A 144,179-nucleotide genomic window follows, 5' to 3' on the forward strand; every position below is an offset into this window, starting at 1 on the left:
TGTAGCTGTTTCACATTTCTCTCTTCTTTTATGTTTCTCTTGGTCATCCTTGCCATTGTAGTACCTTTTTTTGGTCAACTTCTTTTTTTTTTATTTTTTTTGCTCATTTTCTGACATATTTCTTGATTGTGAACTTTATGTTAAAACTTGCCTTGGTTTCTAGCATGAAAGGTGTGGGGGGGAGTATTGTCCCAAGTTTCAGGTATTTTTCATGCCACTATTTTCAAAGATAGTTCTTGAGGTCCACAAGTTTTCAGTATTTCCAAGGAAAATTGGGAGAGTTCAGCTGGGCTATTGCCTGTACTCTACTATCTTGGTTCCACCCTCCACTTTTATTTTTAAATGTATATGTAGTATAGGGTTTATTTACCTCTTTTTAGTATGCATATGCCAAAGAACCCTTTAGCATTCTAGTGAAGCCTAGGGACATTTCCTCAGGGTAATGTTTTTATGAACATAAAACAAAGCACAAAGGACCAAAAGGAAAACCAATCACATTTAAATATAGTTATTAAGATATAATAGAAATAATTCCTGGGTCTCAGATTAAGAACTCCTGTTTAAACAGCTGATGTTGGAAACACGGAGGTCTAAGTTCCAGTAATGATTCTAACACAAACTGTCTCTGGCATATTCCTTACCTGCAGAATACTTCCAGGTAGCTCTAAAACAATAAATTGTAGTATAATTGTCAATCTGCATTGGTAGAGAAAATTTCCTCATTGGAAGATCCCTATATTAATCAAACCTGTACAAATAATTTCCTTAAAATATGTTATATTTTTTTTTATTTATTTGGTTTTTGCAAGGCTATGGGGTTCAGTGACTTGCCCAAGGTCACACAGCTAGATAATCACCACATTTCCCCATGTATAAGACACATCTTAATTTGGGGGCTCAAAATTTGAAAAAAAGTATTACATAACATTATTGAACTCAAGTTTTATACATCATGAATTTGAAGGACCTCTGTTCATAGCTTTCAGGCATCTTTTGGGTAAGTCTGGTGCAAGGACACATGCTTAGTCCATTCCATTTCATGAACCTGAAGCACCAATGGTGTCCTCCTTTGAAATCAGTACCTTCTCTTTCATCAGTAATTCTTCTTGCCTCATACTGAACCATCTTTATAAGATGGTTTTTTAGTTTTTAATTTTTAGACCCTATTTTTTTTCAAAAAAGGGTACATCTTATCCATGGGGAACTATGGTATTGCATTTGAGGTAGAATTTGAACTCAGGTCCTCTTGACTCCCTCTATCCATTTTGCCACCTGGTTGTCCCTAAAATGTATTTTAAATAATATATGTTTTATTCATTGTTAAGTCTTTCACAGAAATCCCAGGTTTTTTCATAATAAATTTTAAACTTCTGGGAGGCAGAGATCCCCTATTGTCAATATATTGTTCAGTATTCCATATAATCTTTGAGTAGGAAAAGAATTTGAGATCAGTAATTCAGTCCTCTGTTTTCAAATAACTAAAACCTGATTTCCATATTTGTAGCTGAAATAAAGATTTTGGAGAAGATTTCCTAGCATTTATATAGAGTTTTAAGATTTGCAAAGAGCTTTATTAATATTATCCCATTTGATATGAGGTTAAGATTTAAAAAAATCATACTTTCCTCCTAGTTCTGTACACTTGGAATTCAAATTGGCCATAACTATACATATGGTTTGCTGTAGAGAAGGCACATGCTTCATGACCCAGAAGTGGAGTGATTTCATCTCTTAACTTATCGTAGCAGACAACAGGGAAAAGAGAACTGCAGGTTTTCTTGCAGTTTTCACCAGTCTGCTGAAGAGGGTGGAAATTTTCCTACTGGTCAAGCAACAATATAGGTCTCTTCAATTTGATACAATCCCAATAATTTCAAGCTTACTTCAGCCTCCAATTAACACTTCACACAGACACACTTTAATTTCTTCTTTCAGAAAGCATATGGTGATCTCTTCCAGTACATAACTAGTATGAGGCAAAAGAGAGATTAAAATTTTGAGTTCCTAATGCCCAGCTCCAGGCAAAGGTAAAGGTTGCACTCCCCTGTAAAGCCAGAGAAGTCAATGCATCTCTCCTCCCTAAGTATCAATTCAAACTTTGTAAAGATGCAAATTGGACTCTCTTATATTAATCTGAATTTATACTCTCAGAATAAATATTAAATTAAAACTGTCTCAGAGTCTTAGGGAACTGTATACAATTCACCTTAGAGAAAAGGAAGTTTTAGGATAAAAAAGAAACATATACACTAAATATTTATGGCAGTACCTTTGGCAGGAGCAAAGAAAAGAAAACAAAGACTATATGCATGGCAAGTGGAAATGGCTAGGTAAATTATGGAGCATGAATGTAATGAAATATTACTGTGCTATAAGAAATTATGCATATGAAGAATACAGAAAATATGGAAAGATATGTGACTTATTTACATATTTAAAATATAAATATAAAGAGATAAAATAATTGCAATGTAAATATAAAGAATGAACAAAAGAATTGAAGCTGAATGCTTTCAATGACCAAATTTGGCCTGTGATTTAGTATCCAGTCAGTAATAAAACATTTTACTAGTAATTTTCCATGAACCAGGTATTATACTACAAAGAAAGCCAAAAATATGGGTCCCTGTTCTCAAATTACTCACATTCTAATGGAGATCACTAAGGACAAACAAGGTATATGAATAATATATGAATGATAATCTCAGTGGAAAGGCATTAGTGACTGGAGAACTCCCCCTGAGGAGTCAAGGTATCCTATAGAAGAAAAAGATTTGACCAGAGATTTGAATGAAGACAGAAGGTAAAAGGCAGAGGTGACACAGTCATGAGCAAGAACACAGAATCAGGTAATGAAATCTTGTGTAGGAGGAATAGCCAACAACCTTGGGTATCTGGATCACCAAGTATTTAGAAAAGAGGGTTAAAAAAACCTGGAAAAGATTGAAGGAAAATATTATAAGGAAATTTAAACACCAAACAGAGGAGATAATATTCTATCCTAGAGAGATAAGAGATGTAGGTCAGACCTGTTTTAGAAAAATAATAATGGCTGTGAGGAGATTACATTGGAAGGGAGAAAAATTTGACACAGTCACTAGAAAATTTTGGTGATTACCTCTGCATCAATGTCTACATCACTGGGCATGTGCCCCATGGAAGCCACTGACAAGAATAAAATCTTCATATGCTCCTAAATATTTATAGTAGCATTTTATGATAGCTAAAATTATAAAAGAAATAGATGCCCATTATTTGGGGAATGGCAAAAACAAATTGTGTTCATGAATGTAATGGTTGTGAAGTAAGGAATGATGTATGTGTTGAATACAGAGAAGCATGGAAAGATCTCTATGAACTGATGCAACCTGAAGTAAGCAGAATCAAGAATACAATATTTACAGTCACACACTGTAAAACATCAAATTAAATGTCACAGTTATAAAGATAAAGTAGGATTTGAATGCAGAGAGATGAGTAGACACCTGCAATCCAACTCTTTGTGGAGATGTAACATCCACAAACGTTATAGATTTCATATTTTTGCACTATTTTAATGTATCAATCAGTTGTGCTGACTTTCTTTGCTCACTAAAAAAATTATTTGTTGGGGCAGCTAGGTGGCACTGGCCCTGGAGTCTGGAGAATCTGAATTCAGATATGACCTCAGACAATTTCAGGTGTGTGACCTCAGGCAAGTCACTTAACCCTATTGCCTTGCAAAAAACAAAATAAAATAATGAAATAAATCCATTGCAAAAAAAATTGTTATATGAGGTAATTCTTTGCATTATAGAGTGAGATAACTGTGTTTTGATATTTATGATGAAGTAAATATCAATAAAAACTTTTAAGAAGAAGAAAAAGAAAATTATGGTGAGAATCTACTCAAGAGATTATGAAAGCCTAAACTAGGGTGGTATCTATGTGAGTGAAGGGTACAAAAATGAAAAGTGTTGCTAAGGTAGATATGCCAAGATTTAGCAAAAGGTTCATATATATATATATATATATATATATATATGTATATATATACATATATATATATATATATGAATTAAAAGTGAATGAAGTGACAAAACCAAGGGTACAGTTTGAATGACTAGGAAAATGATTTCTTTTTCAATACTAGAGAAGTCATAGGGTGATAGAGAGAGATTGGGGTAAAATATGAGTTCAGTTTTGGACTTGTTGTTGAGTTTGATATGATTATAAGACATTCTGTTCAAGACTGATAACATGTGACTGTAGCTCAAAACAGATAAGAGAATCAGATAGGATCAGAGGAAGAGAAAGACAAAAGATAAATGGGTAGATATAAATATAGCGATTATCTATATAGAAATGACCATTGAATTCATGGAAAATGATGACATCACTCAGAAATAGTATCGAAGGGAAATACAAGAGACCCAGGACATTCTTGATTAGTTAATACAAAGTGGATTAAGACTCAGTTAAGGAGGCTGAGGAGTGGTAGTACACATTAGAGGAAAAACAGAGAAGTATTATGAAAATCTCCAGAAGAAAGAATGTCCAGGAAAAGTGTGATGAACTGTCAAACTATGCAGAGTTTAAGAAGGATGAAGATGAAGAAAGGAACATTTTCTTTGGTAGTAAAGAAATTATTGACTACATTGAGGAGAACAACTTTAGTCAAATTATTGAAAAATCAGATTGCAGAAAGTGTAGAAGTAAAAGCAGAGAAAAAATAAATGTGTCTTTCTTGAAGGAGTTTAGATAGGAATTAGAAAAGAGATAGAGAATAATAGCAGACATAGTAGAATTAAATTTATTTTTAAGCATGAGGGTGAAATAGACATATTTATGGGAAGCAGAGACACAATTAGTAAATAAGGAAAGACAAGATAAAAAAGGAATGGGGATAGTGGGAGCAATATACTTGAAAAGACAGGAGAGAATGGGATTAAAGAGTGTTTAGACAGAGGTTAGCTTTGGCAAAGTAAAGGATCACATTCTCACTAGAGATTAGAGTGAGGGAAGACATAGTGAAGGAAGATATTTGAATGATATGAGATGGGGAGTAGAAGAAGAGAATAGGGAGAGCTCTTAGTAAATTTATCTCCCCTTTTTTTGCAAAGGTGGGTAATTATGGAAATGAATTAGTACACATAACAGCAAACTTGGATAATATTGGCAAACTTTATTAATTTAATTTTTCTTTTTGTTTTTTATTCTTTGTTTCAAGGTATGGTTATCTTGGTGGAGCCTGGGGAAGAATATATTTAGAAATGATGGTTATATGAAAACAAAAAAATCCCTGTATTTAAAAAAGAAAAGCATTCTTTGCTGTCCTTTTAAACATAAAATGTGGTCTCAAGATTACAATTAGTATGCTGAAAAATTTTTTAAATTTTGAGTTGGATAATTTTCATATTACTTAATTTTGAAAGTGGATTAGGGATTATATTTTAGAAAAGGAATTAAACAAGTTATTGTGGGTTAAATGATTTCAAGAACACCAAGGAAAACCACTTGAATCCAAACTACCTGCTCTATTTAGGTAACTGTAATTTCTTTTTTTCCAAATTAGTTCCTGTTTATTCTATTCCCTCCTGTTCCATTTTCAAATTCAAAAGTCCCAGAAAGCATGAATTTTGAAACTTCAAGACACTAAAGTGAAAATGATTGGTCTTTCAGACAGAATAAATCCAGGGGAATCTTAGTAATATGAAGGAAAAGGAGAAGGAGGGGTGAGAAAAATTAAATGGTAGCATGAGAACAGAGGAAGAGAAAAAGAATAGAACAGAAAACAGAAAGAAAACAGGAAGATGTTTTTTTCAAAAATATTCTTAATTAGACAAAGAAAAAAAGTAAAAGAATCTCCATATACAAAGTAGAACAGAAAAAGGATTGTACATAACAAAAATGTCCATTATGTATCATTTGATTTTGTAAATATATATATAATCTTTCTCAGGAATAGGTGCACATAGAAGCAGGATATTTTGCAGAAACAGTTGATCACAAGGTTGATTTGGGTTAACTAGGGGTGCAAATACTAGCAAAAGAATCTGGAAGTGAGCAAGAATATGACTCACTGAAAGTTCCTGATTGTCTCCTCTCAACAAAGGAGCTTACTCTGTATCTAATGTATCTACCTGGTAGTTAGATGATAGTAAATAAACATTTTAATCTCAGGGGGCACTTCCACAATACATTAAAAAAGAATCTGAATTGGATATTTTAAAAGGTGAGATTAAAAAAATGAGGTATATGCTATTAGGGGCAGCTAGGTGGCACAGTGGATAGTGCACCAGGCCTGGAGTCAGGAGTACCTGAGTTCAAATCCGGCCTCAGACATTTAATAATTACCTAGCTGTGGGGCCTTGGGCAAGCCACTTAACCCTATTGCCTTGCAAAAAACAAAAACAAAGCCTAAAAAAAATGAGGTATATGCTATTCTTAAAGGTCGTTATCTTATTTAATCAATGTTCAAAAAACTTTTAAATATTTGTATGTGTATGTATATGTATGTATATGCATGTATTTGATAACTTCATCACATTGCTTCCAATACTGTCTTGACAGTCTTATTTGATGAAATTCCTTTACTTCTTTTCTAAGATTTAAAAAAATGCCTCAAAGGAAGTCTTTTCTTTGTTCCTATTTCTCTGTCATTCTTTCCTTTTCTTTATCTTTTTTTGGGAATGTGACTATATCACTATCTTGCTTCTCTCCTCAAAAGCAAAAGGAAAACATAACCTTGAAACAAAAAAAATGCATAAAGCAAAATAAATGCATACATTTTTATTTCAAAAAATGTATGTCTCATTCTGCATTTTCAGTCTGTGCACGTTTCTGTTAGGAAGTGGATAGTTTCTTTCACATTCAGTCCTCTAGAGTTGAATTGGTCACTTCATTGATAAGAGTTCTTTACTTTCATTTTTCCTTATATTGTAGTTTTTGAACTATAAATTGTCCTAGTTTTACCCTCTTCAGTCTTCATTAGTTCATGTAAACTACCCCAATTTTCCTTGAAAGCATTCCTTTTCATTTCATATGATGCAATAATATTTAATACATTCATATGCCACCACTTGTTAAGACATTCCACAATTGATGAATATTCCTTTTATTTCTTGTTCTTTTCTGTCACAAAAGCATTACTATGTTACTGGACTCATTGTTCTTTTTCCTCTTTCTTTAATCTCTTTGGAGTATAGGCCTGGTATTGAGGCAAGACTGAGTCAAAGGTTATGCACAGTTTAATGATTGTTGAGGCATATTTACAAATTGATTTTCAGAAGGTCTAAACTAATTTATAGCTATACACAATGGACTAGTGTGTTTGTCTTCCTGCAGGCCTTTAAATAATTTCAGTTTTCTTTTCTTTATCATCTTTGTCAGTGAGGTTTTAGGTGGAACTTTGGCATTGTATAACATTTTTTCTAATTGTTAGTAACAAAGTATTTTTTAAAAATATGATTTAATATAACTTTTCTCACCCATAATATTTGGGTTTCTTCTTTTTGTTTTTTGGAGAGCAGGTATAAGAGTTGCTTGTTCAAAGTTTTTGCTTTTTTTAAAAAAATCTCTTGAGGAATGACTTTCTTTTTTATGTACTTGAAGCAATTTTTTAATATACCTTGGATACCAGGCCTTTTTCTTGAAAGCTTTCTGTAAAGATTTTTTCCCCAGTTAACTGATAACCATATTGATCTTGTTTATACAAAATATTTTATTTAATATGACTATAGCTATCATTATTATCAATACATGTTTATTAAGCTTCTACTTTATTTTAGAATCTGTGCAAAATTTCAGATATACAAAGAAAGGAAAAAACACATGGTCTTTACTTTTAAGATGCTGCATCCAACAGGCAAAAAGTGAAACAATTATGTATGTAGTATATATAAATATAATATAATATGTTTACATAATATATCTATATCCTATGTGTATATGTATTTGCACACATACATGCATATATATGCATGTATATATTATCATATATAATAAAAGGGAAGTTCTCAAAGTGAGGAGCCACTAAATAAGAGCTAGGCACTAGATACTAGGAAGAAGAATCAAAAAAATTTTTTTGTAGAATTTGAGATTTAGGCAAAATCTGGAAAGAAACTAGGGATTCCAAAGAACTGATAGGAATAAGTAGATCATTCTAAATAGGAGGGAGAACCAATGAAAAGGCACAGTGTTTGGAGGTGGAATATTGGATGCACTGAAAGGATGTGCAAAGGGGAATAAAGGTAAGCACACTTGAAAAGTAGAATGATGCTCACTTAAGAAGGGTTTTAAAAGGCAAAGAAATGAATTTACATTTCATCCCCGAGGTGATAGGGAACCACTGGATTTTACTGAATAGGGGAGTAATGTAGTCAAAAATGCTTTAGCAAAATCACTTTGGCACCTGAATGAGAAGAGGTAGATGGGAGTAGGAAAAAGGCTATTGTAATAGTCCAGGGTTGAGAGGATCCTGCAGAAGGGTGGCAGATGTGTCAGTAGACAGAAGAGAACATATATGTAAGATGTTTTGAAAATGGATATAGCAAGACTTAGTAACAAATTAGATATATATGGGATGATTGCTACTAAAGAAATGAGAATGACACATTGTAAACCCGGATTCCTGGAATGATAGTAACAGGAAAGTCAAAAAAGGAGAACTAGTTTGAGGGAACAGATGAGTTGGGTAATATGTTCTAGACATATTAAGTTTGATTATATAGCTTTGGGACATCCAGTTCAAAATGTCCAGTTGATAGTTGGTGATGAGAAACTAGAAAGAGATTTGCAAGGGGAAAAATGGATCTGAGAACCATCTACCTAGAGATGATAAGTGAATTTATGGAAGTTGATGAAAGCACTAAGTGAGATAGTAGACAGAGAGAAGAACACAGGGCAGAAGAACCATTTCCTATGAAGTCACCAGTGATTAGTGAACACGACTTGGATAAAGATCATCAAAGATGTAGAAAGAAAAGGAGACAAAGAAGAGGAGAAAAAGAAGAGGGCAGTGTCAGAAAAACCTGAAGGGGAGAGTATCCAGGAGTAATGGTGATTGAAAATATGAAAGATTGCAGCCTCCAAAACTGAGATTCAGCAAAGTATGGATCAATTCACAGAAGATTGTGATAAGATTGACTTTACAATGAAGACCAAGAAAACATTTGTGTTCCATCAGCCAGCCTCACACCATCTATATGTGAAACCATTGGTTATAGCAAATGGAGAAGTTTTGAATGCTGGCAGGGACACACACATTAATAATGAGCTTGACATATGCATTGTCAGCATTTCATAAACACCAGAGGAAGTCATGGGAGAGAAGAGGTATTAGACTGACTACAGAAATGAAGGTCTACAGAGTTGTCAGATTGAGTTCATTGTTGTATGCCTGTGAAACCTTCACTTTAGTCTTGGCTCGTAACATTTTCAAATCAGAGTCTTGTTTCACTCTTTTGGTGACTGGAAAAGTATATATGGATTTTTTAAGAAAAGGATAAGAGACTTACGGAGTGGAGCCAAGATGATGGCATGAAGCTAACCTGCTCCCAGAGCCTTTCTCTACCAAAGATGCATGAAGCCTCTCCTCTGACATTCACGCTAAAGATCCCACCAAGAAAAAGAGAAGATTCAAATAAGTTTTCAACAACAGATATCATGGATGATCTTTAGTGAAGGTCTTTCTTTTGCGGGGAAAGGGGAAGTAAATTCCAGAAGGTGGAAAAGCGGGGAAAGCCAGCAGGAGACCTTTAGACACAGTGCAGTCCAGGTCTGGACAGCTAAATAATAATAGAGATCCTGGCAGTTAGACAGGAAGCCAACACGGAGGATCCCAACCCTAAACCAAGTCTGAACCTTAAGAGTACCCAGGGTAAAAGAAGGACTGGGTTGGGAACAGTCATTTGTTAAGTCAGAACGTGGACATAAAGGAGGAAACAAACCTCTGCAAAGGCAAGGCCTAGACTACATAGGCAACATCTTGGCCAGCAACAAGCCAGGGATCAGACCCCTAGCTCCAGCAAAATAAAAGCTTGGGTCTATACTCCATATACCCCAGGAGCATAACTACAACAACAAAGAAGATGACAGTAATGCCATGTCTGAAGAAGAAAGTTGTGAAAAATCAGTCACAGGAGTATCAAAACAGTTCATAAATTGGACTCAAGTACAAAAGTTCATCAACGAGCTTAAAAAAGAATTTAAAAACCAAAGAAGGAAGGAAGAAGAAAAATGGAAAAAAGAAACAAAAGTCATGCAGGGAAATTGTGACATGTTGACCAAAGAAATCAACTCCATTAAAAGTAAAAATAACCAACTGGAAAAGGACACACAGAAGACAAATAAATAAAATAAAATCCTAAAAATTAGAACTGAACAGTTAGGAAATAATGAATCTACAAGGCTATAAGATTCCATCAAACAAAATTAAAAGACTAAAAAATTGAATAAAATGTAAAGTACCTTCTAGGGAAAAACAAATGACCTGGAAAACAGAACCAGAAGAGACAGTCTGTGAATCACTGGACTACTAGAAAGCCTGGAACAACAGAAGAACCTGGAAAACATCATGCAGGAAATTATAAGGGAAAACTGCCCCAACCTACTAGAAAAAGATAACAATATAACAACTGAAATAATCCACAGAAACCCTCCAGAAAGAGACCCCAAGATAAAAACTCCAAGACTGTAATAGCCAAATTTCAGGACCCTCAAATAAAGAGAAGACTACTGCAAGCAGCAAAAAGAAAGCAATTCAAATACAAAGGGAACACAATCAGACTAACAGAGGACCTATAAGCCTCAACATTGAAGATCCGGAGAACTGGTATAACTTATTTTGGAGATCTAAGGACCTGGGATTGTGATCCAGAATGCACTACCCTGAAAATTTCAGCATATAGTGTCAGGGGGGAAAAGATGGACATTCAATGAAATAAAGGACTTCCAGAACTTCCTGACACAAAGACCAGAACTGAACAGAGAATTCAATCATCAAATACATGATCAAAGAGTTACATAAAAAAAGGGTAACTGAAAAAGGGGACTGAAAAAACAAAATTCTATTAAACAAATGTTGGTCCCTAAAAGGGAAGAAATAAACATTCTAATTCTTTAGAACTTTATTTCTCTAAGGAAAATTAGAGGGCAGAATATAAGTGAAGAGAATGAACCTACAGGATATGGGTATAATTGAGTCTTGTCTCTGCAGTGAAGAGTTCTAAGATGACTTCACTATGTTTGAGGCAAAAAGCCTGGGGGGGGGGGGGAAGGTAGGAATGTTAAGTGCCTCAGTATACTATGACTTACTTTATTATTATTATTTTTTTTTTAGATTTTTCAAGGCAATGGGGTTAAGTGACTTTCCCAAGGCCACAAGGCTAAGTAATTATTAACTGTCTGAGGTTGGATTTGAACCCAACTACTCCTGACTCCAAGGCAGGTGCTCTATCCACTGCGCCACCTAGCCCCCCCTATGACTTACTTTAATCACAAGGTGCTAACTAAGCACCTTGTTTAATGAGAGCATCATAAGCTGTGAAGACCTGAGACAATGTCTCTGCTACTTACAATCATTTTGTACAGTTCTCAGTGAGACCTCCAGAGCTTCCCAGTACTTAGAGATCTTCAAGACTTTTTACAGTTAAGTAGATCAGCATCAGGCTCTTCACATAACAAGGTGTTAATTACCCTGGGTGGAGGGGAGGGGGTAAAGTGTGAAAGAAAATAGACCTGGGGGAGGAGCACAAATAGTTCAAGAAATGATATGGCTTTGGATGATACTTTGGCTCATGAAGAGGATTGTGTATACTTGAAAGATACTTGAAAAGGGGGTAAGGTGAAAAATGATTATTGTTATAATTAGATGCAATTTGAGTCAATGCTGCTTATCAAGCAATCAAGTAAACAATCTGTGATGCTATCCTGATAACTATAAGGAGCTTATCAAACAATAACAAATAATGGAACTTCAATTGATGGTGCCTGTTTAATAATATTAGAGCACCAAGGGAAGGGGCTTAGAGATTTATAATTGTAGAGGGAAAGAAGGGAGAATGTGAATGCTGAGTAAATTCTATTCAATAGATTTATCTCAGTACAGGAATAAGATACATTCCTACTTAGGTTTAAAAATCTAACTTAATCTACAGGGAAGGGGGTGGGGATGAATAGGAAAGATAAGGGAAGAAGGGCCTGATAAAAGGGAAGGGAAGGAAAGGGATAAGTGAAAATAAACTGAAAGTTAAAATCCTAAAAGAAAAGTCAAAGGGGAAAGGTAGTAAAATTTTGGTGAGGAGGAATAAGAGAAAAGGAAACAGATAAATATAAATGGAGAAAGATATGGAGGGAAATACAGATTTAGTCATCTTAGGTGTAAATATGAATGGGATGAACTGTCCAATAAAACAGAAGCAGATAGCAGAATGGATTAAAATCAGAATCATACAATATGCTGTTTATAAGAAACACATTTGAAGCAGAGAGATACACACAGGGTAAAGGTAAGAGATTGGAGCAAAATATATTATGCCTCAGCAGAAGGAAAAATATCTGGGGTAGTGATCCTAATCTCAGACAAAGAAAAAAGCAAAAATCAACCTCATTAAATGGGATAAGGAAGGAAACTACATCTTCTTAAAAAGCACCATTGGTAATGAAGCTATATCACTACTAAACATGTATGCACCTAGTGGTATAGTATCTAGATTCCTGGGGGAAATATTGAGTGAATTACAAGGAGATTTAGACAGCAAAACTTTAATATTGGGAGATCTCAATCTCGCTCTCAGAACTAGACAAATCTAACAATAAAATAAACAAGAAGAAAGTTAAGAAGATGAACGAAATCTTAGAAATCTTGGATATGATAGATGTCTGGAGAAAATTTAATGGGGAGAGAAAAGGATATACTGTTTTCTGGCACCTTCACCAAAACTGACCATGTACTAGGCACAGAAACCTTAAAATCAAATGTAGAAAGGCAGAAATAATAAATACATACTTCTCAAACATAAAAATTACATGTAATAAAGGGTTAGGGAAAGATAAAACAAGAACTAATTAGAAATTAAATAACTTTATCTTAAATATTGGGTGGATCAAACAGCAAATAATAGAAACAATCAATAATTATATACAAAAAATGATCATAATGAGATATCTTACCAAAATCCATGGGATGCAGCAAAACCAGTTTTGAAGGGAAACTTTATATCTCTAAATGCCTATATGAATAAAATAGAGAAATAGGAGAACACTGAATTGAGTATACTAGAAAAAGAACAAATTAAGCAACCCCAATTAAATACCAAGTTAGAAATTCTGAAAATCAAGGGAGAGATTAACAAAATGAAAGTGAGGAAATTCACAAATAAAACTAAGATTTAGTTTTATGAAAAAGTCAATAAAATAGCAAACCTCTGGTTAATCTGATTTAAAGAAAAGAAAGAAGATAATCAAATTACCAGTATCAAAGATGAAAAAAATTGAATTAACCACCAATGAGGAGGAAATTAAAGAGATAATTTGGATCTACTTTGCCAAACTATATGCCAAAAAATTGGACAACTTCATTGAAATGGATGAATATTTACAAAAATACAAACTTCCCAGATTAAGAGAAGAGGAAATAAGTTATTTAAATAACCCCAATTCAGAAAAAGAAATTAAAGAAACCATCAATAAACTCCCTAAGAAAAAGTCTCCAGGTCCAGATGGAAGTGAATTTTGCCAAACATTTTAAGAACAATTAATTACTATTCTACATAAATTATTTTTAAAAAAAATGAGAGGAAGGAGTTCTGCCAAACTCCTTTTATGACACCAAAATGGTGCTGATACCTAAACCAGGAAGAACCAAAACAAAGATATTGATGCAGCAATCTTAAATAAAATTTTAGCAATGAGACTATAACAAGTTATTACCAGGATAATATACCATGATCCAGTTGGATTTACACCAGACAGGCAGGGGTGGTTCAACATTAGAAAAACATTCAATATAATTAAACATATCAATAGTAAATTATATGATTATACAAAAAGATCTTGAAAAAGCCTATTTCTCTATTCCTATTAAAATACAGGAAAGTTTAGGGATAAATGGAGTTTTCCTTAAAATAATAAATAAAATCTATCTAAATCCATCAACAAATATTATATGTAAGGAGAATAAACTCAGAGCATTTCCAATAAATTTGGGCATGAAACAAGGATGCCCATTATCACCATTACTATTGAATATAGTTTTGGAAATGCTAGCTATAGCAATTAGAGAAGAAAAAGAAATTAAAGGAATCAGAATTGGCAATGAGGAAGCAAAACTTTATATCTTCGTAGATGATCTGATGGTATACTTAGACAACCTGAGAAAATCATCTAAAAAACTCCTTGAAACAATTAACAAATTCAGCAAAGTAGCAGGATATAAAATAAACCCATATAAATCATCAGCATTTCTATATATGAACAACAAAACCCAAGAACAAGATATAAAAAGAGAAATTCTGTGTAAAATAACTGTAGACAACATTATATCCTTGGGAATCTGCCTTTGTAGACAAACCCAGAAACCATATGAACGCAACTATAAATCTCTCCTTACCCAAATAAAGTCAGATTTAAATATTGGGGAAAATGTCAAATACTCATGGTTAGGTCCACTTAATATAATAAAAAAGACAATTCTACCCAAATTAAATTACTTATTCAGTGCCAGTCAAACTTCCAAATAACTACTTTACTGAGCTAGTAAAAAAAAAAAGTAACAAAATTCAACTGGAGCAACAAATGGGCAAGAATAGCAAGAGAATTGGTTAAAAAAATGTAAAGGAAGGTGGCCTAGCTCTACCAGATCTCAAACTATACTATAAAGTAGCAGTCATCAAAACTGCTTGGTGCTGGCTAATAAATAGAGTAATGGATCAGTTGATTAGGATAGTTTCATAAATGACTACAGCAACCCCCAAAATTGTTGGGAAAACTGGAAAATAGTATGGCAAAAACTAGGAATAGTTCCACATCTCACACCCTCTACCAAAATAAGGTCAAAATGGGTACCAGATTTAGACATAAAGAACTACACCACAAACAAATTAAAAGACCAAAAATAATCTTATCTATCTGATCTATGGAAAATGGATAAATTTATGACCAAACAAGAATTAGAGTACATTTTAAACTGCAAATGAATGATTTTGACTATATTATAAAAAGTTTTTGCACTAATAAAATCAATGCTGCCAAAATTAGAAGAAAAACAGAAAGCTGGGAAACAATATTCATAAACAGAATTTCTGATAAATGTCTCATTTCTAAAATATATAGAGAATTGCTCCAAATTTATAAGGTCACAAGTCATTTCCAAATTGGTCAAAGATATGAATAGATAGTTTTCAAATGAAGAAATTAAAGCTATTTATAGTCATAAGAATGAATGCTCCAAATCACTACTGATTAGAGCAATGCAAATTAAAACAACAATGAGGTATCATCTCACACCTATTAGATTAGCCTAGATGAGCAAAAGGGAAGATGATCTATGTTGGAGAGGTTGTGGGAAGACTGGGACATTGATGCATTAATGGTGCAGTTGTGAATGGATCCAACATTTCTGGAGAGCCATATAGAACTGTGCCCAATGAACAATAAAATTGTTCAAACCCTTTGACAAGCAATTCCAATTGTAGGACTATATCCAGAAGAAATTGTAAAAAATGGGGGAAAAATCCTATATGTTCCAAAATATTCATAGCAACTCTTTTTGTAATGGCAAAGAATTGGAAATTGAGGGGATGCCCATCAATTGGGGAATGGCTAAACAAGTTTTGGTACATGAATGCTATGGAATATTATTGTTCTATAAGAAACCATAAGTAGTTGGACTCTAGAGAAGCATGGAATGACTTACGGGATCTGATGCTGAGCAAAAGGAGTAGAGTCAAGAGAACAACATACAAATCAACAACGACATTGTGAGATGATCGACCTTAATGGAAGTAGCTCCTCTCAGCAGTTCAGAGAGGTAGGACAATCTTATTAGCCTGACAATGAACAATTTTATCTCCATCCAGAAGAAGAAACACAAAACAAAACAAAACACATGGAGAAAAAAGAAACCCTGTTGAATTTAATGAACACTTTATAAAAAAGTATCTCTTATGTATCTCTTTCCCTTAATCTTAATTTCTCATGCCAAAAATTACTAATTTGTAAATATGTTTAACAAAATATGTATGTAAAATGCTGACCTGACTGCTCCCTACTGAAGGGAGGAAGGTGGGAAGGAAGGGTGGAGGGAAATTTTGTTACCTGGAAATATGCATGTACAAATGGATGAAAATTTTAAAAACTTCTAAAAAAAGAAAGTATATATCTGTGTGTGGGAGTGTATGTGTATATATATATATATATATATATATATATATATATATATATATATATTTGTATACATATGTATATGCATAAAATGTATACATGTTTGTATAGCTAGCCTATAGGTCTAACCTAGCCATAGTCCAATGTAATGGAGAAGCTAATCTCTTGAGAAGAAGCTACTTGAGGAGAGGAGAGAGTCCTCCTCAAGAAGAGGGACCACCCTGACCTAGTAGCAGTTTGGAAATCCAGCTAAGTTTGAAATAATTTACCTTTTATGGAATCAGTTCATCCATCACATATACCATCCCTCAAGAAAATTTATGAAGACTCCATGAAAGGAGAAAAGTATTTCCAAACACAAGAGTCAGGAGGTGCTTTTTTCTGCATTGGTGCTGAAGCTAGTCCATCATAGTAGGCAAGAGCCAACTGTTAAAATTCAAAGTGAAGGAATCAACTTGGAAATCCACAAATGTTACAAACCATGGCTAGATTTATTGTTCTGTTGGTTCTCTAGACTTCAGAAAATGATGAAGAAAATTTCAACAATATGCATCAAACTAAAAAATTGTGCTGATGTGGATGGTTCTCTAAAAAGATTGTTATTCATAGAACCAAAGTAAACACGAACAGAATGCCTTCTGTGGGGGGTGGGGGGAGGGAAGCAAGAATGGGGGGAAATTGTAAAACTCAAAATAAATAAACTTTTTCTTTAAGAAAAGATTGTTACACATTTACAAGTATCACCCTACACTTTTCTGAATATAATTGCACTTTAATTTTGAGATTATTCCCCTCAAAGACTTTGTATGTGCAAAGGGAGAGTATTTCCCAGTTAACAGAAATGTTTTGCATTTATTGATTTTAATAATCTTCAAAAACAGCTATTAAATATATCAATGGATATCCACTGGCCAGAATTCATGAGTAAAAGTATTTGAAACTCCAGCCTCACAGGGTTACCCCTGAAATCTTGATTAGGATTGGGACCCAATTGACCAGTGTGTGGGAGAACTGGAAAACTAGTCCTAAAGGTGGAAACAATATAGGGTTTAGTTAAAGGGAGTATAACCAGCACTTCTCTGGGCAACCTGAGATTAGCTTTGATCTCAAGTTAAATTCAAATAAGAAGTTCAAGATCAGGGTGGCTAGGTGGCATAGTGGATAAAGCACCGGCCTTGGAGTCAGGAGTACCTGGGTTCAAATCCGGTCTCAGACACTTAATAATTGCCTAGCTGTGTGGCCTTGGGCAAGCCACTTAACCCCATTTACCTTGCAAAAACCTAAAAAAAAAGTTCAAGATCACTTACATAGGCATGCAGAACCCGGACTGGATAGATCTGCAATTAGAATGCAGATCCTTGAGACCAACAGCTGCATGTGTTATCATTGGTTTTTCCTCTGAGGTGAAGATCTGCTGAAATGTTTTTAGATATAGATGTATAGATATAGATATGCACATATATATATATACACACATTAGCAGCTAAGTAGGTATATAAGTATGTGTGTAATTATATATATGTGTATATAAGTATGTGTGTATGTATATATATATATATATATATATATATATATATATATATAATGGGTACTCTTAAAATTTTCTTAAGTCTGGAGAACCAAAAGAATGATAAATCCAGTTCTGATTTTAGCATTTGTGAGTTTCTAAATTGTAATCTCTCACAATGAAATTTAACAGTAGTCTCTTGCCTGCTGTGAACTAGCTTATCTATCTATGTGTCTCTCTGTCTCTATATCTATCTATCTATCTATCGATATTATTGTTAATATATATTATATATCTATATATTATATATATATATATCTATATATTATTGTTCTTATATTATATATATCATATATTATATATAATGTATAGAGAGAGAGATGAGAGAAGACAGAGACAGAGAGAGAGAGAGCGAGAGAGAGAGAGAGAGAGACAGAAAGAGACAGAAAGAGAGTCCCATGAGGTGAAGAATATTTGGTAATGCACACCTATGAGTAGGCTAGTAACCTTCACCATACTCTATGTGTGCCTATGAGATTCACTTATTTTATTTCTTCCCAATATGTTGTATGTGGGCTCATGGTAATAAGGACCATGACTCTGGACTTACACAGATAGCTATAAATGATAATGATTATGATAATATTGTTGATGATGATGATAATGATGATGATTCTTTTTTTAAAAAGTGTTTATTACGGTCTTACTAAGTGCCAAGTACTAGTTAATGTTAAAGGTTGGAGAAACAAATACATAGCAAAGGTAGCCAGAATTTATATAGGATTTTACTTAGTTTTTACTCATTTAATCCTCACCACCACCATATGGAATAGGTATTGCTATTATTGTCCCTGTTTTACAGATGAGGAAACTGAGCCTGAGTAAGTTTAAGGCACTTGTGTGTTTGAGGATTCCAGTTCAGGTCTTGCTGAATTTACTCACCACAAAAATGAAACAAATGGAGAAAGACCCAAGACTCCAATCAGAATGCAGACTTATCAGGAGTAGAGATTGTTTTATTTTTGTCTTTGTACTGTGTAGAACAATATTTAGTATGATACTTTGTACTTAGTATTGTGCCTGCACAAAGTAACATTTTTATAAATAAAGAATAAATGATTGGCCATACTCTGAGGTCAAAACCATCTGTACATTTCCTGGGATACCTCTCGTTTTAACACACAGTGAATAATAGAATATTGGACAAGGTCTAGAGCCAGGAAGAGCTGAATTCAAATCTGATCTCAGATACTTACTGGCCAAGTAGGCAGATCACCTCTTTTTGATTCAGTTTCCTCAACTTAAAAAATGAGGATGATGAAAGTATCACTTTCTTATAAGTGTTTCTGTAGAGATCAATTATTTAAAAAATCCTTAGCACAGTCCCTGAGACAGTCTCTCATATTTGTTGTTTATTCACCTCTTTCTTAGCTTCATTCCTTATGCTAACTCAATTTCTCACCACACATTTTGTTACCACCACTGGTCCAAGATGCTCTAGCCTCCTTCCCCTTTTTTTGACTCCCTTAAATAAATGAGATAGAAATGCTGAATCAGTCACCAGCACTTGAACTGTACATGATGTAATTCCAGGAGTGCCTTGGAAATCTTCCCAAAACAATATATAAGCACACTGTGTCCAATGCCATTGTGATGATGGGTAATCTTTTTCTCACTGAGAAGTGCTAAGCAGGTCTTCCAAATAGTACATTTGTAATTTTGATTTTTATGTCAAAACAAGACTTTTAGTTGAGTATGTTGAGAACAAATTTTAAAAGTAGCTATTGTCTTGCCACTCTGATATCTGAAGGGTTCTGTCATTCTACCTCCTAATGGTTTTTATGCATCATCACAGTTTTTAAACTTAAGTCTCAATCCCAAGAACATACTTTTTAGTGGAAAAGGAATCTTTTTCTTGGTACTTTTATTTAATATCATTAGGATATTCTAGAAAATGCATTCCATCTAAATTAATAATAATAATAATAATGATTGCTAACAGTTATATGCTTCTTATGTTATTGGCATTGTACTAAACACTTCATAATTATTACCTCAATTGAGCCTCACAGTAACCTTTTGAGGTAGGTATTATCACCCTTATTTTACCAATAAAAAACTGAGCTTAAGTGATTTCCTCAGGGTCATATGGCTAGTATGTGTCTAAGTTCAAATTTGAACTCATCTACTTTAGTCTAAGCCCAGAACCATATCTACTGCACCACTCAGCTACTAATCTGGTTAAATTCAATTTGGCTGTGTTTTGTCCAGCAAATGAAAGAGATGAGGTTTTTTTGTATCATCTTGTCAGTCTTCATCAGTAAGAGGAAGCGTGGCATAGTGAAAAAAGTCATTAATTTAAAGACAAGAGACCTGGGCTCTTGTCTGAGCTCTGCCATTAACAAGCTCTGTGGCCTAAACAAGACAACTTTTCCCCCTGGGACTTCAATAAAATAAGGGTGCAACCAATTTCAAGAGACACAGGAAGTGAGAAAAGCAACACTGAAAGCCACATCAGACTCAATGCACCTGGAGAACCTCATCACAGTTTCTTTCCTGAGAATTCTAACATAGTATTTCTCTGGCTATCCGTTCCCGCTGTCCAACCAAAAAAACAACCCATTTTTGTTTTTGTTTTTGGAAAATAAACAGGGGAAGGAAGATATTGCTGTCATGGATGAATGACAGACACCAGGTCTCTTCTCCATTTTTAAGAATAGGAAAGAGAGGAGGTATGGGGATTTGGTGTATGTTTGTGTGTATAATTATATCTGTATCTAATCATCTCTATCTATATCTAATCATCTATATCTAATCATCTCTATCTCTATCTAATCATCTATATCTATACCTAATCATCCATATCTATATATCTATATCTAATCATCTATATCTATATCTGTATCTAATCATCTATATCTAATCATCTATATCTATATCTAATAATCTATATGCATATCTAATCATCTCTATCTCTATCTAATCATCTCCATATCTAATCATCTCTATCTCTATCTCTATATAATCATCTCTATCTATATCTAATCCTCTCTATCTCTATCTCTATCTCTATCTAATCATCTCTATCTCTGTCTAATCATCTCTATCTCTATCTCTATCATCTCTATCTCTATCTCTATCTATAACTATGTATGTATATGTTTATGTGAATCTACATATATTCACCACAACCAAAGCAGCTAAACCCTATTCACTTCTCGTCATTTGACCCTAATGTGATAAACGTTATCATTCTCACAAGTTTAAAAAAAAATCAGTATTCTCATTGTCTTGACCTCAGAGGCAGTTAAATAGCAGAGTTGAGAGAGTTGAAATTTGGAGTCAGTAATATCTGAATTGAAATTTTGTCTGCTTTAGACATTTATATTCGTATTGTGACCATCTCTTTCAGTCTCAGTTTTCTCATCAGTAAAATGTGGAGATTAATAATAGCACCTGACTCATGGGGTTTTTGAGAGTATCAAACAAGATGATGTATTGTAAAAAAAACTTTGTTATCTATTAGTCTACAAAACATTTATTTTTCTCATCAGTAAAATAAGAAAGCTACCTATTTCAAGAGAGTTCCTAGACATAGACAAACAACAAATCATCAGCCAGTCCAAACCTACTATGATTAGGAATTCTTATCAAGGTTTTCTACCTAAGGCCTCTGGCACAGATGTCTTCTTTAGGATAACAAATCTTAAAGCAACTATATAAATGTCAAGTACTAGTAATCCATGAGATATAATTTATCTTGAATGATTGAAACATTGTTGGACAAAATGCAAGCAATTTTACTTCCAATTTCTAAATGCACTTGCCTTTGATATGTAGCTAATAATTAATGCTTATATAGTAGTACTATGGTACTACTTGTTAAACTGTTAGAGCTGGAAGAAGCTTTAGAGATAATTTACTTCAGCTGACTTTCCCATTTTATAGATGAAGTAAATAAGACTGATTTTGCACAACTCTGCCTCACTTAAATCCAATTCAGAACAAGTCAAGATACTTTTATGATGTCATTGTCCTCTGAAAATAAAGGAGGAATAGCAATGGCAGTTTACATCAGTATTGTTGATCTTACTTCAATTCAATTCAATAAACATTTATTGTGAGTACTTTTGTAAGACATTATACTTGTTCACAAGGAGCATACCATTGAGTAAAGTGATATGAGGCAGATGTGGACACAAATAGGTATGAAAAAAAATAGTCCAAAGAAAGACCATAGAAAGTAATGTGGACCTGACCCTGCAGCATTCTGGCCTCAGTTACCCAGATGCCGTAAATTAGGAAAGAGCTAGCACAGTAGCCTACAAAATTCGAACATCTGGCTATACTTACAAACTTAGGTCTAACCCCAGAGCAGATGGTAGGCAAGGCAGGTAGGAATTGCTACTCTCCATCTAATCTTCCTTCAATGAAATTTCCTAGGAACACTCTCAGGACCCACCATTAAATATCTGAGATTTCAAATTCTAGGCAAATCTGAATTTTGGTTTCATTCCTCTCTGTCTCTCAAATTGAGATATTAGAAAAGAAACTCTATGAGCATAGAGGTGATAATTTTGTTGTATGTTTGAAAGGAGTAGCAAATTATGCATAGTGGACATGCAGTTTCATGTACAGTCATCTTTGTTACTTTACTGTTATGAAAACCTTATTTTATTCCATAAATTAAAAATATAATTTTTAAAAGTTAAAAAAATCTCAGTTCCCTCCAAAAATCCATATTAAATATAAGTGGGAAATATTTAGCAAAATAAATAAAAATACAATGAAACACTATATTAATTTGTGATTTTTCTAAGTCAATAAGAGGTCATTTCTATTTTAGTTTGCCACCCCTGTTGCATACTCCTATTCTCCAAAGAGAGTGTCCCATTTGATCACACTACAATTCTTTATTTGGGATGAAGAACCGAAAGTGGAAAGTCGAGACTAGCAATTCACTATATTGCCATCATTTGACCTAAAGAAGATTAATCACATTCTATGGGATTTGCTTCCTCAATTATGAGTCATTCAGTAAACAACTATTTATCAAGAGTTTACTAGGAACACCAGGCTATTGTTGTTCATCCTTTCTCTTCAAAGAGTATCAATGACATTATGGGACCATGTCTTGATTTGAATTGATTTTAGGTGAGGAAGAGTTCTACAGAATCATGAGTCTCACTCTCTCTTCTCGAATCATCAAAGTCCAGTGATAGGACAAAAGCCAGGCTACCTGACAATGGACTTCCATGTAGTGGATGACCTTGGCATCTTTGATGTCTGACCAAGTTCAAAGTGCTTCATAGTGTCTACTTCAACTGACCTTATTGATACAAATTGCTCTCATCAGTCCATTCCACCAGGGAAGTTCTTCACAAGGTTGGGATAGACTTTCCCCTAACTCACTGATGAGTATAAGGACTGTCATTACCCTTCACCTGCTTTAGCCTGACTACCAAAATGGTTTTACAGGGGTGTAGTTGACTGTTAATTCTATAGCTTCTTGGAGCTGTAGGTGAGAGTTGGGTGAAATGTTGACTCCAAAAGTGTATGAGCAGCAAGTAACCTTGAAAAGGGCTCTGAAAGTTTTCATACCAGAGTTGTTAGCCCTGCCTGAACACTCCATATAGCAAGCATAGCTATACTAAAAGACCTTGGAATCTATGGACTAAACATAAATTGCTCTGCTCCTAAGAATAGGAATACTTGAATTTCTAAATTCTAGGACCTTTTGAAAATATACAGTAAATATCATACCCCCCTCTATCCCTACCTCCCTCAAACCCCAGCTCAATAGCAGGGTATTTGCTACATAGGTCCTTAGCTTTCCATATTGGATAATGTTTTGAAAGACAAACTTGTCAGGACTCCTGGTCCTGATACAGAAACTCCTAGAACAAAGAGTGGGAACTAAAAGACTATATAAGAGGGATGAGATGGAAACTGATACTTGAAAGACAATTTAGTGAGTACAAATGATTTTATTCCTGAAGTTTCTTTCCTTTCTATTTCCTATGAAACACTTGACAAAATGTGTTTTTTGCATTTTCCATTTATGGAGAATATTTTTATTATTCATCAACTACTGAATGAAAAAAAACCCAGCCAAATCCTGATTACCATACATGTCTCTACAGGGAAGCTTTTGTTATACTGTAGAGTTTCAAATATTCCAAATCCTTTTGCATCTGCTTTCATTTTTCTTTATTATTGAACATTTCCCTATCTTCCATTTCTGACTCATAAATTACTCTTCCCTTTTCCCCCTTGGTCGAATTTCAATGCACTTTGCAAGCATTTTGATTTTCAACTAATATTGTCTTAAATTTCTTACATTTTTAAAAATATCTATAACTTAGCAATCTGATGACAGAAAGATGTCTGGGAAGTGTGTTTGACAGCAATGGATTGGAGTCCTTAAATGAAATTGTGATGCTAAAAGAAACTATAAAGATATTTTCTTTCATTCTGATTATATATCTTCTGTTGAAACTCTATCAACTTTATTTTAACTAATGTCAGTTGTGTGATATCCATGCTCAGGAAGAATAAACCTAATTCACAGTTGAGGGCAGGGCCAAGGTTACAGCCCCTCAAGTCAAGTCCAAGATCTAATGTTTAGAGAGATTGAAATGAACCTCTCACCTGTAGCAGTTTGCTTTAAACTGGAGTTCGGAGAAGCAATTGTATTTACCAATTGATGTGGGTATAGTTTTGTATATGAAAATAAGAATAAAAAAAGAGGACCTTAATTTGTTTACCTTTTTTTTAGTTTTTGCAAGGCCACACAGCTAGGTAAGTATTAAGTGTCTGAGGTCAGATTTGAATTCAGGTACTCCTGACTCCAGGGCTGGTGCTCTATCCACTGAGCCACCTAGCAGACCCATTTGTTTACTTTCTTGTTAATTATCTAGTTATATAGCAGTTTATTTTTTTGTGGCACCTAGGAGAAATAACATGGAAATAACTCTTCAAGACTGCAGTGAACAGAGATCCCAGGACAGTGTTTCCTGTGGGAGGAGACTCAGATACACAAGATCACCTTATGTTGTGCATAGTGAGAGTGAGGGGAGAGAGATCACATAAGACATGGTATTTGGGGAGAGAAAGAGAGTAGTCATCTCATAAATCCCTATATTTAACTTATTATCCTTGACTAATTAGATGCTAAGTTTTTCTTTTCTCTGATTCCGAAAGATTATTCAGCACCACTGAGTAATGTTCCAGTTGTTCCATTCTAGTTACCTTTCTGATTCCAGGTATGTTGCTGATAAAAAAGCTTGTGATCTTGCCAGGGAAAAATATTCAAGAAAGACTTTCAATCCTCATCTTCCACCCATTCTGTCATATTTTCTGAACAGTGTGCTCTTCCCTAATATTGCTTTTTATTCTTGGCTAGGCAGGCTTTTAAATATCATTGGCATATAATGAAACACAAAAAGGATAATGCAAGAAGAATTGGTGATTTGTTTTTCTACATGTTGAGTGCTTATGATAATCTTCATTTCATGTCTTAGCAGTTTGGCATGAATAATTTTCAGTTGAACTTAACAAAAAGGCCATGAACTCTTCTGGAACACAAATTTCTATGCAATTGAATGTCCTCAAGAAGTGCCAGTACTTTATTACCATACAGGAACTGAGAGCATCATGAAATAGGGCAATTGAAGGCTTAACTTATTATCAGGATATTTTCCAAAATGAAACTAAATTCCTATTATAGGTAAATTGATGGGGGTTGGAGTAAAGGTTGTAAAAATTATATAATATTCAAACAAATTCATATATGCGTAATTCATTAAAGTTTGCAGAGTACAGGGCCAGTTATGGGGCATAGTGACTAATGCATCAGCCCTAGAGTCAGGATTCAAATATAGCCTCAGACACTTAATACTTAGCTGTATGACCTTGGGCAAGTCACTTAAGGCCATTGTCTTGCAAAAAAAAAGGTTTGCAAAGTACTTTTTCACAACAACCTGGTGTGGTTGTAGTACACATGCTGGGAACCACCTGTTTTGGATAAAGAAAACCAGGTTCAGATAGCTAAAGAAATCTATCCAAGGTCACAAAACTAATACATATTAGGGTCAGAATTTGAACCTAATTCACTTTTGGTTTTTCTCAAGACTGACATAGAAAAGAAAACTAGAACAAACATAGTTCTAGCAACACTTTCACTTGTGGGCCATCCAAAAAATTATAGTCTACTGGTCTTTCCCAATGTGTTAACTTTTGCTAGGACGTAATTAATTGAAATCAAATGTATTTCCCATAGAGAAATAAAAATAGTAGCAAAACATTATTCTCCATAAACCTGGGGCACACACACTCATACATTAAAGCAAAAGCAATAGGAAATAGGAATAGGGTAACCAAGTGGTGGTTCACACAGGTAGAATAAATGTACATTAGCATTTGTGTGGAGGGGCCCATTGTTTCTGTTGTAGTAGAGTTACTGGTAGCATCTAGTGATCTCCTTAGGCTTTTTCTGCCTAATATATTACCATGTCAGGAAACTGAATCACTTCATTTGAACCATCTTAGGAAGCTTCTGAAGATTACCTGACAAGATAAGGTGCTGTTCCCCGAGGTCCTTTCTTGAGATGAAGTGCCAAGCATTCAAATCCTAAGCAGACAGCATGACTTCAATGGGTTGGACATATAGTCAAATGCCAAAAATATGTTTGATTAAAAGACTGTTTTACAGAGAACTCACAGAAGGCAATTGATCACATGGAGGTTAGAAGAAGTGATGCCAGAGGTCTCTCTGAGAAACTTTGGAATCTTTTGTGAGACACAGGAGACACTGGCTGAGGAATGCCCAGCATGGCAGACCTACAAAAAAAGTAGACACTGCATTCTATGAACAAAATAGAATTTCTTTAAACCAGAGGAAATATAAGATATCTCATTTAGAGCATCTCTACACCAAATGTTCATATGGACAATTTGTGTCCAATTTTTAATAAAGACTTCTGAGATTATTTTGGTCGGACACACTGTACCTTGACCCCAACATAGTGATGTCATTTTGATCACCTTTGGGCATGAACCAACCAATTGATTCATGTTGGAGTTCTCATCATACCCAGGATCTCTGTTGTGTGCTCCCTTTCTGACTTTTCTTAGGTTTTTTGCTGTCACTATCTATTGAACTTCAACTCAACTCAATTGAGGGGCTACCTCTTCCTCTGTTATCATTCTTTTGGCCTAGAATTCAATGACTAATTTATTTCCAAAGTTTCAGTCCTAGGGTTTCCAGCCCTTTTAGAATACAAATCAGTCAACCACCCAATTAGAATTAATAGACATCTTGTGTATTTTTTAACTCATTTGCTTTTGCTAATAGGATCCAAATTCTTATCTCTTTTTTCTCTTTATTTAGTTGATATTTTATTTTTCCAAACCATGTTACAGAAGTTTTTCAACATTCATCCATATACATATGTATATTTTTAAGTTACAAAATTTCCTTCCACACTCCTTTCCCACTCCCTTGCCCTCAGTGGTGAACAGTCAGGTTAATATTGTACATACACATTTGTGTTTAAACATATGTAATTACAAAGTAGTCAAGTTCAGTATGAGGAATTAGGATTAAGGGAAAGAAATACATAAGAGATATTTTTAAAATGGGAATGTAGTGTTCATCAGATTCTGAAAGTTTTTTTGGTTACGTTTTGTTTTTCTTCCTCTAGATGGGAATAGCATTGTTCATAGTTGATCTAAAATGGTTGTCCTAGCTTTCTGAATTGCTGAGAGGAGCTGCATCCATCAAGACTGATCATCTCACAATGTTGTTGTTAATGTGTACAATGTTCTCTTGGTTCTGCTCCTTTTGCTTAGCCTTAGTTCCTGTAATTCATACCTTGCTTCTCTAGAGTTTGACCATTCATGCTTTCTTATAGAACAATACTATTCCAAAATATTAATATACCATAACTTGTTCAACAATTTCCCAATTTATGGGTATCCCCTCAATTTCTAATTCTTTGCCATTACAAAAAAACGCTGCTATGAATATTTTGGAACAAGTAGAACTATTCTAATTTTTATGAACTGCTGGGTCAAAGGGTATGAACAGTTTTATTGCTCTTTGCGCAGGATTCTATATTGCTCTCCAGAATGGTTGGATGTATTCACAATTCCACTAGCAATGCATTAATGTCCCAGTCCTCCCACAACCTATCCAACACTGATCATTTTCCTTTTATGTCATCTTAGGCAATCTGACTAAAGTGATACCTCAGAGTTGTTTTAATTGCATTTTCTAATCAATAATAATTTGGAAAATTTTTTTCATATGATTATATATAACTTTAATTTCTTCTTTGAAAAATATCTATTCATATCCTTTGACCACCAAGTCCTTATCTCAAGCCTTTATCTAATTTAGGGTTCAAAAGTCTCTTTTGTCTGCTTCTATTTCTTGATGGCAATCCTTTATACCCAAAAATAATTTCATGGATTAACAAAGCACAAAAGCTATCTGAGTCTGTTAGCTAAGTTTCTTTTAGTCTGACACTATTCTTCATGACTCCTTTGCATTGAATGTTTGAGGAGAGGCAAGAACAATAACAGCTAAGTCGTGCTACTGGGGTTATCAATATATATCCCTGTTTGTATAGAGCAGGGAACAGATGTTGGTTTATTTTTTCTAGCAAAAAAAACCAGTTTTTGTAACAGAAACCTACATTTATTTTATTTTATTTTATTTACATGTAAAGATAGTTTTCAACATTCATTTTTGTAAAATTTTGAGTTCTGCATTTTCCCCTTCCTCCACCTTTCCCAAGATAACAAATAACTTGATATAGGTTATACATAAGCAAATATTACTTAAGCATCTACTATATACTTGATACTGAGATAAACTCTGGGAATACAAATAAGGACAAAACAGTCTCTGCTTTTAATATACTCTTAATCTAATGGGGAGGATTTAAAACCTGCAAACGAACTGTAAAAAGAAACTACATTCAAGTTAAATTGGAGAAAATCAATAGAATGAAGGCACTAGCATTAAGAAGCATCAAGAAAGCTTTTTGCTGAAGATGGGACTTGAAGGAAATCAAGAAAGTCAGAAAATAAGGATGAAGAGGGAGAGAATCTTAGAAATGAAGATCAGCTCTTGAAAATGCCCCAAGTTGGGAAATGGAGTGTATTGTTCTAGGAACAATAAGGAAGCCAATGTTACAGGATCACAGAGTTCATATGATGTATATTTGTGAGAAAAGGGTAAGGCGAAAAAAGGACCATAAATTATTTGTCTGTGTGTGTGTGTGTGTGTGTGTGTGTGTGTGTGTGTGTGTGTTTGGTCAATGAGAGAACTTTATGTTTTATTCTGGAGGCAATAGGGACTTTCAATAAGACTATTGAAATAGTCCAAGTGGGAGGTAATAAGAACCTGCATCAGAGTGGTAAGAAACCTTACAAGGGTAGAATTCAAAAGACTTAACAACAAATGTGGGGTGAGAGTCAAGGATTATATCCTAGCTTGTTCATTTGAGAAACTCTAAGGATAGGGGAAGTTAGGAAGAGAAATATCTTTGATAGGATAAGGGTAAATGGACTTGAAAGAAAATTACAGTATAGATTCGAAATGATTCACCAAGGCATAAGACATTAAGAAGAGGGGAAGAAAGGGTAGCTTGACCTAGGAAAAATCTGAGGGGTATTAAAGTTTTCAATATTTTATATAATAATTTATATAAATATACATCATCCTAAATTTTGCAGATTATATTTTGCAGTGAGGATGAAATACAGGGTTTGACATTACAAGGCAGAGGTTGAATGACAAAAGGTTATGTTCAGAAAAGGGATTTTCAGAGTTCTTGAATATGAAAGTAGACCACTTGGAGATGATACAAGATCGATGATTTGGTCATCTCTGGGTTTAGTTGAAATGAAGTGGGAGAATAGATCATGGGAAATGTATAAGTTGAGGCAAGCTACTGAAGAAGTAAGAATATGTAACTTGAATCCTCTGGTATGAGGGCAGGAGTTGGAAGCAGAGAAAGAAATATGAACAAAGAACTTAATTCATTGAATGTGATACCCCATGTTAGAACATTTTCATTTACTTCTCATGGGGACAATTTCACATAGAAGTATTTCCCCTAAATTATTTTTGTAAAACTAGGCACACCTAACCTAAGTTATGGAGGTGTCTATATCTGCATTTCCATCCTTTTATTTTATTTTTTGCATGTTGACTCTCCATTAGATTATAAGCTCCTTGAGGACAGGGATTTTCCTTGGTCTCTTTTGGTTACTCCAGTACTTAGGATGGTGCCTGTCTTATACCAGGTACTTAATAAATGTTTATTAGTTAACTGATTGTTTTTGCTTTAAATTTTTGAATTTTACATGCATTTATAGCCAGCAGACAGTTTCCTAGACTTTGATAACACTCCCCTCCCTACCCCTCTTCCCTTACACCTCAACTTTATTATCTCTACCACCTCCCTCTGCTCACACAGACTCTCAAAGAAATGGATCCCCAACCTCATGGAGTTTATGAGAGAAACTTTAAAAATCTGTGCTGAAGACAGACACCAATAAGTAAAAGTATTGCATTAACACTCAGGAAGCTACATCATTTATGAAAGTGCACTTGGCAAAATTTTTTTCCAGATACAAGTCATGATTTTATGAATAGACTTTGCATGAAAGAAGACCGACACATTGGAACACATTAGGAAGCAATTCCAGAGATCTTTTGCCTTTAGAGTTCCATTTGACCTTAAAAAGTTGTATTTTTTCCCCCAAGTGAACAAAGTTTCCAGACATTTCTCCATGACTGTCAATGTATTTTCTACTGACAGAAATGGAGGCTGACATTTTGATAAGACAAATCAACTCAGTTTGTACTTGGAGACAAAACTCCCTCTGACTAGAGTGACCAGAAAAGAAAAAAAAAAGAAAGAAGAGCTTTTCTAACAACTCTGTTTAAAGAAAATATTCTGAGTAAGAATATGTAATCTGAAACACACACAAAGTCCAAATTGGATAATCCTTTAGACCACTCAAGCACAATCATTTTACTTCCCTTTCTCTTTCCATTCTATTCCATTTGTTACTTTAAGCAAGTTAGCAGTTGATTCTGGTAAATAAAAATATTTGCCTGAATACTCTAATCTTTAGTATAGCATCTTTCTCCCTGATTAGGACACTCTCTAACAGAGTGTGCTTTTCATATACATATCTATGTAGATAGATACACAGACATATAGATATCCCACATATATATATATGTATATATATATATATATATATAATGTATGTGTAAATGTATATTTCTCTTCCTAGCTTCCCCTATCCTTGGAGTTTCTCAAATGAACAAGCTAGGATATAATACTCGACTTTCACCCCACATTTCCAATATGTTAAGTCTTTTGAATTCTACCTTTGTAAGGTTTCTTACCACTCTGATGCAGGTTCTCACATGCATATTTATATTAATGCATGTGTGCATGTGTGCATAAATATGTGTATAAGTACAAATATTCACAAATATCCATGTCTAATCTAAATCTATGTTATATCTATAGTTATAGGTATATCTCTATATCTGTCTATCTATCTATCCATCATCTATCAGTCTAATTTTGTTGACATAATCTCTAGATACCAAGAAAGCAATGAGCAAAATGGGTGGAAGGTAAAAAATGTGAAATTATGATGATTGAATTATTAATTCTAATATTATTGTGAAGGTTGTACATTGGGGTGAGGGTGGAGGACTGGGAACAGGAGTCTGGCAGACTGTTCTGATTATGCAGGGCACTGAGTCATCTATTTAAGCAGAAATGCCAAATGCATATCCTTGAACTCTTGCAGGCTGTCACCTCCTGCTGCTTTGGCAGCGATCACCCACCAATAGCACTAATTAACCAGCCAATATAACTCAGTCAGTTGCTTCTATTAATTCTGTGCATTACCTTGCGTCTCATCAAAGAAAGTTAAAGGGACTGCAGAGATCATCTAACCCAACATCTTCATTTTACAGGGAAGGAAACTGAGTCTCAGAGAAGGGAAGTTACTAGCCAGAAATCATACAGTGAATGACAGATCTAGGATGAGAAACTAAATTTCCTGACTCAATCTAGAGCTTTTTCTCCTGCCTCTCATTTACTTATTTTAATGCAGAAGATGATAACTGTATGGAATGGGAATTATTCTAGTGCTTCTCCTAAAGAACAGATATAACCATATACTAGCTTCAAATTGTGGAAGAACCAGGAAGGAAGGTACACATACACAAATACACACACACACACACACACACACACACACACACACACACACACATATATATATTATAATATATGTATATACATATATAATATATATAATTTTAATCATTTAAATCCAGTACAAACATGTATAGTCAAAACTAATTTTCACCTTCAACTCTTTGACAGGACATGACTAGCTATTTCCTCATTAGACCTCTGGAATTCTAGATACCTATTATGCTGATAAAAGCTCAGCACAATAGCCTTCCTTCATTTCATTTGACTGTCCTTGTCCTTTACCATGTAGCTCAAGAACTTTATTACATGCTTCTCCTCCCAACCCCAGCCCTGAAAGACTTAAGTAACAAAAATGATTTTCTTTCTAGCAGCATTACTTCTTTGGGATCCAAGCTAATTTCTTTTTGGTTTTGACTTATAGCCTTCTTTTCCTCACAAATTTCTAGTTAGTCATTCAAATGGTATTCATTCAAATTTATTCAAATATCACCTACTGAATTTCTGGGGTTTAAGGTATTTTCAGGGAGGCCTAGTACCTCTAAGGTTTGCTGAACCCTTTTCAGGGCTACTTATTTAATTTTGGTGTCTACCTATCTCCCAACTCTCACTTGTGGTTCCAAAAACCTACAGCATGAACAGCAGCCCTGCCCTGGCAAAATCATCTTAGTTGACAGGCCAAATCAGGTGGCTGTTAACTGACAAGGCTCAAATCTGTTCACTAGTTAGGTCAGGTGGAAAGGACAGATGAGAACAATTTTTAAGTGATAATGAAGGCAGCTAAGCAGATATTGTGGACATTTGGAACTCGTTAGACTTCACAGATGTCATGGTGATATACTGTATCCTGGTCCATTGCCAGTCATCCCAACTTTTGTTTTGCCACTGGACTTTGATGATTTAGTGCAACTCTGCCTCACAAATCCAATCCAATTCTTGCACAAGTTAAAACATCTTCCTCAAGTTATCATTGGTCTTTGGAAATGAAGGATGAAGAACAGTTTCTATTGATGCCTAGCACTATGCCAGGTTCCATTAGAGATCTACAGGAAGTACAATAAATGAGGTTCCTCACCCTCAAGGAACTTATGTTCTAGTTGAGAAGATAAGACCTGTTGTATAAAATATTCATGGCATTATTTTTATAAAATGCCCTGGTTATAAGAATATTCTATTAAATTATTGTCCTGGGGCAGCTATGTGGTGTAGTGGAGAAAGCACCAGCCAGGGAGTCAAGAGTACCTGAGTTCAAATCTTGTCTCAGACACTTAATAATTACCTAGCTGTGTGACTTTGGACAAGTCACTTAACCCTATTGTCTTGCAAAAGCAACAAAAAAGAAACAAAATTTAAAAAATTGTCCTTTATTCTACCATGAATTTCTGATTTCTCAAAGGTCATGCTAGCATAACAACCAATTTGAAAAGCAGTCGAATATGGACCTGTTGATTGATTGTGCATCTATTGTGTGAGACTCAGACTAGTTAAGCTCAGGAAGACTCATTATGAAGCTAATCATAGAAGAAAGAACTTGTTATCTACAGCAACTCTCAAAGATCATTCACTAAGTTATAGAAAAGTTGCAATCTATATTAACAGAGGGAATACCCATATCAACAAAATTAAAGATTTTATGAATATCGTATTTGTAAGTCTATTCTGAAAAATATGAAGGTAAGAGGAAACATGGAATAGTGGAAAGAACACTGGTTGTGGAGTCAAAAGACCTTGAATTAAATGCACCACCTGCCATTTTCTAATGGAGAAAGACAATACATAAAAGGGAAAGCAGATAGAACCATCACCACTAACTTAACAACCATTCCCACTCAGATCCCAAAGGATAATATGACCTAACTAGTCAACAGATTTGAACCCAAAAGTTTTAGAAATAGAAATACACATATCCCCCAAGCACCAGACCAAATTCTAGCCCAGTAACTACAGTCAAACATTGCAAAGAATGGGTCCATCTTTCTCACAACCACCAGCAATGTATTCCTGCCCAGAGAATTGGTTCTGTTTCCAGCCTAGTTCTCATAGTCATTACCTGGAAAAGCAATTCCTATGAAGAATTGTCATCCCCACCAATCAACAACCATCTTGTACAAGGCAAGTCAGCCTGTCTGAAGCAGCAAGGTAACTCTACAGTCTTGAGCACCATCTTCCCTTAGATTCCACTGAGTCAAGTCCAGGACTTAGAACCCAAAGGCCTTGAGAACAGGAAATATTTAATCCAGTACCCTCAGTCTTCAATGGAGATGCATTCTGACAACTGTCCCTACAGTTGCTACAACCATAGCTACTCAAGACCCAGAAAAGAAAGTTCTTGATACTGTCAAAGAATTCAACATCAAAAAATTATTATTTTATCAGTGAAAATAACACTAAAGAAGAGAAATCACCATTTGCTTTGCTGCTATACTCCAAGGAGCATTGGATTTTTGCATCTGACTTTCAGCTAAAACCTTCTGAGAGTATTGTCTCCCCCCAGAGCTTTGGACTAGTGCTTTACACATAGTAAGTGCATACACATAGTAATATTTTTTTCATTCATTTGTTCACTCCTTTGTGGGTTTGGACAAGGTACTAAGCTTTTCTGGGACTCAGTTTGAGAAAATTAGATTAGATGACCTCTAATTCTCTTCCAACTCTACATCCCATGATTCCATTTATTAAATTTGTGCAGAGTGAAGAAGCAAGAAATGAATGGCCTATGTCATAATGGTTAAGGAAAGTATAGCATCCCTTCTAGGTTACTTTCCAAACTTCTATTTGTTTGGCATTCTAGGTCTCTAGAAGGCAAAATTGCTTTCATCAGTAATGGATGGTCAGAATTGAGCAAAGACACAACCATCTGTTATTTCAATTTGATGGGGGGGGTTTTGGTCCATTCCCCAAAGAAAACCATGACATCCCCAGAAGTGATGCCATGACTGGTAAGTGATTTGGATTTGTGCTAAATCACCAGGCAATCTCTCTTTCTCCTCTAGAGCAACCTCAAATGAATTCAAATGAATGGAAATGACTTTGGAAGAGATGCAATCATGTTTAAATGACTAGCCCAAGGCAAGAAAATTTTTTTAAGTGTCTTTCTGAGGTTGGATTTGAACTCCAGGGCAGCTACTTTATTCATTACACTAATCTAGATGCCATCTATTAAGTGCTTATTGTTTGCAGGAAGCAATATCCTAAACATCAAAGGAAAAAACAGGGTCCCTGCCCTCAGAGAGGTTATTACTGCTATGCACAGTTCCTGGATTTTTTTTAACTTCATCTTATATGAATGAGAGCTCATTGTCATAATTTTGTGTCTCAGTCACTTTACAAAGTCAATATGAAAGCAGTCTATATTTGATTGGTCAAAATTCCAGTATCTAGAAGAAGACAAACTTACATCAAAAATCAGAACACAGATTATAAACTTAGAGATGAAAATATAGCAAAGATTCTTGGGGATAGAAAGGGGGAGCAGCTCACTAGAATGAGAAATGGTAAATCCCATCACTGATTCAGTTTAGCCCCAGCAGGTTTGAATAAAGCTGAGTGACAATGGAAACTAAAAGGATTTGCCAGGAAAAAAAGTTTGATGCCCTTGATCTATCCAAAGTTAATGCTTAAATTGGAGAAAAAGCTTGCCCATTTCTGGGCATCAAGAGAGATACAAATTGACTTATTTAAAGTTAAAAAAGTAAACAGAGGATAAAGGTGATACTAAATGATATAATGCATTCTTGCTGTATATCCATCTGATCAAACCGTACCCCATTAACTCTAATTTAGAATTATTCAGTTCAATAAAAATGTAAAATATTCTCTGTGAAAACTGCAGACTGCTGTAATAACTTCCTGCTATTATGGGTCATACATAGTTGCTGTTTTTTTAAAGCTTCATCTAATATGATCCATGAGAGTTCACTGACATAATTTTGTGTTCACTTGTAGCCATTCTACAAAGTCAATATGCAAGCAGTCTATATGTGATTGATCAAGATTCCAATGTCTCAACTAGCTTGGTGATCATTTACTGTGCTATTCTTGCTCAAAGTGGAAATTAATAATTATCAACCTTTTTTAAAAGTCTCTATATAAAATGGAATTAAATGGAAAAAATAAAATTTTGATGAAACTAATATAATCTTAAATTGATTTTCCATTTATGAGGTAACTGTGTGTGTGGTGTTTCTCTCTCTCTCTCTCTCTCTCTCTCTCTCTCTCTCTCTCTCTCTCTCTCTTTGTGTGTGTGTGTATGTGTGTGTGTGTGTATGCACTTGAAAGTGATTGTCAGTTGAAAGAGCTGATTCTGCATTTACTTTTGATAGAGACCAAAAATACTTCCAAATGTTAAATGCAAATTGCAAATAAATGAAGTTCTGTGAACAGACCATAGCATTCACAGTTCTTACTGTATTGAGGAAAGAGGGATATTTAAGGGTAATTGTAGGAGAACAGCTGGTACAATATTTAGATTCAAATTCCTACAGTTTTTGTTATCTTAGAAATCTGTTCTTTCTTGACAGTTATATGTTCAAGACTTCAAATTCTTTTTTATGTCCATAAAATAATTACTGCTTCTATCTCAGGAAACTTGTATTTCATATTATTGCTAATAATTTGCAACTTAAAATCCTATTGCTAAATTTCCTCAACATATAAAGTGGCAGCATAATAAATCAATAGGAATGCCTTTTCTATACCCAAAACACTGGACAGTGCAGAGCAGGAGTGTAAAAATAAAGACTTTGTGACGTCAAATTTTGTGGCAACTACAATTGCCTAAATCCAGTTGCAAACTATAAGAAGCTGAATCTATCAGAGGTCAAATCTTGTATTTGCAAAAGTGTCTGGGGAAAGTGTAGTCACTCTACAAGTTACAAGTGTTATAAATTTTCTGGGTCCCAGACTTTCAATACATATTTGAATGAATTCATAGAATCATAGATTTAGAAAGATTCACAGGTTTAACTCAATCTGAACTTTAACAAGAATTTCTTTTGTAATATCCATAATGAATTTAATCATAGCTTAAAGATCCTAATGATTGGAAGATCCATTATAGTGCTAATTTTCAGAAAATTGTCTTTTATAATGAGCCAACTTGAACCTGTTGCTCTAATATCTGTTCTCTAGGGTCAAGTAAATATGTCTAATCTTTCTATATAATCTAATATTCCAGTAGATACATGATCTCATTATCATGGTTAATTCCTTCAATAATATGGTTTACAATATATTTTATCTATATATCCTATTCATTTTTGTTCATTTCTTCCTGTAAATTTATCATGGTGGTCCACTCAATGTTAGGGATTTCCCTCATGTTCTCTTGATATTGCGTGCATGTCAAAAAGGTATTAGCAATCATTTTTTCCTATTTGACTGGTCCATCTTGTTTCCTAATGTTACATTTCTCACATACTTCTGAATTTACTCATTTTTAATATATCAAAGTTATCTCTTATCCACAATATGCTCCTCCATTTCCCTTAGGAGAATCCTTGACTTCAGTTCCTTTGAAAGTATATTCTATGAATTACAGTCATAAAGCAGGCAGAAAAAAATTATGTTCAAAAGTTAGGTCTTTGCTATGACATAATAAAAAATGACAAAAAATTGTGCAATTTTTCCAACAGCAATGCAATCTTTTCTCCTATTCAATTATGGGTCCAGCTTATTTTCTATTTTCAGTGTCTGTCTGAGATACATATAATGATGGATAATTTCAATGAGATAGCAATTCAAATGTATATTACAGACCAGACTAGATGAATTATTCATATATTTATTTTAAATGATATGTAAATCATAACAGAATTATTTTAATGTCCAAGGTCTGGAGATAATTATTGAACTATCATCAACAAAGAGAAGAATACATAGGACTTAGTATCAATAGAGAATTCCCCTTCTATATGGACTCTCACCTGGATAATTTCATGACAGTAGTAAATACCTGTATTGAGTTCAACATCTCCCTGCATCATGTCTTCTTTAACATGAATAATCAGAGGATTGTTAAACAAAGATATTTTTATATATCTTTTAAAGAATTTCCTATGATTTTTAACATAAATAGGGAAGACACCTAAGTGGAGGAGAGCTTGTAATGATGATATTTTGTTCAAATAAATGAAATGCTTTTTAAAAATAGTCAATAAGTTCCATGCTTCTCATTCTTTCAGCAAGGATGCCCTTAATACATGTATACATTCTCTTAAGAATTTTGTAGAAATGGAGAAATAAGCATATGAATTGAGTTATTAATACTCTCCATCATGTAAGTTCAGTTGAGTGTTTGAAGATAACTGTCACATTTCTTGTTCTAATTATCTGTAATTTCCTCAATAGATTCTTGTATATTACAGATTCTAATTATTTTCACTCCCAAAGTGACTCCCTCCATATGCCTTTCAACCTGTCAATAACTTTCTTAAAATGTGATGCTTATAAATGAATAAAATATTGCATTTGTCATCTGCTAGGGCATTATACAGCAGAATTATTTCCTCCTTAATCTTTCAAACTCTGCTATTATTAATGAAGCCTAAATTCTGCTGACTTTTTTCCCTTTTGTTTTGTCTCTTTCTTTTCCTATTCTAGTGCCTTCCTTCTTTTAATCATTCCTCATTTGTCCTGTCCATATATAGTTTGTTAATACTTGTCTGCTTGTTGCTTCTCCCATTTAGATTCTTGAGGATAAGGACTATTTTTGCCTCTTTTTGTATCCTGAAGTACTTAATACTTTGCCTGTTATGGAGTAGTTACTTAATAAATGTTTATCAACTACTGTGGGGGGCAGGGGAGAGGTTCACTGATATACTTTTGACTCATTCAATTTGTAGTACACTAAGATGACCTAGTAATTTTTTAAAATGTGAACTTGCCTATTCTCCTATGTTTGGACAGTTGATTTTAAAGAATTTTAAATTTAATTTAAAGTAATTTTCATTTATTTAATTTTGCTATTTTTTCCCATTATTTCATCCCATTTTAACTGGTAGAGAATTTTTTTTTTGTTCTTGACTGTTATTTGCTTTGTTTGCTATCCCTTGCAGGTTCATATCTTCTGCAAATTTGACAAGCATGGGGTGGCTAGGTGGAGTAGTAGATCAAGCACTGGCCTTGGAGTCAGGAGTACCTGGGTTCAAATCCAGTCTCAGACACTTAATAATTACCTAGCTGTGTGGCCTTGGGCAAGCCACTTAACCCAATTTGCCTTGCAAAAACCTAAAAAAAAATTGACAAGCATATCTTTGATGTAATCAGGCAAATTATTTACAAAAAAGATTATACATAATAGAAATAAAGTCAGCTCTTTGGTATATCATATACACATTATGCAAATACTTCTCCATTCTCTTGACATTTTCACTCACTCTCCTTCTTGTCTGGAATATTCTCCTTTCTAATCTCTGCTTCCATGTTTCCCTAATTTCCTTCAAGTTCCAACTAAAATTCCTTCTTCTTAAATACTTGAATGTATTTGAATGTTAGTCCCTTCCTTCTAACACCAGCCCCAATTTGGAAACTGAGACACTAATGCATTGTTGGTAGAGTTGTGAACTGATTAAATCATTCTGAAGAGCAATTTGGAATTATCCCCAAAGGTCTTTAAAACTATGCTCTATGATCCAGCAAATACCTCTAGATCTCTATCCCCAAAGATATGATAAAAAATGAAAAATGCCCCCAAAATTCATAGCAGCTCTTTCTGTAAAGGCAAAGAATTGGAACGTGAAGGAATGCCCATCAATTGAGGAATGGCTGAGCAAGTTGTGCTATAAGAATGTAATGGAATATTATTGCTTTATAAAAATGTTGAGCAGATAGATTTCAGGAAAACCTAGAAAGACTTACTTGAACTGATGCTGAATAAAATGAGTAGAACCAGGAGAATCCTGTACATAGTAACAACATCGTGTGATAATCAATTATGATACACTTAGTTCTGCTCAGCAGTTCAATGAGCAAAGACAACTCTAAAAGACTTGTGATGGAAAATGGCATCCACATACAGAAAAGGATTCTAAATGGAGTCTAAATGCAGATCAAAGTATATTATCTTTACTTTTTAAATTTTTTCTTTCTCATTGCTTCTCCCTTTTGTTCTGATTTTTTTTCACAGCTAGACTAATATGGAAATCAATATTACATGATTGTGCATGTGCAGCCTATATCAGATTTCTTGCTATCTTAGAGTGGAAGGAAGGAAGTATGGGAGGGAGAAAACTTTACAAAAATGAATGTTAAAAACTATCTTTACATGTAATTGGAAAATTAATAAATTAATTTATTTTCAAAATTAATCACAATTTATCCTCTCATAGCTTGCTTGCATATGGTTGTTCACATACCATCTTTTTCATTAGACTGTAAATTCCTTGAGAGTGGGGACTGTCTTTCACTTCTCTTTTTATTCCCAGGACTTAGCACAGTGCCTCCACTTAGTACTTACTCAATACATACTCATTGACTGATAAGAATTCATGATCTCTTCTGAAGTAGCAAATGATTGTATCATTCATTTCTTTAGTGAGATGAAACAATTTCAAATATCAGGACACAAATTGTCTGTTGTGGATCAAGAAAGAGGTTTAAGGCTGCACATTTTAGATTATCATCTAGAAAAATAAAGCACTAGTCTACAAAACAAACTGAAATTGTTGGGTTAAGCATCTTATCAGATCTTCAAACAACTTTGTAGATATACAAAAAGGATAGGATTCATCAAGGGAAAGAAAAAGAAGAAGAAAATATGATTCCAATCTAGTGATCAGTATTTGTTAGCACACCTAACAGATAATAATCAACCCTGGATTCAATTTACTGGAGAACAATTATTTGCAATGGCATATTACTTGCCATACATGATTCCATCTATTAGAGAGATCCCTAACTATTTGAGGACATTTTTGTTTCTGAAATGGGGTCATTCTAATCATATCACAAGAAAAATACAAATGTGATTTTGGAATAAAAATATTAGCTAGATAATTATTGTGATTTCCCTCCAGGCTAGCTTCAATTCTGTAATGATAACTTCTGGGGGTTCTGATAATTAACCAGTTCTAAATGTACCTCACTCTATTTTTCATCTAGCCCATATATCTTAATCTCCTTCAAAAGTGAAGATAAATTTATCTATTGCCTTTATAAAATTCAGGTATGTATGTCTATGTGACTGCTTCTGAGTTTAATATTGATGAAGTCATGTTACGCTGAGTGATCACTGCTCCCTTTCCTTAGTATCACCAGGTCAACAATTGGGAGCTGATCCAAACTTCCACAAACCATCCCTTGACATCTCTGTGAATTGCCGAGAATATTGGAAACAGATCAACAACCACATTTGCCATTTTTCAATTCTTTAAGATCCAGTTCATTTGCTCCTGGTAGGTAAACCGAACTCATTTATTACAGATGGTTATTCTGATAGCTAAGTGTCTCCTCTAATTATATTACATAGATTTATATAATTAAATGTCCTATCTCTCCCTACCCCTTGGTATGACATAAGCTCCTTCAGAACAGGAATTATTCTTTTCTTACTTTGTATTAATATCTGCAGTACCTGATAATAATAATAATAATAAGGCAAATAACAATAACACTATCATTCATATGGTGCCCATTTTGGGGTAGACATTGTGCTAAGTATTTTATAAATATTATCATTTTTGATCCTTATAACAACTCTGAGTGGTAGGTTTGAATGTTATCCCTATTTTATAGTTGAGGAAACTGAAGCAAACAGGTCAAGTGATTTGCCTAAAATCACATACTTAGTATCTGATACAAAGATTTTAATTTGTCTTTCTGATTCTAGGCCCAGTGATCTATCTAGTCTACCGCTTCTTTCCCTCTATACAATGCTTTAGCAAATTTAGATGCTTAATAAATTTTTTCCAAATTCTATTTACTAACTCAACCTGAGTTTTAAGTTTCTATGAAGTATTTTTAATTCCTAGTCCAAAATTTGTTCCCCCCTTCAGAGGAACTGAAATAACTATCTAAATTAGCATTGACAATATGGTAAAAGAATGTTGACTTCTAAAACCCACAGTGACTTAAATCTAATCTTTTATCCTGTTGCTCTGCCTCTGACCTGCTATCATCTTTGGAAGATCATTTTAATGCTAGGAGGGTGATATGTCTCTTCAAGTGGGAGCTGTGTTCCAGATAATAATGAATTTAATGTCACCCTCCAAAGTCCCAGGCTTTGTCCCATCTAAGATAGGAAACACAGATACTGGCAAAGACATGGACCAGCATGAAGATGCTTAGACATATATATCCATATTGAATAACCAAAAGTTTGGCTTACGATAATTTTTTTAAAAAATCTTTATTATAAAAAATCACTGTGAGACAATCAACGATGATGGATGCAGCCCCTCTCAGTAGTTCAGAGATCAAGGACAACAGTGCCATTCACATCAGAGGGGGAAAAAAAGGGAAAGAAAATCATAGAATCTGAATGTATACTATGTTCATTTTTTTAAAACTTATGTTTTTTTTTCTTTCTATTTCATGATTTTCTTTCTTTTCCCTTAGTCCTAATTCCTCTTATACAAAATGACTAAAATGTAAATATGTTAAATACAAATAAAGTTTACCAGGCTGTTCTCCATCAAGGTGGGGTGGGGAGGCAAGGGAGGTTGATAGAAAAAAAATGTGTAACTTATAAATGTGTAAATGGATGGATGTTAAAAAACTACCATAGCATATAATTGGAAAAATAACATATCAATTTAAAAAATAGGTATCCTTCTCTGAGCACTTCTATACAAGAATATAGCAATTCCATTGTATTTTCTTTCTTTTTATAACCCTAGATTACAACTCTAGGCTCACAATCTGAGGAAGGAGACATAAATATTCAGGTTTGGACATTTAATTCCTTCCTTGGAACTACAGTTACAAAATATAAGAATGCCTCATGGAAAAATCTCTTTAAATGGGTTAGGATCCCAGCACTGACAGTCAAGATTACACTCACCTGTGTGGTATCCAAAGCTATCCTGTCTTTCTTTGCCTGGACCAAGGGACACAGAAAAATGCAACAGCAACCATAGTTGCTTATGAGAAATAAGATTGGATCAGTCATATGAAGTCTTCGATAGCAGAAAAGAACACACTGAAATGGGTGGCAGACAAACTCAGTTAAAACAAATCAGGGGAAAGGGAATAAATTCAGTCAGTTCCACCATATCTCTTTTTAACTTGGTAGTCTGATCCAGCCACCAGAAAAAGCTTTCAAAACAAACATCTCACAATTTTGCACACAGATTTAGTTTTGTCTTCTGTCTCCTCTGTAAATAAGAATTTGAGGAGGGGAATTGCCAACGTTGCTACCTCTGCTACATGTAACCTAGGAGAAGTCCTATCACCTCCTTCCTCTCCATGTTTCTACTCCTTACTTCTCTTGAGAGTCTTAATAGTCAAATAAGGAAACAAATATGCTATAGCGGAAAACTCTGCCCTCCGGTTCTATCTCCAAGGTTTACCTCTTCCAAAACTGGCAAGAAGTGAAACTTCCAGGTTCTTCCATGACTTAGACATTGCAAGCCTTACCAGGAGGAGTGTTAAATCTCTTTATGTTTATCACAATCTTATAAAAACTAAAAGTGTATGCTTTCTTTATTTTTCAAATTTTACTCAATTAAATGAATCATAAATAACGAGCAAAATGCCTGCCACACATAAGTGGACCATCAAAATTTATGCTGACATTCTCTATACTGCATTCAAAGAAGGGGATGGATCATCCAGAAATGTTGTTAATAGCTCCTGACATTGCTAGTGACACTTTTCTTGCATAATAAAACCTCTTTAACTGTTCCCACATTTGCTTTCCTACTCTCATTTCATGATTTTGTACTAAAGTTTTTAAAAGACTTCCATAAACAGGAGCAAAATAGGATTGGGGACAATCTGGAAATAATTAAAACCTTGTCAAAATAGTTCAGAGCTCATAGTACAAAACTTGGAAATATTACAGGCCTGTCCCTGTACTAAGATGGAATATATCCAAGAAAACTATGGTAATTAGCTAATTAGCTTATCAAATCATTGGCAATGGTTTTCCGGGATTTGTGCAAAATTAGAGAACTGTTTTGAGGATTTGAAAGGGTTCTAATATGGTTCTGGTTCATAACCAAGTAAAATTTGTTTCAGGTCACAATTATCAAATCTAAGTCAAATTTGATGTGCAGGAAAATCTCAGCAATTAATTTCCTCTTTTGTAATAGAGCAGAATGACCACTGGATTTGAAGGTTCAAAGTTTTGGTTCTATAATTTCTAGCTATGTGAGTAGGTACTTCATTTGTCTGATTCCTCTTCTATAAAATGAAGCAGAGAGATTAATCTTTGAAGTCACTTTTAGCAGTAAATTTTAATACCTCAATGTACCTTTTCCTATTGCCACCATGAGACAATCGAGATCAATTAATGAATCTCTAATGGCATTGTAGTGTTGCAAAAAGGAAGTCAGGGAACATGACTTCAAATCCTTCCTTACTAGTATAAGTTTTCTCTTTTATTTATATAAGGAGGAAAAAATTATACTTTATCCAGTTTACTAGATTATTGAGAAGTAAGTCCTTGCACACTTCTCTAATAGAACTGTTATGATATTTTAGCAAATCTGAAAGTTCTGTTTGTGTGAGCTATTATTACATATTATTCTCTATTACATCTCATGTCCCTCATTTTATTACATTATTGGCCACTCTCCTTTTCCATTCAGTTTGGTACTAGGTGATAACTTTTTATAGGACCATAGATTTAGAGCTGCAAGAATCCTCAGAGGGCCGATAGTCCATACTCCTCATTTTACAGATGAGAATAGTAAGACTCAGGAGTTCTTGGGCCAGGTAGCATAGTATGTCCACTCCTGTAATAGTAACTAACTCCTCTTCTCTCAATTAATAATTGGTTGGATGTTGTAACCTACTTGTATCCAGTGATTTTCCATTGCCCTGAAAGTATAATATGAATGTGTGTAGTGATCATCTATGTATATAATATAATAAAATGATATATAGCATATATTATTATATATCATACATAATATATACTTTATATTATATATTGTTATTAAATATAAAATTTACATATTAATAAGATTATCTATAATATAATATTTCTTTCAGAAATGTTATCTATTAATAATAATGAAATTTAACATTTATATAGTGCCTACTATATAAGTCAGGCACTTTGCTAAGTAATGAGTTATGTATAGTATAAAATAATTATTGTCTATATTTTATAGAGCAAAAAGCTTAAACTCAGAACAATTAAGTGATTTGGCTATAAGCTAATCACTCATCTGAGGTAAGACTGGAAGCCAGTTTTTCTGAAGCTAAGGCAGCAGCAATATACTGTTGTCAGGGATTCGACAACTGTTCTCAAATTATTTCATTTGATCCTCATATCAATCCTGTGAGACAGATGCTACTATTAGCCCCATTTTTACATATGAGGAATCAAGGCAGAGGAAAAGTAACTTGCCTAAGATCTGATGCTAGCTTGGCCTCAGATATTCCCAGTGGTCCAGTCACCAAACCTCTCAGCTGTGTGTTTGACATACAACACAAATATTATCTAAGAAGTTTCCATGATTTTTTTAAAGTTACTGATCCAGCATCAGTGAAGTGTAGATAGAAACTGTCTATCTGTAAATTTATGATCTACTACCAAATTTCCTTGAGCACTTCCTGGATGAACTTCAGTTCTTGCAAAAGATTTGTTCTTATTATTGCTTATAATGGATGTAAACTTGGTAAAGTCACAACTTCTCTGGGATTTAGTTTACTCCTTTGTAAAATGACAAAGTAGACTGAACTATCTTCCAGTCCTTTCTAGATCTAAATTGATAATATGCTAACAGTCCTGTTGTTGCCCATAGTAAAGAGATTTCCCCCCCTAGGGATGAAAATGAACCCCAAATTAAATAGCCCTCTGCAATTTGCAATACCATTTGTTAAAATAATTCATGAGTCTGGTATGGCTTCAGAAAACTAAACCACTCTTCTTGTTCTTTTTTTCATACATCTTTCCCCCCAATTACATGTTAAAACATTTTTTTAAGATTAAAAAATAATGAGTTCCAAATTCTATCCCTGCCTTCCCTTTCTCTCCTCCTTCCTCCCTGAGATGGTAAACAATACTATATAGGTTCTTCATACACACTCATGTAAAACATTTCCATATCTTGTGCAAGAAGACTCAAATAAAAAAGGAAAGAAGAAAAGTAAAAATAGCATGCTTTAGTCTATTTTCAGACAGTATCAATTCCTTTTTCTGGAGGCAGATAGTATGCTTCAGTTATCAGTCCTTTGGGATTGTCTTTGATCACTGTGTTGCTGAGAATAGTTAAGTCAATCACAATTCTTCACAGCACAATATGGCTTTTACTGTTTACAACATTTTCCTTGTTCTGCTCCAGTTTACTTTGAATCAATTCAAATAAGTCTTTGAAGTTTTTCTAAAACCATACTGCTTGTTATTTCTTACAGCATGATAATATTCCATCAAAACCACATACCACATTGTTTAGTCATTTTCCAATTAATGACTATCTTCTCAATATCCAATTCTTAGCTACCACAAAAAAAAAAAGTTACTATAAATATTTTTGTATAAATAAGTCCTTTTCCTCTTTTTGGATGTCTTTGGGATATAGACTAGCAGTGATTTTGCTGAATCAAAGACTATGCAGTTTTATGACCCTTTGAGCTAAATTCCAAATTGCTTTCCTGAATATTTGGATCTGTTCATAACTTCACCAACAGTGTCTCAGATTTCCAGTATTGCCTTCAACATTTGTCATTTTGCTTCGTTTGTCATATTAACTAGTATGATAAATATGAGGTGGTAAGTCAGAGTTGTTATAATTTGCATTTCTCTAATTTGTTGATTTAGAGCGTTTTATATGACTATAAATAGATTTAATTTATTTCTCTGAAAATTAACCAATTATCAATTGGGAAATGACTTGTATTTTTATAAATTTGACTCAGCTCTCTATATAGTTGAGAAATGTTATCAGTGATACTAGTTGTAAATCCCTCCCACCTTCAATTTCTGCTTTCCTTTTAATTTTGCTCACCTTGATAAGATTTGTGCAAAATTTTCCAATTTTATAAAATAAAAATTATCTACTTTATGTTTTGTAATGCTCTTGATAATTTCTTTGGTGCTAAGTTCTTCCCTTATCCATATATCTGACAAATAAACTATTCCAAAATGTGTTTCACTCTTTATGTATAAATCATGACTTCATCACAGCATGTGGTTTCAGGTATTGGTCTATATCTAGTTTCTGCCATACCATTTTCTAATTTTCCCCAGCAATTTTTGTCAAATGATGAATTTTTGTTCCAAAACCTTACATCTTTGGCTTTATCATGTACTAGATACCCTAATTCTTCTAAGGTTGTTTTAATAAACTCTATTGGGAATCACATTTTAACATAGTAAGCAAATAATTTAAGGTTGAAAGGAGGGTTATGATAATTTCTAATGGGGTCAGAGAATAGGACTTCTAAGACTGTTTCTAAAAACTCAGAGTGGAGAGAAAGCTGAGGAGTAATTTAATAATAGTTAAGGATATATATCAAAGACCAAAACTACTTGTATTGGTATTGAAACACTGGGTTGGGAGGTATGGGATGTCATTTATCATATAGAATCTCAGTTATATTAGGGAGTTGTCTAATTTGTTTGGAAACGAGTGCAAGAAGAACAGCAATATTCAAGAAGCTTGGAAAGTTTGGCTGGAGACACACTGTGAAGGAATTTAAATGTTTTAAAGGGGAGTTTGCATTTTATCCAAGAGAAATAAATACTGAATATTCTTGAAAAAAATGAGTAACTGTCTATAAAATGAGCAGGTGGGAAAGGATAAACTTAACTTTATGAGGTTTCTTTCAGCTCTAAATCTATGGTCTGATGAATGAGTTTAATCATATACAAAAGTGATACAACCTAAGAGATGATTAGTAAATACACCACTGATAAGGCTTAAGGCATTTATCAAAATCTTATCCTGCCTATCTAAATGTGACTAATGAGAGATGTGGGGACATATGGACATGAATACAAAAAATGAGAGTAGTGAGTTTCATGGCTTCTAGGAAAAGGAAAATCAAAGAATCAGAACTCATTAGTGCTTATCTAGGGACAGAGGATGCCCTAACTGGCATGAGACTTTCTATCAACTTAGCAGGCTTATCCCTAGAGTGAAGATAATATCTAGTGGGGGTTAGTAAACTACAACCTGTAAGCCAAATTCAGTTCTACATATTTTTGTATGGCCTTTCAAACTAAGAATGATTTTTATATTTCAAAATAATGTCTTATTGTGTTTTTAAAGGTTAAAAAAATCTTACTTATTCAGTTGTTTCTGGCTCTTTGCCAACAGCTTTTTAATTTTTTTTTCCTGGGCAAAGATACTTGAGTGGTTTGCCATTTCCTTCTCCAGTTCATTTTACAAATGATAAACAGGATCAAATGACTTGCCCATATTCACACAACTAATGTCTGAAGCCAGATTTGAAATGTCTTCCTGACTTCAGAGTTGGTGCTTTATCCACTTGTACTACCTGATTGACCATACAAGGACAGGTGTTTCTCTATACATTTGAGAAATGATATTTTTATCAGTGATACTAATTATAAATCTGTCCCACCTTCAATTTCTGCTTTCCTTTTAATTTTGATTGCATTGATATGGTTTGTGCAAAAATTTTTCTTGAATATATCAAGTAAATCTGACTTGCTCTTAATGGGAAAAGTCATCAGGATATTCAGTCCACTTTTTCAAGGAGAAAATGGATCATAGGGCTAGAACATCAAATCTAGCTTTCTCTAATGCCTCCATTTTATAGATGAGAAAACTGTGGCCCAAGAAGATTAAATGATTCCAGTCTACTGGGTGGAATATGTGCTGCACAGTAACTAGAAGGTTATTAGTCTTCTTGGCAATTAGTTTTCTCAAACTGTGATAAATAACTTGACATTCTGGTTTTATTAATTAGTTCTTGAAAAATCTCATGAGCTATGGGTAAACTGAGGAAAAGTAAATTTTTGAAGCTGCAAACTTTAGTACCAAATCATACATTTGTATGAGAATTCCAAGAAGCAACCTCCCTAGAAAGTATTTGAGTAGCCAGACAATTTCTTTGCTTTTTCTTTGTAGGTCTTTTATTTCTCTATTTTAATTCAACCATCTGTATTATTGGAAACCTAAACTTCCTTAAGGTACAATGCAGTTTAAAATATTTAAGTGGAATAAAAGGGTTTGAAGTATAAGATTTTTAAAAATGTATGACAAGGTTTGAGTCATGCTTTCTGTAAACTTAATTTCATATTCAGGACATTCGACAGTGATTTAGTAGCCAAAAATAATATACTGTCATAGGAACTGAATTTTTCTGAATGATGGAAAAGCAGTAACTAAAAATCTTCCTTGTAATCCTTGATAATATATATCATTTGAACATTGCCTCCAATTTACAAAAATAAATGATCTAATATCCACCTCCTTTTACCCTTAGAAGGATTGCTGAGTTTTCTACTCTTCATCAAGTCTGTAGACTATTAAAACTAGCAGGGGTATGAGATTTAGGATCATCAGATCAACGATTCTGAGCTGGAAATGACCCTTAGAGGACATCTGTTCCAATTTTCATTTTATAAATGAAGATATTGGGGCTTGGAAAAGTGGCATCTGGTTGTATAGTCATTTGGTTAATGGCAGACTCAGGTCTACCCCGGTGCCATTTACTAACTGAAAGTGGTAGGGAAGTCTAAAGTCCAATTGTCATTTGTTGGATGGGTCTGCTGAGAGTTAGCTGCAGGACAGGCTTGTCTAGTGGACACGTGAGGTGCCATCTGCTGGCTTGCCATTTCAGATGTCCAACTGCCACCAGCACCAGTCCCAGGAGTTAGCAGGGGAATCTCTCTGAAATTCTATGTGAGGATCAGACAGATGTTCCCTGTAGTCAAGGACTGGGAAGCTGGGGAGATCTCATCTCACTTAATAGCTGTTCTCTCCCTAACTGATGTCCTTCACTACGCTGACCTCAGCATATTCTTTTAGTTTCTAGTTTTATTTTTAATATGCAGGAACATATGGTAGAGAAACATGTTTACTGTTGGCTTCTGACATTTTTTAGAGCAGTAACACCACAGGAAATAATGTAATTATGGAGGTCTTATAGACATCCCCTGGAACTCTGCCTAGGGTTTCTCACTCTTCTTTCTCTGGTGTAATTACCTAGGGAGACTCTTGATGTTCCAGTTTCTTTCTGGACTATATAATTCTCTTTTTCTCTTTGCTCACCTTTAAGTAGGCATTTCATTATTACCTTGGAATCAACATGCAAGGGACAGAATTCTTCATTTTTTTCCAGAGGTTTTGGCTTGCTGTTTGCCCTCCTAAATAGATAGACTGCTTAACATTTTCAGTTGCCATTTCCTCATATGTAAAATTATGATAGCAATAACATCTATCTGAAATGCTTGCTGGAAGTCTGGAAGTCTGCAAGACTAGTATTTCTATTATTAACAATTGTTGTTCCTGGAAAAAGTATTTACAAACAGATTCAGTGTGAAGAAAACTTCGCTAGAGAATTGCAGTCTCACAGAGACTGCAGAGATAATTCAATCTTTAGGACACAAAACTTTATAGGGCCTGGAGGTGGAAATATCAACCACTATTAAATGAGGAACAAGCAGTAATCCTGGAACACCCAGAGGACACTTGGAGGAGTTTATCAATGGAAGAGACAGAGCAGAATAAGCCTGGTACAGACAAGTTTATCTAAGTTACACTTCCTGAGATAATTACTTTTGTTGACTCTGTCTTTTGAAGGCTAGAAGTGCCATGATTTTGATTTTGATTTAGATGACCTAGGGAAAAACCCTGGTATTCCCATCCTAGTTGCATCACTGATTTCAATTCACTTTAAAAAACTTTCTTAGATGGAATTGTTCAAAAATGGAATGTGCTCCTTCCAGATATGGGATTTTTTCCACACTGTCAGAAGCATTTAAGGAGAGAATTTATTCGTATCTGTCCTAATGTTTTAATGAGGATTTTTTATCATGTGGGACACTGGACTAGGTGACTTTTCAGGTTCTTTCCTAATCTAAAGTTTTTTTATGCTATGATTTCTACATCCTCTATGTACTGCTGTTTTCCATTTGCTGTCCTAGGGGATCATAGAAATTTGTTGTCCTAACACCAAGAATGTATAATATTACATTGGATTTTTCCAACATGTGGCTACTTCCCTAAGCAGAATATCAATAAATCTTTCTCCTCTCCCTTGACTTTATTAATACTTCCTTAATTGTTGCCAACAAGTCAATTATTTTCGAAGATCTAAGAAATATTTCGATTCAAATAAATCCTTGTCCACTTATTTTTTGTAAGAAAAATTTAGAAAGGTTTTATTTATTTTGAGTTTTACAATTTTTCCCCAGTCTTGCTTCCCCCACCACCACCACAGATGGCAGTTTAATTAGTCTTTATGTCATTCCCATAGTATGCATTGATCTAAGTTGAATGTGATGGAAAAGAAATCATATCCTTAAGGAAGAAACATATAATATTAGATATAGCAGAATTACATAATAAGATAACTTTTTAAAAAAAATTAAAGGTAATACCTGAGTTCAAATCTAGCCTCAGACACTTAATAATTACCTAGCTGTGTGGCCTTGGGCAAGCCACTTAACCCCATTGCCTTGCAAAAAAAAGAAAAACCTCTCAAAACTATTAAAGGTAACAGTCTTTGGTCTTTGTCCAAACTCCACAATTCTTTCTCAGGATCCAGATGGTATTCTCCATCGCAGATACCCCAAAATTGTGCCTGATAGTTTCATCAAAAGCTGAGGACATCCTTACCAGAGAAATTCTGCTTGTTCTTCTATGTACTTTTTCCTGTGCTTATGTGCCATAGAAGGGAAAACTGCTGGGAATGATGTCCATAGTTCGTGCCTCTCTACCCTTTAATCAGTTTTCAACTTCTATCACTTCTTGAATGATATTTTGTGAGTCTTCTTTTTCTCTGTTTTTCAGGCCAGTTTCTGGCAGATAATAGGTATTTAATAACCATTTGTTGATTTCACTGATTTTCTTGCTTTTCTGACTCATTTCTAGTTCTTTTCATCTCTCTTCCTCAATCCCTAGTAAATACTCTTTATCACTGTTCCCTCTTTGACCTTTCTTCTCTTGATTAATTTCTGAATATTGAAAGAAAATATATTTTAGTTCAACAAGTTCTAAGGTGAATGATATCCAAAATCCTAACCGAATTTTTCCACTCTGAATGATTAGTAGTTGTGGTATTACACAAACAGTGCTGTACAGTGAGTTATAAAAACCAAATGAGAATTCTAGCTCTGCCTTTAGTTGGACCTCGTACATGGTATGTCCTGTCTCCCCAACCATTTTTTAATTAACTTGTCATGATTCTAGATAGAAGAAACTATATGGTTCAGTAGATAGAGTTCTGAGTCTAGAGTTTGGAAAACCTCAAGAATTATTAACCATCTATTAAGTGTGCTGCCTGATGAAACAGAAGGTGCTAATGAAGTATGAGCAACAAGACTGATTGGATCATGCATGATGAAAAAATTTCCCAAATATGTTTGTTCCCAGCATAGTGGAGACATCAAAAAAAGTACAAAATAAATGCATCTAGGTAGAAAATGAAGAGATCTCTAAGAATATGTATTCAAATCTGACCTCAGACTCTTATTAGCTAGCAAGTCACTTAATTTCTGACTTCACTTCTCAACTGTAAAATGATGATTAATCCATTGAGAGTCAGGTTAGGATGTACCAAAATGTCACATATCCTATGTTGGTGCATGCTTAGCATTGATGATGAGCTGTGGTGTTTCATCGATATAGGAGGAAGTGAAACCAATATAAGCCCAAGAGATTCTTATAGCAGTCAGATTTTTCTGGTAGTCCTGGTTCTATCAATTGGACAATGAGGTGGAATGATTTTGGTAAAGGTGAGTGAGAAGGAAACAATGCACAATATATCCTTCACTATAATAAATATAATTGTGCAACTCATGCCACCAATCACTTGGTTGATCGGTATGGTTCTCTTCAATATTGAAGGACTAGTAAAAGGTAGTAAAATGAGAATAATAATAGCACCTACATCATAGAATTTGTTTAAGGATTAATATCTGTAATATTTGTAAAGTGCTTTTTGCATATGAAGGGCTTAGGGCACAGTATGAGCTTGTTGTTTGCCCTTTGTTCTCAAAGAGGACTATAATATTAGGAAGGTGTTGCCATGATAAGCAAGTGAATTGGATTTGAGTGCTAAGTCACCAGCCTCTGGATGCAAGGTAGTAAGGGTTAAGTGAATTGCCCAAGGTCACATAGCTAATAAGGGTCAAGTGCCTAAAACTGAATTTGAACTCAGGTCTGGTGCTCTATCCACTGTATCATTAAGCTGCCCTTTTTTCTCTTTCTCATTAGGAGCTTAATAAATGCTTATCCCTTTCTCTTTGCTTCCTTTCTTCTTAACTTGACTATAATCTTTCCTAGACCTTTCTTCAAGCTTGACTAGTCTTTTGTATTTTTTCCCTGTCAACCTCTAAGACCTGTTAAATTCTACCACCACTGGTACAACCTGAAATGTAATTAGTTGAGCTATTACTTCAGCCCAACATGTTCTCTTTCCTGATTTGATTCCTACCTTCTCTTTTAGCCTTCTCCCTTGCCCTTTTCTCCTAGGAAGCAAAATTTAAATGCCTATCAAATTCTGAAAAAATTTGTTATATGATATATTTATGATATATATGTATAAAATTCATTATATTGTATGTGATAATCAGAAAGAAATACCAATTAACAATGAAGTCCTACTTAATCTGTGAGTCTGTACAAAGGCTACAGTAAATAACTAATTCATTCTGAGATATATGATGAGTACCTACTATGTGGACAGCTATTTTCTGATAAGAAAATTGAATCTATTTTGAAAATTCTGAATTTTCTGAAAGAATCTAAGCTCATCAAACTTGGAGAGTTGGTCATATGAAGGGAAAGGATGATAAGGAGTTACTACAACCATAGCTAATGTTTCCAGCTATAAAGTAAGACCAAAATAGGGTGGAGGAAGGAGGGTGATGCTAGGAGAGAGAAGGGAGATAAGGGGAAGCGATCTAAACTAAGTAAATGGGAGAAATGGGAAATGGACTCTAATGAAACTGAACCTGGAGCCCTGCAATCCATCAATCAGGTATACAGTCCCAATTGACAGACTGGCAGCACATAGCTACTAGAGATGATATGATTTTTCTAGAGCAAACTCATGCTTCCTCTAGGGAAGAACTGAGCTGTCAACTGTATTGAGTTGTCAAGTGTATTTGGCTGCCCAGGATTCTGCCTCTAGGACTGACCTGGCAACACGTGTATTTTTGGCCTACAGTGATCACTTCCTGAAAGGTAGAAATCCTGGTTTGATTCCTAGCTATGTGACCTTGAGAATGATGACTTCTCTGACTTGCAATTTTCTCCTGTGCAAAATAATGGTAATACTATTTCTGTACATATCTTAAAGAATTGCTTTATAAACCTTAAAGTGATACATAAATGTTATATGCACAAACAGTATGTATATATACTTTTATATATCATATTAAATATAATATTAATTACATATACCATGTATTTATAAATGATTGTGATTATATGTATATAGCATATTTTATTATTTATTATGTATCATTCACATTATTTATGTATGTATGCAGACATATATGCATGTCTTTGTATTATGTTACTTTATATGGCACAGTTAAATAGACTTTAAGTCAGGAAAGCCTAAATACACATCCTGCCTCAAACATTTACTGAAATGTGAGATGCTGGAAAAGTCACCTAGATTCTGTCAGACTCTGTTTCCTTATCTGTAAAAAGGGGGTGATAAAAGCACTTATTTCACAGGATTGTTTTGAGGACTAAGTGATATAATCTTTGTAAACCCTGGAACACTATATTGATGCTTTATAATAATAATTACTATTATTATTTACTTATTTTTTGCAAGTTGTCCCAAAAATCTTGGTGCAATTTAAAGTTATCTTACTTAAGCTTATAAAACACCTTGTAATGCACTTATATCTACAGAATACACAAGGAAATATATGTTTCTACTTATGTTGGTAAGGGAAAATGGTAGCAAAGCCTCTGATTCAGAAGCAGGTAATATGTTCAAGGGTCCTAGAACTCTTTCAGACCAGAAATTCTTGCCCATATCTGATCTAAATCTACTCTGTTCTCAGTAGACACAAAAAAGAGCTGTTCTCCCTCACTCACACATCCTTGGAGTCTGTTCTGAAGGCATGAATCAACATGCATCCAAATCTGCCTTATTTCAGAAAAAGATTTCAGCATTTCTGCCTAAGTGGCAGCTCCCTGACCCAATGTACCATGAATTTAGGAAAGCTCCGTGGCCTGTGGTTTGAAGTGTATCAGCTCTTTGAGAATCAGTAGGAGTCCCAAAATACAACTCCTACTCTGAAAGCACACCCTGTAAATGGCTTTGATGTTTGCCCTATGTGGTAACTGAATCACTTGTATATAATCATCAGCTGCTTTGGGGAGATGATCAATATGGAAGGCTTTCTATAAAACCAGATTCTATTTTTGTATTATGCCTGTGGGTGAGATTCACTTTAAGTACCCCAAATGACAGAGCTCTCAGCAAAACTGACAAACGGAAATTATGTGGCTTTCTCTGTAATGTTTACAGAAAAAGAGAGGCTACTCTCATAGAAAAGGCATTGAGACAAAAGCTATTCTGGGGTTGGATTGGCTGCAGTTCCAAAACTGTCTATCTTCTTCAAGACTGGTGGTACTGAAGCTTGAAGTTTCCAATCAAATACTGAGTCAGTATACAGTTTGAATAAATCAGCATATATATCATCAGAGCTCTCAAAGGCACTTTCCAAGATCCCTGTTATTTAGAGCAAGAAGACCTGCATACATCATCTGCATTTGCGGCAATTCATTCATTCATTCAATCTATCTATCCCTCCATCCATCCATCATTCACCCTACAAACATTTATTTCCTACTTTGTGCACTGCACTCTTAGCTAACTGGAAGAGAGACGGCAGTATTCATTCAAAACCTAAGAGTTCTGTTAATGAATATTAATTGATGGTACTATTGGGCAAGCTTTTTACCTCTTAAGTATGCTTCATGAGAAACCATAAATAGAGAAGTATTTAATATTCTTGGGTGATGAGGATCGGGAATTTTTTTTATTTTTAAGGTGGTGGTAAAGGCAGGTTGCAACCACTGCCAGATCTAAAGACCTCTCCAACTCAGCAGTTCCAGATTCTGGAGGTCCAGAAAAGCAGAATTTAACAAATTTTTTTCCTTCACACTGTCAAATTGTTCAGTATCAGAAATGGAAACAGTTAAATCGGTGGAAATAACATTAAATAATAAACATTGTCAACAATTTTTCTGCTGTACTATAAAAACTATGGGGCCTTTTCATTTGACTTACTTCTGAAATTTATGTGTTGTTTCCTCAACATTAGAATGTGAATACCTGAAGAACATGGATTTTCCATACTGTTCTATGCATGTCTCCAATGCTTTGCAATAGAAAGTCATTAATAGTTTTTTTTTCCCATTCATGGATCCTTTGTATAGATGAGGAGATTGAGACTCAGAGAAGTTAAATGGCCCACATGCTATGTTTAACAGAATAATAATCAGAAGTAGAATTTATTTTAAAAAATTAAAATTTTTACTTCATTTTATTTTTAATTTAAGGAATAAAACAATCATATCCATAACATAGTAGAATAAAAAATGATGACTGTACATGAAGCTTCAAATCAATTATGTACAACCTGCTATTACTTTTGAATATATAATAAATTTATCATATTATTTTTTCTCTTTGTTTTCTTCCCTCCCTGCCTCTGGGAGATGACTACCATTAGATACAAATATGTATATATATATATATATATATATATATATATATATATATATATATATATATATATATATATATATATGTATGTATCTATAGACACACACATGTGTATGTATACACATACCCAAAATCATTCTATACATTTTTCTTTTTATCAGTTTTTTCTCTGGATGTGAATATTGTCTTCTTTCATAGAAGCTTTTGTAGTTATGTGGATATTTAAAATAGTCCAAATGAGGTAGTCATTCAAGGTTGTTCTTAAAATAATTTTGCTGTTACTGTATAAAACTTTCTCTTGGCTCTGCTTGTTTTGTTTTTCATTATTTCATATGTCTATTCATATTTTTCTAAGATAATTAAGGTAATCATTTCTTATATCATAGTAGTATTCTGTCACAATCATATATCACTTGTTCAATCATGCCCCAATTGATGGGCATCCCAGTCATTCCCTGTTCTGTACCACCATAAAGAGAACTGCTATAAACATTTTAAAACAACTTTTTCCCTAATTGTTTTTGGAAATGTGCCTAATTGTGGTATTGTTGGGTCAAAGGGTATAGGCAGTTTAATAATCCTTCAGGCATAATTGCAGATTACTCTATACAATAGCTGTATCACTTACAATTCCACCAACAATGAATTAATGGCCCAATTATTTCACATTCCCTCCAAGGTTTGCAGATTTCCCCTTTAATCATTTTAGCCAATCTTATAGGTACAAAATACCCCAGGGTTCTTTAATTTGCATTTCTCTAATCAATAGTGATTTTTAAATGACCATAAATTGTTTTTATTTCTTCTTTGGAAAATTGCTTGCTTATATTCTTTCACCATTTATCAATTGGGAAATGATCAGTATGCTTATAAATTTTACAAAGTTCCTTGTATATGTGAGATAAGAGACCATTATCTGAGAAACTGTCTATAAATTTTTTCCCAGTTTTCTGCTTTCCTTCTGATCTTGGCCACATTTGTTTTATTTGTACAAAAACTTTTTTAATGAAATTGAGATTATCCATTTTACACCTCACTCTGCTATCTCTTGTTTATCCATAAATTGTTCACCTATCCATAAGTCTGATAAGTAAAATGTTCCATGTTTTTCAGGTTTTCTTGTAACATCTCTTTTTATATCTAGGCCAAGTATTCATTTTGTTCTTATCTTAGTAAAGTCTGTGCCCAGTTTTTGCCATATTGCCTTCCAAATTACCCAACAATTTTTACCAAATAATGAATTACCATCCCCAAATATTGTCTTTTAAATACAAGGTTACTATATTTATTTGCTGCTATAAATCGCATGTCTACTCTCCCATTGATCCATCTTTCTAATTCTTAACCAATACTGGTTAGATTTTTTTTCCCCCTATGGAGACTTCCTTTTTTATTTTTAAAAATTTGATTTTATTTTTTTCAATTGCATGCATGTAAATAGTTTTCAACATTCACTTTTTTGTAAAGTTCTGAGTTTCACATTTTTCTTCCTCCCTTCCCTCCCCATGACAGAATAATTTGTTATACATTATACATATACAATCATATTAAACATATTTCCATATTAGTCTTGTTGTGAAAGAAGAATCAGAGCAAAAGGAAAAAAAGAGAAGAAAAGCATACAATAAATTTTAAAAAGTGAAAATAACATGCTTTCTACTGCATTTAGACTCCATAGTTCTTTCTTTGAATATGAATTATATTTTCCATCACAAGTATTTTTATAATTGGCTTTGACCACTGAATTTCTAAGAAAAGCATCATCTATCATAGTTGATTATCATGTAATATTGCTGTTAGAGTGCATAATGATTTCCTGGTTCTGCTGACCACACAGAATCAGTTCATGCTAGACTTTCCAGGTCCTTCTTGAATCCACCTGCACATGATTACTTACAGAAAAATAGTATTCAGTCCCAATTGATAGGCATTCCCACAATTTCCAATTCTTCATCATTACAAAAAGAGCTCAATGAATATTTTTGTACAAATGGACCTTTTTCCTTTTTTTGATCTCTTTGGGATATATACAGACCTAATAGTGGTATCAAAGGGTATGCAGAGTTTTATAGACCTTTGGGCATAGTTCCAAATTCTTCTCAGAATTCTTGTATCACAGTTTCCACCATCAGGAAATTAGTGTCCCAGTTTTCCTATATCCCCATAGTTTTCCTTTCTTTTTCTGACATAGTAGACAATCTGATAGATATGGGTAGTACCTCATACATTATAATTTATATGTCTCTAATTTTTACACACCACTCTAGATAGCTTTAATTTCTTTATCTGAAAACTGCCTGTTTATCTCCTTTGACCTTTTATCAATTGTCCATTTTTCACTGGTCCCTATCAATGGGGAATGGCTTGTATTCTTATGAATTTGATTCAGTTTTATATATATATATTTAGAAATGAATGCTATATCAAAAATACTGACTGTAAAAATTGTTTCCCAGCTTTCTGTATTCCTTCTAATCTGGGTTGTATTGGTTTCACTTATGCAAAATCTTTTTAATTATACATTTTCATTTTAGAATGCTCTCTATCTCTGGTTTGGTCATAAACTCCTCTCTCCACAGATCTGACAGATAAACTATTCCTTGTTCTCCTAATTCCTGGTTTTCCTAATATGATATAACTCTTTATGTCTAAATCACATTACCCATTTAGACCTTATCTTACTAGATAGTTCTGATAATTACTGCCTTATATGATAGCATAAAATCTGGTACTGGAGCAGCTAAGGTGATGCAGTGGATAGAGCACTGGGCCTGGGGCCAGGAGGATCTGAGTTCAAATTTGACCTCAGACACTTAATGATTGCCTAGCTATGTGACCTTGGGCAAGTGACTTAACCCCATTGCCTTAAATTAATAAAGTTTTTTAAAAATCTGGTACCGGTAACTTTCATTCTTTTACATTTTTATTAGTTCTTATGATATTTGTGGCTTTTTTTCTTCCTGATTCAGTAAAATATTCTTCCCTTACTTAGTCATCTACTATCCTAGATAAAAGTTTGTGCGATGAATCTTTCTGTCGCTGATATATTTCCTCAGGCCATGATTGAGGTGGAAATTAAGGTAAAATTTCTAGAGACCTAGTCTGTTTCCCTAGAGCTGCTTCAGAGACCTACTACTGTTGATTCTGTGGAGTCACAGTATTTGCACTTTACTTAGGACAAAACTCAGTCCCTGGAGTTTTTCCTGTGCCCTCTCAAGTTGTCTTAGGATGACCACTACTTTATCCCCTTTATTTTTGCTGCTTTACATTCATTTCATGATTATTTTCAGCTTGTCAGTGAAGGAAAACTGGAGAGTCTGGAAATTCATGACCTACTCTATCATCTTTCCAGAATATCCCCTGTCCTTTCACTCCAGGGTCATTGAGTACTCTTTCCATTGTATGATGCCATCTCTTCTACTAGTGTAAAGCTCCTTTTTAGCCCCTAGACTGAAACATTCTCTTTATATCTTCCTCAGGTGCTAGGATAGATGGCCAGAAACACATTTTTGATTCATGTCAAAAGAGTACAGATGTAATAGTTATTCTCTGTAAAATTCAGTGATAATATATACTGCATTTTATCTCATAGATAAAGGATATGTCCTAATGAGTGTGTTAATAGGAATCAGGAGTGAGGAAAGTTGGGTATCTCTAACAGAGGGGAAATTTTTTGGAAAACCACAGTGAGCTCTAATTAAAGGGACAAAGCATATAAATACTTCAGTGGGGTCATAATCTCATCAATATGGGCTATTCTGATATGTTGAGACTGCAGCTCATTCTAACCCTCTCTATGATTCTTGCCCAGGTTCACCTGTGAATCCTCCAAAAAGCCCACCCAAAGTGGCAGGGGATTTCCTCCTAAATGCCAAGAATACCCATGCTTCACCCAAGCTGTCTGCTTGCACACCCTCCCCCTTTTGTAACATACTCAACCCAATTCTATTCTCGAGCTTTTGCATTTTTCTATCATTCCTTACATTCCTTACCATACCCAAGTTATTTTTATGGGTATTTTTTTATTATTATCAGTAATTTACACTCCCCATGTTTCCATTGACCTTCATTTTTAATATAATTTTGCATCTTTTAATTTGGGCATCCCATTTTTTGTTTCCATATAACCCACAATGGGAGAATATTGGTGTCTAAAGGATGTTATGTTTCTATTTTGGGGTGTGTGGGGTGGGTATGGGTGTGTTAAAAAAGCAACTTGTTGTCATTGAAAGTTCCATGCCATTTGACCAAAGCAATCTTATATGATCTCTTCTTTCAGTTCAATTCTGGACCAGATTCAGTGTCCATTTGCAGCAACTATAATGATAAATCAATTTGACACATTTTATGGGCTGTAGGCATTCTTGACTTGTGTCAGTTTTTGGCAAGAATTAATAGTTATTCCCCAAATAATAAAATGAAAAGGAATGAAAGAACTTCTTCAATTACCCTTAATCAAGTGCCCAAATTTGTGGCAGAGGGGCCTTGAACTGTTCAGTGTTGATGCCACTCCTGAGAGTTCTTGGAATAAGGAATTCTGCCACTTGGAACTAATTTAGTTGATTGGCATTGGGGGCAATTAAAGATAATATAATTTCTGTGACCTCTTAGACCAATGCTCTCTTCCTTGTCCTCTATTTATCTATTAGTATCATCCTCCTAATAGAATACAAGCTCTTTGAGGGTAGGGGCTACCTCACTTTCCTGGCATGTAGAAAACAGTTAATAAATATGGCTTATGTTTCATTAAATTACTCATTCATTCATTTTTGATCTCTGGAACCCTTCATGGTTTGGAGTTTCAAGAAAGACACAACTTCTTGGAGCCATGGACCCCATTGAGAATACAAGTTTTAAGAGATGTAGTTACATTCTGTCATAGCTTGCAGGTGGAGTGGGGTGTTAGAGGGAGGGTGAAACCAAACACTTCCTTCTTTTGCTTACCTTGTGAGAGTCAGAATCAGGATTCCTAATCATATTTCCTGACTCCTAGACTAGAGATATTTAGGATGATATAGGAGCAATTGCAAATTGCAGCAAGTAAGCAGCCAGGCTTTAGAGGTAAGATAGACTCATCACAAATAATCATTGCCAAACATAATACTTTTTTTATTAGACAATTAAATTGGGAATTTTCATGTACATGGTATGTCTGGATTTCAGCATGATATTCATCAAAGTTTCTTGAGATGCTCTTATAGGCCTGATGTAGAAATACAAACTTAACTGAAAGAATAGTCTTTATTTTGAATTGTTTGTATAGCTAGGGTCAACATTTGGTGAACCATGGTTCAAAGGAAACCTAGACAGAAGCTTCTAGTAGAGTATTACAGAATATCATTCTTGACTCTATTCTTTCCAACACTTTTTTTCAATCACTTGGATAATGTCATAGATATCATATAAAACATATAGTCCTCCTTTATATCTTCACTATTTTATATATTTACATATATATATATATATATATATATATATATATATATATATATATATAATTTCCCCCCTTCCCCTTCTAGCAGTATATGGTCCATTCAAATTAACCTTCTCTGTTCACTTCATCTTATATGTCTGGACCTTTGTGCTATTTCTCATGTCTAGAATATTGTATTTCTTTTTCATTCCCACCTCACAGAATCCCTCTCTTCCTTCAAAATTTATTTCAAACATTACCTTCTACGTGACATCCTTTTTGATCTCTCCATTGCTAGTACCCTCTCTCCCCCCCTTTTACTTAAATGACTTAACATTTGATGTGCAATTATATATATATATATATATATGTAAATAATACACTTATATATGATTTGTTTATATATATATATATATATATATATATATAATCTGTGTAAATACTTTGGTATTTATCTATATCAATTTATCTTTATGTACTTTTTTGCTTTCTTTAATAGAATGTAAGTGCTTTGAGAGCAGGTATTTGTAATTTTATTTATCTATTTTTTGCTTTGTATCCCCAGAGTACAGACACTTAGGTGAACAGTGGATAGATTGCCAGGTCTAGGGACAGGAAGACTCATCTTCCCAAGTTCAAATCTGACCTCAAATATTTACTAACAATATGACCTTGGACAAGTCACTTGTTCCTATTTGTCTCAGTTTCTTCATTTCTGAAAAGAGAAGGAAAAGGAAATGGCAAACCACTCTAGCATCTTTGCCAAGGAGCCTCCTGAGGTCACAAAGAATTAAACAAGACTGAACACCAATGGAAAATAACAATCCCTAGAGTCAAGTATAGAGTTAGTCATTCAGGAGATGTTTAACAAAGACAACTCGACCAATTGAGTTCAGGAATTGCATTTTAGGAAGGACGTTGGTAAGTTGGAGTTAATATTAGAGGATCTATTATGTCCCTTCTAGGTCTAACATCCGTTGTACATAAAGGTCTCTTATCATCAGCACAAGCATCATAATTATTATTGAAATAATCATCTCAGAGAGACATGGCCAGACTATCTGTGAAGGATGGGAACTGAATGTTTAAATAGATTGTGAAGGAAACAGGATTTTTTGAAAAGTAGAAGGAAAAAAAAATAAAATGACAGCCCAGAATCTGGTAGAACTTTTTAAAAAAATTTTAATAAATGACATAAATGATGAAATACTGGGTCATTTTATATACTGAGATTTAATAGGAAATAGTTCATTTTTATTTTTCAAGCAAATAATTGAAAATATATGGATGACCAGAAAATTTTAATGATTAAATTTATTTTCCAGGGGTATAATCCTTGTGACTTGATTACAGAATTTTAGAGCAATACTTAGAAATGTCCAGATATCAGCATGTATTGTAAAAATACTGAGACAAATCATATGCGAATCAAAATCTATCTTTGAAACCTTCTAATGATATGTATAAAGATTTTAAAAATAGGATTAAACATTCAAGTAGGGTATGGTGTTGAATGAAATATTCAGTTGTCAATGAGATGTCCCTTGACATCTGGCTTAAAATTTAAATAGACAGATGGAACAGAAAGCAAAACTGGGGATATACGGAAGAGAGTTTAGAAAAACAACAAAGGAAAACACTTTCTGCCATACCTTATTTCTCTTCTGCAGGAACCTCTAGTGCAGACAAACCATTCCATTCATTGTTCTCTACTTCCTTAAAACAAGCCCACATTAATTAGTTCTGACTTTGTTCATATCATTTTACTTTTCCAGATTTCAGTATTTTCATCTGTAAAATGGGAAATTGGGGCTTTCTAGGGAAAACATGGAGTAGTAAAAAGTAAAAGAACCAGATAGATCTATGGAGAAAATTGAATGGAGAAAGAAAGTAATATACCTTCTCCTCTGTGATACACAGCACCTACACAAAAAAAATGACCATGTATTAGGGCATAAGAACTTCAGAATCAAATGCAAAAAAAGCAAAAATTTTGAATGCATACTTTTTTATATGATGATGCAATAAAAATTGCATGTAATGAAGGGCAATGGAAAGATAAACTAAAACTAATTTGAAACTGCATAACTTTCTTTTAAAGAATGGATAGATAAAACAAAAAATTATGTAAATAATTAATCATTTCATTAAGACAAGGCATCATACCAAAACTTGTGAGATGTACTCAAAGCAGTTATTAGGGGAAATTATATATATATATATATATATATATATGTATATATATATATGTATGTATGTATATGAATAAAGAGAAAAAAAGAGCTAGAAAAAGAATAAATTAAAAATTCTGAATTACTATCATATTAGAAATTCTCAAAATCAAAAGAGAAGCTAATAAAATTGAAGGCATAAAACGATTGAACTAGTAAAAAAAACAAAGAATTGGTCTGATGAAAAAAAACAATAAAAATAGATAAACCTTTGGTTGGTATGGTTTTTTTTAAAAAAAGAAAGAAGAACAAATGACCGGTATCAAAAATGAAAAGGATTTTTTTCAAAAGATACTATATTTTATTTTCTTCGATGGAATGTAAGTAATGAGTAGAGGATAGTGTGTGTCTTAGAATTCTGGATCTTTCTTGAACATCTAAGAACTTTAACACTATTTATTTCCAACACACACTATTCTCTACTTATACAACTGACAATAAGCATAATTCCCTATTGCTTATTGTATCAATCTAACCTCTTTTTAAAATTATATAAATATTTTATTTGTGTTTTCCAATTATATACAATGGTAGATTTAATCAGTTATTTTTTTAAGGTTTTGAATTTTACAATTTTCCCCTCCCTCTCTTCCCTCCCCCTCCCCCCAATAGAAGACAATTTGATACAGTCTTTACATTTGTTTCCATGCCATGCATAGATCACAATTGAATTTGTTGAGAAAAAAAAAACAGATCCATAAAAAATAAAATATTAGAAATAGCAAAATTATGCAATACAAAAGGCAACTTTTGATCTTCATTTAAATTCCACAGATGGTTCTCTATCATGGATTCCCTAAAATTGTCCTTGATCATTGTGCTGAGGGAGTGATCATGTCCATCTGGGTTCTGCTCTTCTCATTCAGGATCAGCAAGAGCTGATGCTGAGATGAGCAGAAGCAGAATAACATTATGCAGTTTAACAACAACATGGGGAGATGATAAGCCTGCTTTATAATATAATTTTAGATCTGGTAAGGCTAAACCACCTTCTTTTGCATTTTTTTTTCATTAAACCCCTTGATATTCTTGACTTTTGTTTCTCCGAATGAATTTAGTTACTAATTTTTCTAGCTCACTAAAGGAATTTTTTGGAAGTTTGGTATGGCACTCAACAAGTAGTTTAATTTAGATAAAATTGTCATTTTTATTATATTAGTTCTGTCTATCCAGTTGGTATTTGTCCAGTTATTTAGATATGACTTTATTTGGGTTAAAAATGTTTTCATAAGTTCCTGAGTCTCCCTTGTCAGGTAAACTCCCAAGGATTTTATGCTTTCTGAAGTTATTTTAAACAGAATTTCTCTAACTCTTGCTTCTACTGTATCTTGTTAGCAATAAATAGAAATGCTGAGGATTTATGTGGGTTTATCTTATATCCTGTGACATTCCTAAAGTTTGTAATTGTTTCCAGTAGTTTTTAGATGATTTTTTAGAGTTTTCTAGATATATGATCATATCATCTACAAAGAGCAAGAGTTTTGTTTCTTCCTTCCCAATTCCAATTCCTTCAATTTCTATTTCTTTGCTTATTGCTAAAGCTAATATTTCAAATACAATATTGAATACTAATGATGATAAGAGACATCCTAATTATACCCCTGATCTTAGTGATAATGCTTCTAGTTTATCTTCATTGCATATAATGCTTGTTGGTGGTTTCAGATAGACACTACTTATCATTTTTAGGAACAATCCATTTAGTCCTGTATTTTTTTGCATTTTTAATAGGAATGTGTTTCTGTAGTTTGTTAAAGGCTTTTTCAGTGTCTATTGAGATAATCATATGATTTCTGTTAGGTTTGTTATTGATATAGTCAACTATGCTGATAGCTTTCCTAATAGTGAACCAACCCTGCATTCCTGGAATGAATCCTGCTTGATTATAATGTATTATCCTAGTGATAACTTGCTATAATCACTTTGCTAATATTTTTATTTAAGATTTTTGCATCCATATTCATTAGGGTAATTGGTCTCTAATTTTCTTTTTCTGTTTTGACTCTTCTTGGTTTAGGTATCAGCACCATACTGATGCCATAGAAGGAATTAGGCAGAGTTCTGTCTTCATCTATTTTTTCCCAATAGTTTAGATAGAATTGGAACTGATTATTCTGTGAATGTTTGATAGAATTCACTTGTGAATCCATCAGGCCCAGGAGATTTTTTTTTCCTTAGGGAGTTTAATGATGGCTTGTTGAATTTTTTTCTGAAATAGGTTTATTTAAGTATTTAATTTCCTCTTCATTTAATCTGGACAACTAATATTTTTGCAAAAATTCGACCATTTCACTTAGATTATCAAATCTATTATCATACAGTTGGTTAAAATAGTTCCAAATTATTACTTTAATTTCTTCTCCATTCCTGGTGAATTCAGCTTTTTCATCTTTGATAATAGTAATTTGGTTTTCTTCTTTCTTTTTTTTAATCAAATTAATTGAAAGTTTATCTATTTTTTTAATAAAACTAAGTCTTGGTGTTATTAGCTCAATAGTTTTCTTGCTTTCAATTTTATTAATATCTCCTTTAATTTTTAGAATTTCTAATTTGATATTGGGGATTTTTAAATCATTCTTTCTTGAACTTTTTTTAGATGCATGCTCAGTTCATTGACTTTCTCTTTCTCTATTTTATTCATGTAAGCATTTAGAGATATAATATATTCCCTAATAACTGCTTTGATGAAATCCCATAATATTTGATATATTGTCTTGTTCTTGTCATTGTCTTGGCTGAAATCATTACTTCTTTCTTTGATTTGTTGTGTGATCCACTCATTCTTTTTTCTTTTTTTTATTGATATTTTTTTTTACAAATACACGGGATGAAAGTTTTTCAGCTTTCAAACGTATGCACATACATAAACACAAACATATATATATATATATATATATATATATATATATATATTTAAGTTACAAATTTTCTTCCACCCTCCCTTCCCATGCCCATCCCCTCAGCAATGAACAGTCAGATTAACATTATACATACATATTTGTGAAAAACATGATTATAGATTAGACATTTTTGGTATAAGGATTTAGAATTAAGGAAAAGAGGCATATGAAAGATATTTTTGAAAATTGTTCATCAGATACTGAAATTTGTTTTTGTTCTTTTTTTCTTTTTCTGGATGGAGATAGTATTTTACATAGCTGGTCTAATGAGGCTCCCAGCTCTCTGAACTACTGAGAGGAGATGCTTCCATCAGGGTTGATAATCTCACAATGTTGTTGTTAATGTATACATTGTTCTCTTGGTGCTGCTCCCTTCACTCACCATCAGATCCTATATTTCATTCCAGGCTTCTCTAGACTCCAACTATTTATGATTTCTTAAAGAAAAATATTATCTCATAGTATTAATGTACCATAACTTGTTTAGCCATTCTGCAATTGATGGACATCCCCTCAATTTCTAGTTAATTGCCACTACAAAAAGAGCTGCTATGCATATTTTGGAATATGTGAGATTTTTCCCATTTTTTATGATTTCTTTTGGATATAAGCCTAGAATTGGAATGTTGTATCAAAGTGAATGAAGTGTTTTATTGCTCTTTGGGCATAGTACCACACTGCTCTCCAGGATGGTTGGATCTTTTCACAACTCCACCAGCAATGCATTAAGGTCCCAATCCTCTCACAACCTCCCCAATATTGATCATTTTCCCTTTTTCTCATTTTAGTCAATCTGTTAAGCATACTTAGGTGATACTTCAGAATTGTTTTAATTTGCATTTCTCTAATCAGTAATAATTTGGAGCATTGTTTTCATATGATTGTAGATAGCTTTAAATTCTTCATTTAAAAACTGTTCATATTCTTTGACCATTTATCAATTGAGGAATGACTTGCAACCTTATAAATTTGATTCAATTCTCTATATAATTTAGAAATGATACATTTATCAGAACATCCCAAAACAAATTCAGAAACTATATGAACACTATTACAAAATATTTTTCACATAAAGTCAACTCTGAACAATTGGAAAATGTCAATTACTCTTGGGTAGGCTGAGTTAATATAACAAAAGTGAAATCTTACCTAAATTAAATTACTTAATCAGTGCCATACTAATAAAATGACGAAAAAACTATTTTTCACAGTTAGAAAATATAGTCACAGAAATCATCTGGATAAGCAAGACTTCAAGAATATCAAGGAAATTAATGAAAAGAAATGTAAAGGAAGTTGGTCTAGCCATTCAAGATCTAAAACCATATTATAAAACAGTAGTCATCAAAACTATCTGGTACTGACTAAGAAATAAAGAAGTGGTTCAGTGGAATAGATTAGGCATAAAAAAGTAGTAAATGAATATAGTACTCTATTTCATAAATCCAGAGATGTTAACTTCTGGGAAAAGTTCATTATTTGACAAAACTGCTAGGAAAATTAGAAAATCATATGGCAAAAGCTAAGCATAGATCAAAATCTATGAAAAGGTCAAATTAGTACAGTATTTAGACATAATAGTTGATACTATAAGCCAATTAAGACAGCAAAGAATAGTTCATCTATGAAACAGAGAGGATGTCATGAACAAACAAGAGAGAAAGATTATGATTGCAAAATGGATAATTTCAGCTATGTTAAAATTTTTTAATTGTACAAGTAAAACCAATGCAATCACAATTAGAAGGAATACATAGAGAACTGAATCAAATTTATAAGAATACAAGTAGCAGTTTTCAAAAGAAGAAATTAAGGTTATCTATAATGATATGAAGATTTGCTCCAAATCTTTATTAGAGAAATACAAATCCATACAACTCTGAGGTACCACCTCATACCTATCAGACAGGCTAAAATAACAACAACAAAAAAGGAAAAATAAAATGATAAATGTTGAAGAGAATGTGGGCAAAGTTAAGGTACTGTTGGTGAAATTGTGAACTGAACCAAGCTTTCTGGAGAACAATGTGAAACTATGCCCAAAGGGCACCAAAACTGTGCATACCCTTTGATCCAGTAATACCACTACTAGATCTATATCCCAAAGAGATCATAAAAAGGGGGAAAAGACCCACAGGTACAAAAATATTTACAGTAGCTCTTTTCAAAGAGCAAAGAACTGGAAACTGAAATGGCTGAACAAGTTTAAGTATCTGAATGCTATGAAATAGTACTATCTTTCTGTAATAAAGCATGAGGAGTTACTTTAGAAAAGATGGAAAGACATTCTTGCACTGGGGTTGAGTGAAATGAGCAGATCCAAGAGAACACTGTACACTTATCAGAAACATTATGAGATGATCAACTATGATGATTGTAGGTCCTCGCAGCAGTGTAGTGACCAATGACAATTTTGAAACCTGTTATGGAGAATGCCATCCACAACCTAGAGAAAAACTATGGAGTCTGAATGCAGAGCAAAGCCATACTATGTTCATTTTTAAAACTCTTTTTATGTTTGCTTTTTCTTTCTCGCATTTTTTCTTAGTTCTAATACCTCTTTCACAATAGGACTAATATGGAAATATGATAAATATAATTGCATATACACATAGGGAGTGGTACAAAATGTTGAATTTAAAAGTTTGCAAAAGAATAAGTGTTGAAAACTATCTGCATGTAATTGGCATATAATACAAAATCAATTTACCTCTTCTCCAGATTTCCTCATCCTAAAACAAGAAAAAAAACCAATAGTGGACCAAAATAAATATAAAGGAAAGATAAACAAATAAAGACCCTAACAAAAAGAAAAATAAACAAAATCTTGTAAGTAGGAATTAGCTGTTGAAACATGTTAGAACCACATTGCAAATATTCTTCTACCTCTATCCCCTATCCTGGACTGATGCTTCCTCTGTGCTTTGAAAGGAATGAAAACTTTCAAGGGACCAGAAAGCAGCTCATATCCCAATGAAAAACTTAAAAAGAATGATAGGACTTCTTTTACCACTCATAATCTAGTTCCGAAATTGTGGTGGGGATGCCTAAAACTCTTCCTTGGAACTGCCATTACTGAGTGGTTCTGTAATAAGGAATTCTGCCTACCTGGAGCCAAGTCAGTTGATTGTTATTAGGGGGTATCCAAGGGTGTGCCAATTCTAACAGAAAGATACAATGTTCTTTGCTGAATGATGACCAAAGCAGAAAATCATGATATAAGAAAGTCACAAGATTTGGCCACCACTCATTTATGAGCTTCGCATCTTTGCCTGTACAAAAAGAGATGCTGTAAATAATTTTGTACATATGGGTCTTTTTCCCATTCTTATTATCTCTTTGGGATAATAACCTAATAGTGGCATTTCTGGATCAAAGGGTATATACAGTTTGATTGCCCTTTGGGAATAGTTCCAAGTTGTTCTCCAGAATGGTTGGATCAGTTCACAACTTCATCAACAGTGTCTCAGTATCCCAGTTTTCCCACATTCTCTTCAACATAGATCATTTTCTTTTGGGTTTTTTGGAGTCATTTTAAACAATCTGATAGGTGTGAGGTGATACCTCAGAGTTGTTAGGATTTGCATTTCTCTACTCAATAATTATTTGGAATATACATACACCTATGAGATGTAAGACCTTTGAGCTTAGTACATAGTAAGCACTTAAATGGGTTTTTTTATTTATTCATTCATCCATTCCTTCATTCATTCTAACCTCTGGCACCCTTCAGTGTTTGGAACTTTGAGACAGACACAGCTTATTGGAGCATGTGCCTCTGGAAAAAGAAGCCCCAAGATTATCTTGAAGATCATAGAATCTTGGAAGAGATTGCGGAAGGAGAAGATGGCTTACTGGTAGTAAAATGTAGAGTTGACATCTTCTAAGAATGAAATGCCTTCCTCCCACCAGAAACAATACCATTTCCCAATGGATTCCCCATGATAATTCTAGATTTTGTGAAGGAGGGATACAGGAAGAGAAGAAGAAGACAGAATAGGAGGAGAAATAAAAGGAGGAAAAGAGTAAGAGGAGACCTGTTTTAATCTTGTTCCTACAGGATCAGGCTATAGAAGGGCATTTAGTGAAGTATCAGTAGTGGGAGAAAGAGATATAGAAGACATTTTTTAAATTGGAAGGCAGCTTCCAATCCAACAAGTATGTTTTTATATATGGAGAGAATTAAATGGGAAAAAAATAGATAATGCATTGGCTTTCAAGTTAAACACGTGGATTTCAGAAAAAATATTAAAGTGATATTTGAACAAAAATAAGTTCTATCTAAATTTAGAGACTTTAATACTTTAAAAACTCAGGGAAATAAAACTAGAAATAAACTTTAAAAGCTACATTTAAATAATCCATAATGAATAACATAACAATCCAGTTAAGTCAGAAAAATTAGTAAAAGAATATTAAAAAGTCAATGATAATACTAATATCACTTATGAAAATTTGTGGACAGTATCCAAAGTCATTCTTAGAGGACATTTATGACATTGAGCACTTACATAAATGAGAGACATAAAAAAGGATTAAATTAATTATGGTACAACTAAGAAGAATTAATAATTCAAAGAAAAATTGAGGAAGTGAACTAACAAAGACAAAGGAAGAAATGGACTAGAAAATGAAAAAATTACCAAGCAAATTCATAAAGCCAAGGCCTATTTTTAAAAAAGTTTACTACATTTGAAAAACCAGTAGCAACTTTATTTAAAAAAATATTTTGAATTTATTTTTGTTTTGTTTTATTGATGTCTTTTCTATTTGTATCATTCATTTCTAGAGATATTCCCATCTTGCTCTGCAGTTCAAACCATTGCTTGTAATAGCGAAAAACAAGAAAATAAAACATCCAATAAAGGGTTCTAACACATCTAATAATGTATGAAAATTCTGTACAGTAAATCAAACCCCTGGCTTTCTGCCATGTGGAAAGAACTAAAATTCCTTATAGTATCTGAATTCCTGAATAGTTAAGAAAACTTAAACCCACTCCTGGGGCAAATAGGTGGTACAATGGGTAGAGTCCCAGGTTTAGAGACAGGAAAACTCATCTTTTTACTTTAAAATCTAGCATTAGTTGCCTATAAGCTGTAAGACCTTGGGAAGTCACTTAACCTGTTGTTTCATTTTCTTCATCTGTAAAATGAGCTGGAGAAGGAAATGGCAATACCATTCTAGTATCTCTATGTAGAAAACCTTGTAAGGGATCATAAAATTGGACACATCAGAAATAAATAAACAGAAAGTCCACCACATAGAGATCATCTGCAATGTAAATAATCAAGTAAGCAAAAAGTGATCATATTTCCAATGACAGGATGAATTTTGCTTTTCTAGAACATCTCTCTATCAAAACTATATGGCAATAAGGAGATAATAGGTGGTAAGGAGGGAACTCAGCTTCAGGCTTAGACAAGTTTTCTTCCCCACACCCAATTTCTGTTTTGATAAGTGGGGGGATATTATAAGTTTCAAAATTAGAGGATCTTGGATCCTACCATATCCCTGTAGGTCTATTAGCATCATTTGTACTAGAATAGCATTGACTGACACTGGTAATTTTATTGGGAGCCAAAGACAAATTGAAATCATAGCTGAAATGATTATTAATAAACACTAATTTGGGGAGATCTAGAGTTCTCTACTTTTTGTTGAGCTCCTCATTTCAAAACAGTCTCTGAAAGACAGTTGATAGCAGAAGATTAACATTCTCCTTAATATAGGTATTGCTACTGTATTCAAATTTACCAGGAATTTAATCTTAAATGAAACTCCTGGGCCCAGTGTGGGATTTAGGTAAGGGATAGAAATCTTTATCTAGATTTCCCCAAGCCTGGGGGGTGATTTGGAAGTAGATGACATGATCAAATTTATATTCCCCAGTCTCTCATCGGTTCAGTTCTAATTGTAATATTCATTCTCTCACTGATTTTTAACCAACCAGAATTGATTGCCACTTTCAGGAATACCCACTCTTCCAAGGTCATATAAATGAAACACCTTTGTTCCAAGAGAGATGGACAAAAGACCATTCTTTTTATTAACAAAATGCTAATATTATTAATAAAATGGTTAATTACTCAAAAACTTTGTTTTTCAAACTTTTTAAACATCACATAGCTCTACAAACAGCCCATCAAAGAGATAACAGAATAGCTAAGAGGAATTTATTAAGTATACACAAATGAGAAGTATTTTCAGCAACTGAGAGCTCTGTTTTAGGCTACAAATTTCCTCTGAGTTCACTTTCTTCTGGACCCTAATATTACTTCTAGGAGAATGTATCATAGACTTTTGGGGTTATGTTCGGTATCAATTATTACTATATCATCTCAGCTAAAACCTTTTTAAAAAAAAAACTATTTAGAGGGGCAGCTAGGTGGCGCAGTGGCCCTGGAGTCAGGAGTACCTGAGTTCAAGTCCAGCCTCAGATGCTTAATAATTACCTAGCTGTGTGGCCTTGGGCAAGTCATTTAACCCCATTTGCCTTTCAAAAACCTAAAAGCTAAATTAAAATAAAAAAGCTATTTAGGACTTCTGGCCAAGATGGCAGAGAGAAAACAGGCATACTTCTAAAATCTCCTGATCTTTCCCCATATATCTGATATGAAACAAACCTCTTGACAGAAATACAATCAACAAAACCCAGAAAGAAAAGCCAGGAGAAATAACATCTACCTCAGGATTTGTCTTCTACAGTCACGGGTGAGTCTGGGCACAGAGGGCAGATCAGCCGCGGATCAGCCTGATTAGCAGCAGGGTTTGAGTCTGGGGAGTCTGAAGGCAGGAGAACCAGAACTGCTTGATCAGTGGTAGAACTAGAGCCTGGTTGACTGCAGGGGGCAGGGGCTTGGGTCAACTATGTAGCAGAGGCATTGGTGTTGGCGCTGTCAATCTGGAGCCTGTTGACAGGGCTAGAGGGGAGAGTTCTGGTGCAGGAGAGCTGCAGACATCATCCCTGGGGTACTCTGGTCCAGAGCAACTCCAAGTCCATGCCTCCATTTCTGCTGAAGCCTCTTCCCAGAACAGTCACAATTACTGGCTACTTTTGCCCCAGGCACAGGTGTGTAAGCAGAAGAACCAGCCCAGCTGACAGCAGGGAGAGGGATAACCTCACTCCAGGGTAAAGTCCACCATTGACTGAAGACAAAAGTATATAACAGCTTCAATCACTCTCTCCAGGTCAAGGGAGAAGGCCTCAATCAAGGTCACAGACACTCCAAAGAAAGCAACCAGCACCCCTACTGGCCAGGTGGAGAAATTACACTCAGTGAGCAAACCCTCTAGCACCCCCTACTGGCCAGATGTAGATATTACACACAGTGAGTAAAGTCTTCAGGAATCCCAACACCAAACATCTGTAAACCAGTTCCTCCCCAATGCAAAGTCTTAGCAAAATGAAGAAAGATTAGTAGCAGAAAGGTAGATCCATAGAAATATTCTTGGAAGGAAAAGACCCTGACTCAGAGAGACCTAGAACCTCTGAGAAGAATATGATCTGCTCTCCAGCACAAAAAGACTACCTTGAAAAAATAAGGCATGAGTTTAAAAATCAATGGGAAAATCTGGGAAAAGAAACCCAAGAGAAAATTAACACCTTGCAACAAGAAAACAAATCACTGTTAAATACAATTGGACAAACACCAAATGAGAACAATTCTCTCAGATCCTCAATTGGCCAAATACAAAATGAGGATAACTTTCTCAGAACCTCAAGCGGGCAAATGAAAAAAAAAAAAAAATAATTTTCTCAAAACCTCAATTGGTCAAATGGAAAGCTCTTTCAAAAATAGAATTGACCAATTGGAAAAGGAGTTACAAAAGGTAAATGAAGAAAACTCCTCTCTAAATAAAAAGGAGTCTGCAGAAACTAATGACTTCATGAGACAGCAAGAGCCTGGTAAACAAAACCAAAAAATAGGAAAAACAGAAGAAAATGTAAAATATCTCATCAGCAAAGCAACTGACCTGGATAATAGATCGAGGAGGGACAACATGAGAATTATTGACCTTCCTGAAAACACTGAAGAGAAAAAAAAAAAAAAGCTTGGATTTAATATTACAGGATCTAGTAATGGAAAATTGCCCTGATATCATGGACCAGAGGGCAAAATAATTATTGAAAGAAGACATTGATCTCCTCCAGAAAGAGATCCTAAAATGAAAACACCAAGGAATGTTGTGGCCAAATTCCAGAACACTCAGATAAAAGAGAAAATTCTGCAAGCATACAGAAAAAAACTATTTTTTTTTAGGTTTTTGCAAGGCAAATGGAGTTAAGTGGCTTGCCCAAGGCCATACAGCTAGGTAATTATCAAGTGTCTGAGACCAGATTTGAACCCAGGTACTCCTGACTCCCAGGCCGGTGCTTTATCCACTATGCCACCTAGCCCCCCCCCAGAGGAAAAATTTAAATACCAAGGAGTCACAGTAAGGATTATGCAGGACCTGGATGCATCAACATTAAGGGACTGAAGGGCCTGGAATGAGATATTCTGAAGAGCAAGGAATCTTGGACTGCAGTCAAGAATCCACTATCTGGCAAAGTTGAGCCTTCTTTTTCAGGGGAAAATATGGACATTTAATGAAATGGAAGAATTCCCAAAAATTCCCGATGAAAAGACCATAGAAAATCTGGATATCAAACAGGAGATTCAAGAGACACCTGAAAAGGTAAAAAAAAAGGGGGGGGTAAAGAAAAAAAGCTGCTATCCAATATGATGAAACTGCTATATCCCAGCATGGGAAAAAAAATTCTCATCACTCTTGAGAATTGTAGCTCTAAAAGAGCGTATATACCTAACTAGAAGTGGTGACAACTCATGACTTATCCATGCAACTGTTATCCAAAGGCATGAAACTGGTTATAAATCTACTTGGGAAAAAGACTCTAATAACTCTCAAGAACTGCAAATCTGTTAGAATGTACTTAGCTAGAAGTGACAGATACTCAGAATTTTTTATGACTCACATAGAATGATTTTAATACACCTCCTCCTTAAAAAGGCAGACAGGAAGGAGATGGGATGAGGGAGGGGATTGAATGGGGCTAAATCTCATTACATTAAGAGCTACAAAAGATCTAGGGTAATAGAGGGGAAGGAGGGAGGAAATGAGAAACACCTGAATCTTCCACTCATCAGACTTGGCTTAAAGTTAACTTATGTACATACTCAGTTAACTAAAAAAATCTTACATTTCAAGTATTAGAAGGAGAAAAGGGGAGAGGGGAAACAGAGTCAGGAAGGGGGAGAAAAAGGCAAACTAACAGAAGGAAGGGAAGGGAAGGGAAAAGGGGATAAAAGGAAAGGGGAAAGAAATGGAAGGGGGTGGCTATAGGAGGGCAAACACATTGAAGGGGGTGGTATTCAGAAACAAAATACTGGGGAATAGGGATAAAGTGGGAAAAAGGGGAAAAATGCAAACAAAGGGAAGTTAACAGGGAGGTCAATAAAGAGTAATTATAACTTTGAATGTGAATGGAATGACCTTTCCCTTAAAACCTAAGCAAATAGAAGAGTGGATTTAAAACCAGAATCCTAAAATATGCTGCTTACAAGAAACTCATTTGAAGCAGAGAGATACATGCAGAGTAAAAGTAAAAGGTTGGAGCAAAATATATTTTGCTTCAACTGAAGTAAAAAAAGCAAGGGTAGCAATCCTTATTTCAGACAAAGCAGCTGTAAAAATAGAGTGTTAAAAGAAATAAGGAAGGAAACTATATTCTCCTATAAAGTACCATAGACAATAAAGTGATTTCAATACTGAATATATATGCACCCAATCACATAGCATCCAGATTCTTAGAGGAGAAGTTGAAAGAGTTACAGGAAGACATAGACAGCAAAACTCTACTAGTGGGAGACCTCAATCTCCCACTCTCTGATATAGATAAATCAAATCATAGAATAAACAAGAAGGAAGTTAAGGAGGTAAATAGATTGTTACAAAACCTAGATTTCATAGACTTATGGAGGAAATTGAATGGGGATAGAAAGGAATATACCTTTTTCTCTGCAGTACATGGAACTTATACAAAAATTGACCATGTACTAGAACATAAAAACCTAATGATTAACTGCAGAAAGGCAGAAATAATGAATACATCTTTCTCAGATCACAATACAATAAAAATCATATGCAATATGATTGGAAACAATTAGCAATTTTGAAAAGTTGCAGGATAGAAAATAAACGCTCACAAATCCTCTACTATTCTATATATGACTAGCAAGATATAGCAGGAAGAGCTTGAAAGAGAAATCCCATTCAAAGTAACCTCAGACAATATAAAATACTGGGAGTCTATTTGCCAAGGCAGACTCAGAAACTTTTTGAAAACAATTATAAAATACTTCTCACACACAAATTAAATCAGATTTAAATAACTGGGCAAATATCAATGAAATTATTTTGCCCAACTCTATGCCAATAAATTTGATAATCTAAGCTAAATGGATGAATATTTATAAAAATATAATGGATAGGTAGAGCTAATATAATAACAATGATAATTCTACCAAAACTAAACTAAGTGTTTAGTACCCTACCAATCAAAATTCAAAAAAAAATTACTTTAATGAGTTAGAAAAAGTTGTAAGTAAATTCATATAGAAATAAAAAGTCAAGAATTTCCAGAGATTTAATGAAAAAAGTGCAAAAGAAGGGGGCTTAGCCCTACCAGATCTAAAATTATATTATAAAGCGTCAGTCAGCAAAACTGTGTGGCTTTGGCTAAGAAATAGAGTGATGGACCAATGGAATAGACTAGATGAAGTAGCAGGAAATGATTATAGTGATCTACTGTTTGAGAAACCCAAACAGTCCAACTATGGGGATAAAAACTCTCTCTTTGATAAAAATTGTGGGAAAAATTGGAAGTTAGTATGGAAGAGACATGGATGAGACCAACATCTTACACCATATACCAAGATAAGATCCAAATGGATGTAGGATTTAGACATCAAAAACAATACTATAGGCAAACTAGCAGATCAAGGACCAGTTTACCTGTCAGATCTATGGAAAGAGATGCCATTTATGACTAAGGAAGACATGGAGAACATCAATAAAAACAAACTAGATGATTTCAATTATATTAAATAAAAAAGCTTTTACACAGACAAAACCACTGTAACCAAGATCAAAAGAAATGTATTAAACTGGGAAACAATTTTTACAACTAATGTTTTTGATGAAGCACACATTTTGAAAAATATACAGAGAACTGAGTAAAATTTAAAAAAAAGCCATTCCCATGTTGAAAAATGGTAAAAGTATATGCAAAGGTAATTAATAGATGAGGAGATCAAAGCAATCCATAGTCATATCAAAAATTGCTCTATAACATTACTCATTAGAGGTATCACCTCACACCTCTCAGACTGGCCAATATGACCAGAAAGGATAATAATCATTGTTGGAAGGGTTGTGGGAAATCTGGGACACTATTACATTGTTGGTGGAGCTGTGAACTCATTCCACCTTTCTGGAGAGAAATTTGTAACTATGCCCAAAGGGCAGCAAAAATGTGCACACCCTTTAACCCAGCAATACCACTACAGGGTCTATACCCAGAAGAGATGATGAAAAAGGGTAAAAACATCACTTGTACAAAAATATTCATAGTAGCCCTGTTTGTGGTGGCAAAGCATTGGAAATCAAGTAAATGCCCTTCTATTGTGGTATGGCTTGAGAAACTGTGGTATATGTATATCATGGAATACTATTGTTCTATTTGAAACCAGGAGGGATGGGAATTCAGGGAAGCCTGGAGAGATTTGCATGAACTGATGGTGAGTGAGATGAACAGAACCAGGAAAAACACTGTACATCCTAACAGCAACATGGGGGTGATGATCACTGTTGATGGACTCATTCATTCCATCAGTGCAACAATCAGGGACAATTTGAGGCTGTCTGAGATGTAGAATGCCATCTGTATCCAGAGAAAGAACCATGAATTTGAACAAAAAACCAAGGACTATTAACTTTAATTAAAAAAAGAACTGCTATCTTATTGTCTGATCTTGCTATCTCTTATACTTAATGTTTCTTCCTTAAGGATATGATTTTTCTCTCATCACATTCAATTTGGATCAATGTATACCATGGAAACAATGTAAAGACTGGCAAATTGCCTTCTTTTGTGGGGAGGGAGTAAGATTAGAGGAAAAACTGCAAAACTCAAAAAACTCAAAATAAATAAAATCTTAAAAAGCTATTTAAAGTTGATTGACTAAAGGATTTCTCATTTGAAAAATCTTGGGGGAGATATATATGGGTACAAGTTTAAGCTATTTGTATTAGAGATGTGAACTCAAGCTATTGGCATTAGAGAATCCCTCTTGACATGTGAAGAGTACTCTTAGAACTCTAAGAAGTTGATATTTCGATGCTGTGGAAAACTGATTCCTTTGTGAGAGTGGAAGTGGAGATGAAGATGCTCAATGCATGGATGAATCACAATAATATTATATTATATCACATTAATATTAATAATATTAACAATAATATCAATATTTTCATGAAGAAATTCAGGAATCACAGAATAAAGCATAATTAAAAACCATGGAGGGGAATCAATGGAGCCAGACTCAGAAGTGTTTTTATCAAAATAGGAAATAGAGAGATAGGGATACAAATTTTGGCACAAAAGCATGATATAATAATGAGATGGGGACTTATCAAAGCCCAGTATCTGTTAGAAATTCCTATTTTGTCTCTGACTGTTTCTGTCTCCCTATTTCTATTATTCTCTCTCTCCCCCTCCCTTCCCCTCTCCCCTTCCTTCTTTCTTTACTCTTTTTCTTCCTTTTGTGCTCTCTCTCTCTCTCTCTCTCTCTCTCTCTCTCTCTCTCTCTCTCTATCCTGGCCCTCTCCCCCACCCCCACAGAAAAAAATGAATAGCTTTTTGACTTCCCTTAATGAAAATTTAATCTTTCAAAGAAAAGAAAATGCTGTTCTGGATATGATTACCACTATTATTACTAATGAAAATGGGGTGAATAATGGGAATGATAGAAACTTTCAGAGAAAGTGCCCATCCCTTCCAGAGTTTATAATAGAAGAAAGAAGAGCCAGGTATAGTGCCCTTTATATTTTGAGGAAATAGGCTTCAAATGCGTTAAGAGAGGGATATATATATATATATATATATATATATATATATATATATATATATAATCCCATGAATTTCTACAAGAGGAGTTAACTCAGGAAGAATTAAATCCAATAACAATTAAGTTCTGGAGATACAAAGAGAAATAATCTTTATAAAGAGGGAAAAGGGAAATTGTCTTGAGATTAATGTAACTGCAATGGAAATCAATCAATTTGGAGGATTTTTAAAAGCATACATACAGAAGAAACATAGCCATGAAATGGAAGATGGATGCAAAAATGTGATGTGAGAATAATGTCAGAAGTGATAAATCTCAGAACTAAGTGAGGATGGCGAGGAAAACAAAGAACAATCAAAAAAAAGCTTTCACCTTAATTTCCATTTTAACTTTATTGAAGAAAACAGTTTTCTCAGGGAAGGGATAGGAACAAGCCTCGTAGGGCAATGATAACTGACATAGCTCCTTGTCACACTTCACTTCTGTTTTTCACCATCAAGAAAATGACCCTTGCATTGGAACTGACAGAATAGAAATGACTGAGTAAGTCGATGCCCAAGATTAGTAAGAATGTAGTAAGAGAGTATCAAGTTGCCAATAATGAATTCAAGTCATTTGACCCATATATTTTAAATCCTTAGATATTGAAATAACTGGTGGATGTAATGGATATTCCGTTGTTTAGAAATATGTGAAAGATTGCAGAAAAATGAGAAAGCTCCTAAGCTTAGAAAAAGTCAAATATCTCTATTTTTTTATAAAAGAAGAGAACAGTTTGAAAATTGTAGATTGATGAGTTTAACATCAAATTCTATATTCTTTATTATATAAATTTTAAAATTCTATAATCCTATATTTCTATAATTCTAAGGATTCTTTAATCTTTAATTCACATCACTGCAAATAATAATAGCCAACATTTATATAACACTTACTTTGTGAATTGCCATTTCATTTGATCCTCAAAACAACCCTGGGAGGTAATTACTATTATTATCTATTTTACTATATTTTTGATATTACTATTTTACAAATTAAGAAATTGAAGCAACTGAGATTAAGTTACTTGCCAGAGTCCACAGTTAGTAAATGTCCAAGCCTAGATTTGAATTTAAATCTTACTGACTCCATGTTTAACACTCTAGTCACTGAGCTACCTTTCCTATACATTAAGAAAATGATGATTACAAAGTCAACTAGATATGATTTCATTTAAAAAATTATTTTAAAGAAATTGAAGGATTAAAAATAGGTGATAAGAAAACAAAACTTAGTTTTTGCAGGTTATATATAATGGTTTACTTAAAAATCTATAGAATAAACTAAAAAAACTAATTGAAACAATTGACAATTTTAGAAATGTTGCAAGATGTAAAATATGCTCTTGTAAATCATCATCATTTTTATATACTACCAAAAAATCCATCCAGAAGAGATAAAAAGAGAAATTCCATTTAAAATAACTACAGACAGGGGCAGCTAGGTGGCACAGTGGATAGAGCACTGGCCCTGGAATCAGGAGTACCTGAGTTCAAATTCAGCCTCAGACACTTATTAATTACCTAGTTGTGTGGCCTTAGGCATGCGACTTAACCCCATTTGCCTTTCAAAGAAACTAAAAAAAATAACTACAAACAATATTAAATACTTGGGAGTCTACCTGCCAAGACAAATTCAAAGAATATATAAAAAAATTACAAAACACTTCATATACAAATCAAATAAAATCTAAACAATTGAACAAATATTAATTGTGCATGGGTAGGCTGAGCCAATATAATAAAACGACAATTTCAACTAAATTAGTTGACTTATTCTATGCTATACCAAACACCCAAATCTTTCAAATAATATATCATATGGAAGAAGAAAAGATCAAGAATATCAAGAAAATCATTTTGTTTTTAACGTGAAGACAAAGGCTAATAGTATTAGATTTCAAACTACATTACAAAGTGGTATTCACCAAAACAGTTTAGTACTGGCTAAGAAACAGAGAGGAAGATTAGGGGAATAGATTAGGCATACAATACACAATAATAAATGACTATATAATCTAGAAATTGATAAATCCAAAGTTATAAGATTTTAGATTAAGAACACATCACTTGATAAAAATTGCTTAGAAGACTATAAAGTAGTTTGGCAGAAATTAGACACAAACAGATCTCTCATATTATGTTCCAATGAAAGATAAACATGGATACATAATTTAGACATAAAGGGTGATAGCTAAATCAATTAGGGGAAAAAATGAAAAAAAAAATGTTCCCCTCTAATTTATGAATAAGGGAATAGTTTATGATCAAGGAAGAGATAGAGAGGATCATGAGAAGTAAAACAGATAATGATTACATGAATTTAAAGACTTTTACACTCACAAATGAAAGAAGTACAAACAAAATTTGAAAGAAAATAGGAATGGGGGAATTAAAGAAAATTTCTCTGATAAAGGCCTCATTTCTCAAATATTCTGGAAACTGGGCCAATTTATAAAAATGAAAGCCATTCCCCAGTTGATACATGGTCATTAATATGAACAAGGAGTTTTCAGAAGAAGAAATCAAGGCTATCAATGTTATATAAAAATGCTCTAAATTACTACTGATTAGAGAAAAGCAGATTAAAGGCTACCAATGCACTAATATTACATAAACTAACTTAACAGAAAAAGAAAAAGAAAACTGTAGAAGAAAATGTGGAAATGTTGGGGCACTAATGCAATGCTTTTGGAATTGTTTAGTCCAACTATTCTGGAGAACAATTTACAATTGTGTCCAAAGCAGTATAAAATTGCATAAACACTTTTACCCAACCACATCACCACTGGAACTGTATCTTAAAGAGGTCAAAGAAAGGGGGAAAGGACCTATTAATACAAAAATATTTATATTTTTTTGTTGGCAATGAATTGGAAATCAAGAGAATGCTCAATTGAGGAATGGCTGAAAAAGTTATGACCTATGATTGTGATAGAATACTATTGTGGTATAAGAAATGACAAGCAGGATGTTTTCAGAAAAGGGAAGACTAATTTCAACTTATTAAAAGTGAAATGAACACAATCAGGAGGACATTGTACACAGCAACAGCAATACTATGAAAGACTTAGCTACTCTAATCAAAACAATGATTCAAGACAATTACATAGTATCCAACACCAGAAAGATTTCTACTTTATTATTTTTTTGGATTTCCTTTTCCAAAAAGACTTATATGTAAATGTGTTTTGCATGATTTCACAAGAATAACTGATATCAAATTGTCCTCTCAAGAAGGGAGAGAGTAAGGGAAAGAATTTGGAATACAAGATGTGAAAAAATGAATGCTTAAAAATTTTACATGTAATTGAAAAATATTTCATTGAAATATATTGAAAATAAGAAGAATAATCTTTGCTCATTTTGTTTTGTTTTTTATTAGAGAGGCTAGCTTGATGAATAAGGAACGTAAATTCCCCAATAGATACTAAGAATTCTAGCAAAGAAATTGACAACGTTTCTATTGTTTTCGGAAGACTAGGTGGCACAGTGAATAGAGTGTCAGGCCTGGATTCAGAAAGACTCATCTTCCTGAATTCAGGAAGTATATACTATTTGTGTGACCCTCTCTACCTCAGTTCCTCATTTGTAAAGTGAGCTGGAGAAGGAAATGCTAAACAATTCCAGTATATTTGCCACGAAGACCCCAAATGAGATCACCAAGAGTTAGACATGACTGAAAACTGAACATTCCATTCTATTCTTATGAAATAAATGGAGAGAAGAGAGCTAGAAAATAATACATTTAAGATGCAATTGAAAATGGTAAATAGAAAGAGGCAAAGAATAGTTATTAATAGGTCTGGGGAAAGAGATCTCTAGAGAAGTGTCTTAGGGAACTGTGATTAATTTTTTACTGCTGAACATTTTAAAATCATTGACTTGTATACAGGCAGTGGAATTTGTAACTGAGAAAGAGAATTAAAATGCTGACTGACAAAATTAGGATCCAAAATAGATCTTTACATGCTAGAACATTAGGCTAACTCTAACTAGATAGAGTGCAGTAAAGTCAAATATAAAAGTCTTATATACTTGAGTTTTAAAAATTGACTATATAGTTATATAGACACATCTGTACACATTTATATTTACACATATTTATACATATGCATATATGTGTATACACATACACACATAATATGCATATAATCAAAGTCAGGACTTGATTCCATTTCTTCTTAACTTTGAGTTCAACTCTCTATCCATTGGGCAATTCTACCATTCAGTTTATTCAGTTTAAATGTTTGACTTCTCATAGTAAAATCATTCAAAAAATACTTTCAATTACAAATTAACATAAAATGAAAATCATGTAAACATGACTAGAGGTTACAAATGCAACATATAGGTCAATCTGAAACTCAGCTGATAAATACAATCTATAGATAATCTCTTAAAGAATTAGGGCATAGAATATGACTGTTGACCTAACAGCTTTTCTCAGACCTATTAAAATCGAAAGTGTCTCTTCTCAATAAGATTGCTGAAAATTCTGTCCAGGGCATCAAATTATGCAATCAGACTTCCTTCATCTATAAAATGTGAAAGGTTGAACTAATGATGTTTAATGCCCTTGCTTATTCCTGGAAGCTTTGAGTTCATTTTCAGAGGAAGATAGTAATGTTAACACACACACACACACACACACACACACACAGAACTACCCTAAAGAGCAGACCAAGTAATCATAAGACCAAAAGTAAATATTGAAATAACTTAAAAAGGAATTCATAAGCAAGAAAAATTGAAAAAAAAAGTACTCCAAGATAATTATGCTTTTTGCAAGGCAGTGGGGTTAACTGACTTGCCCAAAGTCACACAGCTAGGTAATTATTATGTGTCTGAGATAGATTTGAATTCAGGTCCTCCTGACTCCAGGGCTGGTACTGTATCCACTGTGCCATCTAGCTTCCCCAATCCAAGAAAATTATGAAAAGAAAATTAACCAATTGAAAAAGGACATACAAAATCTTTAGGAAGAAAAAACTCCTAGAAAACTAGAATTGGGCAATCAGACTAGAATGACATCATAAAAGTATAATAAAACTAGAAAAACAGAAGAGAATCCGAAACATCTCATTAGAAAAACAACTGATCCAGAGAAGAAATCAAGAAGAGACAATATAAGAATTGTCAGACTACCTGAAAGTAATGATCAAAAAAAATAAAAAAAAAAAAACCTGGATACACTTTTGCAAGATATTATTAAGGGAAATTGTTCTGCAGTTTTAGACCAAGAAGGTAAAGTAGAAATAGAATCTAGTGATCACTACCAAGATCCTAGGAAGAAAATTTATAGGATTGTTATAGTCAAATTAAAAATTCCCAGGTTAAATAAAAATTGCAATCAACAATTAAATACTATGAAAAAACAAGACCTAACACTAAAAGACTATAGGTTTGGGAGCATTATATTTCAAAGAGCAAAGGAGATGGGGTTGCATCCAAAAAATAACTAATCTAACAAATTTGAGTGTCACTCACAATTAGGAACAAACAATTTGATGAACTGAAAAACTTCCAGGTATTTGTAATTATAAGACCAAAATGTGAGGGAAATTTTGATGTAAAAAATCTAAAAGAAATTAAGGAAATTATTAAAAACTAATTAGAGGCAGTGATAAGGATTAAACAGTTTACTTATGATATATGAAAATGTTATCAGTATTTGTAAAACTTATCATTACTAAAGTAGTTTGTTAGAAGGTATGTGGCTGACTTGTGCATAATGGGATAATAAAAAGCAGAATTTGATATGAAAAGGTAAAAAGGAGTCATAATCTCATTAAACAGGACAGGAAAGAAACAACTAATGGAGAGGAAAGAGATGTGGGTTGGATGGCTGTTAATGTTGCAGCCTTATTTTCATCTGAATTGAAGAGAAAACTGCACAACTGAGAATGTCTAGAGGAAGTCTTCTGAATTTCTAGAGAGATGAGAATATGGGGGGAACTTTTAAAAGTTGTAGAGTAAGAGGAGGGTAGGAGGAAGAAAATAAGGGAGAGGATTTTAGAGGGTGGAGTAAAATAAGAAACAATAGGCTATGGGGAAAAAGATAAGGTTAATAAGTGAAAAGTTTTGGAGTTTTTTGTAAAGAGAATAAAAGTAAATTAGTGAGTAAAAGTAGAATGGAGGGAAATTTTTAAATAGTAATTTGAACTTTGTCAAATATATAAATGCATGCATCATTCCTTGACTGCTAACTGATCAAAGGATATAAATAAGTAGTTTTCTAAAGAATAAATTAAAACTATTTATAGTCATATAAAATGGTCTAAATCACTATTGATTAGAGAAATTCAGTTTAAAAAAACCTTGAGATATCATTTCAAATCTACTAGGTTGGCTAAAACATTAGAAAGGGAAAGTTGCAAATGTTGGAGAGGATATAGAAATAGTGGGGCACTAACTCATTAGTGGAATTATAAATCAATTCATTTTGGATATATGCCTAAAGTATTATTAAATTACTTATTCCCTTTGATTTATCAATCCACTCTTTAAGGTAACAAAAAGCTGGAAATGTCAGCAATGCCCATCAGTTGGGGAATGACTGCAAAAAATTGTGGCAAATGATTGCAATGGAATACTATCATCCTATAAGAAATGATGGACTTAGTAATCTTAAAAAAATATATAGAATTGCACAAAACAAAAGCAAAATGAGCAAACCAAGAGAACACTGTATATAGCAACAGGCATATTGTTTTTAAGAATGACTTTTGAGCAAATAAGCCATTTTTATCTATTATTAATACCCAAACTATAAAGAATATATAAAGATGCTATGTGCAACCAGTGAAAAAACTGATCAATAAAAGTATGTGTACACACACACACACACACACACACACACACACACACGTAACTATCTCTAAGGTGGGGTAGGGGAAGGGAAAAAAGAAAATTTACATGAAATTTTTTTTGTACATTTGAAAAGACTTATAAGTTGTGAATAGTAGATGTGTAGTTTCATGTATAATCATCTTTTTATTAAATTGCTTTAATGTAAATAATTTATTTATCCATAAATTAAAAAGAAAATTATTAAAACTGGTTTTTGTTGGCCTTTTACATCAGATTCATATTACACTTGATGTCAACTAAGAAACACAGATATTTTTCAGATAAATTGCAATCTAGCCATGTCACCCATAATTGAAACTTATGTATTTAATTCATTAAACTTAAATTTTAGACTTGAGGGAAATACAGAGGGGATGAAGAAAGAGAAACACTACTCCATTATATTAACAGAAATAAGGAGATTTAAAAATGACAGGAGTTGCCAACATCAGGATAGTGCAAAGAGCACTGCATTTGAAGGGAGCAGAGGTCTGGACTTGAATCCAGCCTCTGACAGTATTAATAGAATGACTTTGGGCAAATCATTTAATCCTGCTAAACTTCTGGAAAATCAAGATAGAAATATGTGATATACCTACCTTATAAGGATATTTGCAGACTTCAAAACACTATAAAAATGAAAGTTACTAATATCACAAAGAATGTGTAACCTTTTTTATTCTTTATTATTTTGGGTCCAGATGTGACCTCATTGGTTTAGGGAACTACTACTAAGGAAATTCTTTACCAATGCAGATGAGTATCTACTTAGAAAATGACTTGGTATACTTGTCCAGCCTCACAGCCTCTCACTGTTTCTCTTTGTTCCTAAAAAACATCATGGAAAATAATTTATTTTCAAGGATCACTCAGAATACAAATTTCAGCATCTTCTTTCACCATCTCTATTAGTCAGTTTAGTATAGAGAAAACTTTCAGTGCCACCTCTATCTACTTGTGGCTTTTCAGAAAGATCTCTGCTTGGCATGGAACTATTGAGTTTTTTTCCTTAGTGACTTTCTTCAGTTCTGATGGAAATAAAAGGCAGGTATTGCTCTTTGGGAATAACTAATTCTACAAATTTCTATTTTGACTGTCTTCATTGTGGTGTATAATTATTGCCATTACTCTAAAGCATTGGAAAATCTAGATATTACATCCCTTCTAAACATATTAAAAAGAATTATGGTGTTAAGTGGGTTTCTGCCCATTTAGGAGGGATACACTATATTAGCATAGTTTGAAGACTTTTGTGAAGGAGAAAATTATCTTTTGTGCAGGAGAAATAGGCAAAGCAGTTCCATAGGAACCATCTAAAAGAGGTATCATCCACCATTCAATGATGTTTTAGTTTAAATCAAATCTTCATTTGTGTGTTCTTATTTTTCCTCACAGTTCTCTGTTGGAAAATTAAGCCTGAAATTTAATTTTAACTAATTTTCTCCTCCTAGAGTCAAGTAACAATTCCTGCAATTTGGGAGTGTGGTAGGGTAAGTAAATAAAAATGAAGGTGATATAATTTGGAGGGTAGTGTGTGTGTGTGTGTGTGTGTGTGTGTGTGTGTGTGTGTGTGTGTGTGTGTTTAGAAGACACTGCTTGTTATATATTGAAAATTTCATCTTGATAGAATGTAAGCTCTTTGAAGGCAGTAATTGTTTTAGTTTGCTTTTGAATACTCAACAACTGGTAGCTTTTGTCATAATAGTAGATGCTTTACATATAGTAGAATGAGAAAACCCCTCACTTCCTGAATTTGCCCAGGGATAAACATCCACATCAATCTTCTATTTCAATGCTGAGTATAAATAATATTAGATTATCTTAAAACTAAAAGAAAGCTCATCATGTGGTCACCAAGGTGAAGAACTAAACATTTTACCCCATGACCTTTTCAGTCACTCTAGAACAGAAATTATGTACTAAAGATAAAACTATTTATTTGTCTCTGTGATATAGGATATCCAGGATCCAAAAGAAGATCAAAGTTTTTTTTAAAACCCTGACCTGGAGTCTATTCATTCTGAGCTCATTTTGCACTCCTGTACATTCCACATGATAGATATCCAGACAGCACTAGTTGATACAAACATGACGCAAGCTTACAACAGAAACCATCCTTACACTGCAATCCCCCATCCCTCTTTTCAGTACCATACAGAACCCAGGTCCAGACTGCACATGTTTGCTCAGGCTGAGACAGTCAGATTGGCCATGGACCTTCAGGAGCCAAAGCCTACTAGAGGCTGAAACCCAGAAGAATCAGGGTAGGAAAGTCGTGAATTACTGGAGTACAAGACAGCAGGACTTCAAAGCTCTGAACTATAATTGCCAGACCAGACAACTGAGGATCAAAGGGAGAGATCACTTGGAAAGGACACCACATGTTTGGGACAGAATGACTGTGTTGCACTCCATTAAACATGAGAGAAAAAACAGAGCATCCAGTTGGGCCAGTTCTGATCACCCAAAAGTCTGTTGGAACAGAGACCTAGATTAGTGAAGGCAGATGAGGACCTCACACTGGATGATGCCTGATGAAAAGTCTATTTGTCCTACATTTGGAAGGGAAAATTTGAACCTCTGGGAGTAATTGGCACCTGGAGGACTGAGAGAGCATAGTTACAGAGAGATTTCCAGGCAAATATGGGAGGGGAACATAATAAAAGGAGGATATAAACAATGGTGGGTCGCATATTCAGAAAAGAGGATAGGAGTCTTATCATAGGGCATCATTTTCTCTGAACATCACCAATAAATAGCATTGCTCTGGAAGTAAGGCAAAAATGTGGTGGTGAGAGGAGGGGGAATGGAGAAAGCCTTACAAGGTAGTCATAGAAAGTGCCAAGAGAGTAGAACCCAGAAAGGATACTTGGAAGTGTTGGTTTCATGAAGAAAATAGAGGAAAAGGAAGATTAGATAATCATAGGGGTTCTGCATCAGAGAAAGAGAACCTGGAATAAAAAGGAAGAAAATGGATAATGAAAGTGAGAAATCCTTTTTGGGAATCCTTTATGGACCAATATGGCTGGGATGCAAGCAATAAAATTTTAAACCTAAGAAGAGGAAGGGAGAATCAACTTGAGTAATTGAGTGAAGGTATTATCTAAAATGGTAAAAGCAGGAGAGATAAAGAAATTAATAAGCAGAGCCCCAAAGTAAAAGGAATAAGAGGAAGAGAATATAATTGAGGGAAAGAGAGCCAGTGGGAACAGGGTCACCTTAATAAAAAGTTAAAGCAAAGTAACTAAAAACTTATGATACTATGCTTACAGCAGAATACAGCATATCTAGAAAAAAATTTAGAGATGGGGGAAATAGGAATGTAATTCTAATAACATTAAATGTGAATGGATCAAAGAAACCAAAAAAATGAAAAGGAGTGACACACTGGATAAAAAAAATACCCTATAATCTGTTGCTTACAAGAAACATTTTAAGAACAGAGTCGTACACAAAATAAAACTGAGACTGGTGGTGAGAGGTAGGGAGGGAATCTAGAAAAATAGGTGTTACTATTATGTTGTCTAACAAAGCTAAGCCAAACATTCAAGAATTTTTTAAATAAAAAAGAGATTAAACAAGGGAACTATATTATGCTGAAAGACACTGCAAACAACAGGTAAATATCAAGAATATACTAACATGTTTCAAATGCCTTAGAATCAAATTCATAAAGGAAACATTATTCAAACATCAGGAAAACATAGATAATAACCTAATTATAACTTCAACATCGCGCTGATTTTGCCTGTCTAATCCAAGGAAAAAAGCAAAAGGAAAAAAGATAGAACAAAGTAAATTTCTGGAGAAACTAGAGTTGAAAGACTTGGGAAATTTCCTAAATAGGAAAGGAAAATATGCATATTTCTCTGCATTACATGAAAATTTTAGGTGGAGTTAAAACACTTTCCATATTAGTCCTGTATGGATCAATATATAATTAAAACAGAAACTGGTCCAACCAAGGACACAAACAAAACATATGGATCCAAATGGAAACAATAATTATGTCTTAAATAATTAATAGATCAAAGAACAAATCAAAGAAACAATCAACAACTAAGTAAAAGAAAATGATAATTATATACAAATATACATAATACAAAAATTCAAGCATGCAACTAACACAGTGCTTGGGGGGGGGGGAATATCCTTATAATCATATATTGACAATATAAAAAGAAAATTAATAAACTGACTCTATTTAAAGTCTTAGGAAACTGATAATAAGCAAACTTAAAATAAACACAAAAAGGAGATATTAAAATAAGATGAGAAATAGACAATTTGGAAAATCCATAGAAATGAAAAATTAAAATATTTTTTTGAAAAACTAATAAAATTGATAGACCTAAGGGGCTAGATAATCTGATTAAAAAGAGAGAAAAAATCAAATAAATGAAATGGCAAATAGGTAAGGTGGCATCACAAGAAAACCAAATGATATATTTAAAAAATAATTAGACTCTATTAGGTATAGTATTAATAAAAGCAAGGACACATTCTTCCACCAGTCTTATAAATATATAGTCCAGGAGAAAGTTGGCTTAAGTTTAGAAGACATGTGTGTCAACTCATAGTTTCTGGTTACTTAATATCCCTTTTTTCCATTATATGATATTCCAAATATTCTCCTTAGCCAAGGTGCTGGCTTTTTGCTGGGTTAATTGTGGAATAATAATAATAATAATAATAATAATAATAATAATATGATTATAATATAATAAATAATATAAATAATAATAATTAATAAATACTATTTATGTAGTTTTTGTGATTTACAAAGAATTTTACAAGTATTTCATTTTATCTTCATGGCCTTCACACCCTCAGTCTTCTCATCTATAAAATTGGACCTACTTTCCAAGGCCCTGAACTGCCCATAGTCTGAAAGTTAGTAAATGTCTGAAATAGGATCTGAATTCAGGTCTTCCTGACTACAGGTTCAGTATTTTTATCTACTATAACCACCCAGATTCCACAATTTGTCCCTATCTCAGATGATCTAAGGATACTGTTTAAGACACCAGTGAAAAGACAGCAACTTCAATGTCCTCTGAATGAAAATATTTTTACCCTTTTTTTTCATCATCTCTTCAGGGTATAGACCTAGTAGTGGTATTGCTGGATCAAAGGGTATGTACATTTTTGCTGCCCTTTGGGCATAATTCCAAATTGCTTTCCAGAAAGCTTGGATGTGTTCACAGCTCCACCAACAATGCATTAGTGTCTCAGATTTCCCACATTCCTTCCAGCATTGAGGTGTGAGGTGGTACCTCAGAGATGACTTAATTTGCATTTCTCTAATAAGTAATGATTTAAAGCAATTTTTCATATGACTATGGATTGCTTTGATCTCATCTATAAATTACCTTTACATATCCTTTGACCATTTTTCAAATGGGAATGGTTTCTGTTTTTGAAAATTTGACTCATTTCTCTGTATATTTTATAAATGAGTCCTTTGTCATAAATACTATTTGTAAAAATTGTTTCCCAAATTCATAATACATTTTTTTATCTTGGTTACAGTGATTTTGTCTATGCAAAAGCTTTTTAATTTAATGTAATCAAAATTATCTAGTTTGTTTTTAATGATGTTCTCCATCTCTTCCTTGGTCATAAACTGCTTCCCTTCTCATAAATCTGAAAGATAAATTATTCCTTCATCTCCCAGTTTGCTTATAATATTTCTTTTTATGTCTACGTCCTGTATCCATTTTCATCTTATCTTGGTATAGAGTGTGAGGTGTTGATCTAATCCAAGTTTCTGCCATTACTAACTTCCAATTTTTCCAACAAATTTTATCAAAGAGAGAGTTTTTAACCCAATAGCTGGACTCTTTGGGTTTGTCAAACATCAGATTACTATAATTTCCTGCTATTTAACCTCATCTATTCCAATGATCCAGCACTCCATTTCTTAGCCAATACCAGACAGTTTTGATGACTTATGCTTTATAATATAATTTTAGAAATGGTAAGACTAAACTACCTTCTTTTGCAATTTTTCTCATTGAATCCCTGGAAATTCTTGACTTTTTATTTCTCCATATGAATTTAAATACAACTTTTTCTCACTCATTAAAGTAATTTTGTGGAATTTTGATTGGTGAGGCACTAAACAGGTAATTCAGTTTTGGTAGAATTGTCATTTTTACTATATTACCTCAACCTATCCATGAGCAGTTGATGTTCACCCAGTTATTTAAATCTGATTTTATTTGTGTGAGAAGTGTTTTGTGATAGTTTTCAAAAGTTTTTGCGTCTGCCTTGGCAGGTAGACTCCCAGGTATTTTATATTGTCTGAGGTTACTTTGAATGGGATTTCTCTTTCTAGCTCTTCCTTCTGTATCTTGCTAGTCATATATAGAAATGTTGAGGATGTATGAGGGTTTATTTTATATTCTGTCACTTTGCTAAAATTGCTAATTATTTCTAATAGTTTTTAAAGATGATTTTTTTTGGGATTCTCTAGGTATACCATCATGTCATCTGTGAAGAGTGAGAGTTTTTATCTCTTCCTTCCCAATTCTAATTCCTTCAATTCCTTTTCCTTCTCTTACTGCTGAAGCTAACATTTCTAATACAATATTGAAAAGCAGTGGTGAGAATGGGCATCCTTGTTTCACCTCTGACCTTATGAGGAATGCCTCTTTTTGAAGAATGAATGGATCAAACAGCAAATTATAGAAAAAATTAATTATTTCATTCTAGATAATGTCAATAATTAAACAATATATGAAAACCTATGGGATTCAATCAAGTTGGCCGTCGGGGGTTATATTATCTTTAAATTCTTAGATGAATAAATGAGAGAAAGAGGAAATCAATAAACTAAAAGTGTAAGTAAAAAAAATCAGAGAAATAATGAATTAAAACCTGTTAAATACCAAATTAGAAATTAGTTTTGAGTCTATATCTCTCTGGCCCAATATTGCATATGATTTTTATTGCAATATGATCTGAGAAAGATGTATTCACTCTTTCTGCCTTCCTGTAATTGACCATTAGGTTTTCATGCCCTAGTACATAGTCAATTTTTGTGTAAGTGCCATGTACTGCCAAAAAAAGTATATTCCTTTCTATCTCCATTCAAGTTCCTCCATAAGTCTATCATATCAGGTTTCCTTTTTTGTTTTTATGCATTGAAGATTTTTTCTTTTTTAAGTTTATTTATTTTATAATAATTATATTATTATATAATAATATAATATAATAATTATATATTATAATAATTATAATAATTTTGTTATAAGAGTAAAAATGAACCCCCCTCCCCCTGCCCCAAGAAGATAAGAAACCTCAAGAATAGTGAGAGAGAGAGAGAGAGAGAGAGAGAGAGAGAGAGAGAGAGAGAGAGAGTGAAATATATTTCAGTCTATGTTCAGATTCCAATGGCTCTGTCTCTGGGGTGAGTTGTCTTCTTTATCAATGTACACCAGAGAAGTTGCTTCAATATTTTTCCCACAGTTGCTATTCCTAGCTATGTTTCCCTCTACTCTACTCCTCCACATTTCTCATTTATTCTTTTCTCTCTCTCCTTTCATCCTGTCCCTGTCCAAAAATATGTTGTATCTGAGTACCCTCTCCCTCAATCTTCCCTCTCTTCTATTACCTATCCCCCCCTTCTCTCCCCTGATTCCCCCTCATCCCATCCATTTCTTCTCATTTTTTCCTAGGGTAAGATAGATCTCTATACCCTATTAAATGTGTGTAATTTCCTCGCTGAGTCATTTCTGATGAGAATGAAGGCTCACTCATTCCCCTTCACCTTCCCCACTTCACTCCATTACAAAAGCTTTTTCTTGACTTATATGAAATATCTTATTTCCTTTATCCTCTCCTTTCTTTTCCTCCCAGTATTCACTGTTATCACCCATTGAATGCATCTTTTTACTATATTTTGCCATTATATTCTGCTCTTTCCTGTGCCCTAAGTATATATACTCCTTGTAACAGCTTTTATTAATGAGAAAGTACATATGAGTTTTCAGTATCTTCTTCCATGCAGGATTACAAACAGTTCAATATCATTAAGTTCCTCATAGTTAGTCCTTCTCTTCCACCCCCCTCTATGGTTCATCAGAGTCTTGAACTTGAAGAACAAACTTTCTGTTCAGCTCTGGTTGTTTCAATAGGAAAGTTTGAAAGTCCCCTTTTCATTGAAAGTCCATCTTTTCCCCTGAAAGAGAATGGCTAGTTATTCTGGGTAGTTGATTCTTGGGTGTAAACCAAGACCTTTTGCCTTATGGAATATCATATTCCAATCCCTACGAGCCCTTAATGTAGATGCTGCCAGATTCCTGTTTAATCCTTACTATAGAGCCATGGTAGTTGAATTGTTTGTTTCTGGCAGCTTTGAGTATTTTTCTCTATGACTTGGGAGTTTTGGAATTTTGCTATAATATTGCTGGAATTTTTTTCTTTTGGTATCTCTTTCAGGAGGTAACCAGTGAATTCCCTCAATTTCTATTTTACCTTCTACTTCTAGGATCTCAGGGTAATTTTTCTGTATTATTTCTTGAAAAAAGAAGTCTAGGCTCTTTTCCTGGTCATGACTTTCAGGTAGCCCAATAATTTTTACATTATTTATTTTGGATCTGTTTTCAAGGTTGGTTGCTTTTCCAATGAGTTATTTCACATTTTCCTCTAATTTTTGGCTTTTTTGGAAGAGTTTTATTTCTTCCATATTTCTTGCAAAGTCATCAGTTTTCTTTAGTTCCATTCTGCATTTGAAGGAGTTATTTTCTTCAGAGTTTTTTTATCTCCTTTTCCAGCTGGCCAATTGTGCTTTTTTAAGGCATTCTTCTCTTCATTTACCTTTTGTTTTGCTTTTTTTTCCATTTGACATAAACTGGTTTTTAGCATATTATTTTTTTCAGTAATTTTTGTCTTTCTTTTACCAAGCTACTTATTTGGTTTCTGTGATTTTTTCTACATCACTCTCATTTCTCCTCCCAATTTTTCCTCCACTTGCTTTCATTGCTTTTCAAAGTCTTTTTTGAGCTCATCCATAATCTGGGTCCATTTTCTATTTCTCTTGGAGGTTATGGATACAGAAGCTTCAATTTTTGTCATTATCTGAGTATGTGTTTTGATTTTCCTTGGGACCAAAGTCATTTTCTATGGTCAGATTCTTCTTTTTCTGGTGTTTGCTCATTTCCTTAGCCCAAGACTAATATATAGCACTTCTAAGGTTTTGGGGTTTTTTGGGACACCCCACTGGGACCTTTATTCCCCCAAGATCTTATGCTCTCTTGACTGTGCTTTGATAGGTAGATTACCACTGGTGCTCCATTCTGCCCTGGAGCTGTGAGGATGGTCCCTGCTATCTTAGTATGGAAGGGGGCTTATGTGAAAGCAGCATTTCCCAGAAACTCCTACCCCCCCAAAACTCCAAAAGCCAAATTATGACTCTAACCAAAATTTAGAGGGGCAAAACCCACAGAAAGACTGAGTGATACATTTTCACAGTCCAAGATAACTTAGAAGATCCATGGGAAAGATGTGTTTCACCAGGACTGGAGGTTAGAAAAAAGCTCCAGCCACAGCACAATGCAGCCCAGCCCAGTACAGGGATTACAAGGAACAGTTTGAAGGGGCAGTGAAAGAATTCTGCTGCACCAGAATGAGCATAGAGTGATGAGTACTAGCCTTAGAGCAGCCCTGAGGTGAGAACCTGCAACAGGAATCACTGTGCACCTGCAGAGCACAGCTCACAGGTGGTAAGGGGGCAGGGGAGACTGAAGAAATCTCTCTGCTCTCCATGGGGCAGGACTCTGCTGCTTGCCCACACTCAGATTCGGCTTGCAGTTTGGCCTTCCATTTCTAGGTTTTCTAATATACTATTTACCTCCTTAATTTCCTTCTTGTTTATTTTAAGATTTCATTTATCTAAATCTGAGAGCCGGAGGTTGAAGTCTCCCACTAGTAGAGTTTTGCTGTCTATTTCTTCCTGTAGCTCTTTCAACTTCTATTCTAAGAATCTGGATGCTATCCCATTGGGTGCATACACATTTAGTATTGAAATTACTTTATTATCTATGCTACCTTTTAGGAGGATATGGTTTCCTTCCTTATCTCTTTTAATTGATAACTATTTTTGCAGCTGCTTTGTCTGAGATAAGGATTACTACCCCTACTTTTCTCACTTCAACAGAAGCAAAATACAGTTTGCTCCAACCTTTTACCTTTACTCTATATGTATCTCTCTGCTTCAAATGAGTGTCTTGTAAGCAGAATACTGAAAGATTCTGGTTTTTAATCCACTCTGCTATTCACTTGCGTTTTAAGGGAGAGTTCATCCCATTTATAATTACTAACTCTTTACTGCCCTGCATGCTATCTTCCCCTGTTTATATTTCCCCCCTTTTTTTTTTACTTTAACCATATTCCCCAGTATCTTGGTTCTGAATACCACCTCCACCTTCTGTGTGTTTGCTATCCTATATCAACTGCCCTCCCCCTTTTCCCCCTTTCCATTTTCCCCTTCTGCCTTCCCTTCCTTCTATTAGTTCCCGATTTATTCCCCCCTCCTCTGTCCCCCACTCTCCTTTTCCCCATTTTTTTAGGTTTTTGCAAGGCAAACAGGGTTAAGTGGCTTGCCCAAGGCCACACAGCTAGGTAATTATTAAGTGTCTGAGACTGGATTTGAACCCAGGTACTCCTGACTCCAGGGCCTGTGCTTTATCCACTACACCATCTAGCCGCCCTCCCTTTTCCCTTTTTAATATTTAAAAGGTAAGTTAAGTTTCTTAAGCTACTTAAGTGTGTGTAAGTTAACTTTAAACCAAATCTGATGAGAAGAAGATTCAGGTTGTGTTCACCTCCTCCCTTCTTCCCCTCTATTGCAATAGGTCCTTTGTACCTTTTAAAGTAATGAGATACCATTCAATCTTCTCCATCCTCCTGTCTCCTTACTGTCCCCCTTTCTAAGAAGGTATTATTTTTAAATCATTTTATCTGAGTCACAGAAAAGTCATTAGTGTTCATCACTTCTGTCTTTTCTCTCTAATAAAGTTACAATTCTCAAGAGTTTTTAGAGTCTTTCTCCCAGGTGGGGATATAGCCAGTTTCATCCCAATGGATATCAGTCTCACAGATAAGTCATGTGTTGTCCATCACTTCTGGCTAAGTATACTCTCTCTAATAAAGTTACAATTCTAAAGAGTTATGAGAATCTTTCTCCCAGGTGGGGATACAGCCAGTTTCATCTTATTGGTTAGTAGGTGTCTTTTTTCTTTCTTTAACCCTTCCCCTCTTTTTTACCTTTTCATGTGTCTCTTGAGCCTTCTGTTTGAGTTCTTCAAGGATGTCTTTCTGGGCTTGAGACCATTTCATATTCTCCTCAGAAATTCTAGATCTCTCTGGGTTAGAATCTATTTCTTCTTCTTCTCCATGGGCTCCCCTTTCTACTGGTCTTTCTTCATTTTTCTAGGATCTTGTGTTAGGGGAGGGGTTGGCTCTCAGAGGTTTGCTTTTGAAAACCTTAGACACTTGGTTCATTTGGTTTAGTAATTCCAAGTGCCTGTGAGTAGGGAACGCTGGTTACTTTCTCTGGAGTGTTTGAGACCCTCTACAGCAGGGTCTGAGTTGATCTTGAACAATGGGTTGGGTCCTGGGAGAGAGAGTTAATATCCCTTTCAGCTGAGGGAACTCTGTTGCCCATACCTGAGCCTGTGATTACCTTTTCTTCTGAGAAGAATCCTCTGCTCAGGTCTTGGCCCAGCTGATTGATTTCCAGGCTGCTCTGCAATTCTCTGTGCTGGGACTTGCCCTCCCATTGACTGGGATTTACCAGATCACCTCTTCCCCCCCACCCCCCCGCCACCAAAGATTTTGCAGTGAAAGTTGGTCCTTGGACTGCCACTCACCAAAGCCTTCAGGGTCTTAGGTCCTTTGGCTTCACCCTGCTGCTGGCCCTGTGCTTGCCCTCTGCTCTCCATTCTCAGTTCACCCTCGGTCTGCTGAGACAGATTTTGTTTGTAGGTGTACTTCTCCTAGGTTCTTTTTCTGGGTTTTGTCAATTGAATTTCTGTTCAGAGGTTTATTTCATATTATTTTTCAGGAGAAAGTAGAACTTCGCACAGTGCTTATCGTCTCTCTGCCATCTTGGCCAGAAGTCCCATTTTTGTTTTATTTTTGTTTTTTTCATTCAAATTTGTATTCATCTTGGTGTTTTCAACAGGGATGCATAGATTTATGTTTGGAAGAAATGTTCTATTTCATCAAATATCCATTTTCCTCATAAGATTATACTCATTTTTTTAAAATTTATGTACTCAGTTTTGCCCTTTAAAATATTTAATTCCATGCTCTCCATTCTTTTATTATTGTGATAGCTGCTAAATCTATTGTGATATTGACACTGAATTCCTTGATACATGAACTCTTTCTTTCTGGATGCTTTTAGTAATTTTTCTTTATCTTGAAGGCTTTGAATCTTGGCTATGATGTTCTGAGGAATTTTCATTTCGGGATTTCTTTCAGGAGATGGCCAATGTATTGCTTGTAATTTTACTTTCTTCTCTAGTTCTAATGCATTGCCAGTATTCTTTTGTGATTTTTAAAAACAAAATGGTCATAACTTTCAGGGAGACCAGTGCTTTTAAATTAATCTTTCCTTGAACTTTTTTTTTTCAAATCATCCATTCTTGCTATGGGATATTTAATATCTTTTATTTTATCCATTTGTTGACTTTGGTTTTAATATTTCTGGCTGTTTGGTTTTGTTTGTTCTAATTTTCCATGCCTCTGCTACTTGTGTAAAATATTATATCTCTTCTGCTAAACTGTTAATTCTCCTTTCATGTCGTTCATAGAATTCATAGCTTTCATTTCTTTTCTAATTCTCTTCTCTCACTCTCATTTCATTTATATTATCATTGTCATTTTTTCAACTTGTGCATTATTTCATGTAGGAACTCTAGCTGAATCTGTATCTAAATTGTATTTTTCTTTGAGAATTTGCTTATAGGTATTATAGAATTACTCTCTTTTTCTGGTTTTGGGTCTTAGACAAGAATATGCTGGTAAATATTTGCCAATCAAATCTCTTCACACACACACACACACACACACACACACACACACACACACACACATATATACACATACCCACACACAGACAAAATACACTTTCAAGCTTCATCCACACTAACATTGTCTCTATCACTTTCTTAAGTCTAGACAATTGACAAAATTATAAATTAAGCCCTGGTTTGTAGTATTTACTTATTTTTGATTTCTTAATGTTTACACTGAAAATCTGTCAAACTGGTCTCACAAAAATGGTATAGCTTCAGCAGAGAGGTACATTGATCTTGGGTATCTCTCATATCTTGTCTCTTTCAGTTTAATCAGTCAAGATTTTTTCTTTTTATATTGATTAATATGATCTGTGCAATTAACTGAATAATAATAATTTTGTTTCTAGAGGTCCTTTTCACTGGCAGAGACTGATCCTGAGAAACATTGAACACAAAGTAGCCAGTAATTTGATTAGTGTCAAGTCCTGCATTCTTTTGCCTGTTTTAAGTGAAGTGAATCAATATAATCTTTTCTGTATTATAGTAAGCAGAAAAAAATGTGGTATTTCCAAGACTATACAAAAAACCTATCCTTTGATTTTGCCAGGAATAGAAATCAAGCTCAGGAATCTATGGTTTTAATACTCCCCATTCCTTCCCCAGCTTTTCTTCCATTCCCCAAGAATATTTTTTCCAAAAAATAGATTTAAATAAAGCAGTCAGATCTTTATTTTTTTAAATATTCTGTCTTTTGTGCAATTCTTCATGAAAGTATCCTAAGGATATTTTTTTAGCAATTAACATTTATTTCTTCTTTTGCTGATAGTCGATCTATGATCTTCACTCATGGCTATCATTAAACCTGATATAGTGACTTGAACTTCTTGAGGGTAGATAGGTTCTCACATATCTTCAGTTTCAACTCCCTGTCAAATATTTTCATTGTTTTTTTTCCTAAGCTGAAGAGAATTCCTCCTTGGCAAAGAGAACAGGAGCCGAATAAGTATTGGATCATAAGAGAATAGTTAAAGGACTGAAGTGATGTTGGCCACTAATACCAAGCCCTTTGTTTTCTAAAAGAGGAAACTGAGACTTTGAAAGAGTAAGAGACTTCATTTTGCCTTCTTTATGTTATTAATTGTCATCAGCCCATGAACAAAAATCCATGGTCCTAAGTATACTTTGATCTCTTTTTCCCAACATAATTTTAAAAGAATTGTTTCTGTGGTCCACAGTCTCAATTTATCCTAAGCTTTAACAATTTTGACATTATTTGTACAAAATCATGACTGACTGACTGATTCTCTTTCTTTAAAAAATGAATACATATATATATATTTACATATACATCACACACACAAACATATGATACATATATACACACATATGTATATACTGTATTAATTGTCAATCAGTTCATCTTCTTGTATACATATCTTTGAAAGATAATTACTTTGAATTATCACTTCACTAAATCATCTACATCAGTCTCTTGGATACATTTTCTTCCTCATCAGAATAATTTCTGTGTCTTTGTAATCAGATTGCCATTCTTAAAATCTATCAATCCCTCTTGAACTGATTTCTCTTATAGAATTTTGTTCTATTTGTTCACTGAACTATTTGAAATTTTCTATCCTTGATTCTAAGGTAAGTTCTAAACCAATAGTATAAAGTAAATAGAAGTAGGAACCACCAAACTCCACACAAGTATCCCTCCTGAGAAAGCTACATATTGGCTTAGAAATCCATATATTAGTATTATAGAATTTAAATATAATTTTAATTATTTACCTAAATATTTCCCATATATATTTTAATCTGATCCAGACTTTACTTAAGAATATTCAGGCTGTTTGAAGCCCACAGGCCATGTTTTTGATGCTTCTATTCTAATCTACCCCAAACCTTCTTTTTCTCTTCTACCACCATCTCAAAAACAGAGTATTCATTTCCTCTCAGACCTTAAAACTAATGAGCATCTCTCTCTAAATGTAATTAAGGTGGGAAAGCCTTCAAATGTATCTCAACCCTTATTTTGCTTCATATAATTAATATAAAAGATAAAAGTTTTATATATACTATATTGAATATTGAATATGCCTTCACCACAATTTTCATCTATTACTGTCCATCAAAGAATTCATATTTGTGTGTGAATGAATGTTATAAATGAATGTTATAAATGTTGTCAAGTTCTGAGTAATATCCCATCTCAAACTGAAAATAAAGAATCAATAATGTTAAATACCAAAGAGATGTTGCAAGTCCACACCATTGGGTTAAATCTTACAAGATGGAATTTAGTAAGAGCAAATGGAAAATCTTAACCTAAGTTTAAAAACTACTTTTCATAATTTGAAAATGGAAAAAAGGCATTGTAAGAAAGCAATTTAGTCAGAAACAGATATTACTGCTTAAAAAGAATTGTAAACTCAGTCTGGATGAGTTATGTGATTTGAGTAGCCAAAAAAAATAATGTGATCTTGGATGACATTGAGGGCATAGTCTCCAGGATTGAGAAAATGAGAGTCCCTTCTCACTCTGTCTTGAACATGAAAAATCTGAATCATTTTCATTTCTAGATGACATGTTTTAAGAAGCACATTGATAACATGGAAAGTATTCACAAAAGGGTAAGTAAAATAATGATGGCTCTGCAAATGCCATATAAGATCTAATTTAGACAGTAGAAGCAAATATATATATATATATATATATATATATGCAATACATAAATATATACACATAATATGAAACAAGAGACAGAGAGAGAAGACAGAGAGAATTCATCTTGCAACCTCTTGAGTGAGTTTTATTCTTTTTTATTTTTTTTTAATTAAAGATATTATTTGAGTTTTACAATTCCCCCACCCAATCTTACTCCCCCCCCAACCGAAAGCAATCTGTCAGTCTTTACTTTGTTTTCATGTTGTACATTGGTCCAAATTGAATGTGATGAGAGAGAAATCATATCTTTAAGGAAGAGACAAGAAGTCTAAGAGGTCACACGATCAGACAATGAGTTATCTGTTTTTTTTCCCCTAAATTAAAGGGAATAGTCCTTGAACTTTGTTCAAACTCCATGCCTCTTTATCTGGATACAGATGGCACTCTCCTTTGCAGAAAGCCCAAAATTGTTTCCGATTGTTGCACTGATGGAATGAGCAAGTCCTTCAAGGTTGAACATCACCCCCATGTTATTGTTAGGGTGTACAGTTTTTTTCTGGTTCTGCTCATCGAGTGAGTTTTATTCTGCCCATATTTTAGACCCCTATCTAACTGCTTCAGGAATCCTCCTTTGACTAACTCATCATTGAGAAATCTCATTTTCCTTCAAGATCGAATGTCCCTCATACTTACATCACTTCAGAATGCTGGGTCCCTCTGATTGAACCTTCTGACTGGAGGGCAGGGCTTTCTATTTAAGGAGGGAACTCAGCATAATCTTCACCATTGTTCTCATCAGTTGCTTTTGGACTTCATCATCAAAAATTATTTTATTTGTATTTGTATTTGTATTCCTATTCCCAGAGCCTAGGTCAATCCCTGGCACATAATTGAATGATTCTACAACTACTCTAATCAGTCTTTATTGTGGGATCTCTAAGTTGTTGGGAACTTTTTGTATATTTTGAAATATTTCCCAGTTGTTTCAGTTTTCTGTCTTCTCTGTATTTACCTTCTACCTAAATTTGTGAGTGTGTTTAAAGAGAAAGAACTTTGCCTTCCATTTCTATTGTTCCCCTTGGGGTCTCAATCGAGAGTTTTGTCTACTCAAGATGTGCTTGCCAGATTTGTGTTTACTCACTGAGTGTTCTAATATCCAGAGGCATTTAAGGAGCTCTCTTCCCTTTATTCTTCAGGGCATTCCTGAGGGGAAGAATTGTTGTAGCCATTTCTGTTGTTCTTAGGAACTAAATTTGCACAGTAATTCAAGCTGTTCTGCTCCAGAAAGAAAAAAAAAACAAATATTTAAAAATTGCCCTGTAGGACTGCATATAATTTTTTGGAAAGTAACTGGAAGTTGGGGGCATCTGGAAAATATTTGTGCTTTGCTTCTTTACAAATGTTTTCCAAATATTACAAAATATTTACAAATTTTTCCAAATATATCTTCCATGGTGATCATTTTTCTATGTATCTGTGTTCATGAGTGTGTGTGGGTGTGTCTGTGTATGTGTGTCTGTCTGTGTCTGTGTTTGTGTGTGTGTTAAGTAAAATATATAACTTAACTTTAGTATTCTGTAAGCCAGATACCTTACTTTAGAGACCAATACCATCATCTGGGTCTTGTATCTAAAGCTCTCAAATAAGTCTGATTGTGCAGAATGCAAAAGTGCATGACATGAATCACCCTGCTCTAGGTTTTCTTTGCTTTACTACACAACCAGTCTCATCAGCCTCCTTACTGAAGTATCAGTACCCTTTGATTCTGCCCCACCTTTCCAGTTTTCATAAGTTGCTACTAAAATTGCTGATAAAAATAGCATGCTATTTTTTCATTCCTCTAATCTTCCATATCAGAATACCATTCATTGGATAGCACTCCTTTCATGTTTTCTCTCTCATGTTAGAATGCAAGTTTCTTGCCAGCCAGGATGGTCTTAATTTTGGATTTTCATCCCTGGGTTATCAAAGTGTTTAGAATATAGTACATACCAAATCAATTCTTTTTCAATCAATTCAATTCAATACACATTTATGACACCCCTGGGAATTCAAAGCTAAAAACAAAGTAAGTTATGCCTTTGAAGATCTCAGAAATTAATCATCATAAGATCCTAGGATCATAGATGTTACAGCTGTAAGGGATTTCAAATGTCATCTAGACCAGTCCTTTACAGATGTGTATACATTGAGGTTCAGATGGGTCAAGATACTTGATTGGGGTCATGATAGTGTGTATAGGGTTTCTGTAATAAGTATAATAACTTGTTATATTTGTTGGAGCTTCCTTTCTTTTCAGAGGAGTAGGACAACCTAGTAGAAGGATTTGTGAGGTTCACAACTGCTTAACATACCAGCGATCCTTTGGGAAATGAATTTCATGTGAGCCTGGAGATGTATAAAGATCAGACCAGACTTGAATGGCACAAGGATGACCTTAAGCAGCAATTACAGTCTCAGGACTTTCCAAATATCTCACTCCCTGAATTATCCTATCTATAGATATCATCTCCCTTAAACTACCCCCATCCCTAGAAACTATATTATCTCATCCCTTTTCCTACCTCTCTTTGAGCAGCTGAGAGTTTCTCCCCGCTCTGTTCCCTTGTAGGGTCTTCTCTCCCCTACAAGTCTTTTTCTCAGGCAATGAATGCATTTAATTGGTGATTCAGACTGTTTCATTTCAGATGCCTCTGTGAACCTAGGGTTCCACAGAATTTGAACCTGGGTCCATTCACTTCAAATCTGGAATTCTTTTTACTAGATGAAATTTGTTGTTATATAGAGCAATAAAATTTGAAAAGAAATTCTAAGTCCTGGTCTGGTTTTATACAGATATAAATGATAAGAGACTATCAAATTAGCCTCCTAAGATGAACCCTCTCATGAAGTTTTAAGTAAACCCTTTTAGTTCATGTTCAAATTCCATTAGCCCTGAGATTCTTAATCTTTATGCTCTCATGAATTCCTTTGGTGGTCTGTTGAGCATATGTCTTCAGAGTAATAATTTTAAATGCTTAAAATAAAATTCAGAGGGTTACAAAGAAAAAAACAGGGTAGTGAAAAAATTATATTTTCCTATTCATATTCATGAATCCCCTGAAATCTTTCCAAAGATCTTGGGAGGAAGGTTAAGAACTCCTTCACTGGAGCAATGTCATTAGCCTGGTCTCTGCAAGAATCATCTAGGAAGGGAAATTACCTTTAGTGTGAAGCTGCAAAAAGTGGAAGTCTTAAGCTGAGTGAAAACAATTCTGGGAAGTTGAAAGTCTCAATTTAATATTAGATTGCCTTATCTAAATGAGAAGAGGGAAGTATTCCAGGAGCCCAGGAAAAAAAAGGAACTTTAGGCTTCTCAAATTCATTGAAGGGATAACAATTCCACTGCTGTCCTCCATACTAAAGAAAGATATATGCTACTGTTCTCAAAGTTTTAATACAAAGAATTCCAATCTGTGAGTCCTTAAAGATGATGAGTTCTTCAAAATTCTTGTCTTTGTGCTGACATTATTTTTCTGTTTAAGACCTAGAATCTGCTTGAAGAGATCTCTAGCCACTTAGCTCCTCTAAGGAGAATAGTCCCATACTGCAGACAGGAAAATAAAATGAATAAAGAATGATATGAGACATCCTTAATACATATAACTTGAAGATCTTTTGACTTAATTCAATTCAATAAATTCCTTGGTATTTGTGACCCACTAAGGTAAGGACTAGAGTTTCAAAAGCAAAGGTAACAATACTAGCTCTCCAGGAACTCATATTGTATCTATAGAGTAATACAAAATATATTTTGAGGAGAATGAGGGTTAAGAAAAGAGGAAAGTAAGTTTTACAGAGGTGGTGGTCTCACCTGAATACTGAAGGAAGATAAGAAATATCAAGGATGGAGAAGAAAATTCATTATAGACACTGAGAATTATTTGAGTTTGGGGTGGGGTACAGAGCAAATATATAGGGGAAGGGGATTCCAATTTAAAGGACTAATAAATAATTGAATTTTTATGAACACTAGAGAAAGAGGGTCCCTGACCTGTAGCATGAGAATGTCTTTCTGTATGGCTCAAAGGGAGGCAGAAAAGATAGTTTTCACCTCTCCTCCCATCTTTCTCCAGGGGAAATTTTCATTTCTTCCAGGAAGGGAAGCAGGAGTCTAGGGCCAGAAGCCACCACTCTGTTCTCCTCAGAGAGAGGGGATACCAGGCTAGAATTTTATGCAATAAAAATTACATTTAATAAAGGGCCATTGGAGCATGGATTCAAAATTAATTGGAAACTAAATAATATAATCCTAATGAAAAAGTGACTCAATGAAAAAAATAATAGAAACAATCAATAATTTCATTAAAGAGAATGAAAAAAATGAGACATCATTCCATAATTCGTGGGATGCAGCCAAAGCAGTACTTAGGGGAAATTTTATATCTCTAAATGCATCCATTAATAAAAGAGAGAAAAGAGGAAATCAATGAATTGGGGCTGCAACTAAAAAAACTAGAAAAAGAACAAATGTAAAATTCCTAGGTAAACACTAAATTGGAAATCCTGAAAATCAAAGGAGAGATTAATAAAATTGAGATAAACAAACTAAAAGAATTGAACTAATAAATGAAACAAGGAACTGGCTTTATGGGGAAAAAGTAAAATAGGTAAACCATTGGTTAATTTGATTTTTAAAAAAGAAAGAACAAAACTAAATTAGTATTATCAAAAATAAAAAGGTGAAGTACTTACCAATGAAGATGAAAGTAAATTAATTATTAGGAGTTATTTTACCCATTTATATGTCAATAAAAATAACAATTTAAGTGAAATGGATGAACAAAAGAGGAAATAGAATCATAAATAATGCTATCCTAGAAAAAAGAAATTGAATAAACCATCAATAAATTGCTTAAGGAAAAAATCCCAGGAAAAAGTTGATTCACAAGTGAATTCTACCAAACATTTAAAGAAAAATAATCCCAATTCCATATAAATTCTATGGAAAAATATGTAAAGAAGGAGTCCTAGGGGAGAGGATTCTGAAAAAATTTTGGAATAGGTCAGAAAACTTTTGGCTCTCTAAATTTCCCCCTCACAATAAAAGACAGACCATTGCCTCAGAGCAGCAGAAATAAATAGGGGTTGCAGTTGTCCACCTAAAATAATATGAGAAGATTACAGGAACGATCCTAGGCAGAAATTTCACTTGAGTGAAATTGCAAACACCTCCAGTTCAACTACTAGTGGAATCAAGAACAAGTGCTGGGGGTAGCTGGATTGAGAGGCTGCTTCAACCTTAGAAATTCATTTTACTAACAGTATAGGCAATTGATGGTTGAGTGAGAGAAGTTGGAAGAACCGTCCATTGTGGAAGAACACCAAGTACAGCTGTACTGTCCAGATGTGTTCCAGGTTTTCTCTGCGTGGAGAGTCACTTATCTAGTAAGTGCAATAACAAGGGCTGGGGATCATGTTGACTGTGGACACCAGAAGGAGATCGTAGTCCCTGGTTTCAGTTCCAAGGCAGAAAGGACAATTGTGATTTACAGCTACCTAAGGAATCACAGGGAGCAAGATCACCAAATAATTTTTAAAATAACTATTTTACCCAACTAATCTAATTATTCAATGTCAGCCCAATTAAACTGCTAACAAAGTTCATTTGGAAAAGCAAAAGGTCAGGAATGTCAAAGAAATCAGGAAAAAAGATGTAAAGGAAGTAAATTCTGTGGATCAGACATTAAACTATATTATTGAAATGTGAAAAAGGATAATTTGAATTATTTTAAATATTTTCTTGTTAAAAATAACACCTATGTAGCCAAGAATAGAAGAAATATAGAAAAGTAGGGAAAACTTTCATAGACAATCTGTCAGGATCTGACTTGGTTGAAATCTTGCTATGTTATCATTGTCTTGCTTTTTAAAGACCTATGCTGTTGACAAGTAAAAAAAAAAAATTGTTCTGCTTGTCCCCAAAGGGCACAATAAGGATCACAGGAGAGCTAAAGGGGATTTTAATGACTGACCAGTTCACAATTATTCAAAAGCAGAACTTTAGGAAGGGAGTGGAATCTTCCTCATTTGAAGTATTCATGCAAGAGTATTTGTTGGATATATTTTAGAGCTGTGGAATCAAAGTGAAACAGACATGAGGGCAGTAAACTGTATATAAGAACCCTTGCACACTCTTATTGACTTAGAAAATGATATTTTTAGATTGCACATTATAACCTATGTCAGATTACTGGTTGTCTTGGGGATGAGGAAGAAGGGAAGGAAATAGAAAATTGTGAAATCCAAAATCTTACAAAAGTGAATACTGAAAATTAGCTTAACATGTAGTTGGAAAAAATAAAATTAAAATTAAAAAAGAAGCCATGAGGACTTCTCACCAAGATGGCAGAGAGAAGACAGTCACAGTTCTAAAGTTTCCTGATCTTTCCCCATCTATAATATGAAACAAACCTCTTAACAGAAATCTGACCCACAAAACCAAGAAAGAAAAGCCAGGAGAAAGAACATCTACCTCAGGATTTGTCTCCCTCAGCAGCCTTGGGTAAATCCAGGAGAGTGAGTCTGGGACCGAGGGCAGATCAGCCCCAGATCAGACAGATTTGCTGCTGAATTGGAGCTGGGGAGTCAAAGGGCCAGAGAGAAGGACCTGCGGGATCAGCGGTGGGGCTAGACCAATGAGGCGTGGGTCAGCTAGGGAGCAGAGGCACTGGTGTTGTCTCTGACTCTCTGGAGTTTGCCGACAGGGCTGGGGGGAGAGTTCCAGTGCAGGAGAGCTGCTGACTTCATCCCTGGACTCCTCTGGTCTGAGGAACTCTGAGTCCATGCCCCCACTGTGGCTGAGACCTCTTCCCAGAACAAACAATAGCAGACTACTTCAGCCTCAGGCACAGGTGTGTGACCAGAAGAACCAGCCCAGCTGACAATAGGGAGAGGAATGACCTCACCCCAGGGTAAAGCCCACCGTTGATTGAAGGCAAAAGGATTCAATAGCTTCAGCCCCTCCCTTTAAGCTAAGGGAGAAGGCCTCAATCCAAGGTCACAGACACTCCAGATTAAGCAACTAGCACTCCTACTGGCCATCCAGAGAAATTGCACTCAATGAGTAAAGCCTCTAGCAATCCCAACACCAAACCCCTGTGAACCAGCCCCCTCCCCAAGCATCAGTGGAAAGGTGGATCCATAAAAAAAGAAGCCATTATTACATTAATCATTTCAGTTATGGCAGTTGTATGACAGTCATTCTTAACTTTATATACATAGTCTTATTTGAGCTAAGTCAGCTCTAAAGTAGCAAGTTTGCTCCAAAGTAGCAAGGAAAAAGATCTACTAAATTTTAAAAAAGAAAATCACATGTTAACATTATCTATGGTCTATTTCATTTATTTTTGTGTAATGTTTCCCAATTATATTTTAATTTGATTGGGTCAAGTTGCATTCAGAGCAGGATCCTACTGGATATTTCTGTAGAAGGTCTATTATTTTTCTTGTAGTACAGTTTAGCCCACAAGTACATTAAAGATCTTTTCGTTTCTGAATCTCTGATGCATTGCAGAAGCTGCTGCCCAATTTCAGGGTGAAGCTAAGATGGCGGCACCAAGCCAGGAAGCAAATGGAACTTTTACCAAAACAACTTAAAATGAAACTTTTAAACAGACTTTAAAGTGACAGTATCTACAAAAGAAAAAAAACAGTCAAATACATTCTATTCTCACAATATCATGGATGAAAATGGTTTGTCTCTTTTGGGTAAGGGAAGAATAAAGCCAGGCATAGGCTGGAGAGCTGGATAGCCAGAGAGAGGCTCTTAATCATAGCATAACTCAGGTGCAGATTCAGCAACTCAGTAGTGCAGCAAGGCAGCAGTGAGGCAGTTCAGAAAGCAAAGTTTGATCATTAGGAATGCTAAGGCAACAGGTAGGACTGAGTTGGGCCACCCTAAAGTAGGAAACAAACAGGTAGGACCTGAAACACCATAGGCAAATGCCATAGGCAAGAAGCAAGCCAGGGATCAGACCCCAGATTCCAGCACAAAAAAAATCTGGAACTATGCCCTCTTTGTCCCACAAGCAGAGCTTAACTATCAAAATGAACAAAAATACACACAGCTCCAGGGCAGAGGGGGGGGGAGTGCCTGTGGTCATCTACATATCAAAGCACAGGCAAGAGAGCATAAGACCTTGGAGGAATAAAGGTCCCAGTGGGGTGTCCCACAAAAACTCCAAAACAGGTGTCCCAAAAATACTCAAAACCTCAGAAAACACCCCCAAACCAGGCACAGGCTGGAGAAATGAGTAAACAGAGAAAAAAAAAAGAGGGACACCATTGAGAAATTCTTGTCTTTGATCCCAAGAAGGATCAAAATACTCAGTATGAATCTGAGGAATTACAAGCTCCTGCATCTAAAGACTCCAAGAAAAATGGAAGTTGGGCTCAGGTTATGATAGAGTTCAAAAAAGATTTTGAAAATCAGGTAAGGGAGATAGAAATAAATTGGCAAGAGAAATGAGAGAGATGCATGAGAAACATGAAAATGAAGTCAGCAGCTTAGTCAAGGAGATCCAAAAAAAATGCTGAAGAAAATAACATGTTAAAAACCAGCAAGGGGGAGGGCGGAGCCAAGATGGCAACAAGAAGGGATCCAGTCTTAGGAGCTCTCTGATAAAACTCATCAGCTAAGGACTCTAACTAAATTGTCGAGAGACAGAACCCACAAAGGAACCCAGTGAGGCAGTTCTCCTACTCAAGGTAACCTGGAAAAGAGCAGAAAGGCTCTGCTCCCCAGATCAGAGAGGCGACCTGCCAGAAGGGTGGCCCGCCAGAGCCAAAGAACTTCAGCCTCCTGGAGGCAACCCCAGGACACTGGGAGCCTCAGCTCACAGCAGCGGGGGAGTCTCCAGAGCTGCACCCCGAGGGGCACTGGGCACAAAGTGGGGAAACAGCGGGGGACCTCTGCCAGAGGGAGCACGTGGAGCCCAGCCCTCAGGGCACACAGGGAGCAGCTTGGTCTTTCTGCAGCCCAGAGCCAGAAACAGAAGCAGGCAGAACCCATAAGCAGGAGCCCCCTGGGCATGAGCACATTGAGCTGAGGGAGGGGAGTGAAGAGAGACTGCGGAGCTCTGTCCTCTGCCCCTGGAACAGGACTCTGGGGCTCTGACCACATTCAGATCCTGATCGCAGTCTAGCCGCCCCCCCCCCATAGAACAGCAGGGCCCCCCCCACCTCAGCCCCGTCCCAGAGGGAGGTGCTTATGGTCATTCACAGACCAGGAGGGAGGACAGAGCCTCACACACTGAGACCCTTGTGGGAGTGTCCCAAAAGCTCAAGAAACACCCCAAACCAGGCCCAGGCTGGGAAAATGAGCAAGCAGAGAAACAAAAAGAAGACTATTGAGAAATATTTTGCAAATGAGCCCAAGAAGGACCAAAATACTCAGTCTGAAGATGAGGAAGCACAAGCTCCTGCATCTAAAGACTCCAAGAAAAACAGAAATTGGGCTCAGGCTATGACAGAGCTCAAAAAAGACTTTGAAAATCAAATGAGGGAGTTGGAAGAAAAACTGGGAAAAGAAAGGAGAGAGATGCAGGAAAAACATGAAAATGAAATCAGCAGCTTAGTCAAGGTAATCCAAAAAAATGCTGAAGAAAATAGCATGCTAAAAACCAGCTTAGGTCAAATGGATAAAACAGTTCAAAAAGTTATGGAGGAGAAGAATGCTTTAAAAAGCAAAATTGGCCAGATGGAAAAAGAGATAAGAAAACTCTCTGAGGAGAACAAATCCTTCAGACAAAGAATAGAATTCAGGGAGATTGACGAATTTACCAGAAATCAGGAATCAATACTTCAAAACAAAAAAACTGAAAAATTAGAAGAAAATGTGAAATATCTCATTGAAAAAACAACTGATATGGAAACCAGACTTAGGAAAGATAATTTAAAAATTATTGGAATACCTGAAAGTCATGATCAGGAAAAGAGCCTTGACATCATTTTCAAAGAATTACTACAGGAAAATTGCCCTGATATTCTAGAAGCAGAGGGCAAAATAGAAATGGAGAGAATCTGCCGATCCCCCAGAGAAAGAGATCCCAAAAAACCAACCCCTAGGAATATTATAGCCAAGTTCCAGAACTCCCAAGTCAAAGAGAAAATATTACAAGCAGCCAGAAGGACACAATTCAAATATCATGGAGCTGCAGTCAGGATCACATAGGATTTAGCATCAAATACATTAAGGGCTCATAGGGCTTGGAATATAATAATCTGGAAGGCAAAAGAGCTTGGAATACAACCGAGGATCAACTACCCAGCAAAATTGAACATCCTCTTCCAGGGGAAAAGATGGACTTCCAATGAAACAAGAGAATTTCAAATGTTACTGTTGAAATGACCAGAGCCGAACATAAAGTTTGATTTTCATCTACAGGACTCAGGTGAAGCACAGAGAGTGGAGGAGAAGGATAAAATATGAAAGACTTAATGATGATGAACTACATGTATTCCTGCCTAGAATAATGATACTGATAATGTTCATATGAAACTTCTCGTTTAATAGAGGAGGTAAAAAGAGCTTTTATAGATGAAGCACAGGAGAGAGAGCAGAATTTGAAGATATAATATATATTGCAAAAATGGAGTCAATGACTAAAAGGGAAATGCACTGGGGGTAAGAGAAAGGAGAGGTAGAACAGCTTAAGATAGTTCACATAAATAGATAGATAGATAGATAGATAGATAGATAGATAGATAGATAGATAGATAGACAGACATATTTATAATGAGATTTTGCAATGATATGGAAGGGGGGAAGATGAGGGGGAATGAAGTAACCTTCACTCTCATCAGAAATGGCACAGAAAGGAAACAGCATATACACTCAAAGGGTATATAGACAACTAGAGTAAAAAGGAGAGAAGGGAAAGGGGGGGATGTGGGTGACAGGAGAGAATATGATGAGGTGATCATAGGAGAGAATAGTGAGATATAACATATTTTCTTTTTTATTCTTTGCAAAGTGCTGGGATTGGGTGGCCAACCTGGAACCACAGGGCCAGGTGGTTGCTTGGTCTCAGGCGTGGTATGTGGGCTCAGGACCTCTTGGCCCCAGGGCCAGTGATCAGTCTGCTGTACCACTCAGCTACCCTACAGCACATTTTAGAAGAGACAGAACAAAAGGAGAGAGAAAATAGAATGTATGGTAGTAGGGAGGAATGGATGGAGGGAATTGCAATCAGCAACAACAGCAACAGTGGAAAATAAGGAAGTATCTTTTATGATAGACTTATCATAAAGAATGTGATCCACTCGAGACAGAGCTAATGGTATCAGAACACAGACTGAAACATTTTTTTCTCTTTCCTTTACTTTATTTCTTATAAGAGTCTGTATCTTTTGGGGGAAGGGGGTATTTTGTTTGTTCTTAAGAGTATTTTAATAATGTAAAAAATCACTTGTACAAAAGTATTCTTAACAGCTCTGTTCATGGTGGCAAAGAATTAGAAATTAAGTGAATGTCCTTCAGCTAGAGAATGGCTCAACAAAATGTGGTATATGTATGTGATGGAACACTATTGTTCTATTAGAAACAAGGAGGGATGGGAATTCAGGAAGGCCTGGAAAGATCTTCATGGACTGATGCTGAGTGAGATGAGCAGAACCAGAGGAACATTATGCACCCTAGCAACAACATGGGGGTGATGACCAACCTTGATGGACTTGATCATTCCATTAATGTAACAATCAGGCACAATACTTTATTTTTCTTCCTTAAGGATATGATTTCTCTCTCATCACATTCAACATAGATCAATGTATACCATGGAAGTAATGAAGTAATGTAAAGACTAATAGACTGCCTTCTGTGGGGGGGGGGAGCAAGATTGGGGGGGAAATTGTAAAAAATTCAAAATAATAATTAAGTGAGCAACTCATTTACGTATATATATGTGTATACACACACACACACACACACACACACACACACACACACACACACACATATATATATATATGTATATAAAACCAACCTTAGAAAGCTGCTATTCTGAAAGGGACAGCAAAAATGTCATCTCAGAAAGAGAAAAGTGCCAACAAAATTTTTTCATGTGAAGCCTCAAAGGGATTTTCAAATTGGTTTCAAATCTAAAAATACCTCTTGGAAGAGCTCAAAAAGGACTTTAAAAACCAAAGAAGAGATGTCAGAGTAAAGGCAGGGACTTACTTGAGCTCTCCCCCCACCCAGACTTTTCTAAATACCTTTAAATAATAATGGTGACCAAATTCTAGAGAGACAGAACACACAGAAAGGAGTCAAACAATTTTCTAGCCATGTTGCTGTTCAATGTTGAGTGTATAATCTTCTTCTGATTATGCTCATTTCACTCAGCATCAGTTCATGCAAGTCTTTCTAGGCTTCACAGAGCCCATCTTAACAGAGTTAAGCCTGGGGAAATGAGCAAACAGCAGAAGAAAAAAATTGACCATGGAGAGTTACTTTGGTCCTATGGAAGATCAAAACACAAACTCAGAAGATAACAAAATCAATGTTCACACATCTAAAGCCTCCAGGAAAAATATGAATTGGTCTCAAACTATGGAAGAGTTCAAAAAAGATTTTTAAATTCACGTAAGGGAATTAGAGGAAAAAATTGGCAAGAGAAATGAGAGCAATGAGGGAAAATCATGAAAATTAAGTTAACAGCTTGGTGAAGGAGATATAAAAAATACTGAAGAAAATAACTTCTTAAAAATCAGTTTAGGTCAAATGGAAAAAGCAGTACAAAAGACCAATAAGGAGAAGAATGACTTAAAAAGAAGAAATGGACAGATGGAAAAGGAGATACAAAAGCTCTCTGAAGAACATAATTCCTTAAAATGTAGAATGGACCTAAGGGGAACTGATGACTTTTGGAGAATTCAAGAGACAATAAAAACCAAAAGAATGAAAAACTAGAAGAAACTGAGAAATGTCTTATTGGAAAAACCCTGGACCTGGAAAACAGATCCTGGAAAAAAGGTATTATTGACTTACCTGAAAGTAATGAACAAAAAAAATAGCCTCAACATCATAATTCAAGAAATTCTCCAGAATAACTCAAAGAAGAAGAGAGTAAAATAGAAATTGAAAGAAGCCACAATTCATTCCTGAAAGAGATCCCAAAATGAAAACTTCCAGGAATATTGTCAAATTTCAGAATTTCCAAGTCAAGAATAATATATTAAAAGCAGCCAGGAAGTAGCAATTCAAATATCATGGAGCTACAGACAGGATAACACAAAATTTAGCAAGGTCTACACTAAGGGTGTGTAAGGCTCAAAATATGATATTCCATAAAGCAAAAGAGCTTGGATTGAAAATGAGAATCAGCTACCCAGAAAAACTGAATATACTCTTTCAAAGGAAAAGGTGGACATTCAATGAAATAGGGGACTTTCAAACTTTCCTAATAAAATAACCAGAGCTGAACACAAGTGAAGCATAGAGAGGATTGATGGGAAGGGCAAACCATCAGGGCCTTAATGATCTTGAACTGCTTGTATTCCTGCATGGAAAGATGATATTGAGGACTCATATGAACCATTTCATTGATTAGGGCAATTAGAAAGACAAGGCATAGGAGGGAGTTGAATATGAATAGTATATATTAAAAAGATGGAGTTAATGGGTGAGAAAGTAATGAGAAAAGAAAAGGATAAGTAGAATGGGATAAGTTATTCACATAAAAGAGGCAAGAAAAAGCTTTTGCTATAGAGTAGAAGAGGGGGAAGATGAGAGGGAGTGAGTGAGTCTTATTCTCCTCAGAAGTGGCTCAGAGAGGGAATAACTTATACAATCAATTGAGTATAGAAATTTATCTTACCCTAAAGGAAATTAGGAGAGGAAAGGGGTGGGAGAAAGGGGATGGGGGGGTGGGGAGGGGAGTGTAGTTAATAGAACAATGTAAGAGGGTAGTTAGATACAATACTTTTGAGGAGGGATAGGGTGAAAGGTGAGAGAGAATAGAGTAAATGGGAATGGGTGAAATAGAATGGAGGGAAATACAGGTAGCAATGACAATTGTGGGAAAAAATACTGAAGCAATTTCTCTGATGGACTTATGATAAAGATTGCTATCCAAGGGGCAGCTAGGTGGACACAGTGGATAGCGCACCAGGCCTAGAGTCAGGAGGACCTGAGTTCAAATATGACCTCAGACATGTAATAATTACCTAGCTGTGTGACCCTGGGCAAGTCATTTAGCCCCATTACCTTAAATTTAAAAAAAAAAGTTAAAAAAATGCTATCCATTCCCAAGACAGAGCTGATTGTGTCTGAATACAGACTGAAACATACTTTTTTTTATCCTCACTTATTTACTTGAGATTTCTCTTTCTTTGTGGGGGAGGGGTTTGTTTACTTTTACAATAAAACTATTATAGTGATATTTTTCATGTCCACACATTTTTAACATGCATCAAGTATCTTGCTTTCTCAATGTGGGGGTGGGGTGGGAGGAAGGGAGATAATTTGAACTTCAATATTTTGGAAGTAAATGTTGAAACTTGCTTTTACACGTAGCTATGGAAAATTTTTAAAAAATAAAATAAATTTAAAAAGAAAAGAAATGAGTTAAACAGGATGATTTTGAAAAATTCACTGAAGAATATAATATCTTTAGCAGTAAAAGTAGCCCCATGGAAATAGAAACCAACTCCTTTAAAAGTAAAAATGGCCAACTGGAAAAAAATTAACTCATCAAAAAGTAAAATTATCCATCTAGAAAAGGAAAAACAAAACTAACTGAAGATAATAAAACCCTAAAAATTAGAATTGGATAAATGGAAATTAATGATCCTTGGAAGCACCGATATTTTATCAAACAAACCTCAAAGCCTGAAATAATAAAAGAAAATGTAAAGTACCTCTTAGGAAAAATAACTGGCATGGATCAGATACAGAGAGATAATTTACTTATTATTGGTCTACCTGAAAGTCATGTTCAGAAAAAGAGCCTGGACAATATTATATCATGAAAAACTGTACTAATATCCTAGAAAAAGAAGATAATAGTTCTTGAAAGAATCGATAGATCACACCCAGAAAGAGATCCCAAAATGAAATCTCTAAGGAATATTGTAGCCAAATTTCAGAATTCTCAGCTAAAGGAGAACATATTGCAAGATGCCAAAAAAGAAACAAATACCAGGGAGCCACCATTAAGATTACACAGGACTTAACTTCAACTTTAAAGGTTTGGGGTGGGGGGCTGGAATATGATAATCCAGATGACAAAGGATTTTGCTTTATAACCAAGAATCAATCCCAATGAAAAATTCAGTATATTCTTTCATGTGAAAAGAAAGACTTTCAATGAAATAGAGAACTTTCACACTTACCTGATATAAAGACCAAAACTAAATAGAAAATTTGATCTTCAAATGCAAAACTCAAGAGATGTATAAAAATGTAAACAGAATGAAAAAGAATTGTTAGTCAATAAGACTAAGAAAAAAATGCTAGTCAATAAGACTAAATGGGAAGAAGACACCTATAACTCTTGAGAATTGTATTTCTCTTAGGACAATAGAAGTGAACATCATTAGATAGGGTGTGTGGGTATTTTTAAAGTTTATTTATTTTCATCCATATGCACATGTATATTTTTAAATTATAAATTTTTTCCACCTTCCCTTTACACCCTTCTCCCCTCAGCAGTAAACAATCAGGTTAGCATTGCACATGCGTATTTTTGATAGTCATGTTTACAGATTAGTTATTTTCATTATGAAGAATTAGGATTAAGGGAAAGAGATACACAAGAGATCATTTTTATAAAGTGTTCATCAGATTCTGAAGTGTGTTTGTGTGTGTGTTTTGTTTTGTTTTTCTTCCTCTGGATCGGAATAATATTGTCCATAGCTAGTCTATTATGGTTGTCCAAGCTGGTATAGGTATTTCTATTGAGACAACTGGAGGAAGGGTACTCAGACAGAGGATATGGGAAATAATTTATCAAGATGAGATAGTACTTTGGTTCATGAGGATTGTATTTCTATGTGGACAGCTGGGGGGAATTTATTTGGATAGAGGGTGTGGATATAGATTCATTATAATGGAATGATATTTATGACTTTTGAGAATTATGCTTCTATCAGAACAGTTGAAAGTGTATGGATACAAGATAGATATTTAAAGCAATTAAGACTTGAGAAAAGGATTATACTAAGGGAAGAAGGTGGAGGCATTAGAGGATAATTAGTACCACATGAAGAAGCACAAAGTCTTGCAGTAGAGGGAAAGTATGGAGAGTGTAAACACTGTTTAAATCTTACTCTCAACAGATTCAGCTCAAGAGGGGATGATATGCATTCCCAATTAGGTTTGAATTTTTTCCTATTCTACAAGAAATAGGAAGGAGCAGGGGAAAGAACAGGCAGTAGTCAAAAGCAAAATATTGGTGAGGAGGGATAAGGGGAAAAGAGAATGAAAAGTACAAATAGGGATAAAATAGGATGGAGGGAAAGAAAAGGTTTTTGCACAAATAAAATTAATGCATCTAAGATCAAAATGAATGCAGAAAGCTGGCAAACAATTTTAGTTAGAGTTTCTCTAAGAAATAAGTGGACAAACTTTGGAAGAGCCTGGAAAAACTAGCATGAACTAATGCTGAATGAGGTATGTAGAACCAGGAAAATATTGTACACATTAAGAGCAAATTTGTGAGATGATCAGCTGTGATGGATCATATGATGGATTAACTCCTCTCATCAGTTTAATGAACAAGGAAAATTCTTTAATGAAAAATACCATCCACATCCAGGGAAAAAACTATGGATTCTGAATGCAGAGCAAATCATACAATGTTAACTTTTTAAAATTTCTTTTATTCTGTTTCGTTCTCTCCCATGATTTTTTTTTTCTCCTTGGTTCTAATTCTTCTTTCACAACATGTCTAGTATGGAAATACATTGAACACAACTTTACATGTACAACCTATATCAGATTGTTCACTGCCATGGGGAGGGGAAAGGGAAGAGAGATGGTAGAAAAGTGTGTAACTCAAATACTTGCAATAAGATGAATACTGAAAACTACCTTTGTATGTATTAGAAAAAAATAAATAAGGTGGGGGGGAGTAGTTGCTGTCCTAAGAATATCCTGACTCCATTCATGACTCAGCCACATCTGAAATACCATTATTATCTTTGAAATTGATCAATAGTATAGCAAAAAGGTGATTCGGACATTACCAAGGTGACATATCTAAACGACAAAACCCTAACACTTACTTCCTGTAAGATCATCTAATCTCTTTAGTCCTCAGTTTCTTCATCTGTAAAATAGGGGAATTAGGTGTCAGTCCCTTTCAGTCATAAATTTATGATCAAACTCATTGATGATTTAACCATAGGCATCTACCCCTTTACCCAACCACACTGCCCAAGAAGCCAAAGAGGGGCCATTTTCATAAATGAATATCTTTACAACTTTCCTAGTCTTCTTGTAAACAAGTTCATTTTTATCCTCTCCTGTGCTCCTTAAAATTTTTTTAAGTCACCCTACAGTTGACCAACATACTGAGATGAAGATGACCTCTAAAAATATTAAACTTCTAAATACATTTTGTACTATGAAGAACTTGAATGGGCATTATTTCACAGTAGTATCTTGATAATGTAATAGTCCAGAAAGTGATCTCTAGTGTCAGCTTTAGTCTTCAATCATATTTAGGGAACTGGATTGGATCAAATTGGCATCAAGAAGTGAGGGATGGAATCAGTTTTTCATGTTTATCACTCATCATAAAAATCAATGGAAAGCAGAGATTAATTCAGCTCTTTTGCAATCTCATTTAACATTTGAAAAGGAAATTCTAGTTCAGTACAGAGGGAGGAAAGTGTTCTTATAAATATATATTGTTTCCCTCCGTAAATTTTTAAAATTCACAAATCACTAAAATGTCAACTAAATTTCTAATTTTCTGTCTTTTCCTATGATCAAATTAAAAATCATCCGAGGAGAAATTTTTAAAGAGAATTTTTATAAAACTTAGAAAAAAAGTAAATTTAAAAAATATATTTTATAGAGATTTAAGAAAGGTTTGAAAGGATCCAAGAATCAAACTTTCAAATAATTGAAAAAGATCTGAAGGGGAAAAGGGGAAGGAAGAGAAGGTGGGATTATAAAAAGTCCTGGGGTGACTTCTCAGCATAAGAACTGTGGATATTCTTGGCTCCATTCCTGTCTAGCACTTCTCCTCCTCTCTGTTCCTCCACACCCCCTGTGGAGGCGCTGCTCCAAGTGAGGAATGCCTATTTTTGTAATTCAGTTACTCAGTGGGGAAGCTAAAAGACCAAAGAAAAGAAGTGAATTGAGCTAGGTCATTTTTCAAAGGCCATCTCTCTCCTCTAGAAGAAAAGCTTCAACCACTGAAAGAAAAATTCTGGTATAGAATTCACATTTGTAATTAGTGGGGATTATCATGGTCCTACAGGTATACTGTCAGGTGAAGACAAAAAGAAGTCAGACGAAGGGCAAGATGGACAGGGGTTGAGATGAAAGGCCCACAATCTGCACATTTTTTTTTAAAGTGGCAAGATTTTTGACTAAGCTAGTCTGGTTGCTATAATCCTGGAGCGTCAGTATGAGCAGATAGCCTGGTGGACATCAAAACAGTTTCAAAAAATCATTTTAACAAAATTTAAGATGCCAAAGGGATCATTAAATCATAGCACCTCAGAATTCAAGGGATTGCAGAAGCCTTCCAGTTCAGAAACATTCCAAACTGGATAAGCCCCACCTATACAATTTCTAACAAGAGGTCATTCAGCACTAAGTGGACTAAAGTCCACTTCTATATTTTCCAATTTTATTTTCCATGGCCATGATTCAATAGGTTACTGATCTAGATCACAAATGACCTCAGAAATCATCTAACGGAAAACACTCATTTTACAGATGAGGTAATAAAGAGAGAATAACTGAGTTTAACCAAAGTCACACAGTAACGGTGCTACAAGAATGCCTTTGAATTCTATCTTATAATAGAAGTCACCAAAGCAGAAATATTAAGATTTTTTTTCCATTTTGAGACAAAATTTGCTGCTATTTAACTTCCATGAGGAACATGCTTTTAAAAGTTTAGCAACCCATTCTCCAGTAAAAGAAAAGTACATGCATAACAGTCTTTTTAATTTAATCTGCAATATTAATGCTTCTTCCAACACTTTCTTAAGAATAGGCAATCAACAAAAACAAATAAATCAAATCCTGTTTTTTAGTGCTTGCTGATTTTTTGAGGAATAAATGCTTAAACTAAAAATTCAGTAATCAGTTATTGAAAGCAGTTTCAAGTTGACAACAGCACACTTATGCTTCCATCTAGTTATAATCCTAGCTCTGCCCTCTGTGGAAAAGTAGAACAAGTTTAATTATTCTTCAACTTCATTATTCTTTGGATATTTAAAAACTAATCTCCCTCTTAACACATTAGCACATATTAATTTATTGGATTAACTAGCTGTCACTTTGGCAGGCAAGTATAGGGTCTTTTGAGAACGTAACACTGACTTGATAAGTTTAAATATGGATCAGAAAGGGAAGTGGGAAGACTAGAGAATGAGCTTTTAACATATTTAATATTTACTATAATAAACGACATTTAAAATTTGATATTTGTAATTTTAAAATCATTTACATTTCAAAATAAGTCCTTTCTCCCCTACCCAGAGAACTAATAGCACAAAATAAAAAAATGAAAGAAAAATCAGTTCATCAAAACTAATAAGAACATCAACTGCACGTAATTGTTTATATAATATTCCATACCCATAGTTCTCTGAACAGTAGGGAATAAAATGTATTTATTCATTGCTTCTCCATGGTAGAACTTGATCACTATAAGTATTCAGTATTATGTTTCTTTTTGATGTTGTTGATTTTATTTACATTGTTATTATGGTTGATATTTTCCTAAGCTCTATTTCACTTTATAAGCTTATGTGTGTGGGCATATTTTTCTGATTTTTCCATATTCATGATTTCTTATAGTATATTAATATTCCATTATATTAATATATGATAATTTGCTAACCATTCCCCCACTGATGATCATATACTTTGTTTCTATTTGTTTTGCTCACACAAAAGGGTTGCTGTGACTATTTGATGTATATGGGTGATATTAGAAGGTGAAGAAAATTCTAGAATCCAGGGAATTAGTCCAGATAAGGATACTCAAATCAAGGTCATATGGTCATATCTCAATAGAATATCAGGCCTCAAGAAATATATTTTTATTGGAAGTTAGAGCAGTGTATTGATGTAGAAAGTGAGCAGCCAAAAAACAGAAAACCAACCCGAGGATCTGACTTTTTTAAGCTATTCAGGTAAGAAAAACTGAAGCTCTAGGAAGATGATAAATAAGGCGGTGTGGCTGGGATAGAGAATATGTACTTGGGGATAAGGATAAATTCTGCTAAAAGGAGATGATGCCTAGGTTTATGAGGATGAGATGAGAAATGTGAGTTCAAAAAGGGAAGCCATTTTAAAAGCTGATCAGCAGCAGGCTTCAACAAATTCAGCATTGTATTTCTATGCATAATTCTACCCCTCAAATCAGATGTTTATCTAAGGAAAATCTTCTGCTCCAAAGCAAGCATTGGTATATGAAAACATTTGCTCCTGTTGATCATGCATTTTATATTCAAGCCTTATGAAAATCAAACATGTTTGGAGAATAGCAGTGTCAAACAAGTAGAGATGGGACTACTAACCTTACATCACAATCCCTTTGGCTGTATATTGACATAGGAAACTATCCCTGTTCACAGAATTATTTTTATTAATATTATTAACACATCAACACATTAATATCAGTTAGTAACTATGTTTTAATCTGATTCAAGTGACACATGGGAGTATTGTAGGCTGCATGATGCCTGGGGGAAGAATGTTTGACATCACTGTTGTAAAAATTTTAAATCACTTTCAATACTTAATATCACCTTTTTGAAAAACAGTTTTCCTCAATGGAATCCCAATACTCTATGTACCAAAAATCTCATCTATTAAAACAGAAAAGTGATAGATACCCAGGGCCCAAGTTATAATTAGAGAGTAGCATTTTTCAAGCATGCAATTGTTGTTTAGCTAAAACTATGATTTATCATGATAGTGTGGAAAATTGGCTTTATTGACAAGATTTGTTTCCAAGTTCTAGCTATACCACAACTAGTTCTATGTCCTTAGACAAATCACTTAAATCTCTCTGTGCCTCAGTTTCCTCCTTCTGTAAGATGAAAGGGTTGGGTAGCATAGCTGGCAGTTTAAACCTTATCTTCTGATCCTTTTACTCTTCCTCTAAATAGATCTCCAAATGCAACATATCCTGTGAAGGTCCCTGTCCTTCTTAGATTAATCCATACCAAGGGAAGACAAAATCTAAATTTGAGAGCTTAAAGAGGTTTCAGAGGTCTTTCAGGCTAACCCCTCCCTTTTATAAATGAGAGATCTGAGGCACAGAGATGTTAGAACACTTGAACCCAGTTACAATGGTTGTTGAAGGAGAAATTTAAATCAAGATCCTTTGACCTCTGACCACATTGGATACAATTGAAGCAAATAGGATTCTGGAAAAAATGCTGTACCCAAAGTTTCCATTAACAAACAACCCAACTATAAATTTGAAATAGAAAAAGGGAAATTAAACAGTCAGATTCTAACCAATAAAAAAATCACCTTGAAGGTCAAGGACCTTCAGAGTAAACTAAGACAAGTAATTTACTAATTATCCATATAGTTTAAAATATTTTTCAAGAGCATAACAATGGCAAATAGAAAAATTCATTATATTTACATTTAAAATCTTTAGGACATGATAAGATGTAAGCACTTCAAATTGGCTATCATTATATAAAAGTTAATAAACCCTCAGTTGGAATATAATTTTGCATGTGTGGGTAGGTTAGAGAGCAAAAAAAGAAGAAGAAACCAAAGGTAAAAATTTGCTGCAAGAAAGAGAATTCCCACTTACCTACAGTGTTATGGCTTTTTTTTTGGTATGGAAATATATATTAACTGCTCCAGAAAGCTGCTAAACTAGATCATATTGAATATAACAAAATACAGTATCCAAGGAGAATAAGCCTATTTCAAATGATGTCTCCACAGATCCAATTCCTTTTCTTTAGATCTCATTAAGGATGTTCCTTGGATACATGGTCAACTTAAATATATTATGACAATCACGGCTGAAAATGAATAGAATTAGTTTTCTGAGACAGAAGGCAGGCAGTTAAGTCTGAATTAATTCCTGGCAGGCTGAGTCTCAGAATGCATTGCAGCCCTCAGGAAGAATCCCACAACCAGTATTTATGTGGATTACATTAGAAAAGCTCACATTCAGGAGGATTCAATGAATCCTTTCAATGTCAGCTTCTGGATTATTCATATTCTGATATTAAACATCTCCTCTGTTGGGCTGAGCAATGTAGGATATTCTCAGGTCTACAATAAACAGGATGGAGCAGGGTTATTTCCATTCATTGGAGATTTACTCTTTGGATTACAATCAAATTGAGTGGTTTCTTGCACTCTGCTGAGAAAAATCAGGAGAGAAGGAGATGTCACTTTATTTATTCTGCTTTCTGACTCCTTCTCTGAACTCTCTGAAGCTGGTACATTCAGAAACTGTCTCATGAGAACTCAATCTCAACATTTCTTCACTCCTATTAAGACTTTACCTGAACATGCCAAATGAATGAGGTCCCCACATTATTATTTTTAATTGAAATTTTATTTTATTTTTCCAAATGCATATATATAGCTTTCCCCATTCATATAGTTGCAAATTTTTAATATTCCATATTTTTCTTCCCTCTTCCATATGGCAATGAATAATCTGGTAAAATTGTACATGAACAATCAAGTTTAACATATTTCCATATTAGTCATGTTGTGAAAGAGGAATTAGACTAAGAGAAAGAAAAAAATGAGAAAGAAAGAAAAAATAAAAGTTTCTAAAAGAAGTAAACATGGTATATATGCTTTGTTCTGCATTCAGACTTCATAGTTTTTTTTTTTTTCTGTGGATGTGGATGACATTGTCCATAGCAGGTCTCTCAGGGTTGTCCTTGATCTTTGAACTTCTGAGAGGAGCTGCATCCATCATAGTTGCTCACCACATTGTTGTTGATGTGTATTGTGTTCTCTTGGTTCTGCTCATTTAACTCAGCATCAGTTCATGCAAATTTATCCATGCTTCTCTAAAGTCCTATCATTCCTATTTCTTATAGAACATAAAATTCATATTTCATAACTAATTTAAACCATTCCCAGTTGATGAGCATCCCCTTAATTTCCAGATCTTTGCCGCTACAAAAAAGGATTGCTATAAATAATTTTGAATATGTGAGACTTTCCCCATTTTTTTATGATCTTTTTGGTATATAGACCTAAAAAATGGCATTACTGGATAAAAAGGTATGAACAGTTCTATTGCCCTTTGGGCAGAGTTCCAGACTGCTCTCCAGAATGGGTGAATCAGTTCACAACTCCACCAACAGTGCATTAATGTCCCAGTTTTCCCATATCCTCTACAATATTAATCATTTTCCTTTTTTTATCATCTTAGTCAATCTGAAAGATGTGAGGTGGTACCTTGTGTTATTTTAATTTGTATTTCTCTAACCAATAATGATTTGGAGCATTTTTATATGACTGCCTGCTCATGTCCTTTGACTATCAATTGGGGCCCCAATATAATATAATATTTTAAATATAATAGCCACACATTCAAGGGGAAATGAATATTGTAATTAATTTGCCTCAGCTCAATACTTGCTATGGGGTGAGGAGAGAAGCAACTCAGTTTACTGTCTAGTATGGGTAGCTGTAAGCTGCAAGTTACAAGTTGTAAGTACTGTGGCTGTCTTTTCTCTAGGTGACACAGTGGATAAAATACAGCATATGGAATCAGGAAGACTTGAATTTGAACCCTACTTCATATACTTAGTAATATATATATATATATATATATATATATATAATATATTATATATATATAATTATTCACCTATATATTATATATATAAATATAACTTAAAATTCATTGAGTTTTTTCAACCTAATTTTCTTTCTGATAGAATAGAAATAAGAATAGCATTTAAACCTCAAGGATATGAGGATAAAAATGAGAAAATTTTTGTAAAACAATTTAGAAATCTTAAAATGTCCTAAAATGCTAGGTGTTGGCAGTAGAGATAGTGGCAGTAATAGTAGTGGTAGTAGGTTGTTTTGTTTTGTTTTTCGTCCTCTGGATGGGGATAACATTGTCCATAGCCAGTCTAATACAGTTGACCTAACTCTCTGAACTACTGAGAAAAGCTGCTTTCATCAAGGTTGATCATCTCACAATGTTGCTGTTAATTTGTATACCTTGTTCTTTTGGTTCTGCTCCCCGGAGTATCTATACTTTTAAATTATGGGGTTGATCCAAACAAAATTCGATATCTAGAGTAATGGCTTGCAATGCATATTCTTTCTAATGTTAGTACTAGAGAATCTGAAAGAAAATTAAGCTTTTTGGAAAGATTAACTTTGAGTGAGGCCTGAAGAGCACTTAAATCTTTCTATTTTAAGAATGATTCTCAAACCTCAGTAAGTTTGTTAATGTTTATCTTCTAAATAGTGATGTGCTAGGTTAAATCATTTCTCACAGTACTAAAATCAGTCTGCAGAAATACTGAATCTTCTTTTTTTTCTTTCATGTCAGTTTAATTTCCAACAGACGACAGGGTTGCTGTGAGACTAAATTATTTGAGTCAATTCTGCTTGCTGGCTATAACTTTCTTTAGTGAAAATAGTTTCTCAAGGATATCCAAATTCCTACTCACATTAGATCTATTAAAGAAGGCTTAGTTTAAGCAGCTTTTCAGTCTCTTGCTGAAACTGTGGTTAATGTTGGGGAAAACTGATTCATATCTTACAATTGTGCCATATGAGTCTTTTGTAAAATGTGGCTTTGTATTGTCCCAAGGCTCAGAAAAATTCAACAGGAAAATAGCACAAATTGTAAGAGAGGAAACAATTTTCTTTAAGAACAGTGTTGCTATTAAAAAAACAAACTTATTTTCACTAGACTTCTGTGGGCTGGCATAAAGAAGGGAAAGGACTTCATGCCTCAGAGAAAAGTTGAGAAAAATATACCTCTTTAGAGATGTCAGTCACCATTGGTATGGAACATTATATAGACTGTTAGAGCAAATTTAGATACTAATTGGTTTTAATATACTGTTTTTTTTATTACAAGGGATGGTTTTCTGGGTAAGTTAAGCTAGCAAGCACTTACTGAATATCTACTATTCACCAAGCACTGTGTTAAGTACTGAGGGTACCAAAGGAAGGCAAAAACATGGTCTTTGTCCTCTAGAAGGTCAAATTCTGACAATATGAAAGCAACTATATATAATCTGTCTATCTATTTAGTTCTCTATCAACACATATTCACATATATATTTATAAATTTATAGACAATGTATACATATATACAAGTATATAGATGTATATGTATCTATATGACTGTTTATACATGTGACTATACACACATACCTATGTATATGTATAATCACCTATATATATATATATATATATATGTATATATGCACCTATACAAAAATCTCCAATTTACACACAGGAGAGAGAGCATAAATTGGAGGAGAGAGACTGATATCTCCAATGTACACCTTTCTAGATATGTAGAGATATACTTATATCCACGTATCACACACACACACACACACACACACACACACACACACACACACAGATATAGATGTTTCTGTCCAGAAACATAGATAAAGCTAGAGTATGTTTAGCATATATATATATATATATATATATATATATATATATATATATACACATATGCATATACATCTGCAGGTAGAGATAGAGAAATAAACAGAAGAAACAGAGAGATTAAATTGGATATATCACCAAAAGGAAGAAACTTGTAAGAAAGTCTTCTTGTAGAAAATGATATTTTACATGAGACTTGAAGGAAGCCAAAGGAGACAGGATACTAGAGTGAAGAGGGAGAGAATTCCAGGTACAAGGCATAGTCAGTGCAAATGCATGCAGCCAGGAGATGGAGCATCTTGTCCAAATCACAGCAAGGAGGCCAGTGTGTCTACTATAAGAAGCATGGAAAGGTAGGGAGGAATTAGGTCATGAAGGGCTTTAAAGCAAAGGATTTTCCATTTGATCTTAGGGAAAACAAAGAGTCATTGAAGTATTGAATGGTGGCTGGGAAGAGGCGCACGTGGTCAGACTCATGTTTTAGAAAGATCAGTTTAACAGCTGAAAGAAGTATGCACTGAAGTGGGGAAACATTCAAGGTAGAGAGAGACAAAGCAGAAGTTATCAGAGTATACTAGTCATGAAGGTCTGTACTAAAGTAGTGGTAGTGTGACATGTGAGAACAGGTGGTATACAAGAGATATTCTGGAGGTATATTTGATAACATTTGACTGGATGTGAAAGAAGAAAGGTGTGAGAGGTAAATGGTAGGAAAAAGAAAAGCATTGTTTTACTATGTTAAATTGTTGTAAAATTAAAATCCTTTTTTTTTTATGTGGAAGTGACCTTTAAGATTATTGGGTCAAACATCTGAATTTAGAGATGAAGAAACTGAAGCCCATAGATGTGAAACGATACATCCAGGATGACACAGTTATGTGTCTATAGAAGGATTCAAATTTTGATCTTCCTCACTCTGTCTCCAGTGCCTAGTCCACTATAAAATCATGCTTTTCAATTGATTTAAAAAATACATTTTTCCCATTTATTTTCAGGAAAAGGTTATATGAAATTTCATAAGAATGATAATTCCACTTCAACAAAAACATGATATTTGCACTAGCAAAACTAATGCTGCAAAAATTAGAAGGAAAACAGAAAACTGGAATATAATTTTCATAGATAGGGGGTTTGATAAATATATATACAGAGAATTGCATCAAATTTATAAGGTTACAAGTCATTCCCCAATTGATAAATGGTCAAAGGATATGAATAGACAGTTTTCAAATGAAGAAATTAAAATTATATATAATCATATGAAAAAATTCTCCAAATCATTGCTGATTAGAGAAATGCAAATTAAAACAACTATGAGGTTCCACTTCACACCAGCAGATTGGCTAAGATGATAAAAAAGGGAAAATGATCATTGTTGGAGAGGTTGTGGAAAGATTGGGGCATTGATGCATTGCTGGTGGAGTTGTAAACTGATCTAACCATTCTGGAGAACAATATGGAACTATGCCCAAAGAATAATAAAACTGATCATACCCTTTGGCCCAACAATTCCAATGCTAGGCCTATTATCCAGAAGAAATCACAAAAAAATGGGAAAGGTCCCACATGCTCCAAAATATTCATAGCAGTTCTTTTTTGTAATAGCAAAGAAATGGAAATTGAGGGGATGTCCAGCAATTGGGGAATGGTTAAATAACTTATGGTACATGAATACTATGGAATATTATTGTTCTATAAGAAAGCATAAATGGTTGGACTCTAGAAGGCATGGAATGAATTACAGGAACTGATGCTGACCAAAGGGAGCAGAACCAAGAGAACATTGTACTCATTGTACTCAAAACAACATCATGAGTTGATTAACCTTGGTGAGTGCAGCTCCTCTCAGCAATTCAGAGAGCTAGGACAACCTGAGAAAACCTGTTATGGACAATGCTATCCATGTCCAGAGGAAGAAAAACAAAAAATAAAAAAACCCTATAGAATCTGAATGAAAACTACATTCACTTTTTAAAAATTTCTCTTATGTATTTCTTTCTTGTCCCAAGGATTTCTTTCTTTTCCCTTAATCCTAATTCTTCATACTGAAATGATTAATCTGTAAACATGTTAACCATAAATGAGCATGTACAATATTCACTTGACTTTTCCTTGCTGGGGGGAGGTATGAAGTGAGGGTGGAAGGAAATCATGTAACTTAAAAATATGTATATGCTTGTGGATGAATGTTGAAAAACTTCCAACAGATAGTTGGAAAAATATCAATTCGAAAAAAAAAGAAAACCATAATGATTGAGGAAGCTTTGGAAAAGATGACTGGAATTGCTAAGCTCTTATTTTCAATAAAAATAATAAAACAGATGATACTCATTGAAACATTCCAACATAACAATCTAGTATAGAAGAAAAATCAATTATTATTATTCCCATGGTACAGAAGAAACTGAGGTTATAGGATATTAAATTTCATGCTCCCTATTATAAAATTATTTCTTAGGTCATATTTTTAATCATGTTTAACCTTTTATGATCCTATTTGGGATGACAAAGATACTGGAGTGGTTTGTCACTTCCTTCAACTCATTTTGCAGATGAGGCAACTGAGACAAATTCAGTTAAATGACTTGCCCTATGTCACACAGCACAGATATTAAATATCTGCAGTTGGATTTGAACTCAGGTCCTTCTAACTCCGTGAATGGCATTCTAACCACCATGCTACCTAGTTGCCCATATAATTGGTAAGTGGCTTCAAATCCAGATCTTTATACTATATTTTTCATTTCTAATTCACCTACAACGTATCTCTCTTCAAAAATATGGGGTGTGAAGCCTTCTTCCATATATTGATTACTCATGTTCTGCTGTTAAATATCTCCTTTTATGAAACCTAAAATGATGAAAAATGTTTAAGTTACAATGCAGAATGATAGATGCAACAAAATCAAGAAGGGTAAACATGAATTTAATTTACCAAATCCCTGGAAGATAGGACTCCCATTCAAAGCAAGGAGCCTCAAGTTTTAGTGCTAAACTCCTGGAATTCAAAGATAAATTGGAGGGTGAAGATGGAAGTATAGAGTAAATACTCGGTCAAACTTTTTCAATATTCCCCTTCAAACAAATTTGAAATAATAGATCCAATTAAATGCTGGAGGATCATGGACAACAAAAGATTGGGGTGAGACTTTTTTTTCATCCCAAGACAACTTATTAGGTCTGTGACATTGGGGTGGGGGCTAGCACAGAACACATAATATGGCAACATCAGTGTTGGTCCTTGTAGGCTGCTGTGATGGCAGTAGGAGCTTCAGGAGCTCTCAGCCCAGAGGTTTTAATGGAATTGGACAAATGTTCTCAAACAGATTACAAGGAACCCTGAACTGACACTGGGCCCAGGATCAAGTATATTTTGGCAACTCCACTGCCCATATTCTAGGATGCAGTTCCAGGGAGGAGAAAAACACTAGCACTTGGAGCTTTAGAAGAGCAGGGATCCTTCATGGGTAAAGATCAGAGCCCAGGTGAGGAAAACAGAAGTGCGAAACATTTTCAAAACCCCAGAACTAATTGAAAAAAATCAGATACAGAAAAAGCTTGAAAGCTTGAAATACTGCTTTTACAGTTCTTGGTGAGTAGAACGCAACTCTAATGTGAAGTTCATAGTCAAGAAATACCCAGGAAAAAAAAATAAACAAATAACAAAAAAAAAAAGGAACCTAACTAAAAAAAGCTATTTTGGTGGGAAAAAAAAAGAGGATCAAGATAAAAACTCAGAAGAAGGTAATGTAAAACAGTTATAAGCAAAGCCTTAAAGAAAATTTTAATTCCTTGAAAATTGGACAGAAGTTCAAAAAGAATCCCTGGAAGTTAAAGAAAAAGGTGAAAGCAGTAGAAGAAAAATTGAAAAATGAGAATGATTTAAGAAAATTTATGAAAAGAGAATTAAAAGTCTGGGAAAAGACACATGAAAATGCTGAAGAAAATAACACCTTAAAAAACAAAATTGGTTAAATCTAACAACTTGTGGCAAAAAGTATTTTGTAATTGTGTTCATAAAGTTTCTAGCTTTGTCATGGGAAGCAGATCCCCAAGTATTTAATATTTTCTACAGTTACTTCAAATGGAATTTCTTTTTCCATCTTTTTGCTCTTGGATTTTGTTGAAAATATACTGAAACTGTCTGGTATTGGCTGAGAAATAGAGTGGTGGACCAGTGGAATAGACTAGGTGCAATAGAAGGAAACAATTATAGTAATCTGCTGTTTGATAAACCCAAAGAGTCCAGCTATTGGGATAAAATCTCTCTCTTTGATAAAAACTGCTGGGAAAGTTAGTATGGCAGAAACTTGGATTAGATCAACACCTCACACCTACCAAGATGAGATTCAAATGGTTACAGGATTTACTCATAAAAAAACAATACTATAAGCAAATTAGAAGATCAAGGACTAGTTTACCTGTCAGATCTATGGAAAAGGGAGCAGTTTAATGACTAAGGAAGAGATGGAGAACATCACTAAAAACAAACTAGATGATTTCTATTACATTAAATTAAAGAGCCTTTGTACAGACAAAACCACTGTAACTAAGATCAATAGTAATGTAGTAAACTAGGAAACAATCTTTACAACTAATTTCTGACAAAGGACTCATTTCTAAAATATACAGAGAACTGAGTCATATTTTTAAAACAAAAAGCCATTCCCCAATTGACAAATGGTCAAAGGATATGAAAAGGCAATTTACAGATGAGGAGACCAAAGCAATCCACAGTCATATGAAAAAATTGCTCTAAATCATTACTTATTAAAGAAATGCAAATTAAAGCTTCTCTGACTCTCTGAGGTACCACCTCACACCTCTCAGCCTGGCCAATATGAACAGAAAGGATAATGATCAATGTTGGAAGGATTATGGGAAATCTGGGGCACTATTACATTGATGGTGGAGTTGTGAACTCATCCAACCTTTCTGGAGAGAAATTTGGAACTATGACCAAAGGGCAACAAAAATGTGCATACCCTTTGACCCAGCAATACCACTACAGGGTCTAAACCCTGAACAGATGATGAAAAGGGGTAAAAACATCACTTGTACAAAAAATATTCATAGCAGCCCTGTTTGTGGTAGCAAAGAATTTGAAATCAAGTAAATGCCCTTCTATTGCGGGATGGCTTGACAAACTGTGGTATATGTATATCATGGAATACTATTGTTCTATTAGAAACCAACTCATGATGTTGTTTTGAGTACAATGAGTACAATTGCTTCTAGGTAGGCAGAGCTAATATAATACAAATTATACTCTATCCAAATTAAATTATTTATTCATACCAATGAATTAGTCATACCAATCAAACTACCAAAAACCTAAACTTACAGAGAAAGAAAAATAGTAACAAAATTTATCTGGAGCAACAAAAGGTCAATAATATCAGGGGAATTAATGGAAAAAATATGCAGCGGTCATCAAATCTGTCTGGTAGTGGCTAAAATGTAGAGCAGTAGAGTAGTGGTATAGATTAGTTACAAAAGAAACAGCAGTAAATGACCAGTAATCCTACTGTTTGATAAACCCAAAGACACTAACTTCTTAGGAAACTGGAAAATAGATCCACCTATCACACCTTAGACCAAAATAAGGTTGAAATGGGTACAGGCTTTATACATAAAGAATGATATCATAGACCAATTAAGAGCTCAAGAAATAATCTTATCTCTCTGATCTATGAAGAGGGGAGAAATTTATGACCAAACAAGAGATAGAGAATATTATAAATTTGCAAATTAGATGATTGCAACTATATTAATTAAAACTTTTTGTGCACACACACACACACACACACACACACACACACACACACACACACATATATAATATCCAATGCAACCAAGATTAGAAAGAATATAGAAAACTGGGGAGCAATTTTCAGTTAGTGTTTTTGATAAAGAACTTATTTCTAAAATGTAGAGAGAATTGAATCAAATTTATAATATTTCAAGTCATTCTCCAGGTTTTAAATGGCCAGAGAATATGAACATGCAATTTTCATATGAAGAAATTAAAGTTATCTCTAGTGATATGAAAAAAATGCTCTAACTCATTATTGATTAGAGAAATGAAAATTACAACTCTGAAGTACCACCTCGCACCCATCAGATTGGCTAGAATATTAAAAAAAAAGGAAAATGATCAACGTTGGAAAGGATATGGGAAAACTAGGAGATTAATACGCTTTGTTCTAGTTGTGATCCATTCTAGAGAGCAATGTGAAACTATATCCAAGGGACAATAAAACTGTGTTTACCCTTTGATCCCACAATACTACTACAAGATCTATAACTCAAAGAGATCACAAAAAATACTTCTAGCAACTTTTTGTAGTAGAAAATAATTGGAAATAGAGGAAATATCCATGAATTGTGGAATGGCTGAACAAGATAAAATGTGTGAATGTTATAGAGTAATATGTCTCTGTAAGCAATCATGAGCAGCCAGACTTTAGAAAAGCATGGAAAGACTTTTATGCACTGATGCTCTGTGAAGTAAGCAGAATCAAGGGAACATTTTACACATTAGTAGCAACATTGGGGAGATGATCAACTATGATGGATGCAGCTCCTCTCAGCAGTTCTGTAATCAAGGACAATCCTGAGACTTGTTTTGGAAAATGTTATCCATATCCAGAATAAACCTATGGAGTCAGAATGCAGAACAAAACATACTATGTTCACTTTTTAAAACTTCTTTTATGTTTATTCTTCCTCATGTTTTTTCCCTCCTTTTGTTCTAATTTCTCTTTCACAACATGGCTAATATGGAAACATGTGAAATAAGACTGTACATGTACAACTTTTACCAGACTGTTTGCTGCCATGTGGAGGGGAGAGGAAAAGAAGTCTGATAGAAAAATGCACAACTTGTAAACTTAGATGATTATTGAAAACTACCTTTGCATATAATTGTTAAAAACTAATAAAGAAAAGAAAACAGAATTGGTCAAATGGTTTTTTAAAAAGGCAAAAACAATTCACTGAGGAAAAGAACTTAAAAATTAGAAATGGGCTAGTGGAAGTTAATGATTCCATGAGATATCAAGAAACAGTAGAACCAAGTCAAAAGAAAAAAATAGAAGAAAATATGAAATATATCAATAGAACAATAAGTGGATATAATTTAGATCAAGGATAGATAGTTTAAGAATTTTGGATTACCTGAAAGATCTGATCAAAGAAAAGTTATAGACATATTTCAAGAAAAGCTGCCTTGATGTTTTAGAACCAGAGGGTAAAATAAAAATTGAAATTATCTACCAATCACCTCCTGAAAGTGATTTGTAAATGAATACTTTAAGGAACATTACAGCCAAATTCCAGAGTTCCCTGGTCAAGGAGAATAAATCATGAGCAGCAAGAAGAAATATACAAATATATAGAACTGCAATCAGGATCACATAAGATTTAACAGTTTCCACATAAAAGAAGTACAGAGCTTGGAAGATCATATTCTAGAAGGAAAAGGAATTAGAATAACAATCAAGAATAACCAACTCAGCAAAATTCAGTATTATCCTACAGGGGAGATAATGTATATTTAATGAAATAGATTTTCAAGCATTTCTGATTGAAAAGTCACTGATTCTGAGAGTATCTGGGTTCAAATCTTGTCTCTTCTACTTACTATCTATGAATTTGGGCAACTTTTCTATGATACCATACTACATAGGAATTGATCAATTAAATATATTGTGATAAGTTTTAGCGATTTAACTCCACATGGGCCTGGTACTATGCTCAAGTCCCCTATAATGCTCTCAAATGAAACAATGTCAATCAGTTAATAAGAATTTCTTAAGCACTTACTATGAACAGGCTAAGTGGTAAGATTCTTCATTTCAAGTAAGTAATAGCTTACTCCCACCTCTGCAGGCTTCTGGTTTGAAATCTTCAGTCTCACCTCAATGACTAGATAGTTCATCTTGACCTTAGTATCCTCTCAAGCTATTGTCATAGTATTATAAGCTAGCCTTGCAAGTGACCTCAGAGACCCTCCTAGTCTAACCTCTTCATTTTATAGATAAGGAAACTAATACCCAGAAAGTTTGAGTTGCCCAAATTCATAAAGGTAGTAGTAATTTTTAGAGTTTTATATTCTTCAGTTAGCTTGCGTGTTTCCTTTTCCTAAGAGTTAATTTTAATTTCCTGATGGTTAACTTTTTTGCTAAGTTGCATTCCCTTTCCAGTTGGTGGACTTGAGGTTAGATGAGTTGCATTGCATTCCTTTTCTAGTCAGTCGATATTAGTTTTTGAAGAGTTATATTCTTTTTTTCCAATTGGTTATTTTGACTTTTAAAGGAGTTGATTTCTTTGGTCAATTTTTCAAAATTTTCCTGCATTTCCTCTTATTTCTTTTCTTTTCATTTTTCTTCTTTGGTTTTTAAATTATTTGTAAGCTATTCTATGAGGTTTTTGGATTTGAGTCTCTTTTGAGACTTACCATGTAGGTAATTTGTCACATCTTTCTCTTCTTCTGAAATGGAATATATAGTCAGCATTGTTTTAAGTTTTTTTTTTTTTTGCTCATTTTTATTGTTGAACTCTGTTCCTAGGGTTATAGGGAATATAGACCAGAAATTTTTGCACAGGGTTTGGGACCTGCTCCCTGGCTTATCTCTTTTTTTTTGTTTGCTGGCTTGTTTTTGTTTTTGCAAGACAATAGCGTTAAATGGCTTGCCCAAGGCCACACAGCTAGGTAATTCTTAAGTGTTGGAGGTCAGATTTAAACTCAGGTAATCCTGACTCCAGGGCTGGTGCTCTATTTACTGAGCCACCTAGCTGCCCTCCAGGGCTTCTCTCTTCCCAAAATGCTGTCTACAGTTGTTGGCTATGCAGAAGTTTATTTCCTCCTTTATGTCCAGGCTCTGCCTATATACAGTGGTTTGTTCCCAGCCCTGTCCTGTCTTTTGCCTCTCTGCTCCCAGGGTTCAGACATTGGGGGGCAGATGGACCCTTCCTTCTCGTTAGTTATCTAGCTGCCAGGCCTGGCCTGTACTGTTGTCTAGTTACCAGAACCTGGGTTGCACTGTCATTAAAAGCCTCCCACCTACCTGGGCTTTACTTCCCCTTTTTCCCAGATAGAAGATTCTTCATGATATCTACAATTGAAAACTTATTTCAATCTTTTCTTTTTCTTTGTGGTATCCGTAGCTTTAATGTGTGTGTAGAGGTTTCATTTAACATTGTATAGGGAAAAAGTCCCAGGACATTATTCTTGAGCCAAGACTATTGCTCCATCCCTTTATAGGTCAATTACTTTAAATATATAATCATTGATCCAAATATTGAAGGAACATAAGAAGCCAGCTATTCCAAATATTTGATTTGTGATTTCCCATTTATATGGTTGTAGTTGTTGGGTAAATCATTTTCTTCATGTAAATCTTTTCATACTTTTCTATTTTCATCATTTTGATATTTCTTATAGCAGAGTAATATTCCATTCCATTCATTCACCACAATTTATTTAGTTGTTTTCTAATTGTAGGATATCTACTTGATTTCCATTTCTTTGTTACCATGAAAAGTTATTGCTATAAATATTTAGATGTTTGCTTGGTTTTTTTATACTTTTTAGAAGGTTTAGGAAAATCATAAATCAGATAGCATTTATTTTCTTTTTTCCAAACCTTCCATGTGTGCCATTTTATGTTTTACTGGAAGCTCAGATGACCATTCAAAATTCAAAACAGGGAGTGGCTAGGTGGCTCACTGGAGAGAGCACCAGCCCTGGAGTCAGAAGTACCTGGGTTCAAATCAGGCCTCAGACACTTGGTAATTAGCTAATTGTGTGGCCTTGGGCAAACCACTTAACTCCATTGCCTTGCAAAAAAAAAAAAATTCAAAACAGATCACTATGAAGCAGCCTTTTTGGACAGAAGTTAGTGCTCTCTAGGAAATAATAGATTAGAAGAAATGCCTTTCTATAGAGACATCCATGGAAGGAAATAACTTGGCAAAGCATCTCAGCCATCATCAAGTGCAAAGTGCAGAGATGGGCTTTGAACTCAAACTGTCTTTGCTGTTCTAAGATGTCTCTCCAGCTGTGGACTCTGCACTGGCCTCCTGAACTCTTTGTGTCATTGCAAGGGAAGAATGACCCAGAGGATAGAAGCTGCAGCATTTTGTCTGATGTTGGCAAGTATGTGGGAATTTGTAGGAGCTGTGGTTTTAGTAGGTTTGGTTTTTAGCCATATAACATAGCTCAGAAGGGAGTAAAGTATTCATTCTCTGTCTGGAGTTAGAGTTTGCAAGGATAACAGAGACTGACATCCTCTAATGAAATCATGAATTTTGGAAAGAACACTGGGCTCAGAGTCAAGACAGGGGTTCAAATCCTTGCTTTGACTCTTTCCTCATATAGAAATAATTGACCTAAAAACTCTATTCCAGGGTTATTACAAGGAGTGAAGAAGGTAACTAATGTAATACACTTTCAGATATTATGGAAATGTTAACAATTACTTTCATTGATTTACTTTTAATCTGAAACACATTCCATTTGATCCAATGTTTAGTTGCTTCCTATGAGGAATTAACTTTACTATTCCCTGGGGATCAAAGATTATTGAGTTAGAAGGAACCATAAAGAAATCCTACAGATGGGCCCCAAAGTGGGGAATGACTATTCATATTCACATTAATAATAAGTAGCTGTGTTGGAATTTTAACATGAGTGTGGTGAAGTGGAAAAAGCATTGTTTCTATAATCACAGGGTCTGGGTTTGAATGCTGCCTTTTGTCACTCACCCTTGTGACATTGGGGAGGTCAATTAATCATTGTGAGTCTCAATTTTTTCATCTGTAAAGAAGGATTTAGCTGAGAATAGAAGGAAGCCAAAAAGGAGGAAATTAAGAGTACCAAGACTGGGGGGAGGGAAAGTCAATGAAAACACCCAGAGACAGGAAACAGAGTATTGCATATAAAGATCAGGGGTTAGTAAAAAGCCATAACATGTTATCTTTGCAAGGAACGTTTTACTTAGTAAAGAGTCAAGGATGTCCAAATCCAGGGGAAGAACTTTTCTGATCACTCCTGTTACATTTGCCTGCTTTATTACATAAAATGAAATTATATAAAAGTAGAGACATAAAATGTGAGGGTTCTCTGATAAATATAACCCCTCCAAGTAACACTGATTAATTCTTTATGCTAAAGGCCTATTTTTGCTCCCTTCAGAATTTTTGTATGATTCTATTTCTTTTTCTTAGTACTGAGGTATAAATTCTTTTTGAAGACTTTTCCTTTGAAACTTGATATGCTTATTGCACAAGTCAATTGCTTTTGGAGAACTAATGTCTCCAAGGGGCTAAAGTGATCAAGTGACTGCTTTATCTCAGAAATAGTCTTCTATCACTGAATAGAGAAGGTCGATCAGAGCTGAGGACACCAAGGGAGAAACAGAACCCTCCCTTCCCCACCCCACCCCCAAACAGATTTGTCTGTAAGACAACCTGGATTGTATTAGGCTGGTGGCATAAAAGTCTTGGGATATGAGGTTTATAAATCATTTCATGCCTTCTCTATGAAAAAAGTATACACCACAATGACTTCTGGCTGGGTAGATACAGATTTTGACAATCTAGATGTCTGCAAAGATGGATAATCGTATGACCTTCTACAATTCATTTCTCTAGAAACTGATCTTGTTTTCAGTATCTGGCATATTTAGATCCTTTGCTGACCTGCATCTCACATATTTTGGGGACATTTTTATACATGATATTAATTACAATCCATAAAATATTAGATTTGCAGGCTTGTCCAGGATAGATGAGAGCTATTTGTCTTAGAGGTCGAACAGAATTTATTTCCTGCAAAGACCAGTATATTGCTTAAATCTGAATGGGGGAAAAAAAGATTAAGCCGGGCAACCCAATATTAAGTAGATTTCACAATAAGTGCAATGACAATGACAAGCCATTCCACCATTCAAAGTCTGTCTAGTTCTTGGACAGGTTGATAGGTTTGATGGCAAGGTAGGTTTAGGAAAGAATTGCAGTATATTTTGTTTGTTAGTTGTCTTTTTTGTTTTGTGTGTTTAGTAATAATGACATTCAAATTCTAATTTTGGAGCATCCCTCCTCAAAAGACTGAGTAGAAGGGGGAATTATTGAGTCATTATAGAATTGGCTCAAAAGGTCCAAAATCTAAATCATCCACAAATACTTTTCCTTAAGACTTAAGCATGTTCTGGCAGAACATACTGGATACAACATAGATTTTTTTTCCAACTGGACAAAAGAATTAGTATATACAAGACTATTACTGATGAAAAAAATGACAATCGCATCTGGACAATGTTCCTTCCGAACAATGAAAACTTTGAATGGAAATATAATTAGTTATTATATTAATAGAAAGGCAGAGAAGATATGCTAGAAGATAAATAGAGGAGAGTCAGATATAAAAATGTAGAAAGATGGAATTACAGATGACCTGACCAGAAGAAAGAATGGGATGACAAGGTTCTGATGACTGTCATAAAACAAATATGGAGACATTTTATAGATGTGAAGGGGTAAAAGTATCTCAGCATCTCCTCAAAATAAGACAGCTGATAAAAGATGATAATGTCATTTCAATAATCAATAAGCATTTATTACTTGCAAGCATCTACTTGTAAGGCACAGAGCCATGTGTAGGAAATACATATTCAAAAGAGAAATATAATCTCTGCCCTCAAAAGTCTTGCAGTCTAATAGGAAAAACCAATAAGCAAAAGAAATCTGAAAATAGAGAGGAGATGGAAAGGAATGTACAAAGCTTTAAAGTAACGTGGAGAGGGCAAATATGCCCAAAATGAATATGGTCAGAGAAATCAAAGTCCAAAATGAATGCGACCAGGTGAAAAATGAGTTGTCTGTCCTGTCTCCCCTTTTTAATTAAAGGAGATTAAGGTTCCACTCTCTGGAGGGTCATGGTAGTGATGATATATGAGTATCAAGGCTGATTGTATCTCGTGAGATGGTAGGATTTCCCAATAATTGTTTTACGAAGAGCATGATGGAGTGATGGAGAAGCAAAAATCAGTCTGAATAAGAGAGATAGTGAGAGAGAGAGAGAGAGAGAGAGAGGGAGGGAGCAAGAGAGAGAAAGTAAAAGTAAGGAATATATGTTTTTCTTGGAAGTTGGATAGTGTGTGTTTTGTGACTGGGAATAGATTAGTCTAAGTAAAAAAAACTGTACAGATTTATAACTGTTTTAAAAGGGGCAAAAATGTACAAATCTAATGGAGAGAAATGTAAACAACAATTATTCATCTTGAATGTGACTAGAATAAGTTTATTCAAAAGAATTTCAGAATGTATTTTAATGTAGAATGTATCAATTTAAGATTATATACAAAACCACAAGACATAATGATACACACACACACAGTGTTAAAATAGGGGCCAGGAATAAATGACTTCATAATTCAGGTGACTGTGAAATGGAAAATATGATTTTGAGTAAAACAAATATAATATTATATACTATTAAAGAAGCACAAAAGTGGACTATATCATGCATAAAAGCAACATTGATAATAAAATAATTATTAATTATACATGTAACAAATGGCAGTGTCTAAATGTTTAAAGGAAAGGCTTGAGGGGAAAATGCAAAAATTATATGTGACTTTGTTCTCACGAATTTGTTTGCATTTGCCTCCACCATATTTATTATAAAGTAGCTCATAAACAAATAATAAATAAATAAATGTAAAATACATAAATATTAACTACATCCAAGTAGACCATACTGAACAAAAAACAAAGTGAAGGAAATAGGGAAGGGATAAAAGACAGCCGAATAGAGACTAAAGAATTATTTCCCTATATAGTATATACCATAGGATATATTATATATATATATATATATATATATATATATATATATATATATATATATATATATATTAGTATAATATGGCATATAGTATATAAAATAGGATATAGGAGAACATGCCAAAGGAAAATTACAAAAATAACAAAAAAATGTATACTAAATATAGAGATAAAAGTTAAATGATGTAAAAAACACAAGCTCATTTTAGAGGCAGCTAGGTGATAGGGAAGGAAGAGAATGTTAGACCTATATCAAAAAGAACTGGGCTCAAATCAATCCCCAGATACTACCTGTGTGATTCAGGGTCAATTACTTAACCTCCTTCATTCTTAGTTTTCCTACCTGTAACATGAGACTAATCAATTAACTCTGAGAGATGTTATAAGGATAAAATGATATAAAATTTGTAAAGAATTTTTTAAACCTTAAGGTACTATATAAATGCTATTATTATCTAACAAACTTGTAGAATGTAGTTAAAACAGTTTTGAAAGGAAAATTTAAATCTCTGAAAATCTTTTTAAAAGGGAAAATATAAACATTAATAAATTTAAGATATAAGTTAGTATGGTATATAGTGAAAAGTCTTAAAATCCAAACAAACTAAGATGTTTTAAAAATCAAGGAATAAAGAGAGTTCAAAACTAAAAGAGTTGAAAAAATAAAAAACTGTGTTTTTTTAAAGACTAACAAAATTGCTTAACCATTAACCATAATTATTTTTTTTAAAATAGGGGAAATAAATTACCATTCAAAAATTAGAATGGTCAATTCATATTTAAAACAAATGATTAGGGGACAGATAGGTGGCACAGTGGATAGTGTACTGGCCCTGGAATCAGGAATACCTGAGTTCAAATCCGACCTCAGACACTTAACAATTACCTAGCTGTGTGGCCTTGGGCAAGCCAATTAACCCCATTGCCTTGCAAAAACTAAAAAAATATAAAAAATAAAAAAATAAAACAAATGATCATATTCAGAATTGGTGATCAATTATCAGAAATCACTATATACAATTACATGACAGCAAATCTCAAAATTAAAAGAAATGGATAAATAGCTAAAATATAAAACAACAAAATTA

This window comes from Macrotis lagotis, chromosome 1 (genome assembly GCF_037893015.1).
Source record: "Macrotis lagotis isolate mMagLag1 chromosome 1, bilby.v1.9.chrom.fasta, whole genome shotgun sequence".
NCBI classification, from domain to species: domain Eukaryota; kingdom Metazoa; phylum Chordata; class Mammalia; order Peramelemorphia; family Peramelidae; genus Macrotis; species Macrotis lagotis.